We start from the raw sequence: 142,375 nt of genomic DNA, 5'->3' as shown, positions 1-142,375 counted from the left end.
CCTGGTTTAGTTGTTTCTCATGAAGCTGTGTCACATGGTGGGGTTCTGAGATGCAGAGCTAACCTGAGGCTGCCCAGGACCCCCTTTTCTATGAGGGCTCAAGAGGCTGCACCTCTACACTGCACCTTATGCACAGGGTTATTCCTATCTCTCTTCCAGAATAGCTCCAAGCCCATTCCCTTGGGTGCTGGATATGCCCAGAGAAATACAGTGACTATTCCCAATAGGATATCTACATCACACCTCAATACTTGTACCAAGTAACACACACGACTGCATGGATTCATACAAACTCATCTTGGCCACATAAGGTGCCGGAATCAGAGATCTATGATCCCTCTACACTCAGTTAACAGAGGTACTGAAGGTGCATTCTTGCAGCCTCGCAGTGAGCAGGGAATGATGAGGCATTGGTGCTGAAGAGGCTCAGTTAAATACTTGGAGTCAAACGGAGGTAAAGTTTCCACCTCTGAAAGATGCAGTAAAAAGGGAGGGAGGAAGGTAACTGTGTCACCTTGGATGAAAGGCTGTTTTCCTTGCATTGGGCAGGCTGTGTATGCGCAGTCATGCTAATGGCAACCAGGAATTTCACTGGAAATTAGGTGAGAAGCAATATAGGTAGTACAAATGGGCACATGACTGTATGAGAGGCCTCCTAGAGCCATAGCCAGGTGAAGGCATAGGAGAAGATCATATGCTAAGAAAAGATGTGGTCTGGGTTGTTCAGCTGGCATCATATGGGGCTGAAAAACATCATTTTGTTGCTGCTGTCTGCTGGTTTGACTGGTAGTAACTGAGTAATGGGGATGGAAAGACAGCCTGTGGGAGGACTCATGGGGATGGCCAGTTTGGGGCAGGGTAGAAAGACACAAAGCAGGTCTCAGTGAGGACGTGCGGGTAGGAAGCCTCCCATTGCTGCTTGTACTGGTGCTGCTGGGGCAGCTGGGAAGGGTAAGGTTCATTATCCAGGCACCACATCTCAGCCCACTTGTGAGGTTGATAAAGCACTGCCAGGGAGGCCAACAGGACCTCAACACATCTTTGTTTCTACTGCAAATACTGGCAGATCCATATCCTGCCTGTTTTGAATTGCATCCAAAATGTTTGCAAAACCCTTGCTAATAATGGTGTTAACTCAAAATAGCACACTTGATAATGGCCCGGATTGCAGGGAGACCACGTGTTTTGGTTATGGTTTTGGTCTGGTTTGTTCTACTCAAATTGGAAAGGATGCTGGTTTTAATAAGCTCTTGAGAACAAACTAGTGCTGTGTAAACAGAATGAAGCAGCCAATTGATGGGTTTGGAAGCGCTCTTCTGCTGCTCAGGGCTGTTATTGATGTTTTGCTTTCTTAAGTATTTCCTCTTTTTATTTGGGCTTCTCTCCTGGGGGTGTTGAATTCCACTGGCACTGACCGATTCCTGGCATCCAATGGTTCTAGACAGGGATCATCACTGCCTGGGCTTTGTAAAAGCTCAGGTTTTCTGGGTCTTTCCCTGGACCAGCCTTTAGAAATAATGTGGTCCATCTCCATTTGTTATATCCCTTTGTTTGAAACCCTGAACAATGTTCCCTGAGCCTCATTTCAGAGTAGTCATTTATTTGGGTGACTTGGGACAGCAGTGACATTCAGAATACATTCAGATGAAGCACCTTTCCTATCTGCCTTAGCATTTTACCTCTTGACCTCCTAAATCCAGACTGCAAGTCGTCAAGGTGAGGTGAAGCATTTCTGTATGATGTATTTACTCTTGTCATGGATTTCTGTGGGTGTATCTGAGGCAAGGCTTCCCTCTAGAACGCTCAGGAATGAGCACAACCCTATATAGCACTTCCATGCTACTTGTCCAGCCTCAAAGACTCAGGTTTCTTTGCAGCTTCAGGGAATGTTAGGATTGCAAAGAGCGATGGATTTAGTTCCTAGATTCTTGAGGTCCATTTGTGAACCAACCTATTTGCAAAGGCAAGCAGGCCGATGTGATGGACACCTTCAGACACTAAGTTCACTCCTAAACATAGGCAGGGTTCTCTTAGCTTATGGTTCCTTCTAATTCACACTCTTGTTATTCTTTAAAACTCAGCCTTCCTCGCAGCAAGGCAATTGGGTGTTAAAACTGATCTCGATCTGACATGACAAATAACAGCCCACTGGTGACCTGCAGCCCAGAGGGTAAGAAGAACCCAAGCCAAAAAGCCCCATGGTGCCATCAGTTCAGGAAGGTGGATTGCAGACCCCTGGCCAGGCACTGTGCTGGAAAGCACGGTGTGCCTTTACATACCACAAAGTGCAGGTTCTTCTGTGAATGGCCTTGGCAAGACACTGTCACAAGTCTCATGCACTGCAGAGTGTTCTCTCTTTGCATCCAACAAAAAGAAGAGGTGAAATTGCTGAAAGATGAAGCCTTTTGCTCTGTGACATGACAACATTGGTTTCCAGACATCTCTTGAGTTAGGAAATGAGTCAGAGGGCTATTACTTACCCATCTGCTTTGCAGTTTATGCTGTCTTCATCATTTTGGTTGTAGCTGGGAGTGTTACCTTCTTCAAAATAAAGGCCTGAAAGATGAGCAGCTAATTGCAGTCTTCATTCCTTTGAGTACAAAACAGCAGCACGTATAAGGCTGGCAGTTGTATTAATGCTTAGGATGGGGTACTTCCCTGCAGCGTTTAGAGGGATCCCAGAGTATTTAGCCTGTAAGGAGAGTCAGAATAGATGTAGTTAGTAACACAGGGATATCCAACTACAAAGCCACAGCCCAAGGCTTCCTAGTGCCCCTGTGCATGGATGGGCCCTGATCCCTGCCCGCTTTGGTGCTCACAGGGCTCAGAGCTGCTGCATGGAAGTGCTCCAAAACTGCAATCCCAACTCCCAAGAATAAGACAGCCCTGCTGTAAAGCATCATGGTTTGTTGCTTCCTAAACAGAAGTGAAAAACCCCAGTCCCGTAATTCCTCTTTTCGGGTGCTTTGCTGGTCTTTGGTTGCAACAAGCAGCCTCTTTTCACTTGCAGCCCAGTCCCACTCATGTGAAAATGGAGAGTTTTCATCTACAAAATCCTTTCTAAGCCTGAATACATATGCAGCAGCCATGGCTGTGGTATCTGAACACCCCAGCAAATCACTGCTGAGAGCTCCAACTGCTGGGGCTTGTTGTTGTTATACAAAGTGTGGTATATTTGGGGCTATCTGAACTTTGAAGTGACTTGCAACATTCCCTGACTTGCTTGTACCATCTTCCTTCCTTATGTAACAGCTGGGTAGCTTGGTGTCACTTGCTTTTGTTATCAAAGCAGCATGGTAGAGGTACAGGCTTTTCTACACAGATCTCACATTCACTCACAACTGCTAGTGCTGTAATTGTTCCTTTGGTAACAAGTGCTGTTAGTGCCTTGTTTGCTCTCTCTATCACTGTCCCATAACAGTACTAGATGTCACTTACCATTGGAGCACTGCCCATTCTAGGGGTGGGGGGTGTTCAGAAACCATTTGAGTGTCCCACTGCGTATGCCTGTACAATTATTCATACAACTTCTTTTGTTACAGCAGCAGCTAATGGTCCCAATGAAATTCAGGAGCAGCAGTTTGAATCCAGCATGCAAATCCATAAACACAGGTTGCCCCTTCCCTAGTTGACCATCTTACAGTGTAAATAAAGACAGGAAAAGCCACTGATGGGGGAAAGCTAAGCCATTTGTGTACTACTGCATTTCTAAACCTACTAGCATTTAGCATCCCTCACAGAACTGATGGCAGGATCAAGATGCTCCAAGAGTGTGAGTGCTGGTTCCAGACAGGCTGAGGAAAGGGGAGGGGAATAAATTCATCAGTTAACCAAAGAGTTTCTTTTGATTGCAAGCTGTACACAAACTGTAACCCAAGCATCACACCATCAGTAAGTCATAGCCATTTACCTACTTTATTACTTGAAGGATTGAGGTGCTTTTAATCTTTGTGATCTGGGTCAATGCAGGATTCAGGCTGAGTCAATACGGGGCTTCAGTTTCCTTCTCCTGCCACTGTGTGTTGTGCAGTCTGCCTGTTCTCACTCAAGTTAATATGAAGGAAGTCAGACTTTGCAGCGTGGCTTGGTTTGTCTTTACTGGTCACCCCAGTTAGGTTCTTCCCTTGGTTTGTCACTGGGTTGTTTAAAAGACTGACACAAAGCCATCAGGGATCAGACCCCCACCACACTCAGCACTGTGCAGCCCTTTACTTCCCTAGCTCCCAGAGGTAAAAGCCTGAGCATGCTTCAGGCACAGGCAAGTTTCTTGTTTGGGGCTGTGGATTAGTTCCCTCAGTGCTGTTTTACAGCAGCCTGGTACCTAACCCATCTGCAAGGAGGACATCGGTGAAGCGCAGGCAGATCCCCAATGCCCTTTTCAAGCTTCTTCTCTGGAATTCCAACTCATCCTGCTGCTGGCATAACCAGCAGGGATGTAAGCTTCAAGTTTACCAGTCCAAAACTGTTGCAGGACAACTCCCATGGCAATCAGTTAACATCAATACACAGTTCTTCCTATTCATCTGTAACAGAGCAGCCTGTGATACTAAACCACCTTCAAACTACTGGGGTGAGCTTCACTATGAAGACTTGTACTTGGAGTCTTTGCTTCAGATGGAAGATTCTCCCCCTTTTTGCCTCCAGCTTGTTATTGCCTCGGAGAAGGATGTGTTAATGTGTGTGCAGGGGCTGAGGGGATGCTGACTCCCTTCGGGAAGCATGGAGGAGTTATTCCGGTCAGGAGGAATTGCCTTGTTGCTGGTAGAGAAGCAGTAGGGAAGGTAGATGTACACACAGAGGTGCCTTAGCCAGTTTGGTGGGGTAGCTGTTAAGTTCTAATTAAAATATCCAATGAATCTAAATGGGCAATAGCCTCAGAGAGAACTTGTGTGGGGAAAAATAAGGTCTGTGCTTAGGGAAACCTCTTTGCAATGGAAAATAGGCTGGTGATGCAGTCTGATGGTAAGAAGAAAAATTATACCTCTCCCAAATTGTATTCATCCTCTGTCTTCCTATAGGAAAATCCAAGAATGAGCAGGTAACACTATTACCTGTCCTGCTGGAATAACTGGGCTCGTGTTGGCCTTCTGATGTAGCCGGTTTGGTAACCTATCTGATTGATAGGAAAGAAGAAATGATTATTGGAAGGAAAACTAGAATTTAGATGATCATTCATACCCATAGGTTTGGTCTGATAGTGTTGCAAGAGGACTGGAAAGCATCCAGCTTGGAATCAGGCCTGGGAAGAGGTTTGGAAGCTGTGGAAGCACACACAGAAGCAACAGCAGAGACGGCAAAGGGGGGTTGTGATGAAGAGATCCCCAAAGGAAATTCTGGAAGAAGTGATGGAGACATATGCAAGTTCAAGTAAAGGCGACTTTAGCTGGGACTTACACTGAGGTTTTGTTAACAAGAATATGACTTTTCTGTTGAGATAATATATATATATAGAGCCAGTATAAACTGCATACAGAGCTATGAAAATCAATGTACAGCAATGTACCCTGTTTTGCTGTAACTGAACTGAACTGTACCAGCAATATTGCTACTGTGCCAGAAAGGCATTGTGCTGCTCTGGGTTAGCACGACTGAAGTAGCAGAACCCATAAGCATAAGTGAATCCTTGTAGACTTTGGCATCTTGTTTGTGGTCAGGAGGAGCTGCTGGTCTCATTTGTGTTGCATTGCTTTCGGAAGCTGTTCTTCTGCTTTGGTTTCTGCAGGGAAACGTTTCCTTATTGCCATATAACCCCTGTCAGAGCACTGCGTGCACCCTTCATTTTGGAAAGGCTTCCCTTCTAACGTGCAGGGCTGCTGAGGCTTTGGAGAGAAATCCTGGATCACTCTTTTAATGAGGTGTGGAAAGCGAACTGTGGGAATAAGAGGACTTGGCTGGACTAAGTTCTCTTTATCCCCTGGGAGTTCTGAGTGTCAGAGGGATGCGGGCTTTCAAAGTTAAGAATATCCCAGAAACATGAAGTTCCTAAAGGAAATACTGATCATCATCACATGTATCCCAAGCCCTTGCAGCTCATGAGATTTCAAGCTTTTACACTGTACCCCTTTACTTCAAAGGAAGGCTGCCTGAAGGGAGGACTTAGATGAATCACAGTAAATCCCATCAACATTGTAAGGCAGTAAAAATATGCTCTAAAACAATTCATAACATTAATAACCTGTCTGAAATACTGTAACCTCAGCAAAATGAAGACTCTGACCTCCCTCATCCTCTGAGAAGGGCAGAAGAACCGTTCTAGATAACAGGGAAAATAATAGCAAAGGATCATCATGCCCCAGCCGTTGGGAAAGATAAGCTAGGTCCAGAAAGTATGAGAGGCATTTCTGCACACGTCAGTGCAGAGAGGGGATGCTTCTCTGAAGCACTTCTCTGTTTAGGAGTTATAGCAATAGTAATCAATGAGATATTGGCTAAGAAACTTGTGAAGGAATTAGATGGAGAGCAGCTGTCCTTGGGGGCTTGTATGTATATGTGCAAGAAAAAGAGAAGACAGTGAGACATGGCTTTTCACTGTGGTCCAAACAGTGCTAAAAGCAGTTGAACCCTCTCTTTACCTGAACTGAAAGGATCCTGCTTGTGTAATCAATACTGGGGTTCTGCCTGCGAGGTGTAGAGCAGCTTTGCTCTATACATGTGCCATACTGGGTGACCACAGACCCATTTCCATGTATGCTACAGCATTCCTTTGGGAGGAGAGGTTCTCAATAGGTCTGTTCATAAGGAGTGTGTGAGCATGCAAGCTTTGTTACCTGCCTCTGCCAGCTCACCAGGAAAGTATGCCATTCCTGCACTGACGGGTATGGAACCAGGGCTGTCGAATTATCATGTGCCTGCGCTGCCAGAAACACTGGCTCGCTCTGTCCTTGGGCTTCCCACTGATACGCACAAAGCAGGAGGCTCTTGCACCTCTGGTATTATTGCAAGGCACTGGAGAACGCAAAGGGCAAACCAGGACAGAGTTAGGTGCTCTGCTTGTGGAGAAAGCTGAGGAGCGCTGATTTTAGTGCAAATCTGTGACTTACAAAGCCTATGCCTGCAGTGTGCGTGACACTTGAGATAATTCTAAACAAAAACCAACATTTAAAGGCCTTCCTGTAAAGCCATGATTATAGTGTAAATGGTAGGGTTTAGATACAGAAGGTGCCTAAATCTCTGCCCCTTCCCATGCTTGTGGGCTAACGCTGTCAGACAGACCTGCAGAGTTGCCAGTGCTGTGCAGAAGCCTGATCACAGAAACGCTCTCACAAGCTTGAAGGGCAGAAAAATGCAGCAAAAGAAAGCTGAGGTATTAAAAAGAGAGAGCAAACTCCAGCCAAACCGAAGCCACAGGAAATGGGGTCTGAATGTAAGAGCAGGATCTACATATAAAGGGATTTGGCAAGAGAGAAATCACTGCAAGAGCTTCAAGAGGAAATATAAGGCCCAGTGCTATAAAAACGGTGCTTGTGATGAGTCTTTATTCCTGCAAATGAGCTCATTTGCATGGCACTGGGGTAGTTTGGAGGTCCAGGACCTTAGAAAAACACCGTAGAAAAAAGGGCAGCAACACCAGAAAGGGAACAAAAGGTAGGAGCAGGGAATGGAGGAGGGATTGCTGGCTCTGGTGCTCTCTTTGGCTGGGCAGCAAAGCCCATATCCAGAGTGACAGGTAGCGACTGTTCTTCTCCAAAAGGGCTGGGTGTTTGTTGGGAAAACAGTGCCTCTGGTTGTGACAAAAAGGGGTACGTTTCACATATGCTTACTTGCCAGTTCCTCTGTTTCCATCAGGATACTCCTTGCGATGCTGGATTCCTTCCCAGCCTCCTGTAGATCCTGGAAAGCCTCCCATTCAGCTGCCATGCAGAAGGCTTTGAACTTAAAATGGGAACAGTCAGAATGCACCCAGCGCTGGGGGGACCCTCACAACCCTCTCCCCATCTCTTTCCTCCCTCCCCATCAGGACCACCAGGGAGCTGGCAGATGCCGTCCTGGGACCAGCAGTGCTTGCAGCGAGGAGAAGTGGGGTTTGCAGCATGGGGTCTGAGGATGGAGGCTGAGATATTTAATTGGAAGCCAGTGCTTGATTAGTTTTTAGGACAGAACTAAATCTCCCTATGGAAAAGGAAGCACTTAAGCACAGGAAGGCTTCAGTTGTGCAGAGACTGGTGAAGAGATACTTGTCCCAGAGCCATAAAAGAAAGGCTGCAGCGACAGGCACTCCGTTGCTGCATGGAAACAGGTAACATTACAATTTCTTTGTATAACATCAACACACTGCTTTCCCTTCAAGGAACAGGCACACTGACCAAGGAAATGCCATCTGTGCATCAGCTCATCACTACAGATGTGCCTGAAGTCAGGAGGAACAGAACTGCAACCTATTCGGATGATAAGCACAAGCAGTTAATTTAGCTGTGGCATGCAGAAGGTAAATGTAATGCCAGGGAGAGCTGTGTGCAGCTACATGTGGCTCATAAAACAAACATGACTTTGGGTGGCTACTCGGCAAAGGCCTATCCTGCTTCATTCCATTTGGAGGCATAGTCATGGCACTATGTGTCATGTTGATATGTCTGATGTTTGCATATAGGGTCTGAACTAGAAAGGCGGACATACCCTGGGATATGGCTAACACTGCCCTCGATATCCTTGATACACCCACTGTGGTGTTCACCTATCATAGGACATTTAAAAACCCCTTCTCCCTGGCCCGAGGAGCTGTAGAAAGCTGTTGGTGTGAGGCAGCATGTAAACCAACTTTCTTCACTTCCTTCCTTATGCTCTTGCATAAAGCTGTGGTCACCAGCATAGAAGAGAATCAACACATCCCTGTTTTGCCCTTCTTTTTAAAAGCTTTATAAGGTTTCTTCCCTGACACAACAGAATAATCAGGCTTCGGTTTGACTGGAGAGACCCTCAAGGTTGCATGGATGCTGCAGAGCTCAGAAGCATGGGGGGGGGGGTACAACCAGCCCCATACAGGTTGCCTTGGGATGGAGGCTAGAACAGCAGATCCCAGCAGTGATGGAAAGAAGTATCCCATCAGCTTACAGTGATTTCTTGTAACTTCAGAAGTTGCTGCTCTGTAATAAGGGGTATCTCAGGAAGGAGGGGCTGGAGCCACACAGGAAATTCAGATGTCACAGGGCTGCGTACAGCAGTGCTGGTGGGTTTGTGGGATGTAAAATATACAAGATGAGAGCTTTGTCCCTCTGCAAAATACATGGGGGAGAGAGAAACATCTGCGTGAGCAATTGGGGCAATTTAAGAGCAGCTACATTGCCAGATTTCACACAAATATAGCTACCCACTTTATCCGTCTATCTACAGAATCATAGAATGGTTTAGGTTGGAAAGGACCTTAAAGCTCTTCCAGCTCCAACCCCTGCCACAGGCAGGGACACCTCACACTAGAGCAGCTTGCTCCAAGCCCCTGTGTCCAACCTGGCCTTGAGCACTGCCAGGGATGGGGCAGCCACAGCTTCTCTGGGCACCCTGTGCCAGCGCCTCAGCACCCTCACAGGGAAGAGCTTCTGCCTTAGATCTAACCTGAACTTGCCCTGTTTCAGTCTGAACCCATCACCCCTTGTCCTATGGCTGCAGTCCCTGATGCAGAGTCCCTCTCCAGCGTCCTTGTAGCCCCCTTCAGACACTGGAACCTGCTCTGAGGTCTCCACTCAGCTTCTCTTCTCCAGGCTGAACAGCCCCAATGTTCTCAGCCTGTCTCCATAGGGGAGGTGCTGCAGCCCCTGAGCATCCTCATGGCCTCCTCTGGACTTGCTCCAACAGCTCCATGTCCTTCTTATGCTGAGGACACCAGCACTGGACACAGCGCAGGGGGGTTGGAACTGGATGGTCTTAAGGTCCTTTCCCACACAAACCATTCTGTGATTCTATGATTCTACCTCACCCACCCAGGAGAAGCAGTTCTGGCGTGGTGCACAGATGCTAAAGCAGCCCTGGAAAGGAATATCAAATACAATAATCAAATTGAGCGGATTATCTGGGATTCCCCCCCTCCCCTTTGGTATTTCCTCTGTTGGTCACTTGTATTTGTGCAGGCACACCATATCCAGGAGGAGAAAAAAACCTCCACTGAAGAGGTTCCTGAAAGAGAACAGTAGAAAAGGTAATTCATTGACAGAAATTGCAATGCTAGAAAGCTTCCTGGTATTTAATTTCCCATAACTCGAATAAGCCAGGTCCTGATAGCTGTAAGGAATGGCCTTCTGCCATACCAAATTGGGAATTGGTTGTGTCAGCAGCATTGATTGTGCTTTCTATCAGCACAGTATATCACCCATTACATCATGAGGGAGAGGATGAGTGAGGTGAATGATGCAACAGGAATACTTTGGTGCCATCACCCTGAGAGGAGAGCCAAGCTGCTGCTGCCTCTGGACAGATGTGTCACAGGTTCCTTTCACTCTTCCAGCACATCTGCTCAGGAGGCAGCCATCAGCTAACCTCACCTTCTCTCAAGGCTTTGGCTTAAAATCAGGTATTAGTCAGGTGAGAGGTTTGAATACTTGCATTGGAAAAAGGGCATGATTAAGGACTTTCTAAAGCATGCAGTCGATCTGTTTCCAACTGTAAAGCATCATACCAGTGGTCAGGGATTTATGAAATCATTTATTGTGCTAGTGACCACTTAAATACTTCATATCAATGGGTTCTTTTCTCTGTCAGAGGAAGACCATTCATTTTTATCCAGGGCCAAAGCCTGAAGTCATTATTCATTTTATTACTTAGGTAAAATTCTCATTAAAGGCTGAAGCGTTTCTCTCAAGGCTCTTTCTCCTTTCAAAGGAGAGAGTATTTGGAATAGGAAACAGAAGGAGGATCTTTGTAAACACCCGAATGCCTCTCTTTAAACTCATCCTATAACACATCAAGTCCCTAGCCATGCAAACAGTGAAAGTTAACTCAGCCATAAATCCCACCTTTCTCCTGTGCCAAGACACGGATCTCTTTACTCCTCATGAAGACAACTTTGCTTATGCTCTCCCAAGGCAGCCTTAGCACCTCCCCTCCTACCACCTCCATCCGAGGTGAGCCCTGGAAGCCTGCTCTGCAAGCCTGCTGTGATGCTTATCGCCTTGGCACCCGAAATCATCTCCAATAGCCTGTAAATAAAACCAAGCAGAGCGATAGAGTCTTTCAAGTGCACTGCAGTGAACAAATGATGTGGTCGCTGAGGGAGCCTACAATGGAAATAAACAGCCTGGAGATTTCAGATTGGCCCCAGGGAAATACTGAAGGTACACAGTGCAAACCTATCAGCGAGCATCGCTGATGTTCCCTCCTAACTCAATTAGGGAAGTCCTGCCGGTATGGGTACCAGGTACCAGGTGATTCTGCAGGTGTATTTCCAAGTTAAATTGGGTACTTTTAAAATATGGAAGTGGCTTATCTGTAATATGTTACACTTTCAACAGTCTTCAACTGGATTTGACAATTCCTGAAGGCAGGAATTGCGTTTGGTTTGGATGACAGTTAAAAATTCAGTGATGGATGTGAGGAGGATTGGAAATGGCTTTGTTTTTCCTGAGGAGTCTCATAACTTGTTTCTGCACACTGAGACTGTGGCAGCTCTATGTTTGTGCAGGGGCAAAGCTATTGGATTTCAGAGGTCATTTTTCACTGTTAGAGTTTCCTCATGTAAATTATACCACTTTCCATCCTGGAAACATGTTTTTCCTCTTCATCCATATACCAAAGCAAAGAGAGACATTACCCCCTGAATTCTCAGAATTAAGGTAATGAATAGGAACAATTTAGGAAGGAGCGACCTGTGTTTCACTTAGTCCAGCTTCCTGATAGCAAAGACAGAGAACTTCTTTGAGTATCCAAACTAGCATGAGGATGAAGCAGCCTAATTCACCTTCATTGGTACAGCTTTAAGGTTTTGAATTCACATAATCCAATATGATCTAGTGCCCCTAGTCCTAACATCATTACCTGAAATGACCCTCCTGGCCTGTTCAACCAGAGATAAATGGGTATAAATACCAATTGAACTTCAGCTGCAGGGTGAATCTGAGCAGGTCTCAGACAGTGGTGCATAGATGTGAGGCAGATCCATCACTCAAATAAAACATGCATTTGTTAGCTAACCTCCAGCTCAGAGCTGTGTAAAGGCCATCAGCAATGGTCAGATGAGACTTTTTCCTCTCCCATGTTCACCAAACAGTTGTTATGCACATGGACAGGTGATTTGCCCATGATTTATTAACCTGGACAACACTTAGGTCTTTCAGGTATTCAAAAGTAAGTCTTTTCTATGTGATCTAGGAAAAATGGGTAGCAGAAAGAGATTAATGGCCTTCAGTATGCAGTTGCCATATTTAACATACCCCACACCTGGATTATTTCGTGCCCTTTTACTCTCCTTCTTAAGTCGCAAATGCAAGTGCTGAGGGCTGTTGAAACATCAGTTTAAAAACCCCCTATGCTTATAATGCATATTTCTGTCTCTCTCTGCATTCATTAGCACAGACTCCAGTCGCTACCTTTCGGCAAGCGATTTGACCTATCTGCAACGTCCAGATGCGTGGAAAGGTATTTTCCCACTGGAGCCAAGACAAGCCTTTTGGGAACAGAGCATGTGCTCCTGGGCTGCACAGCCACCACGTGATGGTGCCGGGCTCCCAGCTTGCCTTGGCCTGGGAGAGCAGGCAACACCTCTGGATGCAGAACAGGCAGATGAATCCAGCGCCGTGCCACCACAGATGGGCCCATTCCACCATCCTAAGTGTGCTGTGCCAGGCCGCCTGCTTTCTATCCTCATTGCTGCCCCAACCTGTGAGCAAACACAGCCAGCGTGCTGGGTCACTGGCTGTACCCAAGGTGCTTGTGTAAGCTTGCAGGGAAGATAGTGATTGCATTTGGTTTCCAGGGCAGCCTCTAGGTCACCCATAATAGGTCACCCTTAACGAACAGCGTTGACACAGAGCTGGAACAGCAGCGAGTGAATGAAACTTAGCTCTCTCCTATTTGAGCAATGGAATTTATCCCCAGCTCTGACCCTGTGCAAACTCTGTTGCCATATTTATCCCATGGAAAGAATGACTGCAGCCGCTGCCAGCAGCATGGGCAAGGAGGTGTCCTCAAGCAGGAGCAGCAACCAGCCTGGTCCAGACACCGAGGAGCCAAAACACATCTGGTGGTGCTGGGGAAGGAGGGATGTCCTCTGCTTTCCCACCTGGAAATGGGGATGTTACAGATCCAGATGGCACCCAGGACATGGATCTGTGCAGGACACTGGGATCTGCCGCTGCCCAGGGTTTCTCTTCCCCCTGGGATTGCTGCCCTGAAGCGCTGCTCTCTCCACTGGTGCCATCGCAGCTGAAGGTGGCAGGGCAAGGAGGCTGTCACCATCCTGTCCCCCTCGTGCTTGAAATCAACTGCTGCATCTCTGAAACGCGGGCTTGCAGCAGGAGATGCTGTAGCAGGCCAAAGAGAAGGGGGACTTCTGCATGAGAAACATCTTCCCTTCAAATACGTACCCCCTCTTGTGCTGGCAGGGGCTGCTTGTACAGAAACTGCCTGTCCTGTGCTTCCTTCTCTCCTGTGTGCTCCCCTCTGCTGGGAATGTGCTTGGCCAGAAACAGCAATGAACCTCCCTGAGCGTACAGGAAACACCACAGGAAGCTAAACTAAGAAAGCTGATCGTGTGAGCAGAGCCGAACTTCCCACAACGCGTGACTTTTCCACCTTTGTTGCTTTTAAATGCGAATACATCACGGCAAAGCAAACACAGAGGTGGTATAAGAGAGCAGGGGCAGGAGCCCGTGGGACACATCTGCTTTGCATCTGGATACCCTGAGCCTAGAGAGACATGCATGCCAAAGGTTATTGAAAAGCAGCTCAGAAGGGAGGCTCCTTCTTGCTTAAGGTTTTGTGTTAATCAACTGTGAGAAAGCTCAAATCAGTCAACTCTTTGGGCTTCACCTGAAGTAAGTCCATGCTTTTCAAAGCCCCCACGTTTCAAGAAGGAAGCCTCCTATTTTGGCCGAAGTGTAGGTGTAAAGGCCTTACTGTAGTGATGCTTCCCTGGGTTTCCCCTCCCTTCACCCACAGTGAGATGCCAGAAAGAAGGAGAGTTCACTGTGAAGCATCTTTTTGGCATTCCCAGCTCTGAGGCAGGAAGCTTGTGGTTACATTAACTCTTGGGATCTGCAGGACAATATAGTCTCTCCAGTTGCCCTGGAGCTGTAAAGGGCATCTCTGAAGCTGTCCCATCATGCAGTGATTTCAAAGCATTTGGCAAGTGGGAGGTGCCGCCAGCATTAGACAAAATAGAGAGGAATAACCTCATTACAAAGGAGAAGCAAGGGAAAACCACCATCAAAGAGAGAATTTGCTGCTGGCAGGAGCAGGGCTCAGCTCAAGCCTCTTGTCCTGTGGGCATCTGCAGGGATATGGGCACCCTTCTGCCTTGGTTTCTTGGGATGTGCCTCTATATGTGACAAAGGAATGTAAGAGGCTATCAAACAGATCGCACCCCTGGTAGAGGAACATTCTGTTGTCTGCTATGATGGTGTCCAAGCCACACAGAGAAAGCAGAGCTGCAGCAGGTAGAGCTAAGCAAGATGAAACTCCTCCTTTTGTCTGCACTGTTTATCTTTCCCCTCGCCATGGCACTTCCCCGCATCCCTCTGCTGCGCTTTAGAACAAGTGAGCCTTTGGAACCGCTTCTCCTAGCACACAAACACCACCTCGGGCGCTCATCAGAAAGCCAGGCTCAATTGAAGTGAGGCACAGTGGCAAGAGGGAACAGAGGTGAAGCTCTTTGCCTTGAACAAGCGTGAAGCTGACTGTCGCAGCCTGCCGCAGAGGGGGGTTTATTTGGAAGCACACACACAGATGCGGTCGTGTAAGATGCGTTCAGGCTCCACTGGCAGCACTTTCTTGCTAATGATGTGGTACAAACGGTTTGAGGCTTAAATCACACACGGATAACAGAGGAAAATATACCTACTGCTCTTCTACCTTTCTCATTGGCTTCACACAGCACCATCTTCATCACTCCTCTAGGCATCAGCTCCCCTCTCCCTAACATGGGCCTTCTACTTCCCTCATGCTCTGGCCCTTTGAAATGCTTTCATGAGAAGTGCTGTAGGGCTCTCATGTTTAAAGATCAATATTGACTGTGGAGGTATAAAAAATACATTCACACTTACATTTGAGCTGGAGAAACATGCTTCTAAGGTATCATCATTTTGCCATGGTAGGATGCTGCAGAGACTCAGATCTCAATGTTTGATTTGACACAGCATGAGATCAGTGGTAGCAAATGAGCAATGTGCAAGTGCATCAGCGCAGCACACTGAGAAAGTAGCGAATGTTTCCATGCATTGATCTGATGAACTGATATATTAAGAAGTTCTGCCTTTAAAATGATACAGGAGGGTTTCAGAGGCTTCCGTTTGGAGATGCTGCTCTGCTCTGAGCTGGGATTTTTGCTCTCTTTAGCTCAACCTTCATAGTTTCCTTTGGTGGGAAAAGTTTCCAGGTTGATGACGACAATGCTCAGACCGGATGCCTGGCCAGGAACGCAGGTGACAGCAGTGGAAACCCAGCTACAGTTACACCAGGAACTGCCACCAGTGGTACCTGCACTTACAGAGACCCTATGAGGAAACGATTGCTCCATACACTGAATAAGTGTATGGAAAATAAACAGCTTTGGTTGTGCCAGGGTTGGTTGGGAATGCTTCCCCTTCCGACAGCTATTCAAATGCCAATCTATTTTTAGCATTCCAAATACTCTTACAGCGCAGTTTTGGCATGCATTTTCATGCCATAATTTGGAAGGACTAAGTTATAAGGTCTTGCTTTTACTTTTTCAAATGAAACCAGAGGCATAACACCATGTTTTCTGCCAAGAGACTGCCAATGAGCATGATCTGCCTTGTAGAGGGATAGAAAGAGAGTATAAATCAGAATCTAACACCTGAAATACAATAGGCAACACCTCCCGTTGGTGTAAACAAGCAGAGCTGCAGTGTCTTGAAGCCTGGCTGATATATACCTGCAAGAGTCTGGCCCTTTGTCTGTGTAACTCCCATCAGCCATGGCTGGTCCTAAAGCAGCCTCATTTTCTCCTCTGGGATAGAGACATTCCCTTGGCTGCCCCAAGAGACTCAGTGGATGGGTCCTGCAGGCCCAGAGTTAACCCATCAGGGGAGAGCTTTCCCCTTCTGCCTGACCCCATTCCTACCAGTTCACCTTGGCATGAGATACTGCTTGTCCATGAAGGTCTTTGCAGGGCCAGATCCTGATTGTGGCTGCCTGCAATTACCCTATTTACTGAGTCAGGCCTTAATGCTGAAATGTTCACTGGTGCCAAAGGTCCTTGGAAGAGAAACTCCTCCTTGCAAACATCGCTGCAGCCTGCCTGGAAGCTCAGGGTATGAAGGGTCCTCAAGGATTCAGGCACGCCTGAAGATGAGTGGGAAGGTGAGAACTAAAAGCTCCCATCTCCAATCCCGTCACATCCTGCCCACGTTTCAGTGGCTGATGCTCCCCTACTTTGCTCAATGGTAACCCTATCATTTTGTTTTTGCTTTTCTTTTAGTTCACCAGCATACAACGTGAAAAAGAGGTGAATTGGGTTGCGAGCTGTCAGCGGGCTGCCCATCAGTCACGAAGGATGCAATGTGCTTTGGTCGATGTCAGTCGATGTAGCAGGAGAATTGGGATGGTGTTTTTGTGCTGTATCACAGCACCTCAGCCCAAAACGGGAGGCTCTGTCCCGGTGTTGACAAGCCACAGTGATACGATGGCAACTGTTGCTCCTGCTTAATGTGCGATTTAATTAGTCTTGCTATGGTAGTGGGGGAGCAGCACCCGTGAGTTGCTGAACAATGGGAAAACTGGCAGGTGTCAAGAGCAAAAAGGGACTTTTCTACAAAGGATAAATCATGAGCAGGGTTATGGCATATTTGGTAAACAGAATCATAGAACCACAGATTGGTTTGGGTTGGAAAAGACCTTAAAGCTCACCCAGTTCCAACCCCTGCCACAGATAGGGACCCCTTCCACTGGAGCAGCTTGCTCCAAGCCCCTGTGTCCAACCTGGCCTTGAACACTGCAGGGATGGGGCAGCCACAGCTTCTCTGGGCACCCTGTGCCAGCGCCTCAGCACCCTTACAGGGAAGAGCTTCTGCCTTAGATCTAACCTGAACTTGCCCTGTTTCAGTCTGAACCCATCACCCCTTGTCCTATGGCTACAGTCCTGAGAAGCTGACACAAAGCTACAATCCCACTGCACAACCGGAGGTGTTCAGGAAGCCACCGTGTGCTCTAGCTTCATATCATTAAGTAGCTGCCCTGTTTCAACCCAGAGGTGGTTAATCGTCAGCTTCAGATGAGCCACGTTGTTTGCAGCCTGCAAAGTGCTTTGGTTAGATGCAGAAATCATACTGTCAACAAGAATAACACCTGAGTACTAAGAGCTGGAGTCCCGGCCAGAAATAACACATCCTGAAGTTTACGCCCTTCTGATCAGAAGGATAATCTATTGATAATCCGTTTTTTGGGGGCAGAATAACTGGAAAAGCAGTCTGTGAGCAGCTGAGCCTCCATTCTGCGGGACACTGGTGCTGAAAGGATGTGTTATCACAGCCTTCAGCACTTAATCATTGAGTGGAATACACAGAAATAGCCAGGAAAGTTGTAGGCTGTGCTGAATGGGTTGAAAGGTTGTGGGAACATGTTCTGGCACACCCTCGTGCTGTGGTGAGACACATGAAGAGGGGCAAAGGGGAGGGACCATTTCAGTGGGCCCGAACAAAGAGGAATATATTCTTGTTTCCATATAAAACCTCTTCTCTCTTTCGCTCAGCATCATTTTGCTTCCTGCAGCAGAAATCGTTCCCATTAGTCATTTAGGGTAACACTTTTCTAACGCATATAATGTGGAAATGCCTCAGCTGCATCTCTGGTGCTGTTCAAACACTGAGGAAAAGCTGTTGTATATTACACAACAAACCATTCGTAAACACAGATGATTTGAGTTCCAGAGGAACTTTGGTCAGCTGAAAAATAAACCAATGCAGGATTACAACAAGACAACAAATCAGCCACATGGGGAACCTGCCTGTGGCTCTTAATAAACCACCACCACTGCAAGAAAAACCCCAAGCCCATCATAGAGCAGGTACCCCAAGGAAATCCGGATAAAAAGCCACTTGTTTGGCCACCTGTGATGTACATTAAGAAAAAAGCCCATAAACCACAGTTAATATCAAGTTAGCTGCCTTGCTGCCAGCCCAGCCAAGGCATGAATACTAATGCTGCCCTCAGCTGCCATAGACATTGCCTCTTTGCATAAGAGCGAAGAAGACCTTTTGTCCTTAACTCACTTGTGCTGGGACGAAGCAGGCAGCTGCAGCTGCCTCTGCAATCAACAAGCTCTGCTTAGCAGCATTGAACTCACAGCATCCCATTGAAAACTCACTCTTCTCCACCTCCCATCAAGAGGGAATGGAACAGGAGGCTGCACACATGCTCCTGGGCAGGGCCAGCCTCAAGGTGGTGTCCCCAAAGGGTGCATGGCAAGCAGAGGAAAGCACAGCCAGAACATGCTCGTTGGAGCTCTTTGGCTGTGCGAGCGCAGGGGGACACACAGGACCCCATCTGAGGGACAGGTGATGAGAGGCTGTGTGGGTGATGCAGGGCTAAGCTGAGCCTGACGGTGGTGTGGGGATGCAGGCACAGCCTGAGGGACGCAACAGGAAACACCCCCATTACCTGCGTCCGGTGGGAAAGTGGAGCAGAGCTTGCACAGATCCGGAAGCAGGAGGAAATCTTGCTTTCTCAACAGGAAGGAGAGGGCTCTGCAGCAGTTCCTTCAGCCTCGGACAGGCAGCAGCATGTCAAGAGCCAAAGCACAGGTTGTGTTACACACCACGGGAGCTGCTCTGAGTCACTCTACCTGACACAGAATCATAGAACAGTCCCTGATGAAGACTGGGGTACCAAGGCACCAACATTAAGAAGTTAATTTTCATGGAGAAAGGTTTTCCTGCTGCCTCCATGCTTGAGAGCACCCTTGGGTTTGTGCTGTATCACTCACCCAGCAGCAGTCTCACATCACTTTGTTGAAGGATCGCCTACATGGTTGCGTTACTGCAGAGCTGTTGTTTCAGAACAGCCATCTCTGAACAGCCCCGTGTGAAACCAGGCTTCCTCTGACATAGGGAAACATTATTCAGGTTGATCTTAATACTCTGTCATCTTTGCAAGAGTGGATTAGGTTAGATCAGACTAGGTGGAAGAAGAGGTCAGGAACAGCCTTCAGACTCACACCCTTTCTTAACCAGGGTGATCTGGCAAGCATGGACAACTGTCCCTTTAAATAGGAGTATGTAGATAGAAGTCCGATATGAAGGTGCAGCATGGACCTACCCTTTCTTCCAAGTATGTAACAATGGGGTGAAGATCAGTTTCTGCTGTTGGTTGCATCTTTGATGCGATGTACCTCGTTTAGTTTTATTCTTGCACAATATTTCCCCTCCTAATGTCTGCAAATACAGGCTTTCTCTTTATCACTCCAGTCCTGCTTCCTTAAACAAGCGCACGTGTCCAAACTGCTGATGCCTTATGACACAACACTTCCAGATTTCACATAACCTACCTGCAGCAAAGCAGCCTGCTCAAGCAAATCAGAGCTCATTGCATCTATGTCAGTACCATGTTGTTTTCGAGAATCCAGTGGCTCTCTTGATTTCACAGGATACACGCTCACTTCCTCCATCAGGAAATCCATGAAAATCAGCAGAGCAAAAATAAGGGTGACACTGAATAATTCAGTAATACACTGACAATATCTGCTAAACTCCTGTCAACACAGCCTACTTTGCTGTTGCTGCAGTGTACAGTGGAAATGGCTTTACAGTCCTACAGTCTATTATTAGGCTGGGTCTTGGATACTTAACACCTTTTGCAAGAACAGGAATAGCACACTAAACTGAGACTTTTATCAGAAGGATCTTCCAGCTAGAAGGATAAAGTCCCAACCACACAAGAGAATACTGACATTTTGTCACAGTTACAGGTAAGTCAGTGGAAGAACAACCACCTCTACAAGGTCAGCTTAGTCTTTGCTGCTTGGCTTTCTGTTCATCTCCTCTGCCATGCTCACAACAGTAGGAAGTGAGAGCTCACTATGAGGCAGATAGGCAGTCGTGGCACAGAAGTAGATGGCTGAAGGTACTTTACCTAATGATTCATTAAGCAAGAGGGGAGAAGTAAAGCATAAAGCGGAGTCCTTGAGCTGAAGGAAAGAAAGAGAGGCTTTGTGTTAATACAAGTGGAGCTACTACTGTGGCACCTTAATGTGAAAGAATGAAGCACTTCCTTAGCTGTTTTATTCAAGCTTGAGAAATATTTTGGGGTTTATATGTAGGATCTCTTTAGCTCATCAAAGAGAACAAGAGGTGGCTCAATCTCATGTCTAGGCTTCCTACATATTAGATCAGCTCTGTAGTAGTGGAAATAGCTTTAACCCAGACCAGAAGGTAGAGAATCTGAGCTAACATGTGAAAGGCAAAGCTAAACAAATTCAAACTGTCAGTCAGTCTTTCCATAGCATTTCAACTCTAGAATAATTTATGTCAACCCATAATTGCCCTGTTATCACTTGAAGCCTTCAAATCAAGGCTGAACAACTTCAACATAAATGCTGTAGCTTAAACAGATACCATGTATACGGGTATTTGGACTTCATTATACATGATGCTTTCTGATCTTTAAGTCTCTGCCTAGTTGCACTGGCCTGGAACAATGGGTCTTCCTGTTGTAATCTAGTTGTACTTTTAGTCCCTGTAATTTTCCTATAACGTGCAAATTAAGATGGAAAATTACTTAAAATTATTGACTTAAAAAATATATAGTTCAGATCCAGGCTTAAAAATGAAAGGTAATCCTTGATTATTACGATTTTACCTTTCCCCTTCTGAGTTCATGCAGTCCTCATTTCATTGTCTGTATTTCTATAAAACCATTGACTTGAAATGTTTCTTCTCAAGCTATTTATATTATATATATATATAGTTAGAGTTATCTAACAAGAAGTTACATGTGGGCTCCTTTGTATTTGCTTTCTCTTCACCCTTGCTTTCCATTGCATTTGGCATTTTGTGCAGCGCAGACGAAGAGCACTTAGTTATGGTCAAAGCTGTTCTATGAAGGATGACACATGGGCACTGCACAGCAGCAGAATGTATTATATTTATTGTAGACTAGGCCTTACACAGATCAGAGAGAGGAAGCAATGCACACTGCTGGGTTCTGGTCCTCCTTGTAGAGAAACAGAGGCTGGTGGTGCGGTATCTCTAGCTTTCTATTAAATGATTTTGGCAAATCCCTGGCTGGAAAGCATCTATTTCTGAACAAAACTTTTTAAGGAATTATATATATACACCATAGATAGATGGCACCTAAAATGCTTGCTGTGCCACAACAGTGTTTAACCTCAGTTAGTCAATTTAGGGTGGTGTGGACACAGGTTTAAACAAGGGAAGTTCAGATTAGAGCTAAGGCAGAAGCTCTTCCCTTTGAGGGTGCTGAGGCGCTGGCACAGGGTGCCCAGAGAAGCTGTGGCTGCCCCATCCCTGGCAGTGTTCAAGGCCAGGTTGAATAGAACCTTGGGTGACATGGTCTAGTGTGAGGTATCCCTGCCCATGGAAGAGGGGCTGGAACCAGATGATCTTAAGGTCCTTTCCAACCCAAATCATTCTACGATTCTATGATTTAAAAGGAGAAAAGTCTCACATCTCCACATAGTTATTATTCATCCACATGGTAACCCACTAGTGCAAATCAACTCTAGGTAGCCGTTTACAAGATATAGGAGATAATGGTTTGGTTGCAGAAAAATATTATGGAAGAAATAGGGGAATGTGAAATCCTGTTGCTGATGTTTCAGATGACTCTCATGTATTTCAGTAGGGTCCACTCTCCTTATTCTGCAGCCCATTATTTACAGACTGCATGTAAAACTGACTGTAGTCAAGCAGGTTGTAACCTACACAGCTGCTCTAATAATTAAAATTAAGACAGAATTCAATCCCAAGCCTACCTATTTTAGAATACATTTCTACTAGTTCCATCTACCTTAATGTCCAGCAGTAGGTTAAAACTAAAGAAACAGATCCTTTATATTCCTGTTTTCCCCCAGATACTAGACCTATTCAATCACCTTTAAAAACCCATCTTCCTTTAAAAAACAGAAACCACCTACAAAAGCCTGAAGCATTCATTACATTTCCCACTTCCCTAATGGGATCTCCTCAAAGCTCATGGGATCATGGCCTGTAACTCAGTAAATAGGAGAGAGTTGTTTGGCTCCTGTATGTATGTGAGTGCTCCTGGTAAAAGAAGCAATGTGCTGATAAAAAAGCATACTACACATTTATTTTTGCTTTGTGTACCTTTCACAAAAGCCACCTTCTCTCCAGCCATCCATTTCCTTGCAAAACAGATCTACAACATCACATAGAAGCCAGCAGGTTTTCCTCTGATCCTTTTCAGCTTCTGTTCTGTTTGATGCTACTATAAAGTAGGCATGGAAACCTCAGATGGAAAACATAAGTTAGCTGGAATGCATCCCTTTCAAATACCTCTGTTCTTTAGCAGCAGAAAAACTTAACAGGGATTCAGTGGTTTGATTTTGGGTTGATTTTATGTTCATAGGATCTATTATATCAGAAGACAATAAATGCTCCAACCTAAGATAAGGATCTTCTACTAGCTCCCCTGGCGAAAGCATGACTGAGGAGTTAGTATCATTGACCAGCAGGACAGTGAGCTCGTTTCAGTGACCTTCTTCTATCAGCCTCAGCAACAAATGACAGCAGCAAAGCACTTAATATCAACATGTAAACCCTGTCAAGTGCTTTCTAAAATGTCAAGTGCCCTTCCCCCCCGTCTACAAGCTGTTATTGTATAGATTCTGTACTAGAAAAGTGTTATGGAGTTATGTTATAATAACAGGCAGTTATTAATGGCTTTGCTACAGGTTGGATCTGTAAGAGATGACTGATCAATGGGCTGTTATGGGATAGAAAATACTGGCAATAAGTTTGATTGCTCAGAGAAATAAAAGGCCTCAACAGCTGTAGTGCTGATGGTTAAAAAGCTGGCTACATTGGTCAATACAGAAGCTTTCAAACTGGAAAGGGGATGGCAAGAGGAGTAGAGGCATTACCTGCTTCATCATACTTTGTCTCCACTTAGACTATAATCAGCATAGGACGGATACAGGGTTTTTAGAAGTCTTTTATACTTAACTTCACACATTCTTAAGCTCCTTGCTGGAAGTGGGTGGTCATTGCAGTACTAGGAGAGTAACTGCAGAAATGCCATTCAGACCTACCTCCACAAAGTTTCTCTACGCACAGTCCAACAAACACTTGCTTTCCAGGAGGGTGCAGTGATTGACACATTATTAAGTAGAGGAAGTTTCAACGGCAGCTTAGTAACCTAAACTGACAAGCTGTGTGTGCCTGTCAGCAACACACAGCAGAGCTGGTGCTGTCTTTGGACTCTTAACGGTTGCCATGTGAAAAACACTCAGGTTTTCTTTATTAAGACAATCCATCATCCGGAGTCAGCATGGACCACGGGTAAGTGTGGTGTGGACTGCCCACACTCAGCTGACTTCTACTGCTAACAGCTTTAAAAACAGAAGAACAAACCCCCAAGTTTGTGAATGTCTGACAACAAACTGTAATCCCGGTGCTTCGCTGTCGGTGATGCTAAATCTGGTCTTGATAGCACAGTGTTGACATCCATCAGGTCCATCATGCCGCATGCTGCTTCAGTCGTTCTGTGGCTTTCTGTGGAAGTATGTGCAGATTTTCCTCATGGAAACTGAAGCAGTTGCAGCCTAGCAAGAAGGAAAAACCAAACAAAACCGACAAGAAAAGTTTCTAGGTTAACAGTTCATATGCTGCAGGAGCCCTAAGTCTCCTCTCCATCACTGCTCCAGTTTGTTTAGCTTCTCAACTAAGATAGTAGAGGAAAGGTTCTTTGCTGTAATCTGTTTGTCTCACAGATAAGAGGCTTACTACCTACAGGAAACACTGGTTAAATCCTAGGGCTGTCTTCCCAGATGCAGCAGATCAATGAATGCTGCTGGTATTCCACGCACCTCCTAGGCTTTGGGTGGAACACAGGAGCATTCCAAAACCTGAACTAGAGCACACTGGGCAGGAAAGGTAATCATTCCATAGTAATCTCTCCTGGGGGCAAACCTTTCTGACTTGTGTTTAAACATGTATTGCATAAAGCACAAGAAGTTGCAGGTTTCCTGTAACCAAGATTTCTTGGTACAATCACTATATGAAGAGTTCAGCTTTCATGCATAAGGAGCTACTTCATATCTGATAGAAACGCTGCAAGAGGTGAAATCAGGTAAGAAATGAGATACCAAAATAAGCCTTGATGATAGCAACGACTTCTAGCATCAAATATCCAATTGAGAGTACAACTAAAATTTAATGATTGAAAGTTGTACCTAGCATCATCCTGAAATTAGAGTCAAAGAGACTGCAGGACTTGGAGTCCAGTTTCAGAGATGAGCCAAGTCTGGTTTGCTTTAATAAGGTAATTATCATTTCCCAGTTTGCATGTTAAACCCTCATACCCAACTATTTTAGCTGCTTTATACGCTTAACTTTCAGATCCTAGAGTGAGCTCTGTGCCAGGGTTCTTCTACATCAAAACCAGGATTACGTAGGTGGAATCCTGCCCTCTGACTCTTTTACAATTTGCTTACTTTCTGATAGTCTTCAAGTGAAGGAACCGAAGGCATTATTTAGCCCCATGGTTTTAACATGGGTAACAAATCCCTTTGCTACCTGGGCTAGAACAGAATTTAGCACTTTCTTCCATTAGCAAGTGGCTTTCCAGTAACATAAACAGGCAGATGTGGCAATGATACATATATGGTAGATCTGCCAGGAAAGGTGCTGCCATTGTTGTGCTTCTCAGAGTGGAGATGATGGCTACATCCTCTGAACATCCAGCCTTGGACTGCAAGGATATCCGAGCAAATCTGTGCCTTAAGTCCCTTTAAAATGAGGGAAGCCACTATCCTAAAAATGATGTTTGTGCACAGAGAGGATTAGTAGATGACAGCATTAACTTATCTACCTTGCTAGGCCAGAAATTATCCCTTTTGTCCGTAACCAAAGGGTACTGGAGAAGTCTTTGAATGCCTGAGCAGCAGAGAACAAACAAGGGGAAGAGTGGCAGCTATGGACAACTTCCATGACCATTGGTACTCATCGTCCTACTTACAGTTCTTGGGGGAGCAGCTGCTGCCTCTTGTCGCTTGGCACCAGGACTGCAAGATGCTGGGGGGCTGTTGGATGCGTTCTGACTGCCAGCTCTGCCAGTCCGTCGCTTCTCCCCTAGAGCAGACAACCAGTTTTTCCTTTCAGGTGAGCTATTCTCTTTATCCATCACTTCAGTGGCTTTCCCGCATGGAGGTCTGAAAGGATGTGGGGCAGTCTGGAGGCTCAATTCATTCATATGGCTTCCAGGAAAGGAAGGCTCTTTTGGGCTGTGGTCGTTATCCAAGCCAGCCAGGCTGAGGGAGCCTTCATCACAAGCTGTTTGGTCTGCACCCAAGTGCCATAGATTCAGCTTGGATTTCTTAACTGCATGGTCCAGTTCAGTCACACAGCTACAGGCCTGCAGACACTTCTGCCCTGCATCATCCTCCTCGCTGCAGTCCAGCCTTCTCTTGGCACGCTTTTCAAGCTGTGAGTGTGGGGCTTTAGGAGAGCAAGTGGCTTCCAGGACACCTTGGGTGACTTCTGCCAGGGCTTTTCTAGGAGAAGGAGCCTTTTTGCCCACTTCTGGAGAAGGGGATGGAGTCCTTGTAACCCAGTGTTTAATGGACATCTTGGAAGAAGAGAGCAGTCTGGGAGAAGCACATGGGCTGGTTCTGCTCTGCTTGCCTGGGGTGCAGGCTGCAGCAGACTGGGTTTTGAGAGGGCCTGTTGGAGTGTTTGTAGACAGGGGAAGGTCTCCAGAGTCAATGGGAGCACAGGCAGCTGGCTGTGGAGAGGACACGGACAGGCTGCCCGCTGTGAAGGCCTTGGCAGGAGTACTCTGTGGGCTGGCTGGCCGTCCTGGTAGGGGAGAAACAAGTAGTCTGAGGAACACAGCACAGCAGGTTAAAGACAGCCCTTATATAAACACCAGTTCCAACTAGGAGATGAATTCAGCACTGACCCTGCTTTTCAGGCATACCCTTTGCATTAAGAGATGCCATAAATCCCTCTAATTTTGGTTAAACTTCTGCAAGTCTTACGTAAAGCCCTCTGTCATACTGGCAAGTATAATACAGCACGTTTTGTAACGCCTGACATCTATCCCTCCTGTAACGAGCACTCTCACATAAGCTACAGCCAAGGGACTCGGCTGCGTGGAGACCTCAGAGCAGCTTCCAGTGTCTAAAGGGGGCTACAAGGATGCTGGAGAGGGACTCTTCATCAGGGACTGTAGTAATAGGCCAAGGGGTGATGGGTTCAGACTGAAACAGGGCAAGTTCAGGTTAGATCTAAGGCAGAAGCTCTTCCCTGTGAGGGTGCTGAGGCGCTGGCACAGGGTGCCCAGAGAAGCTGTGGCTGCCCCATCCCTGTCAGTGCTCAAGGCCAGGTTGGACAGGGGGATATGTGAGGTGTCTCTGCCCATGATAGGAGGTTGAAACTGGATGATCTTAAGGTCTTTTCCAACCCAAACCATTCTGTGATTCCATGACTGCCAGACAGACAAAATAGATCTTGAATCTCTCAATTCTATCTAGCTTTGCTGGAAGCCTTGCAACAGCTCAGTTCAGCCAGCTCTGTACTGAGATGCTGCCCGACAGAAAGGCTGGTCCCCAACTGCATCACCACCTTCAGTGGTTGCACAACTGAGCTGAGGGACAAAGGCACTGTGAGCAGGTCCCACAGCTAACTACGATACCGTGGAAGCCTTATGCTACCACATGAATAATGCTCCTAGGCAGGTGTTAATAGCTGCATATTTTAAAGATGGGAAAAGAAAGGAGTGAGAACAGGAAAGGACACACTTCCATTCTCTTGCCTTTTTGCTGGAGGATTCTTGCAATGCTATCTGAGGGTGGTAGTTATTTACCACACCCAGGGAGATGCGAGACATTCTTCACCCTCTGAACAAGAACTTAAATTCCAAAGAAAATCAAATCTGTCACTCTAGAAAGTTGTCATTTTAAAACAAATGACTCCCAAACAGATATTTCACAGTGGCTTTTTTGCTCACTAGCAAAGACTTGCTTTTAAAATGACCTTCTGAATACCCAGCTTCTTAGAACAGTAGTCGCAGGTAGGGGCAAAAGGACCTTACTAGCGACAGTGTGAATCATATATAGCAAAGATCTTGATCTGCAGCACTATTAGAGAGGTTTGGTTTTGCTTTATTTTGTTTCGTTTGTTGCTGTCACCCTCCAACAGAGAGCACATTGGTGGGTTTGTTAGATGCCTGCTTCCTCATTCATCTAGTGTGGCGTGATGCAACTGAACAGGGTAGCACCTTAGTTACTCTATGCGCTTCCACTGCTAAGCACAAGAGCTCGACAGGATTTCTGTATACCAGGGATTTAATCTCAGCATTAGCACTATAAAGCACTTGATTAGAACAATGAGAAGTCTAGTGTGAATAACCTGCCTTTTTCTTTAGGGTGCTGGGCTGTCTCACAAATAACATGCCAAGTGAGTGCCTATATGACTCTTCGATTATATACCATACTCAGCCTCTTTTACTAGCATTATCTAGTATCCAAAATACTAGATACTGGTGCATCAGAGCAAAATTAAATAGGATTCCATACTAACACATCCCACTACAAATCACTGTAACACAAAACAGTTAAAGCCCCCTTTCCCTATATAATCTGCTCCTTTGTAACAACGTGCTTCAATCTGGACTAATAGAAAGCAACTGCCAAAATTGCTTCTCATATTCTTTACTTTAATGAGCACTTACAAGACAATAATATCTCAGTTGGGGAATTAGTGGCACTTAAAAATCTGAGCTCCTAGAGGAAGAAGAGAAGCAGCAAGCTCAGCAACTCTTGGTCCCTTGATGATCATCTACAAATTCATACAGTGGAAACACTGCATGACTAGCTTGGTATAAGCACTCTTGATCCCCAAACAGCCTGAAAGTTATACTGTGGAGACACTGGAGAGGGGAAAACGAAGCTCTTCTGAAAGCTGGCTGGGTGTCATGGCAAGAAGCAAACCCAAACTTGAGAAACATCCCCAACCTTGAGATAAAGAATATGAAGATCAGGTTTCTTTTAAAGACTGCATGCATTATTCAGGCTTCTACTAGGCCGCTTCCAGGCTGTTGACTTTGATGCTACCATTGCATGTCACACAATACTGTAAATACCTGCAGCCAACCTGCATAACTCCAAAGGAGGTTGTTTCAGTTGTTTCCTACCTTCTCTGCTACAAATCTTCTAAAGTGGTAATATCGGTCTCCAGGTTGAAGTCACGAACAGCACATACACAGCCCTGCTCCAGGAATTTGATTACACAAAGGAAAGGGAGAAAGTGGGAAACCACAGAAACCATTTCTAAAGGGCAGGAAATTGTGCTTGCTACACTTGATGATGGAGGTCAGCAGCCGATACACAACCTCAATTTCACCATTTGTCCCACAGAAATGGGTGGGGAGCTACCTAGCTCTCATCCCAGCAGGCCTGAAATAGTACTTTGCTTGTTAGCTCTGAATCAGTCTCTGCAGATAACTCCTCCATGCTAACAGCACGTGCTCTGTGCTTGAGACCCAAGGTCAGCAGGAAGCCTGCTGTTGTGTTTGCAGTGTCTGTGTACTTCCTCTTTCCTCCTGTGTTACTTCAATGCAGCACGGGTGAGGAGAAATAAAGGCTTTTTCTGATACAATTGCCAAAGCTGACTTGTGAAGTTTTAATGTAAAAGCTACTTCAGGTGTCAGGCTTCTGGACTAGATTTGTGCCTACTTCTCTTTTGCTGCAACTAGTACATAAAGTGAATTTTGAGCCCTCTCTGAAGCAGAGTGTGCACAAAGCATTTACCAGCTACAGAGCAGACCTGGCGCTCGCCCTGCTATTGTCCTGCGAGCTTCCTGCAAGACTGCTACTCACTGGCAAAAGGTTAGAGGTAATGTTATTCTAGAGGTAATGTTATCCCATTAGGAGGATTTGGAGACCTTCAGCCTTTATTTGTGTTAGCCAAGGTGAAATTCATTTGGAAGGTGGCTAGAAAAGATAGGTGGAACACAGGAAGTCACACCAGCAGCTGCTGGGAAGCTATTGTATTCTTAGCTTCAGAGCTACTCCCCAGAGAAGCTCATCTTATTTCACTTTCTGGGGGTTTATTCACCTTTCACCTACTCTACTATAACAAATCATACATTTCAAACACATTAAAGTAGTGTTATGATCCAGGGCTTCTTTCTTCTGGCCTAGGGTACTGTCGAGTGAGTAGCAGTGGTGAGCTGTGAGAGCCTGCTGCACAGCTTGTCTGGTCACCTAGGCATTTGTTAACTAGCCTTAGCACGTGAATAGATTCATGCTACTGATTAATTCTGCAACATTACAATCACATCATGATTGTCTACACACATTTAGAAGTACTTTCACTATGTGGCGTTTGTCTGCATAGACAGTACCCCTGTATGAAGCTGGGGAAAGAGCAGTAATATTGATAGCAGCAGCAAAGAAATCTGTGTAGTGTTCAACTGTAAGCTTAAATTTTAAACTGACTGTGTGTGTGCTTTTACCATAGGACAAACTGTTCTAACCTACTAACACATAGAGAAAAAGGAATGTTCGGCTGATGAAGGAAGGGACATCATGGGTCTAATAACTAAGGAGACAGTAAATAAGACCAAGGATGCCAGCCTTTAAGATAGCAAGTGGTGCCCAGTGTGGAGCAAGACTGCAGCAGAACAGAAGCAAGGACATAGCAACTGCTCACTGGGCACGAGGACCTTGCGAGGGTGCGCAAGCACTGAGGTCATTCAGTAAACGCAGTGAGGAAGACTGTCCGTGCAAGAAAGTGCATGCGTCATTAGGATGCAAATATTATAATTAGTTCTGGAAATCTCATGAATATGTAAATAGTTTCATGGGAAAACTGTGAATATGCATGAGTATGCTTAATATAGAGCTGCTGCCGGCAAGTATCGGGTGTGCTCACCTCTGCAAAGCTACTCGCGTGTGCGCCCAGCGCTGCAATAAAGAATGCTGCCTTCTGAAGCTCCACATTGAGTCTTAGAAAGCCTCTCTGACCAACTTTTAACACAACTACAGGGCAGGAGGAAGTAGTTCAGAGTTCCAAGGCTTTGTATGAGCTGTCAGCCCTTTACCAGGTTAACTAGCAACCAAGGAAAAAGCATATGATCATACTGCTTTCAGTCATTACGCGATATAAAAAGGTGTGATTTGTTGCTACAGTGCACGCACACATTAAACAGCACACACGACATCTCCTTTGGTTATTCAGTTACCAAAACTTGCTTATTCCCACTAAAAATCTGGCTGCTCATCAAGCTGTACCAATGAATATTTGCTCTTCAGTTTGGTTGTACTTCAGCATACTTGTCAGCTATGTCAGCCTGCTTGTCTTGCTGGTGGGTAGATGTAAGTACAAATAGAAGCGTTTGCCTGGCTATAGGAAAAAATAGAGAATAATAAGACAAGCCAAAGGTTTCTGTTGGTACAGAGAACAGCCAAACTTCAGAAGCCAGGCTGCAGAGCTGCGTATCTCATCTTAAGGGCCTTACCTGCTCCATGCTGTTCTTGTGGCTTCTTCTGAGTGACCCAGCCCACCAAGCTGACTTTGCTGGATACTGACTTCTCCTCCTCAGGACGATGTTGCAAGCGCCAAATCCTCACACTGTTGTCATCAGAGCATGTGGCAATCTAAAGTAAAAAACATTTTGTTGGAGTAACCAAGGCACATCCTATGGATCACAAGCCAAGTGAACCAGAACAGCTACACCTGATACACCATACCAATACAAACGAGGGTGAAGCCTGGTTGACGGGGTACAAGATTTGCCCATAAACCAAACAAAACAACCCAAGTCTGTTTCACTGCTATAACAGACAGCAGTATTTGCTTTAAAGCAGGCAAAGGCTGCTGCCTTCATGTCTTTTCTACTAGAGAAATCTCAGCCACCAGGAACAGTTTGCCTCGTGTAATTCTGTGATAAGTGACAGTCTGCTCAGGAAGGACCAGCACACGTTCAGAGATCTTAATCACCCAGCAGACAAGAGCAGCCATGCTGCTCTTTGCACCTGCATTTAAGTCTATCTCTGTTACTCAGGGCCTTTTCTGCTTGGGGACAAACAGTTGCAACACACTGAGAAGGTCAGGTTGGACAGAGCCAGGGGTGCCATGGTCTAGTGTGAGGCATCCCTGCCCATTGTTTCATGGTAAAGACAGTATTCCACAACACAAACCTTAGTGAAGTCTGAAGGACACCAAGCAATGGAGGTAACTTCCTGAGAGTGACCAAGGAGTATCCATGGAGGAAGGCTGGGCTCAGAAACCTTAAATGTTCCATAGAAAAACAAGTATGACAGTCAGAAGCCCAGCAGTTTAATACATACCACTAAAAGACCCCTCAGCATATTAATACTTCCCATCTTTCCTGTACAAGATGGATAAATCAAATGCTCTCAGCCTCTCATCATGAGGCAACAACTGATGGAACCAGTTCACATTTCAAGAGGGGAAGCAGATGGCCAGCACTGAGATATACTGACTTGCCTGGGAACACTTGTTCAATTCCTGCTACACACTGGATTCCTGCCTCCAGAGCTGTCACCCCAGAACACAACACAAGCATTTTACTCCAAGTACCTCTACCTATTCTAGGTAAGATGCTGAAAAGCTTGGGAGGCTCATACTTTGAATGAAGATAGGCAAATACATTCTGCTGCTTTCTTACAAGAGCCCCAACAACAGGTCAATGGTTCATTAAAGGAATAAAACTACCACTAACAAAAATCCTATAGATGAACCTTCACTGCCTTCAGAACTGGCATTTGTGTGACTGCCAAGCACCTGTAGCTCCTCCAACCAGCCAGCTTGATCAGAGACACTCTTAAGAGTTCATAGAATACATAGTAATTACATGAATGAATTACATTGGTAATACATAGTAATACATGAATCCTTGATTACAGGTCATGCTAAGTGCTAGATATAGCTGAAGCCAGCATTAAGTGGCCCAAGGAAGAAAGCACACATCCATTCACACACACACAGATTATACCCAAGTTTTCATGCTTTCAGCAGGCAATCCTCTCTGGAGCCATGAGTCACTGTTATCAATGTGACATTCATAAGGGGGATTTATTAAGGGGATTTGCATAAATGACTAAGTGAATGAACAGATCCTTTACTGTGTGGGCAAAGGAGCAGACATTACGTATAGATTTCAAAGGAAGATGCAAGACTTCTGATTTACACTCAAGTTTTGCTCTGTGAATCACCTCCTACAACAGCCTGCAAACCCACAACTGAATATCCAGCTTCAGAGCTTAAAGCTGTTCTGCTACAAACAGGTTCATCCTAACAGGCAGCTTTTTCTTTTACTGGCATAGCAGAGGCAATCACTTGAACATTCCCTTCTCTGCCAAAACATGCAACACCATGGAAATTAAACCCCTATGATGGGAATAAACAACAGGAGATCTCGGTGCAGAGAACACCTTTGTTTATTTTTAATAGCAATCTTGCTCTACACGTATAACAGACACAATAGCATAGTGTCTAATCAGTAGTAAGTGACTGCTGAAAGGAAACCAGAGGAACAGAATTACTCTTGCTGAGACACACTGATTTTCCACTATACTGATGTGAATTAAATCAACTACACCAAACTGATATTACTGCAGACTAAAGGGACGTGCATAGCTATAGCTGTGTCCACTGTGTTTGGCAGAAGCCAGTAGGTCAGTCTGTGCATATTAAGCCAGGATTAGCCACAGCACATGCTGCTTTTTGCCTGATTTGACAGGATATTGGTGGGGAAGTGGGAGCTATTGTGGAACGGGTAGAAAGAAAAAACTAGGAAATGAGACTTTGTTACTCTATTCACTGAAACAGATGTTGTGTCCATCTTTAAGATGCAGCACAGAATGGTATATGCATAGCTTAATGTCCCACAAGATACAGAAGCACTTAGAATTCCGATGCTTGGAGAGACCTAGGGGTAACTTAATCCACCTCAGAGTGGTCCATACCAAAGAACTCAAAGGACAATGGAAGTGTATGTCTATATAGGATAATTTTATTACCAGAAGGTATCTCAGCTAGGTACCATGTTTGTGCAGAGAAACCTCTCTGCTTTCTGGCTTTTATAATCTTTGGGCTGTTCAAGAGTCAGTTCATTCATCAACGGGCTAGTAATTAAAAAAACCCTGGAGAACCAACACAACAAAGCAAGTGCTCAGTGCCTGGAAGTGATTTATATATGGAAAGAAGACTGAAACAGCATCCTTGTCAGCAAGAACTTGTAGCCACAGTGTTCTTGGGAACGCTGACCCAAACACAACTTGCACTGCTGCAAAAACCTCTCAAAGACATACTCTGAACAAGGTCCTGCTTTGTGTTTCATTCCTCAGCAAGGTCTTCCTCTGCCTTCTTCCTTTTCTATATATGAAAGCTAGGGCTCTTCATTAGATTCTTTCCAGTGTTAACCGTTAATTGCTCATGCAATATCTAACCCTGTTTTTTTCACAGCAAGTCAGGAAAAGACACATATGTTTCAGAGTCAGATCTGCCAACATTTAGAACAAATTAAGAAGCCTCTGGATATGGCACATCTCAAAAGAGATGGTTTTGCTCCAAGTCCCACTTTCTAACACGACTATGATTAAAAGTAATCATCTGATGATTTAATAAGTATGCAATATGATCTGTCATTCATATGTGATAGCAACAGGAGCCTTCTGTTCCAGAACACATTCTCAATATGCCTAATGCTTAAACTTTGAGGTGTAATGACATGTATGAATGCTCTCATCCCAGTCCCAGCCAGTGTTCCACGAAAGTATCAAAGGGGACAGATGCAGGACACACAACTCAAGTTTGCATGGGTATTTTTGCTGAACTCACACAGAGCATGAGGAAGGTTAAAATTACACCACATGGCATGGGAGTAGCCACGCTACAGCACTCCTGCTGCTACTGAGTAAGCAACCCAGCTGCTTACAAGAGTTCTCCAATCAAAGAGACTACGTGCTCAAAGCACAACCTCATCAGGCTGACCCTCTGCTCTGAAAGGTTTGTGTTGTCCTTTCAAACTCCTCCCAAAAAGGGAGGCATTCCCTAAAAATCCCCCCAAACCTGAAATAGGCAGTCGGTCACCTGTGGCTGCTGCCTATTGTGCTTCAGGAAGAAGTCTATCCTGCTCCCATATGGGGAACAGAGCTTGAAGCATGCCTTAGTCTGAGGTCCCTGCTATTAACTTGGTGACATTTGCATTTCCTACACGTCAGTGCCAGGTGCCAAATGACGAAGCCTCTTGGCTGTCAGATGGTGCTTTTCAGTTTTGATGAAGGCTATGGCTGAGTCCTTGCTGTACTGCAAACGCTTTAACCGCTGTACATTAAACATGAGGGAAAGCTATGTCTGAAACAAGAGCTTGAAAAAGGGGAAGTGGGGGCAGAGAGTGCCCTTTAAAACAATGAAATTGTTAGATTCCGGCTAATACTGCTAAATACAAACCAAGAGCTGTCTGTCTACTTGCCACAGCTGGCTGAATCAACAGGATTGAAAGAGGATTTTAATACCCATTAAAACCAGATTAAGATCAGCAACTTCCAGTAAGCAGCAGTGATGAGAGATGTATTGATGGCAGGAGGTTAGCTCTGTTCTACGTTAAACAGTTACATCCAGCCTCGATAGCAACGAACACACTCTGGACACAACATGCCAGGAGTTAAATCCATGCTGCTTTGAGGAGGAGTGGGAAGCAGGGAGTGTCCTACATGAACGTGAAAAGTAAGTGAAATGGAAGAGAGAAGCAGCTCTGGGTTGCAGACCTGGGTCTCTCCCAACCACCTCACCTTCCAGATGTATGCATTGCAGTCACTCGAGCCACTGATCAGGAACTGGTCATCTGGGCTGGTGCTGGATTTGATGTAAAAGGTTGAATTCTGGTGCCCGCTGAAAACTGCCACTGTGAAGAGAACAGGGAGAAACACAGTGAATAAAAGCCCTACTCAATGCACGGCCATGGAGTCGGTTGCTCAAGGAGGGCTGATCTTACAGGCTTTTCCTGCCTAGCCACGTATCCTCTGGAGAAAGTGGTTGCTCTGCTGCTCCCTTGCTCTGGCTTTTCATTATTCAGTGAAAGCCCTTCAGGCTTTCCAAATGAAGCAACAACTCTCTCCACATCATTAGGGAGCAGTGGCAGCTTCATCAAAGATTTAGCTTGACCCCTATGACAGGAAGGCTGAGACCTGGGTTGTCCCACTATTCCAGTTAAGGTTCCTTGTCTCAGTCACCATCACTCCCACTATATTAAGAGCAGTCACACAGAACACATAGCAAGGGCCTTCTTCCACTCAGGTGGCAACAAAAGCACTCGCTACTCTTTTGTCCTTTATTTCATCAGGACTTGCATCATGTCAGCCACGCTGCCTGTATTAAAGCCTCAGCAGTGTTTGCTAAAGCCTCGAAACCATCACCCTGAGTGCTTGCCATTCCTCTATTGCGAGGACCCAAGGAGCTGGCAGCTGGCACAAGAGCTGAGCGTGGAGCTACAGCACTTGGCTGCATCGTGTCCCATTCTCCCTGCAGGGCAGAATGAATGAATTTCCCCGACTTAGTACCCCCTAGCAGCCCTGTTTTAATAGTGATTTTGGTAGAGAAGGCAACCCGCAGACCAGAGGACATGCAGCTGCCTTTGGCACACATTGAAAAGTTGCAGCACCCCAAAACAACCCCCAGTTTTTACCCACAGCTCCCTCAGAGCAGTGGTTACCAAACAGCAGGTCCCTTAAAAGCCAGCCCAACCAGCAAGTCCTGTTACAGTGAGGATGAACTCACGTCCCCCTGCAAGCTAAAGCTGTCCCAGTACTCCACAGAAGCAGCCACAATCTGTATAGAAGGTGCTGAGTGAGGAGACAGGCAGCATCCCACAGGCAGGCGCTGCCCTCTGCGGGAACAGCAGCACATGTTTTATCCAGCTGGATGAATTGGGGCTGCTTGCTGGGCTTTATCAACTGCACACAGAAGGGAAGAGCTCCATGAGGAGTCTGAGGATGGGATGTGCTGTGCTGTGCTTTGGAGGGACAGGGCAGTGGGTGTATTTCCACACCTCAGCAGCAGCACTGGGGTTAACCTCAACATCTGAGCTAGTCATATTTACTACTTGCTGCACTTCTGGCCTCTGGAAGCGTTCCCACCCACCAGACCGCCTTCCTGAGGAGCAGACAGAAGGACTCATTGTCCACTCCACGTCAGTTAACTGAGAGGCTGAGAAAGAGCAATGGAAACAGAGTCATGTGTGCAGCTGGAATGCATCTAACTGGCCTTGCTGCCTTCTGAGGAGCAGCCACTGGCTTGTGACAGAGCCGCCCAGTGCACCAAGGGCTGTGGGATAACCTTGCCAATGGAAAGGTCGCAGATGCAGAACTGAAGTAACCTGAGGAGCTGAAGCATCTCCAAACGCCTTCTCCCAGGGACTGTGGTAGAAGCTACATTTAAAAGACACCTTAAAATACCTGAATACATCTCAGATGGTCACTCCACATGGATTCATACCCAAGAGTCTGAGACATCAGTGACTGCCAGTAAGTAGATTCAAACTTGCTTCAGATGGGTTGCAGCTGGACACTAGCCATTCCCTCACCAGCTAACAAGGATCAACATGCAAGTTACCACTAGCCTGGGTGAAGCAGCATCTGCACTTCTGTACATTTTTGTGCTATTCATTTTATATGGATAGCTCATCACAAAATATGAACAGCCCCTGTAACAGGGAACTTTTGACAGAGCATGGAATAGCTTTTCTAAGTGTTCAATCTGGTCTCTGCCTCTTTCTATCACAGGGAGAAGCTCACTTTTCTACACTCTATAACACATCTATTTTTCACAGATATCATGCTTACCTGGAGTGGTCCTCAAACTTGTCATATTGAACTTGTAGATACTGTCATCAGTGCAGTTAGCGAACAGATTAGCACCGGTGGAATCCAGAACCAGGCTGGAATATCCTATTGACAAAGAGAGAAATTCTTCATAGGAAATAACTCCACAAAAAACCACCCCAAAGAGTTTGGAAAACAGGCACTCTCAAAGAAATACCTAGAGAGGGAACTTGGGAAAGGATCTCTATCATGTATGAGATTGTCCCTGTACACTTTGTTTGACAGAGCATTTCCTGGAGAAGGGAAGTTTCTATGATAACACATATTTAGGAAGCAATCTCACCTTCAGAGCAGGCAAGTGATTTACTTGCTTGTTTCAAGTGGATAACAGGAACAACCAATTGTAGAAGCAGAGATCAGAAAGAAACAGAAACCCTCAGGCTTTGGTAGATCAAACCATCCTCTGATGCACCAGTGGTTCAGGCTCAAGTAAAATCTTTCCCCACAAGCAAATTACTTCACAACCAGCTCCATGAAGATTTCCCTCATGTTCTTGGGATTGCCACTCAACCATTACCATGTTTAGATAGGGGATTAGACACACCAGCAGGAATTGCTGTGTTGCACCACAGCATTGTAAGTTGTTAAGATACAGAGAAGCACAGAGCAACACGGACAAGAGCAGTACTGTATTTGATAACAAAGAGCTTTAAGTGATGCTCAACTCTGGAAGATTATAATGTAAAACCCCAGTCCAGTCTGTTGTTTTTGCAAGATAAAACGCAAAGGAAGAGTTCAATCTGATTTATGCATCAACACAACTAGCTAAATTCTACCTCAAGAGCTCTATTATTCCTTCATCTCCATTTCTAAAAGTACATGGATGAAACTTCTTCAAGTCTTTATCATTGTAGTGATGATACAGACATGGGGCACTTTCACTCTTCAACTTGGAAATTTGGTATTGGCCACCAAAATACCCTGCTGAGCTCATCAGTCTGATCAATAATTGCCTCAGTTATTAATGTATGGGTGCAAACTGAAACAGGGGAAGTTCAGGTTAAACACATGGCAGAAGTTCTTCCCTGTGAGGGTGCTGAGGCACTGGAATGGGTTGCTCAGAGAAGTTGTGAATGCTCCATCCCTAGCAGCGTTCAAGGCCAGGTTGGCCAGAGCTTTGGCTGACATGGTTTAGTGCGAGGTGTCCCTGCCCATGGCAGAGGGGTTGGAACTGGATGATGTTAAGGTCCTTTCCAACCCAAACCATTCTATGATTCTGAAGTGAGATGGCCCTAACAGCACTTCTTAAAGTCACTTTGCACTTTAACAACCACATCCTCCAGGAACTTACCAAGTTTGCGAGTACTGGTCCCAGGGTAGCAAAAGGCCTTGCAAGGCACCGGGTCCTGACGGTAAGCAGCGTAGTTCTTGCGCAAGTCCCATACTTTGATCACACTGAAATAGAAAAGCACAAGTGTCTTTAGCTTCAAAATTCCTTTTGCAGTGCTGACAGGACCTTCTAAGAGCATGGGAAGCCTGCTTGCTCATTCCTGAGGAGTGTCCAGTGCTTAGGAACACAATGGAACAGGAGTGGAGATGGGCTGAAAGCAAACAGCCAATCTGCTGGCTATGGATGAGGAAACAGCACTCTCTTCTGTAATTAACACAAGGTACAACAACTTTCTTCAACTAGTAAGAGGAAATACAGAGGTGCCTTTATACTCCTGCTATGGAGGCTTAAAAATGAAGGGCAGGAGAGCCAATCAGAAAGCCTCTGACCACATGGAGCCTAGAGTCCTGGGAGGGCAAACTCCATGCTAATCAATGAGACAGTCTGCTCGAGCTCAAAGCTGCTGCAACGGATCTGGCACCTAAAAGAATTCATCTTTTGTAACTCAAGGCAACATTTTCTCAAGCATGCCTACACATATCCAGGCACCAACCACCCACTTGCATCCCAAAAGAGCTGTCTAACAATAGTCTGTTTATGTGTGGTCCCATAGGTCCACGAGAATGGACAGAGATGGTAAGAACTGTTCTTGTTCTGTCCCATAGCCAAGACACTAAAAGGAGCGTTTACCACATAAGCACAGTTTGTCCCAGTGCTGCAATCTCCAGTAAGGAAGAAAAGTGGCATTCAACTTTGCCAGTGCAAGCTGGCAGAGTGGCTCTGCTTGATTCTACCTCATAGTGACTCTATAGCTCACTGAGTGACCTTAGGGAAAAGCCCTCCCAATCTTTTTGCGCCACCAAGAACAAACAGAACAGGCAGAACAGCAGGTATCCTCCCTCCTTACCCATCAACAGCTCCTGCAGAGATAAGAGTATGCTCATCCTGAAGCAGCACCACAGTTACACTCTGCTGGAAATCCTTCAAAAGAAAAGGGAAACAAAGAACTTTCAAGGTCTTGCTGCTTACTCCAAGGCCAAGTGAAAACTGAGCAAACCTCCTCCAGCCAGGTAGGAGAAGGTAGCAGTAGCAGATGCCATTTAAGACACAACAATCCTCCAAACACTCCCACCTGTGAAACTGCCACTGAGCAGTACGTGTTTGGGCAGCTGTTTGAGATGATAGCTTTCAGGTGAGAGGTAAGAGAGCTGCCTTCATCACCAGGTTTAATAGATTAAATAAGAGCAGGACATGGTGCCTGCACAAAGATGGATTTGATGGCCCGTGGGTTGTCAGGCAACTAAACAATGTCTAAAATTAGCCATAGCAAGTGACCATGACACAAAAAGCAGAGACAAATGGAAGCATTTAGGTATTTCTCACGAAGATTACTTAGGGACACTTCTGTGAGTACCACTGCCCCTAGAAAAGAGGCCTGTATTTTGTTTGTACCCCAGATACCTACCACCAAGGGAGCAAGTCCCCTTAGGTTCTGCCTCTTCTTCTTTGGTTTGGAAGGAGTCTGTTTGTCAACCACATTGTGTGCTCCACTGATCTGCTTCACCTGCCTGTAAAATCCATCTGAAAGAAACCCAAGCCATCTCCATTATAGCTTCTATGCAGTTTTGTTGTCACTTTAACAAACCAGCTTGGAATAAATCCTGAACAGTGGCTGGGACTAACCTTCAAAGCCATCTCTGTATTCTGACAACAACAACGGTCAGTTACACACAAAACAGATGAGAAGAACACAACAGAAAACAGGAGCATATGTTGCAAAAAACTACAGGTCAGCCTAGCATGGACGGTGAAACTAACGCTGCCTTTTGGAAACCATTACCCCTTGGGCTGGTATTCAGCATGCACCCTGGCCCGCAGCACTGGTTTCAGCCATCTCCTCCTGAGCAGACCTGCACTCACAGGAAGATTCCCAGTGCTTTTCCACTCTACTTTATAATCTTCTATTTAGCCTCTTGTCTGCTACTTCCCATCTTATGAAGCCTATTGCTTTACTTCTCTACTTTACTTTACTTTCTCTACTTTCTTTCCTATACTTTCCACTTCAGCGATGCAGAGCCCCTCTTCTTCCCCACTTGCCAGTTTGAAAAGCCAGGGAAGCTGGGACAGATGGGAGAATGAGACATTCCCTGGCAGCACAGGCCAGGAAATGGCTGGGACAGAGCAGGGAACTGGAAAAGGCACAAGGGCATGACCTGACCAGGGAGGGAACATCTCCAGGAAGCAGAAAGACAGGAGCAGAATGAGCTCACCCTGCATTTAGTAGGTGTTCTCACAATACATTCAGTTGCTCCCAGCAATCACAAGCTGCTTTGATCATGCATTTTCTGCCTGCTTTCCTGCTCTGGTAGGAGCCTTCCCAGCTTTTCTTGACTCATATGGATGGCTCTGACCTAAACACTCTCACCCAGACCATCCATCTCTGTGCTGTCGCCCACAGGGATGTATTCTGTATTCCCTTATCTCCTTACCAACACACAGGGTATCATCAGGCCAGCGTGCACATCATGCTGCAGATCTGAGACTGTTGAAAAAATGTGTTCTTTATAGAAGAAATACCTATTCCACCTTTTTACTGTACTGGAACAGTACACTCTTATCTGACAATCCTCCTTTCCTTAACTGAAGTGTTACCTATATTATGATCAAAAGCATTATTAGTCCAACAAGTACATCTGGGTACTATTTTTACGTGAGATACTGGGCTTTTTGGACACGCATCAGAAAGTCCAGTTACCTTTCTTGCTGCATCTGGTATCCCAAACCATGATGTTTCCATCTCTGCCTCCAGTACAGAAGACAGCTGAGAGAGAGAAAAAAGAGTGCTATTAGCTTGCAAAAGTGTTAGTGTAATTGACTAACCACAGTACATTGTGATCTATGTGCCTCTGGCCCTTCTGCCCCAACAGAAGATGCCAGTCCTAGGAACATGAAAATCATTGTTCTGCTGTACTTTTAAACTAATTTCCTTTATCTTAATATTCTTTTTTGCTACGACTCCAGAGAAACCTGCTTATGAAAGAAGTATTTGCACACTTCTGTATGGAAGTAGGTATCATATCTTAACCTTGCCCAAGATCAGAGAGGTGCACACGTTAGCACCAGGTCGCTGTGAAGTTCCAAGTTAGTTCCAATGCTTCCCTGGCTGGGCTGCTGCTCAGTTGGCCTGAGCTGTTTGTAACTGTCAGTTTCCAAAGCCCTTTTTTAGCCCTCGAAGTGCCAGGGGGAAAGGATGAAAACAGCAGACAACACAGGAGAGCAGCATTTACCTTTCTCAAACCTAGAAAAAGCAACTGACTTGAGGCTACACTGGTGACCTTTGCACGCGCCAAGAAGCTCGCCGGCTCGCACATCCCACACCTTGGCTGTCTGGTCTCCTGAAGCGGTGACCTTCAGAGGAAGATACAAGAAGCGTTTGTCATTCTCTGCACACAGCTGCCAAAGCCTTGAGCATAAAGTTAGGTGGCAAATGACTGCTTACAATCCTGTGCTCCCCTGGTACCCAGGCAAGGTCAAACACGGCATTGGAGTGAGCCTGCCATTCTAAGGAGGAAACAAAAGCCAGGATTAGTTCCGTGCATTGCAGAAGGCCAAGGAACATCAGGCACTGAAATCAGACAACTTGTCTGCAGCTTGCCTGAGGCATGAAAAACAACAAGAGGACAATTCACCTACCGCTGCTGTCGCTCCTTGTAAGGAAGACTCAGCAAAGTGTACGAAGGGATTTAAGTACTGCCCACATTTGTGTTTAAACGACTTGCAGAAAGCTTTCCTTGGTTGCAGTAAGCCAGGTGCCTCTCACACCAAACACAGATCACGTTCTGCACAACACTTACCTTTAAAGATGTGTTTGCTGGGAGTTTGAGCTTCAGCATCGTACAGTCTGACAAACCCTTCTTCATTCGCAACTGCCAGGACATGCTCCATATTCGGGGCTGAGAGGTAATGGAAATGTAGTTGTGCATTATGCAACTCATTCATAATCATGCCCCTGCTCTTTGTGAAGGGCCACACACACATTACATCCCGTTAAATAAGGTTCACAGCAAATAGATGGCTGTGAAATAAGCAGTGTTTACACAGCAATTTAAATGACAATGCAGAAATATTGGCAAGCATCTTTTCTAGCTGTTCCATGCAGGAGCTGCTATACTGCACACGGGCAACCCAATGGCTCCAGGAGCAGCTTTTGTGGCAATGCCCTCTGTCACCAGCTGTAAGAGGTCTCTAGTTACAGTTCTGTGTATCTATACTATTTATCATCTCCAACCTCCAGCACTTTCGATGGAGCTGAGCTGCAAAAGAAGGAACTGCCTTGGACTAAGCTCCCCCCAAACTTGGAGTACTACAAATGAGTTTTGCCCTCTATATACACCATTCATCATGCATTTAGTATGGGGAAATGCTGCATGTGGGTCTAGTGGCATCCATGCACCACTGGTTTCTATGCACTGTTCTCCAGCCTGTTTCCTCTTCTTCTGAACAAAGCCCAGCTTTTCCGCTCTGTAGCCTAGCGCTGTCACCAAGAGGATGCACCTCGAAACAAAGAGCCATTAAAAGGAATGCTTTACAGCTGCGTCTTTAAGGCAACACATTCCACCAGGATATCTAGGAGCACCAGGATCCAGTTTATATCACATCCGAGTGCAAGGATGCTATCCCCAGCCCACTATAAAACAAGAAACTCTGAAATCAACCAGTGAAATAGAAGGAAAACCACAAACCCCCGCACACAAAACAGCAGCAGACAGCGGTGCCCTGACCCTAGCCCCCAGGAAGTCCTTTCGGAGATGACTTCACCTGTCGAGAAGGCGCAGCCGAACGGAGGGACCGGCATTCCCGTTTCCCCGTAAGAGAGATGGTCATCTTCCCGCAGGCACTGGAGGCTGTCCAACAGGTGCTGCAGAGGAAGCGGCGGGCACCGACCTACAACGACACAACGAGACGAGACCGTAACCGCACCAGACGCCGCCCGGGGAGCCCCGGTCCCGCCGGCCGGTGCCGAGGTGGCAGCGGCGAGGTGCGGGGCTCAGCCGCGGTACTCACGGTGCGGCGTGGCCGAGGCGCGGCGGAGCAGAGCGCGGCACAGCATGGTCCGGCAGCGACCGAACCCGCGTCCTGGAGCCAACTCCCGCCAACCACCCGGCCCGCCAAAAGCGCCCTCGGCCCCTCATTGGACAGCAGGTGCCTTCAGCGCCGCGCCTTCTTCCTCCGATTGGCTGGCGGCAAGGGGCGGAGACTTCTGGCCACACTCATCCCTTCCCACCGTTGTTCGCTAGAGTGCAGATTCCGCGAGTGGCCGCGCGCGCGACTGCCCCAGAGCTACATCGCTACTACGCATGCGCTAAAAACCGTGGCGGGCTATATGACCTACTGCGCATGCGTGGCCACCGTGACCCACTGCGCATGCGCAGACAGCCTGTCCTACTGCTTATGCGCGGCAATCCTGAGCTACTGCATATCCGCTGTGTCGCCAGAGCTACTTCAGATGCTCCGGGACACCTGAGCTACTGCTCATCTGAGCTACTGCGAATGCCCTAAAGCACTTGAATTAGTGCGCATGTTTTTTTTCCCCTGGGTTTTGCTGTTGCGCATGCGGTTTGCTACCCTGAGGTACTGCGCCTGCTTTGGCGTCCTTGTTGTACTGCGCATGCGCTACCTGTCCTGTATTTACGCGCCTGAGGTAGTACGCGTGTGCTTACGCGTTGTGCCGATGGGTGTTTGCTAACGCGCCTTTTGCTGCGTCGGAAGTGGGGTGGTGACCGCCTCCGGTGAGTCGGTCGGTATGGCTGGCAGCGGCAAGTCGTTCCTGTCCGATGCGGGCTATGGTGAACAGGAGTTGGACGCTAACTCCGCCCTCATGGAGCTGGACAAAGGTGAGTCCGCGCGGGGTTGTGCTTTCCTGCCTTGTGAGGTTGCCGTGTGGGTCGTCGGCTTCCGCTCTCTGAGGGCGGTGTTGTCTCGGCCTGCGGTCCCCAGGTACCGGGAGCTGGGTTTCGTACCGTGAGCGGGAGGTGGAGAGCGGCTTGGCTGGGAAGGAGTGTCGGTATCTGCAGTGATTGTTGATGTGTCGCTTAGGTCTGAGGTCTGGGAAGCTCGGGGAGCAGTGCGAAGCCGTCGTTCGTTTTCCCAGGCTCTTCCAGAAATACCCTTTCCCCATTCTCATTAATTCAGCTTTCCTGAAGTTGGCTGATGTGTTCAGAGTCGGGTAAGTAGCATCAGGCAGTCTTTATCTATAGCAGTGTATTGGGTCTTGGAGCGCTGCTGCACGGGAGCTTGGGCAGTTGTGGGGGTTTTTCTGCGTGCATGCTAATCCTGGACCCTGAGGAAGAGTTGTGCTTGGTGGAAGCTTGCTTTCTCTATCCTTAGTGGGCCTAAGTGTCTCGGAGTTATCAGTGACCCAGTTCTTTTCCATCTGTCCTGACAGGAGGATTCACTTGCTGATTGGTGTTAATTCTACTCCAAAGACACCTTCCAATTTATAATTAATAAATAGAGGAATGATCTTATGTGCAGATTCCATCCCCAAGGAATGTTAATAACAAAGGCCAAAGTGTAGCTTTTCCAGGTGCCTGATGTGTACATAATGCATGTGGTGGAATTGGAGCTATTTTGTTATAGCTTTACAAGGTTATCTGTTGCTGTTAGCTCAAGGAAGGAGAAGAAATTCACTCACACCTGGCAATGGGAATTAGACTTTTCTGGACATGCTTTTCTAGCACATTTTTATCCCTAAGTGTGCACAAAACAGGTATCCAGTATCAGAAGGGGGCTACAGGGTTGCTGGAGAGGGGCTCCTCATCAGGGACTGCAGTGATAGGACAAGGGGTGAGGGGTTCAAACTGAAACTGGGGTCAGTGAGTTAATTTCCCTGAAACTGGGGCTGAATTTGACAGTACCTATACTAGAAGATAAAACAGTAGTGTGGCCATAGTCTCTTTTTTATTCTCAAATACAGTGTTTCTAAAGGATAGACCTTTCCTTGTTTTAATTTACTCTTGGAAGGTTGTTCTGGTTTTTATGATCCTTTCCGTATTTAGAGTGCTTGAATATTTCTTATGAAGCAGCCTGATAAAGAAATGTGTGTGTCTCCTAACAGAAACAACTTCCTGAGGCTCTGTGTGCTGAAAGTTACTCAGCAGAGTGAGAAGCACTTAGAGAAGATCCTAAATGTGGATGAGTTCGTCAAAAGAGTTTTCTCAGTAATTCACAGCAATGATCCAGTTGCTCGGGCCATTACACTTCGGTATGTAATGACATGAATGAACCTAATGTTCTTAGTGTGCTGGTCTGGAGGAGCAAACTACTGGCAATGAAATTTAGGAGGTGTTTTCTACGTTGCTCATAGAGTTAAAAGCTAAGACATTTGTCTTTAATGATGGTGAATGATAAAGATCTGAGATCAGGAGAAGAAGGTTATTAACCGCTGGCAATGGCGAGAGGTTTGTGGATGGCTTTGGGCAAACCAGGATTTGCAGCACTGAAATTTTGTGTCCTGAGAAGAAAAATTGATCTCTTTTATGCATAACCCAGAGAGTAGCTGGATGTAATATGTCCTATATTGCCTATGATATAGTTAGGCCAGGGCCAAAAGGAAAGTGCTTCCTTACATGTCAGTTGTTATGCTTCCACCTGTATTTCATTAATGGTTGCCCTAGAAGTTTACTGCTTGCTGGTCTCTGGTCAGTAACTTCGAAAGAAGTGACATTGTGTTGTTGATTGCTTTGGACTTCCTGCAATAATATGAAGAAACAAATAAAATGAAGCTGTCTTTTAATGTCACTGTCCTGCCGCCTTGGTGCCTGTGTCTAACAGTGTGCAACATTATTATCTTAACTGCCTCTTCCAGCTCCTGTGCAAGTGAATTCAAATGTGAAGATGGAACCTTTCTTTCTCCCTTTGTATTCTTTTCTTCGATCCATCTAGAACTGTTACTGATTTCACTGTTGAAAGATGGGAGACATTAACAGGGATTTGTTTGATGAGCTCCTGTGTCCATTTCTTTCTCCTTTCAGTATTTTGAGGTTATGCTTTCATGCTCTGGTGTTTCAGAAATCTGTAATTACAGCATATCTCCATGTTTTATTGTGGTTCCACTTCAGTATTCTCATGGAAGATTACAGTTGTTGACGAGTATAGAGGTCTGTCTTTACAGACTGTCAGAAGCCCCAGAAATCTGCCAAGTTTGAAGAAGACTAAAATTACAAACCAATTCATGGGATGCATCGAGTGAAAGGTTAAAATGGCAGTTGCAGCTGAAAATCCTTGTTGATTTGTTTTTGTCTTCCTTAAGTAGTGTCAGTAAGGAAGAATGTGCTGGAAGAGAGATCTTCTCAAACACAACTCTGTGCCTGTGGAATTGCAGTGCTAGATAACTGTGTGTAAATACTTGCTTAGAACTCTTGCAAAAAGTACCATCAGTGCAAATCCTGCATTTGTTCTAGAGGAATTGGATTCATTAATTGTGCTCAGCTTGTCTGAAAAGTGCCTTTGAGATATTTGTTAGCAAAGTATAGACTGATTCACTCCTTTTTTTAGCAGTTACACAAAAGGTAATGCACTATTCCCAGTAATAACTTTATCTCACGTCAGCAGAAGATCTTGGAAACAAATGATGTAAACCACATACTTGGTTGCTCACGGTAACGCTCTGGAAACTTTGCTTTCTTAGCATGTGGTAGAAACTGCTGAGTGTTCAGAGATTTGTCATTTACTTAGTTTTGTGGCCTGAATTGGGAAGAGAGTTAGAAATGGTGGAAACGCTTCTTTAAATATTGTGGGGGTTTTTATCCCCCTCTGCTGCCTCATTTCTGATTTTATATCCCATAATGTGTACTTCATGTGTGTCTGAAAAGAGCCATCGGTGCACTTCAGCATTAAATCTCTTGTGTTGATACCAGAGCTTGAATGTAAAAGCACCTTAAAGAAACTTGTTCTTAGTGCCATAGTGGGATGTTTCTCACTGTGCCCATTTCAAGGTGAAAGGTATCAAACTGTAATTCATGTTTTATTAAACCACTGCTATAACCCACATGACAAAACTTGTTACCTTTTAATTATATGCCTGCTTTTAGCATTATTGCTCTCTGCAAATGCCTGACAGGAGGATGGAGCTGCCCCAGGGCAGGTTTAGATGGAGCTGAGGAACAATTCCTGCCCCAGAGGGTGCTCAGGCATTGGAACAGGCTGCCCAGGGCAGGGCTGCAGTCACCGGCCCTGCAAGTGTTCACATGCCGTGGAGACGAGGCCTCAGTGCCATGGGTCAGTGGTGGCCTTGGCAGGGCTGGGGAACGGTTGGACTTGATGAGCTTAAAGGGCTTTTCCAACCTGGTTGATTCTGTGATTCTGTTTTTGCTCATCCATATCTATTACAGAAACAAACATATCTGTATCAAAAGTCTTTTAACCAGTCATTCTCCGTTTCTGTTTGGTTTCATCTTGCATTTCTCCACGATCAGTGTTCTTCCTGATTTTTCTGTGATCTCTCTGTAGGATGTTGGGCAGCATGGCATCTATCATTCCAGAAAGGAAGAATGCACATCACAGTATTCGTCAAAGTTTGGATTCCCATGATAATGTGGAAGTCGAAGCTGCAATATTTGCTGCTGCCAATTTTTCTGCACAGTCAAAGTAAGATGTGTTTTCTGTTTTCAGTTTTTCAAATCACAGAGAGTGGAAACTTCATTAGCATTGGCATTCACAAACCTTTGGTAGTGCCAACCATGTAATTTTTAGCAAAACATTTAATTGTGTGGAATAACAATACTGTAAAGAAATCTGAGCACAAGTTTAACAGATATTTCTTTTTTCTAAAACAGTAATGGAAAGCACATAACTATGGGAATGCAGAGTGGAATAGCAGCTTTAATCAATGATTGTTTTATGTAAATCATATTCTGGAACAAAACATAGTGCTGCTTGTCACTTCGACATGTTCTTGAAGCTTATTGATCATGCCCGTGTGCAGGGTTTCTAAAAGAACCTAGATCTTAGCAAGTGCTCTTTTGTGAAAGCTTTTATTGTTAAAGCACAGTGTTTGGTAGTTCAATTGAGTTTAATTTGTAATGATTTTCCTGTTGTATTTATCTCACCTGATACTTTGTCTTTTCTCTACAGGGATTTTGCTGCTGGCATATGTAATAAAATCAGTGAGATGATACAAGGTATATGTGATATTGAGTGACAAAAGGGAAAACCTAATTTCCCTGAGAATTCTTTATTATCCTTATGTAAATATTAGACGCTGTTGCCCTTATCCTCCAATGGTTCCTGGTTTTAATTAAATTAGCTAACCATTAATCTAATGCCTGGCTCTTACATCCTCTTAAAATCTAAGTTCTCAAAACACCTGTTTGTTAAAGAGTGAAAGCTCATCTATAGCATGATGAATAAACTTGCATAGCCTAGCACAGGTTGCTTCAGGTGAGTTAATCATTGGATGGTTTGAATTAGAAAGGACCTTAAGATTACCCAGTTCCAGCCCCCTGCTATGGGCAGGGACGCCTCACCCTAGAGCAGGATGCTCCAAGCCCCTGTGTCCAAGTGTGGAAGTGCTTGGTACTGCTGTCCTTAATGCCGGTAGATCAGTTATTTGGCAGTCAGCAGTGGTAGCAATGCAGACATAGTTGTGCCTCAGTAGTGCCAAAAGCCGGTACAAAGGACTAACACTGCCTGTGTTTCTCTTCCCTGTTGCAGGTTTGGCCACACCTGTGGACTTGAAATTGAAGTTGATCCCTATTCTACAGCACATGCATCACGATGCTAGCCTGGCCTCCAGCTCCCGGCAGCTGCTCCAGCAGCTGGTAACATCATATCCCTCTACCAAGATGGTCATTGTTACTCTGCACACCTTTACTCTGCTTGCTGCTTCTTCTTTGGTTGACATTCCTAAGCAGGTAATTCTTCTTAATTACGTCTTTCAACTTAAAGTACATTTAAAAGACCTCAGATTCTAGCTGATGCTGAAAATAAGTTGATGGATGTGCTGGGGTGGTTGCTCTTATGTGCTATAGAGAAAGAACACCCTGAAAACTGCTGCTGCTTTCGTTTTTTTTGCCCTCTCTGGTCCTATTTCCAGATAACCCCATCAAACACAGGAACCCTTCTTTACAGGTCATGACCTGTCTTTCTTTAAAACAATTGAGGTTGAAATCAGATAGGGCCTTGACATCAACGCTGACCTACTCTGAATGTCAACTTTACCTGTAGAACCCAGGCTTCCCTTCTCACTACTGTGCATTCTCTCAGGTCCTGGGTGTGTGTTTTGCCTTCCTTGCATGCAAGCAAAGGAATATTTCAGTAGCAAAGAGTGCATTTTAAAAATGTAGTTCTTGAAGAACTCTGAGGAGGTTGAATCTGTGCCTATAATTTAGGACTATAAACCAAGGTTGTGGGAAAACAGTGATAGAAATATACAATACTTCTATGTTCTGATAATGTGCTTTGTTGACATGATTTATGTAGCAGGTCTGAACACAGTGACATTTGAGACTAACTGTTCCTTGTAGTCATGAAAGTCATTGCTTTCTTTCCGTCCTGTACAGCTATGAAAGGCTGGTGTCTGTTACTGTTAAATCAGTCTGTCTGAAACTTCTTTTTTGATGTGGCTGATTTCTGTATTTCAGAGGATGTTTCAATAGTACCTAATCTAAGCCAACTGAAATAACATTAGAACACTTTATAGGCTTTTCTGGGTGTTTTTATTACTAAAAAAGTGGTGATTTATTACCTTTATGAGGTAAGAGTGGTGATTTAGGCTGTATTTCTGTAACAGAACAGCCAATGCTGCTTAAAAGTGATACAGCCAGGGTGGGGATGGAAAGCAAAACCATGGCCAGCACATTCATGCTTATTCATGTGCTGGCTATTCCATCTTTCCATCTCTGTGAAGTTCCAGGAAAAGCACACCACAAGGGGCATGCAGTTAAGTGTCATTTAATTTGAGGTCAAGGCTTCAAAGGGGGTGGGTAGGAGTTGGGTGTGTTTGGGTTTCAGGGGTTGTTTTTGACAACTACATAGAAGATGTCTGTGTTGCTGTCTGTTACCTGCAGCCACCCAAATTAGCTTCAAATCCCAGAGTAGTTACTAGGAGCATTATCACAACAGTATAAGGTTTTTTACTGAGCTTCTTGGAGATACTTTATGATAGTTCTGAGAGTGTCAAAACAGCTTTCAAGGCTTCTCAGGTATGCGGGGTGAGAGAAGATAGAGAAGGATGTTCGAACAAGCAGAGCAGCATGGGAAAATGTAATGCCGTGGCATTACAGCCTGAGCAGTGGCTTTTCCACGTGGTGAGCAGTCGGACAGATATGGCAAGTTAGTTTTAGCTGAGTATGCTCAAAACTGCTTCGCAAGTACCTTTAAAAAGACCTTCCTTCTAGTAGCATCTCTCTTAAACAGTGAATTTACTTTGTTGCAGATCCAGCTTTTGTTGCAGTACTTAAAGAGTGACCCCAGGAAGGCTGTGAAGAGGCTTGCAATCCAAGACTTAAAGTTGTTGGCCAACAAGACACCACATACGTGGAGCAGAGAAAATATTCAGGTTGATACATTCTTTTAAGCTATAGTTTGTTACGGAAATTTGCAATTAGTTGCAGGATTCTTTCCAGAAGAAGAATTTTGGAGGTAAACAAACTGTTACAAGGCAAAATACTGATGTATGTCTCTAAGACTGGAGAACTGTCTTAACATCTACACCGATATTTGATCAGTGAGAACTGATAACATTTTTGCAACTGATTTTTTAAGTAAGAAGTGACTTAGAATTGGTGTTTCCTAGCATATGAAACCCTGTGTCCTTTTTCTCTAAGCCATGTTCTAGGTCTACTACTAAAACAGATGCTTCAGGACATGACTTCTAATTTTGATTTCAGTATAGTCTGTTTTGACTCTCAAAACTTCACAGCCAAGTGCAACTAAACTTTAAATACAGGTAACTCATGGGACTTCCTTCCCTCTGGGTCTTTTCTCCTGCTACTCTTTAGGCACTCTGTGAATCTGCTCTTCACACTCCTTATGACAGCTTGAAGCTGGGCATGCTCTCTGTTCTTTCCGTGTTATCGGGGACCATTGCCATTAAACAGTACTTCAGCACTGCTCCAGGTAAGAAAACAAGATCATATGATTATCTTTGGCATTTTGGATGCTTTGACCTGTCTGTCTGCTGATAATCAGTCTCATCTAAGTATTTTGTAGTGTGTTCTTAAACTGGTTTTGAACTTCAGGATACTAGGTGAGAGTCTGAATGTGTTCATCACATGAAAACTTGAAATGGGATATTTGTATACCCATGCATAGTCATGGTCTAAGATTTTCTTCTCGATTTTGTGGTTAATGTGCTTTATGAAAGATTTTCTTACCTTTGGGTCTTATATGCTCTCAGGGATATGGTTTAGTGGTGGTCTTGGCTATCCTGGGGTAATGGTTGGACTTGGTTATCTTAAAGGTCTTTTCCAACCTGGTTGATTCTATGATCCTTCAACTTTTCTTCATCAAATGAAGAAATGTAATGCCTCCCAAGTGGCTGTCCTGCGTTCTGCTTTGAAACCATGGATTTGCATAGTTTTTGAGTAGCATGAAGACTTAATGGTGTTGAGTGTGGGCTGGCATATTATCCTGGCTCAGTGAAGCTTTGCCACATTTGTGGGAATGACCTGCTTCAGTACCAGGTGAACCTTTCTGCCTTGTGACTGTATTTTGAAGAAATAGAGCAGGTATTTAAAAGTGATTCAGGGTGTCTTGTTCTTAAAATGATGATCACATGGTTTTCTTTTTCTTCTCAAAAGCCAGACTGCCCTAATGAGTCATTACAAGCCCAACTACATGGGCTGCAGAAACAGAGAAAAATAGTACATCCTCTTCAGTCATTCTGGCGTGTCTTAATAATTAATATGTTCACCAGCTTTTTTAATGAGATATAATAATTCTTAAGGCAATACTTCTCCGAGTCCCTGAAACATCAGCCTTTAGACCCAAATGTTCTTTCTTATCTCTAACTTGTATAGTCTTCAGGAATGGAGGGAGAGCCTCTGTGCGTGCAGAAAGAGATGCTTTCATCCTGTCCTTTAAACATAAGAAAAGAAATAATCCTAAATCAATGTAGGCTTTCTGTAGAAATGTACTTGAAGAGATCTGTGGTGTAATTATGGACCTTGGTGATTTATGTCCTGTTTGCCTCGTCTTTGTTTAGGAGCAGCAGCTACAACTGCGAGGTCATTTGATTTAGTAAAACTGGCACAGGAGTGCTGTTACCATAATAACCGTGGCATTGCAGCTCATGGTGTGAGAATTCTGACTAATATATCAGCCTCTTGTCAAGAAAAAGGTAAATGAAAGCAAGGACAGTGAAATGTGTCTGTTTAGAGTCAGGCTTATGCATTTAACATGTGTTAACTGGTCGTGTCTTAGAACCTGTCTGTAGATCTGTCTGATCCTTCATGCTGGTTTGGGAGAACGGGGCCTATAATCTAGCAGAGAATACTCTGTATGATTTTATGAATGGTTAGAAAATTTCCATCTTTGATTTAGAATTGTTTGTCAGCCTTTGAAAACTCTTTGCACAAAGCCTGTTGCAAAAGAGTAACAGGGCATTTAGAAGCCTTGGTCCAGAGGCTTACACTCTACAAATGCCCCAGTTGGTGTGACTGCAGGATAAGTTACCTGAGATATGGAATAGCAGAATCGTTTCTAATCAAAATAAGGTGAGGCAGAGGTATTGGGAAGATACTGGTCATGAATGCAACACCAGTCCAAACGTTATAGCACCTGTGGTCAGAAAATGTGACTGAGAGCTAACTTACTCTGGCTTTCTTTTCTTAGATCTTCTGCCTTTGGAGCAAGATGCAGTTTTTGGCTTAGAAGCTCTTCTTGTTCTTTGTAGTCAAGATGACAGTCCAGGAGCTCAGGCAACCTTAAAGGTGATATTGCTATTGTCATCCCCTAATATTCCTCTCAGAGGACCAGCTGTAATAAAACATAAAGTTGAACATGGCATGGAGGTGTCTCTGGAGGACAAAGAATATCGGAGAGAGCTTGCTCTTTGGAGATGGGGATGCAATGTACATGATTATAACACTTCTCTAAACTGTTATTTTAATTTTCCCACTTCATAAGCTGCTCCTGGTCATTTTATCTGGTTATTTTCCTGTAAAGGCTGGTGGTGTGAGAAAGATCAGTATTTCTTGAATTTGTCTTCTCTATTTCTGCAACCATACTTGCAGATAAGTGTGTCTGGCTTTTTTAGTTTTAAGTAGACATTGTGCTTATTGTACCTGTTGGTCCTGTGAGTTGCAGATCACGTTAACTTGCATGGTGAAGCTGGTCAAGTGCCGTCCTCACCTGAGCCAGTCAGTAGTTGAATCCCTGCTGACCCAGCTGCACAGCGCCCAGGATGCTGCCAGGATTCTCATGTGCCATTGCTTAGCAGCTATTGCCATGCAGCTGCCTGTCCTAGCAGATGGGATGCTAGGAGACCTGATGGACCTCTATAAATTAATTGGACAATCTGCCACAGATAAAAAACAGGAACTCTTGGTAAGACTTCCTTCTGCTAAACAGGCCTTAGATTTATAGTCATAGAATCAACCAGGTTGGAAAAGCCCTTTAAGCTCACCAAGTCCAACTGTTCCCCAGCCCTGCCAAGGCCACCACTAACCCATGGCACTTGAGGCCTTGTCTCCACGGTGTGCGAACGCTTGCAGGGACGGTGACTGCAGCCCTGCCCTGGGCAACCTGTTCCAATGCCTGAGCACCCTCTGGGGCAGGAATTGTTCCTCAGCTCCATCTAAACCTGCCCTGGGGCAGCTTGAGGCCGGTTCCTCTAGTCCCAGCCCTTGTTCCTTGGGAGCAGAGCCCAGCCCCTCCTGGCTCCATCCTCCTGTCAGGCAGTTGTAAAGAGTGATAAGGTCCCCCCTCACCCTTCTCCTCCAGCCTGAACCCCCCAGGTCCCTCATCCCTTCCCCATCACACTTGGGCTCCAGGCCCTGCAACAACATCTGTGCAGATTACCGTGGATTGATTTTATTAGAAAGCCAGCTAAGTAATTTGTTATGTCTGAGTTGATGTGCCAGGCTATAGCCACTCTTTTCAGTTGTGCTTTAACTTCTGATGGCATACATTCAGTGTTGAAATACCTCATGGCTGGAGCTGAACTGTATTTGTAAGTGTATTCCATTAGGTTTTCCAGCAGGTGGCACTGCTTAGACAAATCCAGCTATTGAAATTAATGGGATATCTGTAAAATAATGGTTAGAGAAAAGCAAAATGGCAGTTAGCTCACTTCATGTCTGGTAACTCTCATGCACATGACTTAATACACTCTAAGAGATAAGAAAATGCTTTTATTGTGTCTGTTTGGAAATGAATTTGAATTTTAAGAAGGAAATTACAAGATTCTTGTTACTTCATTCATTGCATTTGAAACATCTCAGTTAAAAGCCACAGTAAAGATTCTTTAAATGAAAGTGACTTTCATCTCCAAGTACGAGGCTACTTAAATAACTACTTAAAAGATACATGACTGAGAAGTTCCTCAGTTAAAATGGTTATGTATCTTCTATGTAGTTTTGAGTCTAAAATCAAGCAGGTCATTTCTGGTAGCTTAGGAAACAGAACTGGCTTTTTCTTTCCTTTTTCATTTAGCTCCTGCTATATAACCTTCTTCCTCACCATTCTTTATTAGGTTTCTCTCGCCACAGTGATATTTGTTTCCAGCCAGAAAGCTTTATCTTCAGAAATCAAAACTGTTATCAAACAGGAGCTGGAGAATGCCTCCAATGGATGGACAGCCTACAGGATAGCTAGGCAGGCTTCCAGAATGGTAAGTGAAATACCTGGAGGAAAATGGTTTAGTGCAGTTGGAAGGGTGCTAGTGACTTCTTTGAACTGGAAAAAGAAAATAAGGAACATGGTAGGACTTGGGAGGAGGAAATGAATGGGGGATTTGGAAACTTCCATCTTAATTCCCTGAAATGCTGAGTAAAATATATGGCATTTAGGGTAGTCATCCCACTGGGATGGTTTTTCACTTGTTTTTTGAAGTATTTGGAAAGGAAGTAACGGTCCGATACTTTCTTGAGCACATGCCTAATCTGCATTGTCTAGCTGTTCTTCAGAAGGTGGTATAGGCCATCCTGATGTGTGCTTCTCTTTTCAATGTGATAAAAGGGAAGAAAAGATACTGTTTCCCTTTTCACAGGTGGGGTTAGAATGATGTAGAAACCCTAGTATGAGATGCTGTCATAAAAGTAAATTTTAGTATCTGTTTCTCATATTGTTGAATTACCTTGTGTAAGTAAGTACTACACTTATTGAGTATAAATATATATACATATAGATAAGTAGATACACAGGCTGCTATTTCCATAAAATAAGCATTTGTGCTCTTATTTATTGTTAGGACTGTCATGATCAAATGATTGAAAGAAATGTCACTGTTTCTAACATTAGAGTAGTTGTGGAGATGTTACTGTTCTCTTATGTATATTTGTGTCATAGAAATGCACAGCCTTCATGAATGTCCTCTCTTAAAAACATCCTTGTCGTTGCAGGGCAACCATGACATGGCCAGAGAACTGTATCAAAGCCTGCTCACTCAAGTGGCATCAGAACACTTCTACTTCTGGCTGAACAGCTTGAAGGAGTTCTCCCACGCAGAGCAGTGTCTGACAGGTCTGCAGGAGGACAACTACAGCTCGGCACTGTCTTGCATTGCTGAAGCTTTAAAATCCTATCACAAAGGAATAGCATCACTGACGGTTAGCACAGATATACTTTAGTGATGATTTTTCTGTATGCTGTAGCATAGAATCACAGGCTGGTTTGGGTTGGAAAGGAGGTTAAGATCTAGTTCCAACCCCTCTGCCATGAACAGGGACATCTTCCACTAAACCATGTTGCCCAAGGCACTGTCCAACCTGGCCTTGAATGCTGCCAGGGATGGGGCAGCCACAGCTTCTCTGGGCACGCTGTGCCAGCGCCTCAGCACCCTCACAGGGAAGAGCTTCTGCCTTAGATCTAACCTGAACTTGCCCTGTTTCAGTTTGAACCCATCACCCCTTGTCCTATCACTGCAGTCGCTGATCTGTTTGGTTTCTGTTCTTAAAATTCTGAAGTTTTTTGACATGTGCCAGACTCTGAGAGGACTGCAGGGAAGAGCCAGTTGTAACACACTGCACCTGCAGAGAGAAGATCCTGTAGCTCAGCCAAGTGTGATTAGCTAGACTTCATCACCACCACCCCTTCCTGCCTTGATCAAATCCTGTGATATGGTCGCACAGACACAAGACACGTCTGTTTTTAAAGTCACAGCACTTAAAACTTGCCACTCCTTGTTTTGTCTGAATAAACACTATTGTAGTAGTCAAGCCTGGGACTTTGTCTCCCTTGGCTGCTATCTTCTCAAGATACGGAGAAGGATTTAATTGTCTTCCTCCCTCCTGCTGAGTTCATGTTGCTTTCTATTGGACAATGTAATCCTGTGAAATCCTAACAAAAAGGCAGCACCAGTTTACTAGGAGGAGGGAGAACAGTCAGATCAGCAGAATTCAGATGGTACCTGCTTTTCTGCAGATACTTTCTGTTTTTCTGGAGTGGTGAAAATAGCAGGAGGCTTTGTGATGGCTGAGAATGTTAACAAAAAACCCCATTAATGAATATGGACCAGCTCTTACTGTGAAGTTGCTTCTTAATGAAAGACAATCCAGCTTCACACAATAATTTCATATTTTAGTTTCCATGAAGGAATCTTTACATGCAGTTCTTTGTCTTTTGAATTAGGCTGGGTTTTTTTTCAGTTACTGGAACTGTCAGGTGCTTTGACAATCCAGATATTATTGTTTAACAAGGTTCAGATACTACTGCTCATTAATAAATATTCCTCAAGAGGCAGGAAGGATGTGAATTTTACACCTTTGCCTTCTGAGAGGAAGCTCTACTATTCCTGAAGTATTTGTCTTTACCTTGTTGGCTGAGTGAACAAGGCTTGTAATTTACATTTCAAGGTTTCTTTAATGTCTAAAAGACACGGAAGGGGAGACCTCATCTAATTAGATGTTAATATTTAATAGAGGCAGGAAAATAACTGGCTTCAATAGGTCATTCTGTGAGTCAGTAATTTAATTTGAGCCTTTCCCTAGGGTTTGGGTTTTTTCTGTTGAAGGATTCCTGTCCTCATCAACCCTGCTGACTTCATTTCCTGGTTGCACGTAGTGCTTTGCTGCGTGCAGTACCTTCCTTGTGGGTTGTTGTGGTCCAGAGGAGTAAGTACAGGTTTTTGAAGGCTAGAGAAGAGGAAGTGGGGTTTATAGCTAGCTGTTGCATCACTCTGAACAGATTCCTAACCTTGTGTGTACCAGTTGTAAAAGGAGCCACTCACTGCTTGCATCTGCAGCACCCAGCATCTCAAAGGGAAGCGTAGTATAATGTGCATGATAGTCTTACTGCTGAAGACCTTTGCTGTCTCTTCCCTCTGAGTTTAGCTTTAGTGTTGCTACTGTTTCAGTGTAGGGCATGACTCAGCACTGCACTGTTGGTACTGTGGGCACTGTTAGTGCGTACGATGAGCCTTATGTAGCTGTCCACTTTGTAGCTGGAAGACACTGTCTGAGTAAATCTGTTGTAGATGTTCACTCAGCCCAGTTTAGCAATGACGAAACACTCGTCAAAAGATTTCTCATGCCTTGATAGACATGCAACTGTCTTGCGCTGCTCTGTGCAACACATTCTGTCACCTGAGTTAGTCCACTTGAGGAAGAAGTCCCATTACTTTATGGATGCTGGGGGTAGGGCAGTTGTGGAGCAGATTGAACACAGTCCCCATCTGTCTCTCTGTGTACTTGCTTGTATAGCTAGTGATTTTTGACTAGGATCTGCTCTTTCTTGCACAAAACATGCGTCTGATTTGGTAGCATTGTGCTTTTTTTCATTGCTGGCAGTCTAGTGAAGATACAGAACTTGAACAAAGCACAAAATAACCACTGATTAAGAAGTATTAACTCCACATACGTTGATAAGAAGTGGTGCTGTTGAAGAGCTTGGCTGAGCCAAAGAACTCTGCCATTTTCTAGAAGGAATTGTAACTCATTGATTGCCCATGGCTTATAGGGGCAGCAGATAAGGTAAATTGAGTATTAATGAGACAAGCTTGTCTTCCATTTGCAAGAGTCAAGTCCGATTTGTGTTACTAAAAATGTCTGGATTTTCTGCTCTAAGTGCTGGTACTTTACTGTCTATAAAAGCCTGTAGTCTCTGTGGAGCAATTGCAGTGCAGCGAGGTCTCCTAGAGAGGGTTTTCTGATACCACCCTTGCAAAATCAGCTGAACAATTTCCATTCAAAAGGCATCTCTTCTGGTTTTTTTAATGCCCTTGGAGAGGAGAAAGCAAAGGAGTAGGTAGGAAGGGCTGAAGTAGCCTTATTTGCTTGAAATCTAGCTCAGTAGTTTAAAGTGGTTGCAATTGGCTGGTGTTTCTTCTCTTTAGTCAGTAGTGAGCCAGTTCCTAGATGTTTTGTGAGTTTGATGCTTTCCTGTTGGCAAAGAAATGGATCTTCATAAGGTTTTTGGAATGGGGTATAACTTCCTGCTTTCAGCAGTAACCTTTTCTGTTGACGAATGAGAAGTACAGGAGATGATGTGCATGGGTTTAACATGCTGCCATTCTCTGAGTAAGAGATGGTCCTAGTGCTTTGTTTTACAGAAGGCTTTTCCCCCTCCTAAAGAAAAAAGTGTACTCGAAATCCAGCAGTGTAAGAAAAATCAGTGGATTTCTGGCCTAACTAGTATGAAATATTGGGTGCTGCAGTTTACCCCCGCCTTGGGTGTCCTGAGGTGTCACAGATGCTTCACGCATCAGATAAAGTCTTAGGGAAGAGTTTCACAGGACTGCATCTTCTAAACAACCACAGCATGTCTGCCCTCGTGGAGTTCTGTTATTTACTGTTCTTAGTGGTCACTGAACTCTCTCTCCTATCTGCATCAAACGCAAGGTTGAGCGCCTTTGTAATGTTCCATTTCACAAAATGCACAAGGTTATTGCCCCTTCCTCCTGCTGCAGGTAACTTCAGCCAGTTCCTTCTTCTCTGGCTGATGCAGGGAATCACTTTGTCAGTCCTTGTGTTTCCTTTATAGTTCAGTGTGCTCACTCTTACGGATAAGGACTGTCTGAACTAATGTCTTCTGATGAATGGCTTGACCTTGGTAAAAGAGGACATATGTGCCCCAATAGCATTGTAACAGCTTGAGTCACATTTGTTACAAGGGTGATACAGTTGAAATAGGGATTAATAATTGCTTCTGTGTTTTTATATTCAGTATGATTTTAAATTGAGCAAATCTCTTGAATGTGTTTAAAACCAGCAGCTTTTAGAATTGAATTCAGCTGTGGGATGAGACAGTTTGGTGCCATTGATTGCAACGTTCTTTTATCATGGTTGCTTTTGACCTAGATTGCCAACATTCCTATTGCTGTGTTTCAGGCTGCCAGTACACCACTTAATCCGCTGAGCTTTCAGTGTGGATTTGTGAAACTCAGGATTGACCTTCTGCAAGCTTTTTCTCAACTGATTTGTACCTGCAACAGCCTCAAAACAAGCCCACCACCAGCTATTGCCACGACCATTGCTATGACATCGGGAAATGACCTCCAGAGGTGTGGACGCATCTCTAACCAGGCATGTGTTCTTGTTCCACTCTTGTGTTTGCCATGAGTTTTGTTTCTCAGCGAACATAGCTGATGAAAGGAAGGAAAAGTGGTAGTGAATAGTTTTGCTAAATAGTGGACCTTGGTTTTCACCTAATAGTTATGCAAATGTCTCCCTGTAGCAGGCTGTATTATGAATTTATGCACATGTGTTTTCTCATACATTCATGCACTCAGCTTCCAGGATATGCATGTAGTAAGCCCCTTGGCAAGCTCAAACTTGCAGCAAGACCTTACACACCTTGTTTTGAAACACCTCAGATACTGTGATTACACTAAGGAAGAATATATAATTTAGGATCCTATTGCAGCCTCTTCAGGTGAGCGTTGGCAACAGACTTGCTACCGTACAGAACACCCAGGCAGTCTGCTTCTAAAATGCATGTAGTCCGCAAGAAGGCATCAGTGGGTAGTCTTTGAAGGAGCAGTTTGATTTACCTTAGGGGTGGTGGATGTTGTTGGTGGGGTTTAGAGGTTGTTTGGTTTGTTTTGCTTTATTTTTAGCCCAAGGAGGGTATCTTAGTGCTGTGCTAAAGGAATAAATACCGTTTTAATGCACAGATAACAGCCTGTCACTTTGGTGACTTTTATCTGTGAAGAAGCAAGAACTTGGTGTATCTTGCTAGAGTATGCTGGATGTGTAGGGGGGTGGTTTCTTTTGCTTTGACTTGGGTTTTTTTGACTACCAACATTGCCTCTGTAGATGAAGCACTCAATGGAGGAATTCCGGAACCTGGCTACCCGCTATGGAGAGCTGTATCAGGCTTCGTTTGATGCAGACTCAGCAACTCTAAGGAACGTAGAACTGTATCCTTTTAAAAACCTTAGGATTTCATAGGCTCAGCCAGGTTGGAAAAGCCCTTTAAGCTCATCCAGTCCAACCGTTCCCCAGCACTGCCAAGGCCACCACTGACCCATGGCACTGAGGGTCTCATATACACGGTTTGTGACCACTTGCAGGGACAGTGGCCCTGGGAAGCCTGTTCCAGTGCCTGAGCACCCTCTAATACGTTGACTTCCATTCCCATGTGGACAGAATGATGGTGAACAGTCCTCTTTTCTACAGAGACTAGCATAAAATCATTTTGAAACAATAACATAAAAATTAGGTACTTGGTGCTTAAAACCTATTTGGAAATAAACATTGCTGTACTATTGCTTGGGATTGCCTTACGAAAAAGTTAGGACACAAAAATTGCAACAGCATAAAATTGGGGATTTTCATGGTTCTTGGTCTGTTTACTAAAGGAGTAATGACCGTAGGATTACTTTGCAGAAGGTAGAGAAATAAGTCCAGTAACCATACTGCATTTCTTGGTTCAGGTACAATCTTTCTTTTACCTCCTTAATATTACTGTCAGACAACAGCAGAGCTGCCTGTTGATTTCACATGCGATAGAAGCTCTGATTTTGGATCCAGAATCTGCAAAGTAGGTCTGATACTTAACTCCTTTGCTGTTTATTTCTAAATCCCTGGGGGCTTTAAGCCTAGGAATTCAAAGAATGCTCAGAAGGTTTCTCAGTAGACCCTTCTAATTCCACTCTGGGCAGGCGTGAGGACCTGGTGCTGCTGTGCTGTACCTGGCAGGCTCTAGGGACTGTGTTTTGGGTTCCGCATTTGTTCTGATTTTCTGTGGGGAGTACTGTCCTGGGTGTGTTTTAAATATAGGCTTACATTAAAATAAACCCCAACTTTTAATCTCTCCTTTAGCTACCTATTTCAGCTTGTGTCACAGTGAAAAGTTTTGGGGTTTTTTTTTTAGTTTCCAGGAATACAGCTCGAATGGAACAGCACATGTTGAGAGTGAATATGAAAGAAGAATGATGTCTGTATTTAATCATGTACTGGAAGAAGTGGAATCCCTCAACAGGAAGTATGCTCCTGTGTCTTACTTGGCAAGTATTCTGTAGACAAACCTTCCAAAACCTCAGCAACCCCATGCATCTTTAGTGGTCAAGAAACTGAAGGACACGCTTAACACAAGCTTTTGCTGGCATAAACAGTCTCTAGTGTCCAGCACTAGCCTAGCTTCAGTCCCTGAGCTGCTGGCAGTTAATACAGTGTTTTGTGGGTGTAGCATTTCTCTTATCAATGCAGGTCATCAGAGAACACAAAGTAAAGTGCTCCGAGTGCAAACAGTGAGCTGATAACGTACTTCTTTACAGGGCTAGTGTGGTTTCATCTCTTAGTGAACATCATAAAGCTGTAGTGCACGTTGATGGGAACAAGGTAGTTCATTTGTCATGGCTGGCATCTGTTTGCCTAGTTTCTAAATTCAACAGTCCTTACCAATTCCAAACACAACGAGGAGCGAGTTGTGTGAACCACAGAAAAGGTAAACCCTGTAAACTCATTTGCCGCTACCTCCATGCAGCTTGGTGACTTCAGTAGTGCTGCCTTGGCTCATACGAGCCAGAAGGACAGTATAGTGTAGTGAGGAAAAAAAGAGTAGACAAGAGGCTTAAAACTTAATTGTTGCACCACATTAAGTTGTGATGCTTGGAGAGACTTGTTTGCTTAGAGGGGGGTTGTTTGAGGTGTTGGGTGTGAGTGCTTCAAGCGGATCCTACTCTGCTGACTTAACATTATGACTGAAATGATCTGAATTGTTCTTTCCTTGGCCTCCTTGTTCTTTCTAGAGCATAATACCTTCTTCATAAAGGGGCAGAACATAGAGAGGCTGAATGTAGTCATAAAATCATAGAATGGTTAGGGTTGGAAAGCACCTTAAGATCATCTAGTTCCAAAAAGGCTGTTATCCTATGACTGTATCAATATATTTCTGGACTTCCAGTGGAAATTATTGCAGTTTCAGTCCCTCAAGTGTATTTCTTTCCCCTATGCTATGAGTGATGTATTTTTCTCAATGGTTTGGCTCTGTTTCTTGCAGCATACAGCTTGTCTGTGCAATGCTGTTATTGCATTGTTGAAGGTGCCCCTTTCATTTCAAAGGTACTTTTTTCAGAAGCTGCAGTCCACAAGTATTAAGGTAAGTACTGCTCAAATGTGGCCTGAAATCTGTTTATAGAGTCTACCTCATGAGAAAAGCCTCCCTGAAGGCACCAAGCTTTGGCATTTTTAGTGAAGATACTTAACTGTGAATAGTGTCTGGGGTTATCTGTTAGGAATAACTTGAATCATATGTACATATGGGCATGAAGAACCACTAGACTGTGAGTTAGGCAGGTAGGGTTCATTTCTTTGACTGCAAAGCCTTAAAGAGAAAATCTAACTGGGACTGGTGTTGGTTTTGAGTCTGCAAAGCTAAATAATGGTCTAGTTCTGGGAAGGCAATTTTGATACATCTGTATTGTTTTTCCTTTTCCTTGGAAAAGCAACATTTACTATCTTTGAAGAAAATGGTAATGTTTCTCAGGTGGCTGAGTAAGAATGGCTGTATGTGACCTGCAGTGGTCATCATTTTCTTTACTCAAGTGCTCCTTTTGGCTGGGAAAAGGGAAAGCCTTAAGATTTTTACTATTAACTCTTATTGCATTTTACTTCTTTGTTCAGCTTAGTATATACTTCCCTGGGTTATTTTGTAGAAAACTTTATCCACTTCTCTTGAAGAAGTGCAATTAATGAAACTGACAGAAAGACCACATTTGGTACTGGTGTTGATGCTTGTTAGTTATGATAGTGATGATCCTCAGATAGAAGTTTTGTGTTTCTACTTGCTGGCTTCCCTCCCAAACCCCTCCTTGGAATTTTTGCTATAAGAAGGCATTCTCTTTCATCCTGGAATTGTATTTGCTTTCCTGGAGGTATAAAATCACATCTGTAGCCTGTTTTCTTGTGTTTTAGCTTGCTCTGTCCCCATCTCCGAGGAACCCAGCAGAACCTATTGCGGTACAGAACAATCAGCAGCTGGCTCTAAAGGTGGAAGGAGTGGTTCAGCATGGGTCTAAACCAGGCCTTTTCCGTAAAATCCAGTCCGTCTGCCTTAATGTCTCTTCAGTGCTGCAGAGCAAATCTGGACAAGACTATAAGGTATATAGACAGAATAGAATCAGGAGTCTTAAGCTTTCTTGCTGTTTTCTCCTTTTTCTTTTGTTTGCCTCTGGTTTAGCAGAATTTCAGGTTGAAATGAATGGGTTCTTCTGTGATCCTCTCACTCTGAGCAGTTGACATTGAAGCCCGTGCTAGACTCGGGGATAGTGTATGAGATTTCTACGTCTGCTGTATGCTGATGTGTGTTTAGTAACAGCTTTTCCAAACAAAAGTGCCTTTGTGATGTTCAGAACAAGTCAGGAACCTGCTTGAAATTGGGGGAAATTAAACCTAGGTATATACCATATTAAACCGCAATGGGGAAACGGCAGATTATTCTCTACCATGTAGACTCTAGAACTTCTTTATCCTCATTTTAAGGGTAGATTTTTCCATTTGTTTATGGAAACTGGGAGGACATGCTGTCCAGTTAAATAGCACCTGAGGAGATGCATATGAAATGCGAGTCAACAGTTCTGTCAAAGACTGCATGTTCAGAAGTCATGGTTTTGCTAATGTATGTCCTTTAATGGGAAGCCTGTTTTGGTGGGTTTGGGGTGGTTGTGTTTGTTTTGTTGTTTGGTTGGGTTTTCTTTTGGGGGGGGAAAGGAGAAAGTTGCTTCTAAAAGAAGAACAGGACTAGGAAGTGTGTAATGTTTATCTGGCTTGTTTAGTCTGTGGAAAACTAGAACCTCAGGGAGAAACAGACATGTTAGCTGCCTGGCTTTTGGGAATAGGTATCTAAAGAATGCCTTCGTCAATGATGAAACACATCAAGCTGATTCAAACATGCACATGCATTGCTTAGGGAAACTGAGGACAAAGATTTTTCTATGATCTCTCTCCCATTTCAAATGGAGAGGAGAAAACTTACTTGAATAGGTTCCTACAAAATGGGATTTTAACCTTCCATGTGTTCTCAGATTCCTATTGACAACATGACCAATGAAATGGAGCAGAGGGTGGAACCACACAACGACTACTTCAGCACTCAATTTCTGTTAAACTTTGTGATACTTGGCACCCACAACATCACAGTAGAGTCCTCTGTGATAGATTCAAATGGTATTGTCTGGAAAACTGGGCCTAAAACAACCATTTTTGTTAAGTCTCTTGAGGATCCATATTCCCAGCAGGTTCGTCTTCAGCAGCAACAAGGACAGCCGCCATCGCAGCAGCAACAGCAGAGAACAGCGTACTCACGGTTTTAACTCCCTGAAGGGACTCTATCCTGGTCAATGGCATTACAGCTTTTCTTGGACACTTCTTTTTGGTTTTTGACAGACCTACAATTTTAATCTTCTACAAAATCTCTGATGCCAGCTTGTCCTTTTTAAACGGTGTCGGATAAATTTGAACTTGATTCAGCAGAACCAACTCTATTCACATTTCCTTTTAATGTAAGAACTTCTGCCCCATCACTTCTGTTGACAAATGTGTGGCAGCAAGCTCCACAAACTCTGACAGCAGGGGACACTAAGAGCCCTTTGACTAGTGCTTTCTTTGAGGCACATAGGTTCTGATGTTAGGCTTATGGGATATCAGTGAACACTTTGGCTAGTTATATGGAACTGAGAGTAATACCAAGTCTGCATCTCTTGATGTGAAGGAATTAGCAGGAATATCCACAGGCTTGGAGGGGGGGGTTTTGTGTCATTTTAGTATCAGCTTCTTGTAGTATGTGTATTACTGCAGTTCAGGAGCAGTACTCAAGGCATACATCTGAAAGGAAAGAAGTTGTGGCTCACTTCTCATACGTAGTTGTAGAGAGAGTTGCTGTCTGGGGAGTCTTACAAGAGGCAGAGTTTTACAGGTGGGAACAATAATTGTTTCTCAGATGATACAGAAGAGATTACTGTGGTGGTTTTCAATCTTCCTGCATTTTGGAAGGCTTTGGTTTTGTTGGGTTTTTTGTTTGTTCTTTGAAGAGAAAATTGCAGTCATTTGTTGTAACTGCTTTGTTTTAAAAAAGGAATTGTATATACCAAAGCTTTGTCATCTTGTGTACTCTTTGACCAGCTCAGTCAGTCTTCACTGAAGGAGAATTTTGCCAGTACTAGAAATCGATTTGGGATAATCTTGGGAATATGTTGTTTCATACATAGTTCTCGTGCTTCTTTTGAGACGTAAAAGGCTGAACTCTGCCTCTGTCTAGACTCTCAGGCAATGGAACATATAACGTGTCCTTCACTTGGTCCCCATAAATAATCTCTGCTTACCACTTTGCAGGAAAGTAAGACCCACTTGAATGGGGAGGAGGAAGAGGCTCTTCCTGCAGTTTGTAAACAGCTTAGTACCTCTCATTGGAGCATAGTTTTCAGTTGCTTAGTTAAGTTCCTAAGATACTGTTACTACTTCAAGTTGATTGCACTGGAGAAGCTGACTAAAGCTTGCAGATTCAGTTTGCCTTACATGCAGAGAATAGGATAATGAATTGTTTGAAGCCTAGGTTTCTGTGGCATAGCTGGATGAAGAATTGGTTTTGCTCCATTTTCCCATAATAGTTGCTTAAGAAATCAACTTTCTTCCTCTTGGCTTGAGACTAACAAAGAATTGGAAGTGGTGACGGTAGGTTTTGTAATAGCTTGGTCATGCTGTAATACTGAGCAGGAAAGGTAATTGGGATGCAAAATGGAAAAGAAGACTCAAAATCAGTGGAAAATTCACCAGCATCCTTCTTAAATCTGATTTTTATTTTGTGCAGGAGATGGAGACTACCCCTGCCCTTCAGGCTGCCTGAGGGAAGTGGCAGTTGCTTTCCCCGCCTTTATGGTTACTTATTTTTGTGTGTGTAGAGAATATTTTTGTGTGTGTATGTAGAGAATCATAGAACAGTTTGGGATGGAAGGGACCTGCAAAGCTCATCCAGTCCAACCCCCTGCAATGAGCAGGGACATCTTCAACTCAGGTTACTCAGAAGCACATCCAGCCTGGCCTGCAATGTTTCCAGGGATGGGGCATCCAGCACCTCTCTGGGCAGCCTGTGCCAGTTTTTCACCATCCTTACTGTAAAGAACTTTTTCCTCACATCCAGCCTGAATCTTCCTCTTCTAATTTAAACCCATCACTCCTCATCCTGTCATAACAGGCCCTGCAAAAAGTCTCTCCCCATATTTCTTAGAAGCCCCTTTTAAGAACTGAAAGACCACAATAAGGTCTCCCCAGAGCCTTCTCTAGCTGAACAACCCTAACTCTCTCAGAGAGGTGCTCCATCCCTCTGGTCATTTTTGTGGCCCTCCTCTGGACGCTCTTCAGCAGGTCCGTACAGCTCTGTGTGCATACATGTACCCATAGCTACAAATAGTTTCATGGTCCAGAAAGAGATGATTCCCCTGGTGGTGTGCATGCTGTCTGTCACATTGAAGATCTGAACTGTTTGTGACAGATTGGGTTCTTTCATTAAAGTCATAGATCTGTGTCTTAACCACAAAACCCTCCTTATTGTAATAAGAAAAAGACTAAGAGGTCAAACACTTCTTTTTTTTTATCCTGCATAATGAATGTGTGTTTCTTGCTCTGTATTGACCAATATGTTGCTGGAAACCTGTGATGGCAGCATCCCAAAAGTACTCAGCCTTTCCTCCTAAGTCATAAGCTGTTTCGTAGTGAATAGCTAAACTTGGGAGAAGCCTAGTAGGAAAAAAACTTACCTAGGGAAGCCCCTGACCTCACCTGAGGCTTCATTGCCTGTGAATCAGTAAGACTAACCCTGCTGCAGAAGGAAAAATGGTTCCTTCTCCAAGCAGGTCTCTTCACAGGCCTCTAGAATTCCAGGAACTTGGATCAGTTTTGGAGCCAGGCAAACAATAACTGAAGTCTGCAAGCCTGGGTGCTAGGTATGGGGGTTGCAGGGTGAGGGTAGATGCCTTCTGGAAGAGGGTGAGTAGCATTTATTGGAGATGAGTTTGTACAGGAAAGTGGCTTGCACTTGAATTCCTAATGCGCTGAAGGGTTTCTCATGCTGGCTTATTTGTAGGTTCATACAGGTGGGTGCTGATCAAGCAAGACCCTGGACCTGTTACTCTATTGTCCTTCTATGTAAGCAGTGGTTTATATGAAGTTTGTAGTGAGGATGTCCCCTGGGTGTTTGTTTTCAAACATTGTGTATCTTCATTCCTAATACACTTTGAAATACACTCTGCAAACCAAGGTTTTCATATAAGTCAATGATTCAAAACACCAAAAGAGAAGTGAAGAAGGGTGTTACAGTTACAGCAATGCACAGAAAGCCATCAGCAGTGAATGTGTTCCTTGACCATTAATAGAAGCAGGGAGGTTGTCTTGCTTGAATCCTGCATTCTCTTTCTGGTGCCTGTGCTTAAAGATGTGCAACAAAGAATCTAGACAGTACTTCCTATGATATGGACCAAGTTAAATGTCACTAGGGTTTCCCAATAAACAAAGCAGTAACTTGATCACTCTGCATAGCTGCATACTGATAATGGAAGACAATTCAGCTCTTCTTCCTGTAGTGGCAGAAGAAGGAAAATATGCAGTGGCTAGACACAGGTTTGAAGTTGCTGCTGTGAATTCAAACAACAAACAGGCATATGCAGGCAGCTACCATCATCATCTGGGTTTCATCTAGCTCTGATAAATCACTGGGCTGGGGAAAGGTGGAGATGATCGAGTGAAGATGACAGGAGGTATTCATAACGTGCAGTTCTGCATTAAGCTAATAGGAATAGTTCCTAGGCTTGAGGATTTAAGCTGACTTCTCTGTGGGTGATGGAGCCAGATGGTCTCAGACGTACTCACTACGCCACTTCTTGTGACCCTGTGCTCCAACATACCAGAAAGTGTCATTTCTAGATTCCTGGCTGACCTCTTGCTCAAGGGAATGTGGAACTCAACAAGGGGTAGGGAAGGAATTTCCCCTGTCAGATTCTGCCTTCCTCTGGAATTTAGTGTGTAACCTCCTGCTAAGGTCATTTAAGTGTTTTTCACAAGTGATTCCCTAAGCGTCACTTACTGTGTGTATTCATGGCACATGAGACTTCCCTTTTCTTCCCAGTTTTGTTCCCTTGGTAATGCATTCATTTTAACCAAGGACTGAAATGCTTTGATTTAGCTAAGGCTTTTGGATCTGATGGTGGATAGACATTCACTTTAACCTGATTTTTCTGTACAGTTTCACAGGACTTAACAGGTCTGGAAGAAAGCTCAATGATCCTTTAAATATGTGCGTAAAGTTGTGACATCAGTAAAGAAAGTAATTTTACAACTTGAGTTTAAAAAACCCAACAAAACTTACTGAAGAATCAATAGGATTTGAATGAATGATATTCATTCCTAAAATCCCTTTTGAATGATGTTCACCATGTGTGTATGTATATAAAGGAAGAGGGATCTCGTACAGCATGAAGCATCTTGCCTTCAAAAGTAGCTGTGTTTCTTGCTGTCCTCTTTCTGCTGGCCTACAGTGCTTTGCTGTCTGCTGGCTCAGCACACTGACACGTGCCCTTTTAGCAGCATCTCAAAACAATCTGTTCCTTTTGTGGCAGTGCAGGTGTACTAAGGTATCTGCACTGTCCAAACCAAGTGTGTGTATGGGAAAATAAAGGGGAGATGGGTGTCTTGAGAGCCCTGCCAGCTCACAAGGCAGTTCTGAGTTGAGCAGGGCCCAAGAACTGGTAGTTCGCTCTGCCCAACTGCTGTAATGCAGCATCCAGCAGTACTGAAGCTGCTCTTGCTTCACCCACATAGATGCCTCCAAGGACACAGCCTTAGATGCTAAGCAAAAGGAGACTTGGCCTATATTAATCTTGAAAGCAGAGAGAGGGATAGAGACAGAAGTACTTCTTAAAAGCAAGTGAAAAACAAGTGTTAGGTTGCTTTTCTTACCAGATAGTACACAGTGTTGCAGTTACCTTCATCCCCATGTGAATTTTGAAGCCAGGTGCTGGCTTGTGTTACTGGAAATAAGCCTGTTTTGATGGTGACCCTAGATAGCTCCCGAGTTCTTTGTACTTCAAGGGATATCTCCCTGACAAACAGCAGCTGCTCAAACTCAGCATTGAAGTCACAGCTTACAGTGAGCACTCAAGCCAGGGGCTGTTCTGCATGCTTCAAAGTTGCTCTGCTCTGCTGACTGTCAACAGAGTGCTGAGAAATAGCAAGTGTCATCGTGATGTTCTCATTTGCTTTTAGGATAGTCGTTATCTACCCCTTGCTTACCCACCTCAAAGCAATGCTACTGAAATGAAGGACAGCTTGGCTGTATGTTAATGGAGTTTCCAGTTAGCCTCAGCCTCCTGATCCAAGGACCTTAGACAAGGTAGGAAGAGCTTTCAGTGAATATTGGGAGAAAAGTCTTTCCCAGGCTATCAAGAGAATGAGCAATGCCTTAAACTGTGTCTGCTGGGCACCTAAGTGTGGTAAAAAGCAGTTTCTGTGTTCTTTTTTGTCAGTGTTGAACCAGAGACCCAGTAGAGCAGTCAAGGCGATACCTCTTCTATTGTGTAGAAATAAAACTTAGGCCATAAGCACCTCATAGTCTTAAAACTAACCCTTTTCCTTTTTTCTTAAATGGATAGGGAGTCTTACATACACATTCCCTCAGATTTGAGTTTGTGGGTTTCAAGGAGTCTTTCAAAACTCTGATTAATAAAAGCAGTTATTTGGGGGTGTTTTTATGGGTATTAATGGTGAATACAAAGCTCCAAAGGAAAAGGTGGCTTGTGTGGGTTGTCTGATCTGAAATACTTTTGCTCAACAGTTTATGACTTGCTGGCAGCCCATCTTACACACTCCTTCCCTGCTTACTAGAAGTCCTAAGTTTAGGAATGCAGTTAATTTGAAATTAATAGCTGTCCATGCTTAAGAGCTTCTAACTAGAGAGCAAAACCACTGAGTAGCAGTTGAACTAGAAGAGATGGTGTGTCATAAACTGAATGGTATGTGGATGGATGGACTCTGCCACAGATGATGGGTGATTCAGGGGTGTGGTGCTGCTGATACGGCTCTTTCTCCAGCTTGCTCCTGCCTTTGTCTTTGCTCTTTGCATCAGATCACGAGTTTATCCAGGTAAAAGTTTCATTTTTAGGGTGTTGTTTCAGCTGAATCAGCAGGCTTGGCTTGGCTGACTGCAGCAACTTCACAGAGCCAGTACAAGGAAGGTGCTGGGGAAGATGTGTGGTGTATCCTGAAAGTAATAATCAACTGTTGGACTGACTGAGCAAATATCTGTGGTGTATCTCTGTATTTAACACAAATTTAGAGGGGATAATCTGTTCACACAGGTCTGACCTGTAGCATTTCTGCATGGCCAGTTTGAGAGGGCAGAGATCACTGCAGCAGTGACCAGCCTTCCCGTCTGCTGTGAGGCACCACCACCAGTGAGGCAGCGGAAGGGGAGGAATGCCCTTGTGGAGCAGGGGATGAGGCCAGGCCTGCAGTGAGTTGTCAGTCTTTGCTCTGGGGTGCATGAGGTGTACTTGAATGTGCACCGATTCGCCAGCAGTGCATCCAGGCAGCAGCTAAGAGCGGTGAGTGATGACAGCCATCTGACTTCCCCGCTTTTACTAAGTCCTAAAGCATGCAGATGTCAAGGTTCTGATTTGATGTTACTTTGTAGTTACACTGGTGTTATTCCTACATGAACACTTGGGAAGTCTGGCCAAAGCCAGGCTTCTATCACTGGCACTGTTTTTGTAGGTGTGTATTCGCAAAAACTGGTCTGTGCAAATGACAACGCTCAAACTAGGGGGTTGTGCACTGAGTGAAGCAACAACGTGGATGGGGACCTCTCGGAGGTAGTCACCCACTTCAGACAGATAGGAAATTCCAGGTGTTGTAATAATCCACAGGAAATGGTGTCTTACCTCTTCAGGCCTCTTTCCCTCATTTCATGAGGCAGGACCAAAAGCTATTGTAATAAATTATACTAATTACAGTTGGTAAAGCCATCATTCTGACACGTTTTTCCTCAAGCAGCATGAACTGATGCTGCCTGCAGCGTGTAAACTCTGACAGTTGATTTCCTTTGTGTCTTTGTCACTGAAAAAGAATGGATGTGCATTTTCATCCTTGCAGAGGAACATTTACCTGACAGTCTTCATGTCCTGTGGGAGAGATGCAGAACCTTGCCTTGTTTTTTGCCTGCTGCAAGCATTTGCATGTTCATGTGGACAAAGTCTTTGTGAGTTGGGTAGGCATTTCTAAGCATCCCACATGATAGGTCACCTGCAGAGATTCGTGTTTTGTTAGCATGGGTACACTAGATGAAGAACAAAAAGAGACTCTGATTTTTATTTCGGGGGGGGGGGAGTTTAGTTGTCTTCCTATTTTTGGCCTGACCTTCAGAAAAGCAGTTCTTCTGTGTTGTTTTTCCCATTGAAACAAAGAAAACTCCACAAAACAAACCCAGTTCCTCATAATTTGCTGTTTTAGTAATTCATTGGTCTTACGGATGTACCAAATACTGTTCTGATGATTTGCGGAGGGATATTTTCCTTTTTATATAGGAAAATGGAGCTCCCATGACTACTGAGAGTATTGCAATACCTACAGTAGTCCAACTTGGCAATATAACAAAACCAGTGCAGAACTTGCACAGCGGTAATGCTTTTGAGCAAAGCTATTTCAAGATGGCATGGTGATGAATCAATCTTTCCCCCAGCCCCCTTTTCTTTCTGAAAGAACCACCAAACCCTGTGTTGCAACCAGGGTACTCATGTACAGCTCTGTCGTTTAATGATATGAGTGTACTAAATGGCAGATGGGAACGTTGATGATTCACTGAATGTATTTATGTATAGGTGTAAACACTACCTCACCAGAAAAACAGCTTCCCAAGAGGGATACGGGAGCTTAACATTTGTTTTCAGTGAAGCCCATTCTGTAATACAAACATAGTGAGCTCCTGCTGTGACAAGACAGATGGGAAAGGCGATGCCTGCCTCATCACCTGAAATGTGCCTTTCTGCTTCTCTTGGGGTTTGTGCTGTCCAGGCACTGCCCTTTTCATTGTGGTTAATAACAGCAGTTCCATGCTAATAATCTATTACCAAATCAGCCACTCTTTACCTGTGGTACAACGTACTTCTGACTTGTGAGTTCTCACCTGCATGTGACCACGTGCCTTCTGCTGGCAGAGCTGGGAATGTTTGACATGGAAAGCTGCTGGGAGCTTGGCACCCTCTTCCTGTTTAAATCTTTGCTTCCAGCAGCTCCATCCAAGACAGCCCAGGGGTAAGTTGGCATTGGCCACTCTGCTGTGCAATCTGAATGCATCTTAAAAATGCAGTTTTAGATCTCTTCAGCTTTTACTTTGAGCTGCTTCTCCACAATCACGATAGCCCTAAGTTATGTTTTGGATAATCTTATTCCTTATTTTTAGTACTTGACTCTGGGAAGTGTGGCTTAAAAAAAGGATACATTAAAAGAAAAAAGCAAGAACCAAATGTTCAGTAAAATCTGTCCTCCTGACAATATTGTTAGGCAATTCAGTTAGCTTTGATTTGGCCTTCAGATGTCCACTCTTGCTGGGTTCTGCCTGATGTACTCGGCCATTGGAGTAAAGGAGCAGCAGAGTAGGACCTTCATGGAAGTTTTCCAAGGCAAGTGTCTTCCACTGAAACCTGTAGGAAAGGCAGCGTGGGCAGGAGGTGGGGAGCACTTGTGTGAGCCTTGCCAGTTGCCAAAAGTTGGCTGCAAGTTTGCTATTTCCAGATGTTATCTCTTTAATTATCACCCGGGTTATTTCCTCATCTCTCCCTTTTGGGAGAGAAGAAACTCAAACATCCTCTGTGCTCGCAGAAATGATTGCAACTAATGAAGTTGTATCTTCAGTAAGTGAGGGGTTTGGAATATTGAGATGAACTGGGAAGAAAAATGTGACTTGTTTTGTCTTTTACCTTCAAGGAAAGATTCTGAGGAGTTCCTAAGGAAGCTGGAGCCTGGGTTACACAGAGCACTTGGGCTCTTTGAGCAGTGATTCATCTGTACCTGTTCTTAGTACTAGTTGCAGTGTGGCAATGAAACACTGATGGCTGAAATGACAGCCCAGAGGTGGAAGTGGTCTTGTCTTACAAGAGAGGAGCAATCTATAGCTGTGATGGGGTTATTTGACGGTTCACAGGAATCACGTTTCTGAACAGAATGCAGACTGAAGTTTCCTTCAGTGTAGGATGAATGCTGTAGTAGGGGTGACCCGGGGCCCAGGATCTCTGCTATAGTTTTGCATTGGACCTCTCTTAAAAGGAGGTACATAATTCATGCTCAGCAGGAGCAGTCAAGCCCGTGACTCATTTGTGCCACTCTGAAATATTAAAACTGCCAGGCCACTTCAATTACAAACCTGGCAGGACATAACCTGATACAGTGAAATACCTACCCGTTACCCAGGCAACACAAAGAATACAGTCATTGCAAAGAATGCTCCTTGTGATTAATGATGACATTATTGACATTGTTTCTGGAATTCTTTCGACTCCCCAGGAGCAGGAAGAGCTACAGCTGAATGGGCATTCCACTTACTTGAGAAGTAGGAGAGTTTTCCATCTTCTCCTCAAAGATTTAAGTCTTTCTTTGTGCCTGTGTAAGCACCTGCAACTTTAAAGGGGGGTGGGAGATAAGAGAAACTGGACACATGTATGTTTCCGTAGTAGCAAAGATTAAAGGTGAATTCTAAAACAGAATCTGGGAAGGATCTTGAGGTACTTGAACTGGGGGGGAGATGCGAACAGTGCCTTTCATAAATGCACTAAAACAATGTACGTTGTGCTGCAACTTTACTGATTAACCACTAATCTCAAGGGTACTCAATCAAGTGTAATCTCACAGAATTGGTACTTCTGATTTGCTAAAACTCAGATCTTGTTCACAAGCATCCTTTTTAATCTAGCTGGTGGCAATGGCTAGAATTCACATGCTCCTGTGCTTGTATGTGACTTGGTTTGTTAATGGCCAATCCAGTAGCACTGTGCCCCAAATCAGCATGTTATGGGTTTGCATTTATGTAGCAGCTCTGTTGAAGTCTGTCTGCAGACCACGCATGTACTTAGGAGTGGACTTAGCCTGGAACTGAATACATGCAAATGGCTCTGTGTTAGCCTGGACTGAACAATCTGAGCATTCCAGCTTGTGATTCCCTGAAATGAAGTCACTGACTCGAACAGTTAGATTATACAGAAGTTCTTTGGTGTATGTATATTACCCGGGTTCACATGAATTTACCCAGTAATTCATACTGTTTATCTTGCATGACAAAAAGGTATCATTGAGCATACATTTGTGTACATAGTGATGACCTTTGTAGAAACCCTGCAGGGTTTTTATAACAGTTCCACTGAAATTCAGTGTGAGCCACATCAGCTGGTACAGGCTTGGTAGAATCCCAGCAATACAGCTCCCAAGATGAACAAGGGCACAGGGACATAGGAAGAGCTGGTGAATTAAATAGAAGCTCTGCTGAAAAGCAGTGGTAATATCTGAAAACACAGGTTTTTCAACTAAACCAGCAAATAAATATGTTTTTCTGTGACACTTGACTCTGTCCTATTGGAACAGAACATTAATCCATTGTATTCTGTAAGGATACTTAATTTGTCATCTGTTTGTAAAGCTCGTGACCAGAGCCAGTGTGAGGTTTGGGCAGTTGCAGGTTTCTGGCCTGCAGGATGGCAAGGCTGAAGGTGCAAGTTAATGTTTTCATGGTTTTGGTTTGATCATAAAGTCAAGTAGTGGTGTTTTCTAAGGTAAATACTGGTGAAGGATGACTGCTTCTGGGGGTGTTAGTGAAAGCAGGGATCTGCAAATCTTCCTGCAATGGTTTAGGCTTCTCTAGAGTGTATTTCTCAGTATATTTGATCAGTGTAAGCACTTGATTAACTTTTTTCCCTACAGTCTGTTGCCTTCATTCTTCCAGTTCACAAGTGGGTTTCTACTCAATTGTGTTTTCATCCAGCTGCTATCTTACATCTTTTGTCCATCTCCCCGAGACATAATCCAAAGCTTCATCCCGTGCAGCACTGCTTGCAGCCAGTCCCTCCAAATACACCTGTGATTCTTTTTGTCATTCCCTTAAGGTATCATTGTGCCACTTTGGAATTTGTCAGAGAGAAGGAAGAGTAGAGGGATCTGGGAAATAACGTGCATGTGTGTGGTGGGGTAACAGTAAGGATCACCCTTGCTGCTTTACAGTGAGCAGCAGCCTCTGCCTGAGGAGGCTGTGTTGGGGCTGTTTTCATTACATTCCATTAGGAGAATTTAATGGCCAGGAGCAAGTGTTAAGGTGTTTGGCACCATAATGAACAGCAGAGATCTAAGAGCGTTCCCTCACCTGGAATGTGAGCCTTTCTGCTACAGACGGCCACACGCATGATTTATGCTTGCTTGCAGTCCTAGATAATGCCTCCGCCATGTATGAGAGTGGAGCCCATGGAATGTTTTTGTGGCCTCATGCAATGACTGCCATGGTTTGGGGGTTCAGGCTGGTTGGCTGGGGTGTGGGTTGTTTGTTTTTACAGTGTACACCATCCTTAGGGGAGAGATGATCAATGGCTGAGGTATGTAACAACTCCTATAGCACCTCTGCTTGGAGACAGACGTTACCCATGTGTGTGGTAGGGAGTGGAATGTGCAATGTAATTTGCAAATGGCTGGCCTCCACCCCAGCTTGAGATAGCAGTAGCTGATGTGGAGCTAGCACATATCAAACTAGCCTCTGCTTCTACTCCTCCCTGCCTTCAGGAGAAGAAACAGTTTACAGTTGGGCACAGTAGAGCCTCCTGCAGACTCCCATATCCAAGCCACTGCCCTAGCTGGGATTGTTCTGTGCTAAACTGCCAGCTGGTAATCTCAGGCACCAAAATAGTCTGGAATTAAAGTACCTCCCACAGTTTCTCCTGTTTCTTCACCACTCAAGCTTGGGAATCCTTACTATAAGCTGTAATAAATCCAATACAGTTTGCTCTTCAACTGCTGGATGTTGTTTTGTGTTAATCTTTGGTAGCTTTGTTTTAGTAAGGGTCTAACTCCAGTCATCACTGAGTATTAACATTGGACAAGAGGACATGAAGCTGGTTTGAGGAAGCAAGAATCCTCTGGAATACATAAGTACAGAGAAAAGAACACTGAATGGTAGCTTAATGCCTCCACTGCTATATCTAGCTATTTCTCCAGCATATTACTGCTTTGATCCTTACTTACAGTTTGCCAATCAAGACACATTTTATGACGAGATAACATTTAACTTACTTTTTGCATATTGCTCTGACTGGAACTTCCTGCTGCTCTGTACATTATTTGCCTAAAAGGTTTGAATTGATATTTTCAGACATGCTGCCATTTAGAAATACTATTAGAAAGACATGCAGTTAAATTTTGACCCCAATTACATCAGTCCAAAGTTCTCACAGTGGGGTTTGATAAGCAGTTACGGTTCTGCCATACTGAATTTGCTGTGATGGATCATTTTACCACTCAGGATTAACACAAAGCACATCTTGTTTGAGAATCACTCAGAACCTCAGCACATAGAATCACAGAATAGTTAGGGTTGGAAAGGATCAGCCTGTTTCCTCTTCCTCCTCCCCCTTTCCCTGTCTGACAGCCTTGACAAGTACTAGTGGAATCAAGCAGAGAGACCTCAGTTATATCAGTAACCAGACGTCTTTTATCAATCTCACAACTTCATTTCAACCCTCAAAGATGGGGATGCATCCCCACCTGAACAACATGGTGAGTACCTGCAGCATACGTATCCTAGGGTGCTGTGTCCTACTTGAATACGCTGTCAGGTCGTGCTCTTCAGTCTCCTCTTGCTCTGGGCTCTTTTGGCCCCAGCTTCCATTTGAAGCCTGGGGGTTATAGAGTGCTAAGAGGTGAAATCTGGGACCCTGGTGAAACTGCATTTGAGGCACTAGGCATAAACCACTGGTAGGCTGGGTCAACCACAGCCTGGGCCAAGCGGGCCTGACACAAGGGTTTATGTGTGTCCAAAGGAGCTCAGTGCAACTGGGGCTACTGAGGGCACAGTATTCTTATCAGGGGACAAGGGATAATAGTTTAGTAGATGTTTGAAAGGGTTTTTTCTTTTCCCCTTGCATCACTTTTGTGTAATAAAGGGACCTTCTCTTGTGGTTTTATGTTCTTTAATATTTTTTTCCCCTAAAGACACACTAGGTTAATAAATCTAAGCAAAAGTAGCCTTAAAGTTACATCTTTATAATTTTGAAACCTTAGGTTTGTTTTCCTCTCCCTTTTTGTTATGAGACTTAGGCTGAGCAAATCAAGCTGTGTAATCCCTTGTGGTCTGGCTGGATTCATCCACACCATTAGGATTGCTTTTCTTAGCCACAGTTAACAATGGAGTAATGGCTTTCATAACATTTTATTAAGTTGAAATGCATCAATAGCACTAATGATAAACAATTGTGGTATTTTAGGAAGAACAATTTCCAGCACTCACTGCACTTGCCAAGCTGTGGAGCTTTTGGGCAGCACTTGACTCTGTGGCATGAAAACATGGAATATTTATCCTTTACAAACATGTTTGTGCTATGGCACAGACTTAAGGAAACTGGTCTTGGATGTCTCTGGTAAGCAGTATATAAAAGCATTACTTTGATCTCACTAGAGTAAGATTTCTCTTTGACTGATGATGACTGTTGGCTTAGTGCATATTGGGATGAAGTAGCCTAGCTTGGATTTGCTGTGGAGAGGACAAGAGGGGCCTTCCCACTGATGCCAGTCATATGACATGGCAGTTGTGCAGCCTCCTCCCTTTCTCTTCCTCTGATGCATGTTGGGACTGTCCCTGGCTTGGGAAGATAACCTTAGCTGGAGTTTCCCACTAAGATGTATCAGGGTTTTCTGGGATTCAACCTTCTCCTACATGTTTAACTCTGAAGGAGAAAACCAGGCTATCTTTTAATGCCTAAGTGATAATGTTATCTAACTCAGTGGTTACTGTTTAACCAGTGCCAGCTTTAACTGAACTTTTCCCAAGGAAATGATTAATTGCCATCAACCACAGACACTGATACTCAGCCGGGATACAGCAATATTGTGCTTGAGCCATGAAACAAGCTGGTAGTGAGACTGCAGAAGATGTGGGTGAACATGGCTTAAATGCAAATGATGGTGTGACTTCTCCTTTTGGATTTCCCAGAGTTTGTGCTATTTCTTCAGCTAGCTTTAGGTTGTGCAAAAACTGCATAGCCAGCCTGCAGCATGGACATATTTATCATTGCCTTCTTTTGGTAACCCAGTTAAAGAGAGTCTTGAGGAGGCTAAGAAGAGTTGCAAAGCTGTGTTTGGCATAAACCAAGGAGGTTGCATGCTGTGCTAAACTGGGGGAAGGAAGATGAAGCATTTTTTGGACAGACCCAAGTCCTGGTCAGACTTCAGTGAATATTGTATTTATTTTACAATACCTACTTCCTAGAAATGCCCAGTGGACCTTGGCTCAGACCTGATCGGTTTGTCCCCAGTTCTTCAGTCAACTCAACTGGGATGGATCTTTGTACTTTGCACAGTGCCCTCTGAAGTTGCTGGAATTCAGCACGTGGACAGACTCCCCCACAAAGGTGGTTTTTGTTGTTACATTGGACTCTTTACTTTCTTTTTCAGCTAGAAAAACTACCTCTTTTCTGAAACATCAGTGTTAATTTTAGCTTGTATTGATACAAAATCCAACAAGCATAAGAATGATCGAGTAGTCTGAATACCTCTTCAATTTTGTAACAAGCTATTCACTGTGAATTTGAGTGTGAGAAACATACTAGTAACAGGGATAAGTATTTATTTAGTTCTCTTCTATTTGCGGTTTGATCTACAAACACCAGCTGGACCTTGATAAGAGTTTACCAAAATCCAGGCCAGTCCCTCTGGTAACAGTTGACTTGAAATGCACTTGAGCAAGCTTGAAGAAGACAGGAGCTTCACAGCATGTGGTCTTTATGGTCAGGAGCGTGCAGTGTAGTGCTTAATTTGCCACTAGAGATGGAGAAGAATATTAGGGATTAATTCAGTGGAGTCAAGTCCTCAGTTTTACTACATTCCTTTTTTAAAATGGCTAATCACAAACCAGTGTGATAGTTGAAAGTGTTAGGAGTGCCATCTGCCTAAAGACAGATTGACTTAATCTTTGTGCTTGTATCATGCTTCCATATGCAAACTTTATGAGCTTACAAAAATCTTGCAAAGCACATGCTTGTATGTAATCAGTATATCATCACTCCCTAAAGTAATACGAATCTATAGGTATGATTGAAGTAAATCAATGTCACAGATAAAAGAACCAAGCTAACACAGAGGTTAAATGTTCAGTAAGTAGCTGGAGTGACTCTACAGCTTCTTTCTTTAAAACCAAACAAAACCCAGACATGGCCCAGACAAAGCAAAAGCAAACCTTCAGCTCGAACTTCCCTTGGTGCCAGGCGTGTCAGTGTGTGAAGAACACCCATGTAACTGAGATGAGAACCCAGCTTTGTTGTGCTCTACTTAAGCCTCCAATTGATTGACACGCACACAGTATAACCCATTACACTGCAGTAACAAATGAAAGCCTTCCTTGCTTGCTGACCATCTGGTTGCATTGTGGTGTTATCTGTTAATCCATCTTTAATAACTGGCCTCTGCTGAAGTCTTTAGTTTTAATGAGAAATTAAACACCTCAGAACACCTGAATTATTCAGCTCACAGTTACAGGCAGTGGTACTTGAAAATATGGTGTGGTCTGACATGGCATTGTAATACAGGAACAATGGGGGGGGGGGGTGTCCTGTTAGGAGATGTATATGTTAAGTTCCTGCAATGTTGAGGGTCAGATCAAAATGTGTATTTTGTTAAAATGAACAAAAAGTCACAAATCTGAGACTCAAGGCATTGTCCCTCTGTGATGAATACTAAGCTCTTGCTAATCTTACACCCTTATAAAAACTGTAGCCAGAAAAGGGAACTTTAGGGGAGCTTCTGCATCTTTAAGAAGACTGAAATGTATTTTGAGGGATTTTGCTGTTTAAAACCTAACTTTTGTTTTTGAGACCTAACCTCTCTTGTGTCTGAAGGCGATCCTGATTTGGACAACTGTGAAATAGCTTACAAGTCATCTTACTGGATCTGCATATGAGTTACAGGACATGGAGCTGCAACAAGAGGGCTTATATTTCCAGTATGCTAGACCAAAAGGAGCCAAAAAGATTATACAGATGATGTATACATTTTATGTGAAGCAGATTGAGATGGAAAATCCAAGAGTGGCGTTGTTGTGAAGGCTAACACACTCTGCCTAAGTGGAAAATGATGATATTTGCATGTAGCTGGTAGAGGAAAGGGAGAGGTGGTTACATCTGCCTCACCACCTGCTAGTTGTGACTAACTGGCAAATAGTTCAAATGTGATGTACTCTGCTTTTTCATTTTCCTTACAAATGGTAAGGTCATGAAGAAAGCTGAGTGTGCTGTTCTTATCTAGGTCCAAAATTCCTTGATCTGGTATTGCTCTGCTATAGGAAAATTACAGATACTGGTTATCACACTGCTTTTGTGCTACAAGGGAAATAAATGTGTCAAAAGTAGTTAAAAAAAGCCCCAACATTGACAAATCATAAATAAGAGAGTACTTACTTTCAGAGCATACTCTACTTGAAAAAGTTTACAAAGTATCACTTTATATGTGTCCCTACCCAGAAAATCTATTTCAACACTGCCTTGGCCTCAGGAAGCCACTGGAAAACACATGATAAATAAGAATTAGGTATCAAATGGGGTAAAAATGCATTGCTGTAGAGAGCACCCAACTATTTTTGGCTCAAAAATCATGTAGAATTTAGTGTTCACAAACTCTCAATTACATGTGTTAGTGGTGGCGCTGGCAGCGCTGGGGGAATGGCTGGACTTGATGATCTTGAAGGTGTTTTCTAAGCTGGTTGATTCTATGAGTCTACGTTTGCCGGTTAAATTGAGCAGCAGATAAGCTCAATGTGAGGTACAGAGCAGGAGAGTGCAGATTTCTCCCTGTTCAAAGATCCATTTTGCAGTAGAATTTACTTAGATGGAGTGACAGGGCCGTAGTTAGACGCAGCATTAGATGTGAGTGGTCCTCTCCCTTCTCCAGCATCACACTTAATAATGTGCACTTGAATGGACGTAGTGTAGCTGTGTCTTCCATGTCATCTGGCCTCCTTGGCTGTGGCTCGCCTTCCTTTGTTTTGTTGAAAGCTGGGAAATGTTCTTTGCCACCTCCTCCCAGGATAAAAAATGGCCCTAAAACAACTCAAGGCCTTAACCTTGCACCCTGCAGTCTTGTAAGAACTAACTATGTCTGCTATTTGATGTCAGCTCAAGCTGGTAGAGCAGGGGGAAGCATGCATTTATTTTTGGTCCCACTGATGACCCATTTCTCTGAGGCCTGTAATTTTTAATGTGAAAAAACTTAGGTTCTGATCCAAGAACTTATAATCTTAAGAGCACGAATGACAACTCTCTTATGCTAGAACTGTAGGAACTGGCAAGGCTGACTTGTCTGCAGCTGGCTGATCTTGGTGAAGGGATACTGTATGTGGCTCTGGAGAGGGGGGCAAGGGAAGGGAGCTGAGCTCTATGTCAGCACAGTTAAAGCCTTTTTTACATAAATACAGGAATGCAACAAGGACTGAAGCCAGTGGCACATTTTACTTCCATTTTCATGTTACCCTGAAGTGTCCTTAAAGGAACTAAGATGCAAACAAAAGCATCTTTGACCGGAAGGTCAAAGTGTCTGGTAACAGTTACTTCCCAGAGAAAAATCGGAAAATGGCCCAGGATTTGCATTCTGTGTGGGATATATAAATGTGAGTCTTCAAAAGGAACTCCTGTATTTGAGAGATCACTGAAAGTAAAGCTTTTAAGCAGTGTGGTCTGCTGTTGGATGAGTAAGAGAGGATGCAGGAACAGCTTGGCACTGAAGATTAAAGGACGTTAACAAGCATGTTTCTCGTGTTTCTCCAGAGGTACAGCTGGTAGTGATGGAGTGACTGATTTCATCCTTTATAGTGAAGAACTTACTTGGAGAATAGAGGGGATTTTGCCTCTCATATGGAGGACTGTTAGAGCATATTTGGAAGGATTAACTGTTGTTATGAAAATGAATGCAGTATTTAATGTTCTCAAGACAGCAGTGCAAAAATCCTCCACACCAGTGTATCTAACACTGTAAAGCAGCTCAGAACTGGAGGTTAAAAATAATTGGGTTTACAGGCCCACAACTTGCTCCCTTTTATTTTGGTAAATGCCCCATCCTTGGCAGTGTTCAAAGCCAGGCTGGACAAAGCCTTGGGCGCAATGGTCTAATGTGAAGTGTCCCTTTGCATGGCAGGGGGTTGGAACTGGATGATCTTAAGGTCCTTTCCAACCCTAACCATTCTGTGATTCTTTTCCCTTCTTTCTTTATTGCAGCCTGTAGAAAACACAGTTGTTAGGTTCTTCTTGGTGCTTCTTTAATCTGTTCTTTTTCCAAATCTAATGCTAACAATTCACTTGCAATGCTTTCCAGACTTATGGTCCCTTGAGTATATGCCGATTCATGTTACACACCTTCCAGCAGCCTGTGCTCTGCACATGCTCCCATCTTTGTAGTTCCTCATGGCAGTTTGTCTGCTTACATCTTTTCTTTCTGAGAGGTTGGGAACAGTAGTTGTTTTCTGCTCTATAGAATATCTGAGATTTCTCAGGCTATTTTCTTGTCTCTGTTTTCTGCATGACAAGCCTTTATGGTTTCTAAAAGTACTTTTGGTTTTGGTGTCATCAGCACATGATGTATCTTCCTAATCCTTTTTTTTTTCACTGACCATATGGCATCTGTGACTTCAGTTTGCTACAGGGAAGGCAAGCAGAGAGAACTGATTGAATCTGTCAGGACGAATGAGCAGCTTTTTACTTCCCAGTCTTTGCCCCAGACAGAGTTTCAAAAGCCTTCCAAAGCCTTGCTGTTTCTGAATTCCAGAAACAAAGCTCTCAGTTGGTTTGGTGTTTACAGCTTTGGACCTGGATTTCATTATGGTTATCCATGCCTCTGTGACTTGTGCACTACTTGAATGCCTGCAGTGCGTTCCTGCCTCGCAGCTATGCTCGCAGGCTGCTCTAATGCTGCGGCACAGTCAGAATGCAAATACCTGCCACTGGACTGGTACCGTATTGAGAATGCCAGGTGCTCATCCCGTCTTGAAGTGTGCCCAGTGACACAACCCAGGATCTTCTGAAGTCTCTCAAGGGGTTTACAACCAAAACCTGGCTAGAATCTTGCAGCTAGATCCAGGGATCACATCCAGCCTGTGTGAGTTAAGAATCTTCCAGACGGTGCAGCTCCCTTGCAGTAAACTCTGTGCTGTTTAGCGTGGCTTTTTTAAGTAACTGAATGTAACACGTGTGTTTGTTTATGACTGTGTTACATCCCCACCTCAGTAACAGCATGTTTTTCCTTCTTACAGACAGGAGTAACCTTATTTTCCTGTGGTTTTGGTTATAGGGTTTTTTTGGAGGTGAGTGGGAGAATTCCACTCCAGAATTTAATTCTCTGCTCCAGCAACCCTTGACTTCAGTCAGTCACCTGATATTACCAATGGTAGTATCTGTATCTGCCAGTTAATAAGCACATTAAAATGTATTTGTACAACGATCAGTAGTGACATCCCTGTTAGTATTTAGGTGGGGCTGAGAAGACATAGGTACAGGGGGATATTCCATCAAAAACCGTGTAAACTTAAAAGAAATGGTTAAAAAGGGCCACAAGTTGAGAGTTTATTAATCTTTTGCCTTTTTTGCATTTCTAATAGTAAAATGACAAACGGTATACAGAGAAAGCTTATAAAGTTCAGAGATTGGGAGGAATTGCTTCCAGAAACGAAACACTTTTTATTCTTAAAACCAAAACCCAGTTGTGAAACTTCTGAGCTTCAGCATTATTGACCAAATGAACTGAGTTTCTACTGCTTAGTTGCTTCCTTTTTTTTGTCTGCAGTAATGGCACATATACACGTGTGTGTTACTTTATACTAGAGAGGATCCCTCAGAGCCTCGGGCTGGATGACAGACAGCAGGCCTCTCAAGATCCATGAGGGGTATTTTGTTGTGCACTCTTCCACAACTTGGGTTGTCCGTGGAAAGGCCAGGAAATGAGGCATAGGGGTGGGTCTTTCCTAGGAGCTCATTCAGCAAACACTAAACCACAGCTTCCTAAGCTTTAAGGCAGCCACTGTGACAAAGAATGCTTTGTAGCGCCTGCTTCCCCATGTGCAGTCCCTTTCTGCAGTATAAATTGCCTAATTCATCAGTTGTCTGATGTAATTTCTGCTGTCCCGCTGTCCCTCAGTTTGATGCATCAGACTTGAGAACGTTACTCCAAATTGTACAGTGTATGAATATAATCAAGATACCAAATTCTATAAAAATTCATTATAATTCATGGTGTTCATCTTGAAATCATAAAAAAGGCCTTTTTTTTTTTTTCTGTTGGATTGTTAAATTGACAATGTACCTTCAGTTATGGCCTAAAAATTATCCTTTCTCTACCTGAGGATGCTGGAGCAAAGTTTTGCTGCATGTAAGTTCAAGGGTATGTCCAGAGTTGTTTGCTTAAGATAAAAGATACCCACCCGAGGCTTACTGAAGCTGGTAGCACTTCAGAACAACTCAAGCTGACTTCATAGTGATCAGAGTGCAACTGTCAAATTTAACCTAGTAATGAAAATAACATAGAAAACCACCCAGACTTGGAAACACTTAGGCAAGACGCATCCTTTCTGTGCAGAAGGTCAGCAGTTTTGTTTTGTTTTGCTCAAATAGAACATGAGGACATTATTTGGTTGTTTGCATCTTTTTAGAGTCTCAAATGAAATTTATCTGCAGTAACAACTTTGTTTGCTGCCTGGAATGGAGGTTTGGATTTAATTTAGTTGATGGTACAAGTCGTCTCTAAAGCCTCATTGTCTAGGAAACAGTGGGCTAGCTCTATGCATGGTGTTGTTTGTATGTGAAAGCGATATGGCTTTCAGGCTGAAGTATTGCCATTTGAAAACTATCTCCTTTTTCAGCACAAAGGACCTTCTGGCACGTCTCCTTCTTAAGGTGTGGGGGGTTTCACCTGCTTCTATTCCTTAGAATAGAAAACAAATAGAAAACAAACATTCCCAAAGAGAGCTAAAATCACTTGCCATTCTGCCCAACTGGTACTGGAATAGTTGAAGTAAGCTGAGGAAACTGGGTTGGGTTAGAGGGCTGAAGGAGCTCCAACAGTGCTCTTCCAAGGCCTGTACAGAGGTTATGGGGGTGACTTGTGTCAGGCAGGCACAATGGAAAGGCAACAGCATCACCACAAGGGGCGATTTACTTACACAGAACCCTGCTGGGGTTTGTGGGGTGCAGGTTGTTGGGAGGGGACTGTGAGTCTGACCCGTCGGCTGCTGCTGGGCCCGGGTTAACCATCGCTGGAAGCAGATGATGCTGTTTGTGGCTGCAGGGGAGGGAAGGAAGAAGCCTGTAAGTTGATCTATAAAAAGCACGTGGAAGGGACGCACACCCCCAGGGACAAAACGCGTTGTTGCTGTCTGGGCCAGAACGGGCTTTCTGGGGAACCCTGCGCCCAACTTTAACCAAGCAGCGGCCAAGGGGGATCAGAGCAGTAGGTTGCCAAGGCGAAGGCGGGGGAGAATGGGGCCGGGCCGCTTCTCGCTGTCGCCGCACCGGACGGCGGCAGCAGGGGCACCCCCTGCTTCTGCCCCTCCGCGGCGCGGAGCCGCCTCGGGAGACACGGCCAAGGGCGCGGGGCCCTCTCGGCGCTCCTGTGTCTGTGAGAGGGGCCGAGGGGCGGCGCTCGCTGCAGCGCCGGCCCCGCTCCTCGGCGGCGGGCGGGCGGTCACGGCGGACACGCAGCCGGCGGGGGCGGGGAGCGCGGCCCCAGCGGCCGGCATGGAGCGCCGGCGGCCCGCGGCGGGCACGGAGGCGGCGGCGCTGAGGTACGGACCCTGCGGGGGCCGGCCCCCGCTACCCCGGCAGGTGCAGGGTCCTTCCCTCCACCCCTGCCCTAGCGGGGCCGGCGCTTGGCGCGGTGCGGAGCAGGCAGGGAGGGGAAAGGGAAGGGGGCTCCAGGCCCAGCCAGCCCCGGCCGCCGGAGCGGGAGAACTGAGGTGAACCCGCGGTCTGCGCCTGCCCGCCCTGCCCGGCGCTCCCGCCTCCCCGCCCGCCGGCCCCCGCGCTCACGCCGCCCGCCCCCTTCTCTCTGTCTCTCCGCAGGGAGCCGCAGGGCGAGTAGCGCTGCGGGGGCCGAGCCACGCACCTCCGGGTCCGCCGCCTCCTCCAGGTCCATGAGCCGCCGCCGGCCGGGACTGCCGCCACCGCCGGGCCCAGCTCCCCAAGCCCCGCCGCCCTGCCGGAGGTGAGTTCCGCTGCCGGGCCCGCGCCCCTCAGCGCCGCCAGCGGGCCCCGGCTCCTGTCAGCCCCTCTGCGATGGGGGAAGAGGCCGCCGGCAGCTCCGTAACGCCCGCGACCTTTTCTGGGGGGGGAAGATGGAGGCCGGCGGGGACCGCGCGTGTCCTCCTGAGGCGAGCTGCGGCCGGGGTCCCCCGGAGCCCGCTGAGGGAAGGGGAGGGGACGCGGCCGCTGCTGCGGCGTGGGCGGGAGGGTCGAGCCGCTTCCTCCGTGCCCTCCTGCCGCGGGGGCAGCAGCCTCTCTGACCGGTGAGAGGCAGGTCCCGGGAGCGCGCTGGGGCCACCCGCGCCTCGCCTCGTCCCGTCCCGCTCGGACAGCGCTACCTGAGCTTCGTTCTCCCTTTCCCTGCAGGACGGTCCCGCGCCCTCCGCTGTGAAGAGAATGGCCGTGACTCTAGAGCAGGCCCAGCGGGTGGGCTGTGTCTGCCTGAAAGCACTCCTCAGGTTCGCTTTTATGGTCGCCAATAACCTGGTTGCTATTCCGTCCTACGTCTTGTATTTAATTATGCTGCAGCCTCTCCGAGTGTTGGATAGTCAAAGCTTCTGGTATATCGAAGGAGTATTATTTAAGTGGCTTTTAGCTATGGTGGCTTCCTGGGGCTGGTGGGCAGGATATACAGGTAAGAACGTCTTAATAATTTCAAACGTACAAATATAAAGGTGTAAATAAGTGCTAAAGCACGGATGTTGTCGTGTGGGGACGTGCAGGGGGTTGTCTAAATATAGTGGGTGTGTGGGATGTTTTTCTTCTAGGTTTTTTATATAGATGCATTGTATTTCTGGTTTGAGATGCGGAGGGTACTGAAAGTCTTCGTACAGGAATACTTCTAGTTTTAAAGTGTCTTAATTTTAGTGTTACATGAAAAGGTGCATCTCTTCAAAAGAGAGTTGACTTATGCTGTGCATGTAGGTGATAGAGCCAAACTTCTCTTTAAGTCTGTGCATCTCTTAATCGTCTCCACTTGAAACTATCAGGGCACAAGGCTAACAAGTTTCACATGAAGCTCGTGTCAGAAGGGTAGGTCTTCTATTCCTTGCACTGACTTTGCTGCTGCTTCTTCAGAATGGGGGGGAACAAGAGGGAACCTCTTTAATACAAATAGCGCTGTGCAATGTTTCTCGACTGTATGGCTCTTCGTTTGCTGTTAGAGCTAATTACAGAAGCTGTAGGGTTTTTCCCCTCTGCATGCTTGCTTGGCAGTTATTACTGAACTTACTTTGGCTTGTTAGTATTCATAGGCTCATCAAGGTGATGGACTGAACTGAAATACTAAGGAAGGCTCTAGTATTGCCCTCAGATGCACTGATTTTCATCCTGGCTACTGCACTTCGTGCAAGGAAACAGCCATCAATTCTTTGTATGTGCTTAAACCTTGGAAAGGGGTGGAGGTGAATCTGCTGAGTGCGAAGTATGAACAGCCCTCCTAAAATTCTTTCCCTCTCTTCTGCCCAGGCTGCATCCACAGGTCTTGCCATGTAAACAAGGAAAAAAAAGGAATGGCAGCACACAGCTCTGGAGTCTGATCAGACTCCTGATTAGTCAGAAAGTCAGTGTTGATGCACATGGAGCACTCTTTTTGTTAGGCTACAAGAGCTGAAGCCTCTGTGATAATGTGCCTTTTGGTACCCTGTCGTGTGCCTTTCCGAGATGCAGTGTTTCTGTGGATACTCTAGGTGAGCTTCCAGTTCTTAAGGAGATGATGGCAACAGCAGCAAGCTAGGTACTGGTCTCTGGGGTTAGAACTGTTGCGATGTTGCACTGCTTCAAAATTGCCTTGCTTGGTACAGCTCAAGCTTTCCCAGATAGTGCTGTTCTAAAAATCTTTTCCTATGTTTGTATTTGCTCATCAAAAGAAGTCCACATAGTATTTGCAGTGGCAGGGATACTTCGAAAAGTCTGCTTTATGCCTTAAAGCACAAAGGCCTTCCAGAAGGAAGGATTGACTTTCAAGGTATCCTGTGTATTACTAATTGGAAATGGGAAGGTTCATGGGCGTAATGGTGATGTTAAAGTCCTGCAGCATATGACCCTGGGGACTCACTGGGTGTATTGAACGTGGTAGTTAAAATTCAAGCCATTGTCCTGTGACGATATGGTTGTCAATCTTTGAAAGCAGTTTCCTTGGGATAGTTTTACTGCTGACTGCAGAACTGTGTGGTTTCTTTTGCCTATTGCTTGGAAAGTGGTCTTAGCATGATCTGCATACCTTCTAGAGTCTTCCTGAAGCATTTGTTGATTGGCGTTGCTGATGTATCTTGACAATTGGAAATCATTTGTTTTACAGTCTTGAAATGTCTTAGTATGTTTGTTTGAAGCATCATTTACAAACAGCTACCCAGAAGTGTTTGCTGGGATGGTGTATGGGTAAGGAGGCCCTTCTTTTTGCTTTTCCCTATAAAGCATGGCTTTTGTTTTGGGGAGGATTTTAAGCAAACACTTACATGAAGTCAGTTTAAATATATTCTATTTGATATGCAGATGTTAACATGTTTTATACTGAAAGCTACAAAGTAGAAAGAATAGCTTGGTTTCTTTTGTCCGTTCTTTCTTTACCCTCCTCAGTGCTCAGCACCATATGCAGAACAAGCCTGGAAAGCCTATCTGTACGACTTCAACATATGTAGACAGAGCAATATATGTGTTTGTTTCCAGACTGATAGATTTGTAAAGGACTGTCACTAGGTCCCCTCTCTATGGAGTATGTCATAACTAAATCAGAACTGACACACTGCTTCATTAGGAGCAGTTGGTATCTGAGACTTGCAGTCATACATCTCAGAGATGGCGCTCCAGAGTTATTCTGTGTTCAATTCCAGAAACAAAGTCAAAGATAGACTTCAGTATGTTCCATCTCTGCAAAAGGAAATACAAGATAGTAGGTATGTATGGGCTCATTGAGAAGGTTAAGACTTTGTCCTTTCTTTTAGTAGCAGAGCAGTTAGCGAGTTGGTTTTCCGCTTCAGTTTTATTCTGTGATTGAGAGGGTAACCAGTCAAATAAGTTTACTTGTCTTAACTAGAGGTAGTGTTCTGTTTCAGTTGTGTTGAAGGTGTATTGCAGGTTTTTAACTTCTCCTTTTCTGAGCTTGGGTCATCTGTTGGGTGAGAAGGTGACATAACCATTTGTAATTAGGGACTTAAACTCAGCCTGCAACATAGATTCAGGGCAGGCTTTTATTTTTCCCCTGTAACTTTGTGTGTAATGTGGAGGTGAGAACTCGACACCAAATGAAGGAAACTTGGTGAGTGATATGTTCTGGGCTTTGTGAAATGTTGGCAAATTTTGTGAATAAAGCTGGAAGAGATGAGGAAAACTCATGAATTAGGTCTACCCTTCTCTCCATCACCACATAAACCTGTATTTCCGTGCTAGGATCCTAGGGGCTTTGTTACAGAAATGACATTTTCTGTCTATATCAGCAGCTCTAATCTGTGCTGTTTGAATGAGGTGTTTCTGTTGCAGATGCACTTGGTGTTACGTAAAAAGAGTGTATAACTGAATAAGCAAAACAAAGGAGGGAATGGGAAGAGAAATTGCAAAGGTCGCTTTCCTTTCCCTGATATTTTTCTGCATAAAACACAAGTATGAGAGGGAACTGGGGTATAATTGGTTGCCTTTGATTTTTAAAGGGCAGCGTATGATCAGTATCTATGTTGTTCTCTTGAAGTCTGTAATGCTTATGAAAAGGAAAACTTGAGTGTCGTTTTGTGAAGCATGTTTAGATAGTCTAGCAATGATATTTTTACATGCTTTCAGAAAGGCCTTCTTCTAACTCTTCTAAGCCTTTTTCTTCTTTTAAAGCTTATTGTGTATTGCTGTCACTGGAGGAGCTGTTCAGCTAGGAACTCGAAATCTGCATAGCAGTGTGATTTGAAAGGCACCTTTAAATAACACTTCTGAATATTTTCCTGCATTTTTTGGAAGATGCATTCTAAAAAACCCAAACTTGAGAGTGCATGATCCTTTGTTGGCAAATACCTTCCCCCCCCAATGTTACAATTCGTCATTTAATGTACAAGTAAACCAGAAACCACAAAACAGTGCAGTAGCTGTAATGGGAGGAGATGGCGAATATCTGTTTATCCGTGGTAAATATCGGGTGACCTTCTGTTCACCTGCAAAGCTAGTTTTAAAGCAACAGTCTTCTAGATTAGAACATCTCCGGGCAAGTAAATTGCAGACTAAAGTTTAATATACCTGTATCTAATAAAATTGCTAAGAATAGGACTGCTAGAGAACAGATTGCTTTGTGTAAATACACTTAGACAAACTGTCTCAAAGTCTTTTCCTGCTAAGTGCAGAAGTTAACATTAGTGTGATAGTGTTGCAGTATTGCAACTAAAAGACTCTAGGACATCAGAGTAATTGGTTAGTAATGCAGTCCTGGTACTCATGGTGTTAATCTTGTGCTTCACCCTGCTCCACAGTGGTGTGTGCCCAGCCTGCACCTCTGGCTGGGGACAGGGAGGACCTGGCAAAGGGGGGAATGTCCTCTTGTCTGCATCAACCATCAGTGTTGTTCTGATGATCAGAGCACAGGAGGAGAGAAGTGTTCCATGTGGCCAACAGGGCCGTGTGTATCTTGGGAAGGGGCTTCCTTGAGAGTTGTGCTCAAGAGTATTTCATACCCTACCAGTGAAGAGGACGACTCAACAAAACCTTCTGTTTCAGCCTCTTGCCAACACACACAGTCTTGCAGTAAGGTTGGACAGGTTGGTGGGCTGTGGGCTGATGAAAGGAAGAGTAATAACTGTTACCACATGCAAAGCCTTAGTGCTGTGAGTATCCTTACTGGTATGTAGTGCCTAATAAACAGTGAGCAAATCCTATGGCTTTGCCTGCTACTGTTCTGTGCCAGCAGGGAAGGTGACATTTAAAGAGAGTCTGTAAGAATCATCAAGTTTTGTCAAGTGAGGGCAATTTCCCTTTCTTCCTTCTCTGTTATTTAGCCAAGTACACTAAAACTGATACTTGAATTTTTAGTTGTGTCCTCCCTATGCTCCCCTCCAGTGATTCAACATTATTGGCAGATCTGTACGGATGATTAAGTAGTGACCACTCTGTAACTTTTTCAGCAGTCATACTTCTTTTTTTCCACTCTAATTTAAAACCATCTTTGTTTCACTGCCTCAGACAGCCTTAACTCTTCCATTCTTCTAAGAGTGTGAATCATTTTGTCTTCCAGAACTGTGAGAGATACAGGTGGAGCTGCTAAGACAACACTTCCTCAGTGCAGACAGCGTGTGCTGACTGCACTGCTTCTCATGACAAGTCAGCCCCTCTCCTTGGGTAGGAAGCGCAGCAGAAGCTGGAGAAGCAGCAGATGAGATAAATTTGTTGTCCCAAATAAGGCAGGAGGTGTTGTTTCAGGAGGTCTCTCTATGTCTCTGACCCTGCCAGTGTTTTCTACCCTCCTCTCTTCCTACGGTGTGGTGTTTAACTGGCAATGTCTTGGTTTTGGGACTGGTCACTGTTCCGGGGACTGGACAGGAAGAGGGGAAACAATTTGTGGTTTTGAGGTCAGGCAGTATGTGAAATTGAGAAACAAAATTGTTAGTTTTGTGTTTTCTTTGAACAAGCAAAAATACCTGGTGGGACTCAATAGATTTGGATAGAATGTACCACACAGAACTTCTAGTTTATGCTATGGCTGTGTGTTGGGTTTCTAGGTAATCCCTGGCTTCAATGCAGTGCTCTCTGATGTGTATGATTTATGTGTAGTTTATGCAGAGCTCGAGCAAGGATCTTTGAATTTATTTTTTACTGTTTGTGAGGGGAAGTTTGTGTGCAATTTGTGAGCTGTCTTGATAAGAAAAGGTTGGAGTTGAATGAACTGGGGACATTGGAGCTGTTTTGACTGTGGCCTGAGAGCAAAGGCTCATTGTGCCTTTGCGTAAGAGGAGGTGAGGAGTACAGTGAACTTGCTGTCAACTTCTTTGTGTATGTCATGTCTGTTTGTAGGGAGGACTATACAGTGACCCTTGTCCTGTTTCTAATAATATGTAAAATCACACCAGGAAATTCCCATCTCTCCTTTTTGGAGCAGGAGTTACAGGCTTTACTATACTTCGTAGCTCATGGCAGTGTCAGCGACATGTCAAAAGCAGTAAAGCTTATCTTCCATCTTCTGTTGTTTCATTTAGCTCATCTTTTGGAATGATCATTTATAGTTATTGAAATGTTCTCTGAATTTTAGTTTTAGGAAGCTGCTGCCTCCTGACACTAAACTTTGAGTAGAAGCACACACTGTTGGGTTTCTTGTTTGTTGCTATTTAGGTCCCTTAATTTTCACCTCCTGTGGATAATACAGAACCTACTGCAGGCATGCCAAATGTGTTACATCTGCCTGAGGATAGAAAAGATGAAATTAATGAGGAAAACCTATACAGAAAGGTGTAATATTTACTTTTAAGTCCAGGAATAGCTGTGGGATGTGCTAAGAACCAAAGGAACACAAAGTTTAGGGAATTCTGGGTTCTATTCCTGCTTCTGGCTGAGTTTGCTATTTTTAGGATGTGTTTGCATCCCTCCTGATTCTTCTGGGTTTTGCTTTTAGTGTATCTACTCACACTATTCATCTTTCAGGTTGAGTGCCTGAAAGGATATGACTAAGAATACCTGAGAGATGTGTCTCCATTCCTTTTCTTGGTCTTTTTCTTGATGGTAGGCTTTTAGGAGCCAGATGAAATAATTACAGGAAAGCTTTTGTCTGGCTCTGATTTGAAGAAGCAGAATCTTAAGGAGTTAAATTCTTTGTCCACCAATTCTTTGCTGAGTGTATGAAGGAGGAGTTTTTTTCCACTTCCACAGTGTGATTGTGTCTGTATTGGAACACGTTGGAGATGATGCCTTTATGGCAGATGTGCAATTTTTCATTCTCATTTAATGTAAATATTCTAAAGCATAGAAATGTTATAGGTTTTCCAGAGAACTGGAGGGAAAAAAAAATTGATATTTTGATGTGGATAAACCCTATTTCTGTGTCATTTTGTTCTGGGAAATGAATTCTTCAGAATGAAACTCAAACAGATGAATATATCACTTTTCCTTTCTCTGTCGGGTGTGTTTGAGGGACAGAGAAGTCTTGCCAAAGGTTACTTTGGCAAGGGTTTAAGCCTCTGAAAACAGGATCTTGAAAATGGAGGAGTTGTGCAACCTTAATTAGACAGGGTAGTTAGTAAATCCTGTATGGAATATCAGCTTAGTGGTGTAACTTTCCAGTGTGAACTGAGCCAAAATACAGCTCCAAGATATGTAATCTGCTTGCGTTTATGATAGTGGAATATAAACTGATGCTTCAGATGACATGTCAAATGTGTGATTGTGTAGGCATGTAATTGCACTGCTGTTGCAGTCAGTGCAGTGGAGATAATAGTCCAGCCATTTGTATATGCACTTACTGGAATAAATAAGGATAATACGTTTGCATTCCTAAAAATGTTCCATGACACCAGCGAGCAGTTCTGCTTATGAGGCTGCTGGGTTTTTGTGCATGTTTTGATGGGTTTTGCTGTTTTCTTTGCCCAAAGGCATTTCAAGCAGGGAGTGCCACTGCAGAAAGCCAGTCCCAGGCTTTCAGGCTCATTCTGTCACTACTGGATCAGTTTTATTGGCCAAATATTTTAATGATTATGCGGTGATGTGGGTCATGTCCCTGATCCACACTAAAACTGCCTGCTCTTTTTTGCTGGAGACACAAAACACAGTCCCTAACCCAGTTCATTTTGTGGGTGTGGTGGAAGAAAAAGGTGGGTCAGATAACAAGGGGAAAGAGGAAGGAACTGCATCTTTTGGTGACAGTACCAGCTTTAGTATGTTTGAACTACTGCGTATGACCCCAATTTAAGAGAGCAGTCCAATGCAGTATATGGCTTTAGTATGTGAATAAAGTGTCACTGAAGTAGATTTCTTTGCCTTTTCTTTCTCTTTTGTTGGCTGGTTAGTGTCCTTTAGACTGCAAAAGTGTCTTCTGCAAAGTTCCTTTAGAGAAGAAAACTAAGTGTAGGGTGAGAACAAAGGATTATCATGAACTGAAAACTCGTTGGTAAAGGAATAAAAAGGGCAGTGTTCATTTGGATGAAAGCTTAGCAGTGGGGTTCCTCTGAAGTTTTCTATGTGTGCTGTTTGAGTTAATCAGCTACACAGACAGTTGTAAAGAACTTCCAAAGTACTTAAGCTGTATGAATAGCCAACAAAATGCAGAAGTTGTTCAGTGTTGAACAGTCCAGAGCAATCAACGTTTAAGTAAAGTAGCAGTTTAGGAAAGAGATTAGTCTCGTGGTGGAGAGCTATGGGGAAGTTTTGGCTCAGTGCACAACTGTACCTTCTGTTATTAATATATGTAATGAACAGGGTAGAGACTAATACTAAAAATATCAGTGGTTCAACTTCACACTTTGCTGGTTGTGCCTCAGTTGTTTTAAAGCTAATGAAGAATTTAAGAGGGTCAACAGCTTCACTAGTGCAAGCTGAAGTAAAATCAGAACAGCTTCATTCACAGCTGAACTTGAATCAGAACTGAATCGGACAGCTTGGAGATTCTCTTTCCTAAGCCAGCTGGAGGAGAGATGCAGTCTCACTGCTACTCTGTAAAGAAGGGCACTTTTAGTGTTACTGCAAGGTAGAAAATGAAAGTCGTTAAGATTTAATAAGACAACAGTGCCTGGGGTTTGTTTTGGTTTGTTCTTTTAAGTGCTTTCATTATGTCTTTTCACAAATATTTACTTTACAGGATAGTGCCAGTGGTGTTACTTCTTTTGACATAACTGGAAAGCTTGTTTTTTGAATGTTACAGTTCTAAAAAGTATGGAATTGTCCCTGTTTAAAGCCTCTAATAGTTTAAACTAGTTTAGATACCTTAGGTCTGTAATTGAAGTAAAAGGGGAGAAGAAGGATTAATAGCTTTATTAGAGCTTCTCACTTACGTAGAACTATAAATAGAAATGGTGTTCTAAGAGCAAAGGCAGCACTGCTGGGGTTCTGGAAAGTTGAATCCTTAGGACGATGGCAGGAGTGCCTGTGGATGTGGGGGTTTTTTGGTGGCAGAAAGGAGGAATTTATCTGAGGTTTTTCAATTTAATTTATTTTCAAGCAAAGGTACAAGCATGTGCACTTTTCTGTAACTGTAGTGTCTGAGTTTGCTTGTCAGAAATTGGAGGGGGAAATTAATATTAAGTGGTTTTGGTTAATTTAGGTGTCAGTTACGTTCCAATGTGGTGTTAAGGGTGGGCCACTGAACACCATTTTAATGTAATTTGGTGACTTGGGTATTATCGATGTAGGTAAATGTGGCAGTGTTAGAAGCATACTTTCCTGTTGGGATGAAGCTACTTGCTTAACAGCTCTTCTTTCTGTCGCACCTCCCACACTTCTGGTTTGCTTCATGGCAGATCTGCATGTGACTGACCAGATTTCAGGCATAGAATCACAGAATGGTTTGGGTTGGAAAGGACCTTAAGATCATCTAGTTCCAGCCCGCTGCCACAGGCAGGGACACCTCACCCTAGACCATGTCAAGGCTCTGTCCAACATGGCCTTGGACACTGCCAGGGATGGGGCAGCTGGACAAGTTTTTGGGAAACTGGGCTTTACTTGTGCTGCTTTTGGAGCAACCTGTTAATCTGACAGTGGCAGAGTGTGTGTGACGCTGCATCCTTTCCTTTAGGTGATGTTTGATCCACCTTGCTTATCATACCCTTTTAGATCCAAAAGGCATATGCAGGTACCTGTTTAGTCTTAATATTAGGAAAAAGGATAAGGTAGTAAAAGAATTTAAAGTATGGTGGGCTTAAGACTTTCTACTCTGTATATAAAAACCCAGGACAGTCAGTTTTGAGTCTGACTGAGGGACACGCAGAAACATGTATTGATGTGTATTTGAGCATATCTGGGAAGACCTTGGAGAGAGCAACAGTGTGGGTGGTAGAAGGGTTCTGTACCACTGTGTAGCACGCGTGAAAAAGTGGCCTCTTGAGTTTTGTACCTGAACCTGTTCTATATTGATATGCATAAATATATACAGATGGCTTGGTAAAACTCCAGCTCTGGTAACTGTCTGTTGTGTTTCCAAATGTATTCTTCTTTCATACCCATTTTTATTTTTTGTGCTTGTCTCTGGCATAAAACTCAGATGTTGTTCCTCCTAGAAACAGCTTTGCTTGGAAATTAATGTAACCATAGCCTGTGTGTTACTAATACAACACGAAGGACCTATGAAGTTCAGTTTACATTGCAAAAAGCTTTTGGATGCAGGTGTGATGAATATAAATGTCTGTTAAACCTCTTGCACATAGGGAATTGCATACAAACAAAAAAGAAAGAATCTGTTTTATTTTGAAACACTTGTATTTGTATCATCAAACCTAACACTACTACGTAAACCTAATAACGTAGGCAGGGAATGTGGCAACAGCAATGCCTTTACCCGGGTAATCCTGTTGTCTTAGATGTTTTGAAGATCATTTGATGCCTACCTTGGGCTTACGGAGGTCAACAAGATTTGTAGAGGCTGGAGAAGCACTTTATCCCTCACTGGTTTCAGAGGGAGAAGAAGATGCTGAACTGTTCTTCCCTCCTGTTTACTGCTCACATTGTAGATGTTTTAACAGCCCACTAAACTTTAAAAGCTCAGATGCAGAGCTGAGTTCACATAACCACACATGGCATTACCGTGTGTCACTGTAGGGAGGTTAAGGGTTGTTCTGGTGGTTGCTGTGGTGAGGGAAGAACCATAGCAGATGGTCTGCTCCTTTCTTTAGGTGTTTTGCTCCTTTCTCTTCCAGTCCTGTTACCTTTTCCTCATACCTGGCAAAACCAATGTGGTAAATCTGGGGGTCTGATCACTCATGGGGTTGTTTTGAGACAGGGTATAGAAGGTTTATTTGGGTAGGTAGAGTTCAGTGCTGGGAAGTGTACTGACCAAAGCTTTTGCTCTGTGGGAGTGCCAGACTTCTGTAGCCTGAATAAACTTATTTATGCCTAGCTTTCTTTCTGTTTGAAGAGAGTAATTTGTCAGACACTTGGCAAGTGCTTCATGAGGAAGCCAAGGCACTTGTAGCCACAGATCATGACAAGTTGCATGAAAAGGGCTTACAGTCCCTATTGTTACCTGCAGACTTGAGAGTATTCACATTAATCATTTAATTGTAAAGTGAAATGTTGAGATTCATAACATCTTCTTGCATTTGTGGCTGTATTTGAAATGGAGAAGTCCATTTCCACAGTCTGTTTCGCAGCTCTGTTGTTGAACCCTTTTACAGATGCTCTCCAGAGAAACTGCTCTGAAGTGAAGCGCTGTGTTTAATTGATGTACTCTGAAGTCTGTTCTTTTTAGTTCCCCCAGCATTTTTCTGCTGTCATTTTCACCATTTCTTTCTAATGTATATAAAAGGTTTTTGAGCTGAGATTTGGATTTTAAATACATCTTATTTTAATTTGAGGAAGGAGGAGAGAAAGAGGAAGAGAAGCCTCAATTACTGTCATTGCAGCAGCATATTTCAGAACTGGGTCCCGGATGTTTCACTGGATATTAGGCTGTGTGCAGAGGGTGAAGGGTAGGCATTGGAGCCAGCCATTCAGAACGTTGCAATAAATTGGTTTGCCTCAGTATGCCTTTATGACAGTAAAAAGTCCTACTGGAACTCCCAGTAAGACAGTCAGCCACAAATCCAAGGTATTTTGATGCAGTTGTCAGCAGGTATAAGAGGATTACTTGTTTTGTAATAGTAACAGATGCCAGAGAGCTAAACTTCTTGAAATTAGGAACAGTGAACTTCTTGCTGCTGCTTCGGTGTGTAGCAAAAGGAATAATCTAAAGAGAGAGGCTGTTTTTTTCCCTGCTAATTACTTCATTTGTGATGGCCTGAGTACCATGAAAGGTGTTGCTTCTGATCTGATGATGATTTATGCTTCCTGGCAAGCTGAAACATGGCCACATGCTTAATTCTTAAGTCTCTGAACTGGTGCAGGATAACCTGGGGTAAATTTAAGTATGGTAAGATGCTCTGTCAGCTTGAATCGTTTGCTGTGTCATACTGGTGAAAGTACTAGCTTAAGTTCCCAGCTAGAATTACTGTCATGCACTTTCCAGCATGCTTTTTAAGCTTACTGTGGCCTAGTGTTCTAATAATGGGACTTGCATAAACAGGAACATAAAACTGAATGTGGGAATTTGCTGTTTCCAAGGGGAAATATTTTTCACGTTATTAACTTCTTTGTTGTAAAGGCTGTTTGTAGCATGGGTGAAAAGTTTAACAGAGTCCTTGAAACCTGATGGTGCAAACATTTAAGGCTTCTTTTGAAAGATTTCTTCTGCTTCCTTGCATCTGTATCCAGTTATTTTTTTGATTGTTTCATTATGAAGTTTTCCATTATATATTGCAACTTGAAAATGTCCAGTGACTTGGTTCTGGTTCATGCCATATGGCAACATTAACCCACTGGAACTGCAGGATGGTGCTGAGGTGTAGAGGAGAGAAAAATGTTGTAGCTGTGCTTGAGGGTATTGATTTTTAGATTATACTGCTTCTGCAATCTCAAAATACTCTGCTTGAATATGTATTTCTGTTCTTACCATCATTCAGGCACTCAGTAGCTCTGCTTTATCTGCTACTGCTATTTTAATATATAAATATTAATGTATATATAAATATTTGTAATAAATATAGCAGATAAATACTGCTATATTTATTCATTTGCTATGTTATCAGATGACCTGAAAGAGGTTTAAATGGTCAATGTCCTTCAAGTGGAAACAAACTTCTCAGTTCTGAGGTCACTGCAGGGAGATGACAAATACACAGAATGGCCTTTTGCCTTTCCCATGTAGGCCATTTAGCAGAGATAATCCAAAAGTAAAGGGTTTTCCAAATGTATCTGGCACTGCTTTTCTGTAGTGATTCTTTGTACTGTATCATGAACTGTGTTGAGTAATGTCAGTTGTGAAAAGAGAGAGCATCAACAGCATTTTGCAGTAACTTGGGCAAGACTTGGGATTGACCTAGCAAGAGCTGGGATACAGCAGTGGTCTTACCACAGCTATAATCTTGATTTCCAGTAATAGTACTGTTGATTTTCTTGACTCAAACCTTCAGCCAGTGATTAAAGCAATGCAGTTTGCTTTCCTTTAGGAGGAAAAAATGATGAAGGTGGTTTTGAATCAGAATGACTTATTTAAAGTCTATATGGAAAATCATGTATTTCTGAGCCCAGCTGGATTTGGACACCTGGAAAACAGTTTCCTTGCCCAGCAGGGTAATTGTTACCTACAACATCTCTGAAAAGCATAGTCTTAGTTCTTACCTATAGTCACTTTGGCAGCTTTTCTGTACCCTTTGGGCTATAACCCTTCCTGTGACCTTGTCCTGGTGGTACAGTTCTAGACCTAAGGCATTGAATGCTTGCAGGTTGATCAAGCCTCTTCACTGTGCTATTTAATTAGACTTGGTATGTAGGGAGAGATGAATGCAAACTCTCTCTTGGAGTTTTAGGCAAGTTCCACATCTTATTTAAAGAGAAAGTAATTGTTTGCTCACTTCCAGTCCTGTTACGGTTTTCTGGTTCCCAGATTTGTTAGACTTCAAGGCACTTGAGAGAATTTCATGGGTACCAGAAAACCCTTGATGAGTTACCTCTCTAGCTGTGATGTGGTACAGTCTTCATGATAGGATCTTTAATGTCTCTTCCAACCCAAATCATTCTATGATTCTATTCTAGTGGAAGGTATCTCTGCCTGTGGCAGGGGTCTGGAACCTCATGTCTTCTCATTGCTAGCTAGCCTCCCCAGTCCCTTATGCACTAGGTAATAGCTAAATTCTGTTGAGTTCTTCTGTCCCCAGAAAGACTTGATGTTTCATGGCCTTGGGATATTTGATGTAAGATTGCTGAATGTCCTGATACTTCTGCAGCTGTGTTTTTGGGAAGAACATCTGAAAAGCTTGTAGATGCTCTGGTTTCTTTTAAGTAAGAAGCAATGTACAAATCTTCAAAGGAGAGGAAATGGCCATGTCTTCCTGGGTAGGTTCATTGCTATATGCCACTTGCTCTGTAATACCATACTTTCAACTGGCTTGACTTGGAAATCTGGATTAAGTAGGAGCAGGGTCTTCCATATGTCTGGAACTGTGGCTTTCCACTTACGGTTTTGTTAGTTGAGAGTAAACCAGCAAGTTTTGCAGAACTTTGTTGTAAGAGACCTTGCTCCCTGTTAAATAACAGTGGCAAATCTTGAGCAGTCTCTACCAGGAGTTCATTTTGGGCAGTTCTACAGTTATCACAGGCTACCTCAGCTTTCTGTAACAAGTACCTTCAAATCATACGTGTCACTGTCAGAAGCGCTAAGGGCTCAAATCTGTCCACTTTGAAAGCAACAAATGTAGTGTAGGCTACATCCATCTATTTATGGTAATAGGTGATTGTTATCTGTATTTCTTTCCAGCCATCAGACCCTGCACATGTTTCTTTATGAAACAGAATTACAGGTTTTCCCCAATTTTTGTCATTTGAAGGCACGTTTCTGCCTTGATGGTGCATTTTATCTCAGTGGAGTCTTTGTCCAGTTTCCCCAGTATTCATATTATTCTGGACTACACAGTGCAGACGCTACTTCTGTCATATAAAGAAGAAAGCTTGGTTCCTGATAGAAAGTCCTGTGGTACTGCAGTGTGCTGCTCCTCACAAGCAACCAGCACTGGGATGGAACTCGGAATGCTGTGGTCCTGGGCAGTGGCTTCTGGTTTATTAGCTTGTTGTAGCCAGCTTGCACAAGGCTGACTATTTTGCATCAAGATCAAGTTAAGAGCAGGTTTCAACCATTCCCCCTGCTTTGAAAGAGAGAGTTCTTTCCCTGGAGGAGGCAGGACTGCTGTTTCACAAGTAATTTGCTTTGCACAGACCATTACCCTAATGGGATTTTTCACACAGTTGGTTTGGATTTACTGTTCTTTGGTGTTGATCACACAATGTAAAAAGTATCCCTTTACTCAGGGCTGCGCTCCTGGGTGTATTATCTGGGCATTGCCTCCCCTGGAACCCCACTGAGAAGATCTGTTTTTGCCTTTTATCTGTTTCCTTTTTTAAGGCTGTATGATATGATAGCTTTGGAGTCACTGTAAAAGTGAATGACTCTTCAGCATCACAGGGAATTTCACATCTGGAAGGACAAGCAACAGGATCAAATGAATAACGCATACCATTGCCAGTGACTCAAAAGGAAACTGTAGTAATGATATTGTAGGATTTCAGTACTGCCCCTGAGTAGATTGTGCTGCATAGTCAGTTGGCTGTGCAAAGACAGCTCAGGTTATTGTTACCATGCAGTACTTGGACTGTGATAAAGGATGTGCTTTCAGAGTGCTCTCTGAGGGAGAAAATACTTGCTTTAATTTGCTTTCCCCAACCAAATCCAAAGCCTGCTAAAAGTCAAACAGCTGCCACACTGACCCTGCCAAAATAGTGGTACTGTGCTGTCTGTGGCCTGTGGCTACAGAACTTTTGTAACAAGGGTTATTTCTCTTTTGTACTTAAGCTTACAGGGAAAAGAAGGGGGGGGGTTGCATGTTTTTAACCTGTTCTGACATTCTTTAAAAGACCAAAACTCTTAAGCTTGCTGTGCTCTAAAGACCACAACATGCCCAACAAGTTTGTTTTTAAAAGAAATCCATAGCAGTTTCATAGGTAATTTAGGTGACTTATGCTGGCTATGGTTTGCGTGTTGGGACAACCAGTCTTGCCCAGCAGGTCTTCCAGTGTGGCAGACCTCATTTCCATAATGATCCTTTCTGATCCAACTGTTGTTTGCTACCACATCATCCCAGCTTCATCTGATAGCTGTGGTTGGGCTGACTTCTATCACATGGTGTGGCACTGGCTCTTTTCTGCTTCTAGCATTAGAATACCTTGACCAAAACTGGAAAAACAAGAAATATCTTGAAGAAAGATAATAGGGGAAATAATTGAGGCCTTCTCACTTTACATGTTGGGTTTGTTTGGTTTTCTTTGTTTGTTTACTTATTACTAGTCTAAGGTTGAAGTTTAATTAAGTGTCAACAGCTCTATCTGGGCATTAAGTAGTAATTTCAATGTTTTGGGTATTTGCGTAACTGAAAGTAGCTCAATTTCAATGTGGTTGCTTGTATGCTTCATGCTTGACATTCAACAAAACAGTCTCAATGAAGTCATTTGCCATCATGCTGTGTAATGTAGCGAAGGATACAGGTATAAATGAAGATGTCAGGACTTCATAGCAGTGATCACAATGGCTAATTCTGGCTAAAATTTATCTTTGCTTCAAGTTTGTGGTGGTGTTTACTGGTCCCACTTTCCTGCCTGAATCTGATGACCCCAGGTGAATCATTCTGCTGCTGTAATATAAAAGTTTGAACTAGCCCTGAAATTTATGCCTATGCTGCAGTTCTGTAGCAGCAAGACAGAACCTTTCCCGTTTGTATTTGCAGTGTGTGCTTTATGCCTGTAAAGGCTGCACCTTTTCATGCTGCAGGAGGAAAATGTAGGTTTTGTTGTAGCTGGTGGTATCCACTAAGAAAGAATTCTGTTAAGACCCTCTTTTTCCTCCTAGTGTCAGGCTGTGGATCACAGGGTTGTTTAGTTTGGAAGGGACCACAGGATCAGGTAGTTGAACACCATGCAGGGTCAATCAGAGCAGGTTGCCCAGGTCCATGTCCAGTCAGGTTTTGAATAGCTCCAAGGATGGACACTTCACAGCTTCACTGTGTGTGCCAGTGTCCAACTACTCTTAAAGGATTTGTTCTCCTTGTGTTGAAGTGGAATGTCCTATATTTCAGTTTGTGCCTGTTGCCTCTCAGCCTGTCACTGGATACTGCAGGAGTCTGGGTAAATCTAATCCTCTCCCTGCACCCCTGTTGGGTACTTCAGGGGGGTAAACCTTACCCACGTGTAAGTCTTCACTTCTCCAGGCTGAACAGTCCCAGCTCCCTCAGCCTCTTCTTGTACAAAAGGTGCTTCAGTCCCTTAATCATCTTAGTGGCCCTTTGTTGGACTCCCTCCAGTAAGTCTGCATCTTGCATTGTACTGGGGAGCGCAGGACTGGACCCAGTGCTCCCCAGCGCTGAGCAAGCTTATCAGCTACTGCTCCCGGTTCTTCATTGTCTGCAAGCTTGCTGCCAACTTAGAGGGGGCGCTCCATAGTTCAGGCTGCTAATGAGGATGTTGAACACTACTGGTGCCAGTATGGAGCCTGGGGTACAACCCTAGTGATTGGGCTTTGTGCTCTGGAGATGATCATTTTCTCTCTTGCAGCTTTCCGTCCTCAATCTCAAGTCCCTGGGTTGCCATACTGAATTTCAGATGAGCTTACCCCCACCCCTTTTTTGTGTGCTCTAAATAAATCTTCCTCTTTCCTCCTGTTTTACTTCTCATTATTTTCATATCTATAGAAGGAAAGCCTGCCTCAGGCTTTGTCTGACTTGAATCCTGGAAGAAACAAGTTCTCCAGCTCATGCAGCACATAGGAATCTTTGTAACGATACTTGTAGTTTTTAAAGGGAAAATAAAACCAAAAATGCCATGGCAGTCAGGGATTGATGTGTCAGATCCTGCTTGTCAGCTTTGTTCCTGTATGGTTGGTTGCAGAGCAGTAGTGATGGGGCAGATGAGTATGAGTACAGCACTGTTGTAACCTGCCGGGTTCAAGTTATTAAAATACAGAGCCACAGCCAGCTGTTCTTTGCTTGAAAGGGCGATAAGGGTAGCAACAGCAAGCTCTGTATTTGTGGCATGTTTTAGTTACCCAGCTGCACTGGTATAGTTTTCATCATAGAAAAGAAACACTTTCTTCTCCTCACTGCTCTTTCACAAAGAGGAACATGCTTGAATTGTTGTAATGGGGGTGGATTCTGAAACTCCCCTGATTTCAAAGTCACTTTTCCCTTTAACTCTAGAAAAGCCAGCCTGTTTTTCATAAAGCAGTCTTACAGATACAGTTTTCTTTGATCTTGGGATGTATTTGGGATTGTACCAGCACTTAAAATACTGTAGTTTCAATGTATGACTGAGATTGTATGATTGAGGAGGACTTTTAAGACTGTGATATCAACTTAAGCAAATTTGATGTTGGGCTACCTTCTTAAGAGTAACCATCAGTGTTATGGGTGAACAAATTGAAGTGTTCTGTGGATTTATTGTATAAAGTCATATGCTTGAGTGGTGAGAATCCTTTCCCACTTGTAAAAGTTATCACTAGATAAAAGGACTGAAATATAGGACCCACATCCCTGTCTGATAAAAAGGGTCTATTTGGGCAAGTGCTGGATGTCTTTGTGTTGCGGAATTGACTGTGGTGTTTCCATCGCTGTCTCTGAGCAGGGTTGAATGGCAGAAAGGTAAAAAAGACCCTTGTATGTCTTCATTCTTCTTAACATTTTCAAGCCCATACTGTCCATGTAGGGAGCAGTAAACACCAGTGGAACATTCTGTGGGACTCTCTGGCCCCGTGATGCCAAAGGAGGGTTCTCACCACTTAAAATTGCATGTTTGTAACAAATCTTGTCTTTGCTGTGTGTAATAGTTTAGCTGAGTTCCTTCTATTCAGACCCTCTGTCTCTTCTATGCTTGTTTTATGGAAGTCTGTTTCTTTGCTTCTGTCACTTAGGGTGTTACAGCTTTTTGGTCATCCGCAGACTGTTCAGAAGGTTTTAATCAGCAAATGGCCCAAGTTCCGCTTCAGTTTCTATTTTGGTCACCTTGAGGGCAGTCCTGTAAACTTTGTCTTTACTTGGTGTTGAAAGTGAACATTTTTGAACGTAGGTTAACAGTGTTTCTTTCCACAATATAACTAGGAATGACCAAAGTAATGCTTTAAGCATGAACTGAAGTGACAGCAGTTAACCTGAAGTCTGTTTACCACTGGTTCAGAGTCTCTGTCTTTTTAGGACCTTGCCAACAATGTGCATCCTTTGAACCCCTTAGGATTGTTTTTAACTTTCAAGCCTTACCCGAGTGATTGGCAGTATCCCTTAGTAACCTTTACTTGTTTCATTTCTTAAGTGAGCTAAATACACAAAACGTATTCTTTTGTGGTGAGAAAGATTGTGAGACTGCCCCATTGCTTTGCTTCTCTTTCTTCTAGGCTTCAAAAAAACTGATTCTTCCTGGCCACTCTAACATCTGCAGCATGTAAGGCATTAGAGCATTAGGGTATTATTTCATGAATGCATTGATGTTCCTCTGGGTAGTTAATGTATTTTATCTGTCAGCAGGGAGGAATGTGCTGTACAGCTTGCTCCTTCTGCGAGTGGTCTGACTCATGAGCTCGAGGTACTTCAAAAGGATTTCAGCACTCCATCCCATTCTTCAGTCTTGCATTTGCTTTTCTAATAATAGAAGCAGCAGTACAGACAGTGGAGTGGCTTCTTGGCTGCTACAGTTTATGACCAGTATAGCAATGAAAGCTGATATCAATCACAGTCTTCACGTTTCACAGTTCACATTTGCTTATGTGGCTACAAACACTGTCTCTCTCATACTGCTCCTTGGAAGCAGTAACCACTGTATACATCTGAGGTTCCAGTCTGGATGATCAGAACTAGGAGCTGTGTGACTTTGGTGTCTTTACGTTCAAGCACTGTTGCGGGAGCAGCATAAATAGCTGTTGGGAGACCTCCAGGGTATGTCCAGTTGGAGATGTGTTCTTGTAAGGCTTAGGACATATTGGAACTATTTCTTCAATATCTATAGTGAGCATAACTTCTGTACCCTGACAGAATTTGTTGACTTGAAAAGTTTTTTTATCGTATAAACTGCTTGCCTAGCATAATTGTGAGGAGGTGAAGCTCTTGTGATGGTGTTGCCTGTACTGAAGTCAGTGGAAGAAGTTTGCTTCACTGAAGATGAGCTAAGGTTTCACTTTTATTGATTCTCACTCACAGATGGGTAAAAGGAGGCCTCTCTTCAGCCACAAGCATCATCTCTCGTGCCAGTGAATTATAGAACTCAAGCAAACTGTACCCATGAGGTCTTGAACGTGCACTCCAGGAAAATAAAGTCAGTCTTCAAAAGCAGTCATCACTAGGGCCCGTTTCCAAAAGGAACTGCTGTGCTTTAGGAAAAATGTGGTTCTTGAGCTGGCTGGAAAGAGGAAAGAGCCAGGGCATCTCTATTGTAATTGTCTCCTGTTTTTAACACCTCTTCCTGTCAGTGAATTGAAGTAAGAGTGTGGGCTGATTAACAGCATAAATATTGTGACTGCTGAAGTCCTCTTCTCCACAAAACAGTTCTGCCTGTCAGCTGCAGATAGAGGGAAAGGAAGCAAAAAAGAATGGAACTGAAGGCCAAAGGAAATGTGCATTGTTTCCTGCAGTGAAGCGTAGAGGTGTGCAAGATGGTTTGTCACAGAAACACACAGATGGTGACTGGGCCATGTTAAACCTAATCTTGGTTTATTTAACATGGAGTCTAAGAACTCCCTGTATCTGCAGGCTTCTCTTCCCCAGCTGCTGCTTGTTTGACTTCTCGATGATGAACACTTTTCTTGATGGAAATAAAAGGGACAGTTTGGCAGCACAGGTCAGTTTATCATCATTATGAAAGTCTGAGCCAAGTTAGCTGTAGAAGAGGCTTCTTTTGGTATCAAAATCTTGTTTGAAACAGATTTTCTCAACCTTAAGGTTTGTATATTGTAAGAGCATTGAAATTGCCAATACTTTCATAGCGAGGGTACATTCTTTAATAGGAAATGAAAGATAATATATTAAGCAAAGCTGTGTTTAAGGAGATGTTATGTTGTGTGCATATTCTTCCCCTCCTTTTCCAGACCACTTTTACTGGTCACTTTTATGTCTTGTGTGTACATAGACACAGTATGTGAAGGTTTCCTTGGCAGTATGAATTTTGTCAGGAAGGGGTGGGATAGGAAGAGCTCTTTTTCTCTTTTCAATAATATGTGTCTGATTTAACATAGGTGGTTTAAAATACTTTCTAACCCCAAAATACATACTTAATAAGTGTAAAAACCTAACTGTGTGCTGGTTTACTTAGTCTGCTCTTTGGTTTCCCTTTTTGCATGGAGGCAACCAATTCAGAGAGACAAATGCCTCTAACCTTTTTGTTAAGGGGAAAACCCCACACCTTTAGTATACTCATATTTATTTTTTTTTAATGCTGTCTAGGCATGCTAAGTAATATTCAACCTCTCACGTCACTTCTGGGATTTCTTAATGCCAGCTATCAAAGAATCTCATCTACAGAGGCGAGACAAATGAGTTTAACAACTCTACATAGCTACTCTAGCTGAAACATGCTCTGAGCCCTTTGTGAATAACAGTAAAGCAGGGTACAACTTGCCAGACAAAACTGCTTAAGTATGAGGAGTGTTTAAAACATAGAAACCTGATTGAGTTACAGTCACTATTGAATACCTAATAATGATGTTCCCTCTTTGAGGAAGCAAAGGAGACTGTCCGTTAATAGTGCCATTTGCTGCTGAAGGTTTCCAAAAGATTGTACTCTTCAGTTCTGTGTGTTGCCAACCTTCAGCTTCTTGGAACAGGTTTTGCCTCATGGATGCAAGTGATTCTGAGTGATGAGAAGGAAACTGAACTAAGGAGTGGGAAGTTCTGGGGTAAAAGTTCTCCAATTTCCAGAGAAAGTTATGTGTCTTGTGTGTAGACTCAAATCTAAACAGCAAATGGATTTCCAAATCAATGTATTTACATATATAACAATTTTCAGGGGATTTATCTAGGCCGATTTATGGGTTTGGGGGGTTTAATAATTGTGATTAGAACACTTAAGAGTTTCCCTGACCTTGCTATAAAGCATGGGTCTTTCATCTTTTTTTATATATGGAATTAACATGGTAGCTTGTAGGATTGGGTGCTAGTAGGAAAATTGCCTTTGGTTCCTTCGCTGCCCATTTCCAAATGCCTGGAGGCTTTTTCTTTTTTCCTTGCTCTACAATTCAGTAGGGAAATAAGAAGTTAAGACCCAGTGCCTCTTGAAATAATAGCCCTAGGTATTCATTGGAACTTAAATTGCCAATAAAACTTATGCTGATTTTTACACACTAGTAAAACTATTTAATGAAGAAGAGACGGTTGAAAATCTCAGAAGGTATCTGAAGTTTTAAAATGCAGTATGCAAAATGAAGTTATTTCAAATTCATTGCTAGGCAGTTGTGCAGATACTGCCATTCTTTCTGGGTATGTTCATAAGTATAAAATTAATCTTTGGAATTGTTAGTTAGCTGAGTAGTCATTTGCCCAGTGTAATGACATTTAATTAAAGTGCTCGAATATTTATTCATGGCGTTGCTTTCATGCACACAGTTATGTTAAGGACAAAGCAGCCAATCATATAGTCACAGAATGGTTTGGGTTGGAAAGGATCTTAAGGTCATCCAGTTCCAACCCCCTGCCATGGAAAGGGACACTTTACATTAGGCCATGTCGCCCAAGGCTCTGTCCAACCTGGCCTTGAACACTGCCAGGGATGGGGCAGCCACAGCTTCTCCGGGCACCCTGTGCCAGCGCCTCAGCACCCTCACAGGGAAGAGCTTCTGCCTTAGATCTGACCTGAACTTGCCCTGCTTCAGTCTGAACCCATCACCCCTTGTCCTATGGCTGCAGTCCCTGATGAAGAGTCCCTCTCCAGCATCCTTGTAGCCCCCTTCAGACACTGGAAGCTGCTCTGAGGTCTTCACGCAGCTTCTCTTCTCCAGGCTGAACAGCCCCAGTGTTCTCAGCCTGTCTCCATAGGGGAGCTGCTGCAGCCCCTGAGCATCCTCGTGGCCTCCTCTGGACTTGCTCCAACAGCTCCGTGTCCTTCTCATGCTGAGGACACCAGCACTGCACACAGTGCTGCAAGTGGGGTCTCACGAGGGCAGAGCAGAGGGGCAGTATTAGACATATTCTGGTCTTCAATTTACAACAGGCTTACAACCTGGTTTTCCATCCTGTGTTCTTCTTTGAGAGGCAGTCGTCTCTCTTTTTCTGTTTAGTTACTTGGTGATGATGGAAGCAGCAATTTGAGCTCCTTTTCCTTACCTCAGGAATTCTTGGTAGTCAGGGTAAATATTGGCTGATCAGCAGCTGTAGCTTCCTCCTGACATCATTCTTACCACTGGAGTATCTGCTCTACAGAAGAGTGACTAATAGTTTCTGTCATTTGAGCAGCATTCTCTGAAGCCACTTTCTTGCCTAGAGCTAGCTTGTTTAGATGTGAATTACTGAGTTTGTTTAATGTAGCATTTTAAACCCAATGGGCCAACTGCAGACTTCTTGGTTTGCTTTTACCAGGGTAGTTTATTAATAGTAAGTGTAGAAATGAAACAAACTTGCTAACTTAAAAACAAATGACCAAAAACCATCTCTGCCAACGTGATTTGTTTTTTAATCTAATGAGGTGAGACAGTTGAATTTGAAAGCTGGGTCAAAAGCTTATGTAATTTTGAGACCCTAAATATAGAATGGTGTAATGACACAAAAAGATCAATCTCTGTGCATATGTTCTGGTAGAGAACTTTTGTTTTGTTCTTATTCTGTGCATGCAATTTAAAACTAAGCTGGATACCCTCTGCTTAGAAAAATGGTCTTGCTGATATTCCTATCTTTATGCTATGTGCCAATTTAAATGGACATGTAGCATGTAGCTTCCTTTGTTACAATTATCTGGGTCTTCGGGGTTTTTTGTTGTTTATAGTCATTGTAAAATTGACCTTTTAATGTTATTTTTTTTCACTAGTAGTGGAATGGGGTGATGATGTTAATGCAGTATCAGAAGATGAAGCCATGGTGCTGGTGAACCATCAAGCAACGGGTGACGTCTGCACTCTGATGATGTGCCTTCAGGATAAAGGCACGGTAGGCTACAACTGGGGAGTGGGATAGCTTCTGTGTGTGTGATCTGTCACCTTGGGTGTGGGGTGCTCACATCTGTGTGGGGTATTGATGACTGACTTGGGTGTTAATAATCTCAACGCCCTGAGCAGATTTGGTTTAACATGACAGCCAGTAGCTTGGAGCAGGTTTTAGACCATAAAGGTTGCCTTTAAAGAAGGATAAATACGAGCTGAGTCAGTGTGCATCCTGTCTAGGTTAACACAGGGAAGCAGATCTCCTGGCAGGTAATCATGTACTTGACTTCTCACCTCATGCTCTTGTGCAGCTTCTGCTAACTTTGCTCAAACCAGCACAAGTCTGGCTTCTTGGTTATGACTTTATTCCAGCATGGGATTTTTCTCAAAATCAGAAGCAAGTTGTGCATTGGAATTTTCATATATAGGAGTTCAGAAACTGAAGGTGACTTCCCTGTGACAACATGTCCACACTAAGCCAGCTAGCTAAGGTCAAAATTGCTTGAGCTCTTATTTTGCAAGCCCTTAAGCATTTTTTCATGAGAATTGCAACTAATGTCAATTGTTTCATGCACTGCTGTTCAGAAGTGTTCACAGTGCTGCAAGTGGGGTCTCACGACAGCAGAGCAGAGGGGCAGGATCACTTCCCTTGACCTGCTGGTCTCACTGCTCGTGATGCAGCCCAGCACACGGGTGGTTTCTGGGCTCAAGCACACCCTGAAGCCAGCTCATGTTCAGTTTCTCATTAACACCCCTAAATATTGCTTGACTAATACATGTTACCATAAGACAAGCCACACAGCAAGGTTTCAGGTGAATCAAAAGTGACCTAATTATACTTTTTATATAGTTCAAGAAATTACCCCAGTTTGTGAGAGGAAGTGTTAAAACACTCCGTTAGTTGAGGTCTCATGAACATTAAAGGTAATGTATTTAACAAAGAGAAGTAGGTTAAAATGCTGCTATTGCTGCTTTCCGACTGGATTAGGCCTGATAAATGGGGCTGTTTTTTCTGATTCACAGCAGAAAGCAGTGCCAGGAAGGGTGCAGTGAAGAGGAAGAAAGTAGAGCTTGCAGCTGGTTTGAATGCAGGTTTCTTTGTTAAGGTAGAGGTGCTTGAAAGATGAAAGTCAGTCTATTCAGGTTGCTTTGTTCTGGAACCTGTGCAATGAAAGTGGGTCTGTGAATAGGAGGCACCTAGATTTTGTAATAAAATTGGTAAAAGCTTTTTCTACATTCTGAACTTACCTAAGCAGGAAGGATGAAGCAAAAAGGACCCGAAACAGGATCCAAACCTTCTTTCAGTCCATAAACAACTACAGATCTGTGCTCAACACACTTCTGAATGTCTTTGCTTAAACCCCCTTGAAATGCAAGTGATAAAGACTCATCTCATGAGTATTGTTTCATTCCTGAGGATACTAAACAGAAGAGCCACCAGCAGTATCTTGCAGTGTGATCTGTCCTGCCGTTGGTAGCGGAACAGGATGAATATCCATTAGTCTAGTTTGCCTTTTGGTTGCAGATAATACGTGTGTCCTATTCTTTAAGTCTTCCTTTTCAGCTTTATGTGTTTGAGTGTGTGTATATGTTCATTAATTCATCCATTAAAAATATTTCCTCTTTGTACTTCTAACCACTGCTCAGGCTTATAGGCAGGCTTGTAGTCACTAAGATCTAGAGTTTGCCTCTTTGTAGCCCGCTTGCAGCAAACTGCCTGTATGTTTTGTCTTAGTTATAACTTGTATGTCTCACTCATCTTTGACAAAGTTACATCATTGCCTCTCAAAAAGCCTGAGGAAGCCTATGGATGGCACAGCCTTTAGATGACCTGTGTCATCTAAACCATGGTGAGATGGACTTCAGACTCAGAAGAGCAATGATCAACTTTCAGGATACACCTACTGGCATCTAAATAAAAAGACAGTAAAAGCTGGTATGGGAGGAAAGAAGCATTAACGCTGCTGGGAAAGAGTTCCTCCTCCAGGACTGCCCTAAAACATCCTGGAGAAGAATGGCGACTTCTCAAAAGACACAGATCTTTTCGGGGAAGCACATTATTATGCCTGCTGACCTCCTCCAGTAAAGTAGATTATGTTGGTTTAACTTCTGCTTGCTATAATAGAACAGTAACTGTCAAAATGCCAACATATGAGGTGAACACTGACAGTCATATGGGTGCTGCTGCAGGCTGAGTCCTTGTCAGTGGAGTTTTGGTGATGTTTTTATCTAAGGATATGGTTCCTTACACCCCCTCTCATCTATGGGCTGGTGCACAGGCATGAACTCAGATACTGTAGTGCCTTGAGGAGTGATAATATCTCAGTGCTTTTTTTAACTCCTGTCCCTTGGGCTCACCTCTTCTTTTTTTGTCTCCTCCCTAAGGCTTTCTAATTTACTGAAATGGGAAGAATATAAATCCCTGCAAGAGGAATTTTTGCTTTAAGATCCTCTCTTTTATTGAACCCAGGCCTGGGGATAGCTCTATGGGAAACCAATTCACCAGTATTACAGTCTCAAGTGGGGACTTCTATCTAGGAACAGGTTTTTCTTCTCTCACTCACAAATACCTAGTGTGTTTTTGTTCCCTTGGATGCGTAGCATCTAGTAGGAAGTGCCACTGGCAGGCAGGAGAGCATACTAGCATGTCACAGGGAAGAACTGGATGCTTGTTTCTAAAGCAGAACTTTTCTATCTTTGAAAACTGTTCTGTTCTGAGACATGCTTTCCTTTTCCACTTCCAGCAATGCTGAAGGGTCCAAAAATGGGTGCTCTTGCATTATCCAAGATCTTCAAGTAGAAAGGTTCCTAGTATTTAAAACCACAGAAGTTGAGGTGTTCTTAATGTGCTCTTAGGCAAGGATGTGAATTCAGAATTACTGGGAAATCAGCTAAATGTCTAAGGCAGTCGAGTATCTCAGTGTTCTTTGGCAGCTGTGTTCTTGCAGGTGTGTAAAAACTTCACTTTGAGCATCCAGCTGCAGTTGTTTAAGGTTAAGTGAAAGAAACAGGGTATGTGACAGTTATCTTGCTCCAACTATATATAACACAGGATTCATTTATAGCTTCTGTGGTCAAAAGGGAGCATAGGTAATCAGAGGACTCCAAAAGATAATTAGATTTCTTTGGACGAAAGACTTACTGATGCATGCAGTTCTCAACCCAACTTGCAAATTTTGGAGCTGCTTTTACAAATCAGAATTCCTGCATTAAATAGGATCTGCTTCCTTCTCCATATTCCACATGAAGATGTGAAAACAGGGAAAAGCCACCCTCTTTCACTGTATCAGAATGTTTTGTTAGAAGTATTGTTAATGTGGTGGATGTGGTTTATAAGTATTTCAGTTATTGTGCAAGCTTTTGGTGTTTGTAGGTGTAATCAACTAATACATTATATTTTCCAGAGGAAATCTTTACTTCCTAGACTGCTTTCTTTCTGCCTTGGCATCTTTCAGTTCTGTAGGATACATCATTGGAGGCAAAGCAGAAGGTGCCTGTTTAAAATTAATTCTCTTCTGACTACTGGAGAAATGTCATGGTTCTCCATATGCTGTTTTGATAGTGGTAAATGGAAGAGTACTACGTTACACGACTTTAAGTTTCACTGAACTTGAATCAGTTTTAGTGTGGCCTTATATCATAAGGAAAAGTAAAGGCAGCGAGCCTAGTGTACAACAGTATGTAGGGACATATGTGGGTTTTTCAGTTCTGTAGAGCAAATCTGTACCCCTCTCAACATCTACATGTAGGAGCTATAAAGGGCAAAGACTTTGTTAGAGAAGAAGGCTTTTCCCTCTGTTATTTACCTCTTTTGGAGTAATTATTCTATTTTAAATCTCAAAGGACTGATCAGGTATATGCCTTTGCTCTCCTGTAAGAAATGATGGTCAAAGTGAATCTGATGGCACAACCTCTATTTTTGCCTTCTCGTTATGCTTCTTGGCCAGGACAAGGAGCACGACTTCACGGAGTTCTCAGGAATGCATGTGGTGCTCTGCCATGAGAGAAATGAATAACGGCATGTGGGCTCTCCAGAGGTCTCTCTAAATGCTGCTGAGCATGTATGGAGCATATGCACATCAGAAGCATGAGAACAACATGATCTCATTCCCCAAGTAGAAGTAACTATAAGGAAATATGGTTTTGTGGTATACATAAACCAGTTGGAGGTTTCAAATACAGATCTGTATCATTTGTGTGTACTTTAATGATCACTGAAGATGGGTTTAGTTTGCAGCTGCCTTAAAATTGTGGTATGTCAGTAGAAGCATTACAGCACCTGTGTGAAAAGGCAGAGTAGAAGTCACTTCAGCATATGGCTAATAGTGCAGAACTGTATAGTATATTACCAAAAGGCATCTATTCAATCCTGCTCTTTGGGGAGAAGTGTAGCACCTCTGTTGCTTTAGACTTAAGGGCATAAAGGACTTTAAATGTATTTGCTGGTTTTGTTGCTGCTGCGAGGGTGGTAAGAATGTGACCAGAATATACATAACTCTCTGCACTTGGTATTTACTAATCTTCTTTTGATAACTTTTCAGGTTGTCCGTCAGATGATGTGGCTGATGGATCATATTTTTAAGTACACGAACTTTGGCATCGTGTCTCTAATCCATGGAGACTTCTTTATAAGACAGGTAAGTGAAAACACATAGTAGTGCTTTGAATTTATCCTTATATTTGGAACATTGTGCTCTTATGGAACTTACTCATTACCTCCTGGATGGTTTGCAGGAGGAAATAACTATGCTGTAATGTGTATATTTGGGTAGAGCTTTGTTCTGCTTTTGTTTCCCAAGTTTATTTTATTATATTCCTAGACACAAACTTTTATGGAATCCAGCTGTGATGGGAGGCTTTTATGGGAGGAGTGCAAGCACAGTACATGGGTAGGCCTTTTAGTCTCTCTGCTTCTTATTGCCATTGTTGGCACCTTTCTTCTTTCCTTAGTGACCTTAAAGCTGTGGAGTGCTTCAAGTCTGGCTAGGTCACTGTTCTGACTGTCAGTGTCAAATAAAGAAAGGCAGGACCATTCCTTTCGATGCTGACATGATAGCAGACCAGTTTAAGGCAGTGAAGGACCTGCGTAAATAGTAATTGGTTCTTGAAGGTTAATTCTTCTTTGAGCATCAGGAAAGAGTGTGCCTTGAGCTCAGCATTTCAAATGTTAAGGAGTGAAAACCTCAGATCATTTCTTACAATTTGGAGGTTTTTCTTATTTGGTAGCTGTTGATCCAGCTGCACTCTAAAACCAGAAACTTGGAAGTGTGGAATGCTAAGTGTGAACCCACAGCCAGTTTGTGAACTGCAACATCCAGCATAGTCCTTTCTTTCCTCTGCTTATTTTTATTTGTCTGGACTTCAAATGCATGGGCAGCCAGAGAGAATTAATGAAATTTCACTTTACAGCGAAAAAGCAGCTAAATGACTCAGAATGGAATGATGGAATACTTTATCACAGCTATACATAGCTGAAATTCTATTTCTCACTAAGACTAGAGGCATGGTTAGAAAACCTCAGGCAAATAATTAGATAAGATTAAGGTCTGTAGAGATACACAACTGTGTACTGTGAGAGGATGGAAAGGAACAGGGTTTGACACTGTAAACTGTCTATTTCAGTAGTTAAAATACATCAGATACACTTCTTTGAGGTACGTGTGGCTGTCACGTTAATTAACTGTAATTTCTGAAGGTGGTGTTGCAATTCCAGTTCCAAATCCAAACCATTTCTGAGCTACAAAACCTAAGGCTTTTCCTCATTTTTGTCAAGTGGCTGAGATATGCAACAACATCACAAGTAAAGTGAGATCAGCATGAGTCTAAATATAAACCAAGCGAAATAAATTGTTTCCTGGCTGTTAGTTAGCCTTTGGGTGTAGCAAAACCACTGACTATAGAAAGGCCCTAGTAATGTTTGGATGCGCAGATATTTTTTCTCCTGTAAAATAATCTAATTTGATTATGGTGCAGTGCATCTGATTTGTTTGAAATGCACATCAGCTTCATTTTCATGAGCAGCCCCAGTGGCAGTTTTAGGGATGCTTCCGAGGCCTACCAGGAGTTGACCAGTTTATTCCTCTTCTCCCATTAAAGAGTTTACTGGAAGCAGAGACTGTCAGTACCTTGCCATATCCATGATGCAAAGTGCACCCTAAAGAATTTGTCAGCAGTCTCTTGCTGCCTCTTTTCTTTCCTCTAAAGGAAAGAAGGCTGAGCCCTGTGATGGAGATCAACTAGCCATGGTCTTCAAGAGTTGGGTGTACAAGGAGCTGCCTCTGTATGACTGACTTTCTTTTTGGATAGTATGTTAACTGTGTTTTATCTTCCATGGTTTTATCTAGCCATGGGTGCTTTTAAACACTCCTTTTTCCCATTTAGTCCATTGGGCTTTTTTTGTATTGCAGAATCATCTGAAACCTCACAGGATTTGCTAAACTGCAGTTTATTCACCAGTCATATTTGTTAGGTTTGTTTAGGTTTGGGAGAGTTCTAATGCCTAGCATGTGAAAAGATTACTGTTTGCTGTTTCCTTAACTCCTGTGCTACCCTGAAGTCCTGTGGTCTAGTTAGAAAGCACTGGTTTACCTGAGGGATTTTTATATTGCTCTTTAATGTAAGCAGGTAGAACCTTTTCCTTCCCTTCCATCCTTGGCAGTGTTCAAGACCAAGTTGGATGGAGCCTTGTGCAACGTGGTCTAGGGTGAGACATTCCTGCCTTCATTAGAAGGGCACATCTCACTGTCTTAACTGAAGAAGCTCTGCTAACGCATAGGAGAGGAGAAATGAACGAGTCACTTGAGCACCACAGATTTGGGTGAAAGCTGTGGTTCTGCTGTGGTAACCTCACTCAGGCCTGGTCTCGAGGTCTGTGGTGCCTCTGCAATCCTAATAGAGGCTAGGGGTGAGGGGAAAGGTACATAGAGGATAGTGGAAGCAAAGATCCTGTTTGGCTTGCAGAAATGCCTGATGATAGATAGACCACAGAACCATAGCTTGACCTCTAGGCTGTGTTTGCAGAATTCAGTTTAGCAAATTCAACTTGAGGCACAGTAACAGTTAGGAAATCCTGCAAACACGTCATCCTCTTACATGGAGTTCCCAGTTACGGTCTGGATGTCACTTCTGCAGAGACTTCATCAAATCAGGAGCTTCATCCCCAGTTTCAGGAAGGTTTTTTCAGCCTCTCTGCATAGTGGCATTAATTCAGCCACCAGTGGGTACGCTGAGGAGAACGTTGGTTTGTGTTGTCTGGGGGGCTTTTTTGTACCTCTGATAAGAGAGGACTCTTAGGAATGGAATAATTATCTGGCTAATATTATCTCTCTTAGGCATTCATTTCATTTAGGTGATGTTTTATCCTTACAGGGAAGAGCACACCGTGACCAGCAGCTTGTGTTACTCAAGGAGCATCTAGAAAAGTATTACAGGAGCCGCAATCGGAAATGGATTGTTTTATTTCCAGAGGGTGGCTTTCTTAGGAAAAGGAGAGAAACGAGCCAGGCATTTGCCAAGAAAAACAATTTGCCATTTCTTAAACATGTTACCCTGCCAAGGCTTGGGGCAACGCAAGTAATCCTGGAAACACTTGTAGCGCCGCAAGAAAACGGGACTCCTGCAGGTGGAGGTGCTGTGATAAGAGGTAAAGACCACTTCACTCTTGTGGGGGAAAAGCAAATTGAATGGCCGTGATTGGAGTTACTGTGTTGAACTGGCCTCTTCTAATGTCAGAGTGCATCCATAATGTACCATTGTATTTATATATGTGTTTGCATATTTATTTTTCGCTCCACCAGCTTTATTTTTTGATGTTTAGACAAAAAAGAAACCCATAGTTTTAGTTTGATAGAGTCTACTGTGTGGCTGTGTGAATGCTTGCCTTGGGGCACATGGTGGGTAAAGCAGACACTGGAATGAGCTCTCAGAGTGAACAAGAAGGTGGGCTGCTCCTTGGAGCAAGCTTGATGGTATGCACTGGTTTATGGTAGTATGGAACTGTAGTTAACAGTGTTTCTGGAATATGGAAACTATGTCCAGATTCTTATTCCTGGCTTCAGAAGTTTATTTGAATCCAGTACTCTCGATTTTATTCCTCCTCTTGAACTATATTCTGTTGAATTCAAGTTCTTCTGTTCTATACACATTTTGATGGGAACTGTCTGCTTTGTTGCTGATTAGTTGATTGTTGCTGATGACTCGATTTGAAGGATGGTTTTGGCTGTCCTGTGTTAAAAGAGTTATGAGAGAATAAGAATATTCCTGCAGCGTTATTATTGTGGGACACCTGGGCTGAAGGGGAGGGTATAGCTGGGTTATAAATGATGTCTGTAGTTACAGGACTTGGTGCTTTTAGTCTGTCCATTTTTATAATGAACTTCTTAGCATGTTCAAGTGCAGGGTTAGATCTTGCTTAACCTAATTGTGGATTGTTACTTCTTATAGAAACAAGTGGCTGGGGGGTTGAGGTGGTTTCTTGTTGATGGGTGGTGCTGGGATTTCCAGAGCCAAATGATGACAATCATTTGGCAGTTTGAATCAAAGTTTCATACTAACGAAGCCACAGATGTTAAAGGCTTTGGTTTTTTTCTGTTCAAGTTTCAGGATTAGTAGGAACCCTCAGACAGAAATTGCTTCCAGATAATCTTGTCAACATAGGAAATGGATGGAGATGATGCACTTGCAGAAATGGAGGGAATCTTTTATATCAGCTGAAAATGAAGCTGTGGAATGCATCAGAGTATTTCCTTTCAGGCTACATTCAGAAAAGCAAGGCTGAAGGAAGCCCTTGTTGTCTTAGAAGGTTTTAGGTTTAAAAGAGAGAAAAAGAGTAGGCCTTGTTAAGAGTTAACTTTTTTAAGGAGAAAAGTTTGACCTGTTCCATTTCTTCCTGTTTCAAAGGCAAAAAGGTAGGAAAAGTAAGAAGTTCCTCAGTTAGTGACAGGCTGGAAGGGGACCAAAAGCACTCATCAAATACCAACTTAATGTTTTCATACTCTCTGCCATCAACTTAGCAGAACATCAGACCTGGTGCTTTTTGAGTGACGTGAGTCAGGCTCCAGAGAAGTGAGTATTTGAAGGTGATTGGCCTAACTGGGTGCTAGCTGAAAGAGTTGTTTCAGAAATGCATGGAATCCTCTCCATCCTATCAAGAAGACAGCAGGAAAGATGAGTGGGCAAAAATAGGAAAGAAATGTGTGTTTAGCTGTCATTCTTTCAGAGTGGCATGTGTGAAAACAAACAGGATGAGAAAGAAGTGAAAGTGAAGTTTATATGGTAGGGAAGAGTAATACATTATTTCATACGTAATGAGCTGAGGTATTTTAAGTCCTCCCAAACAGTTGGCACTTAAGGAGTTTGGAGCAATTGTTCACTGAATAGAGACATTCCAGAGCTTATTTTTGATCAGCATTGCTCCAGTATGTTTTTTTAAGTCTGCTTTATTTTACTGTGCAGCAACTTCTTGCCTGATAAGAGACTGCCATGAGCTTGGTTAGAGGCATATTGAAACCTTATCTTGCTGTTTTCAACTGCAGCACAGTACATCCAGTTCTGATGCTTATTCTAAGAGAAATTCAGTTTTCCCTTCTGCAGAGCTGGAGACTGGACATCATAATTGGTTGGTTTTATTTAAATCAGACTTTTTGACTCACTGTGATGAGGAATGTGGGAAGGCTTGCTTTTTTTGTTATCCGGGAATAAGGGCTTCTTGTTTTGTTCCAGGTGATTTGTTACGGAGAGATCTTGGGATGATGAGTAAGATGTTCAGTCTGAGAGCTGATCTTTGGGGCAAAACATGAATTTTAAGGTCAGTGGTCCAGTTGAACACACAAGGACAAGTAGAGAACAAAGGATGAGTTACAAGAATACATTGCTATGCAGGGGAAGGCAACAGTGTCTTTTGGCTGCTATTAGAGTGATGTAAGTGTTCAGGAAACCACACCTGAATACTAGTGAATGCTAGTGAATGCTAGTGAATGTTTTCTTTTCAAAGTGGAAAATGTGGTCCTTAGGTCCGTGCCTGGCTGGTGCGTTCTTTACCACTCCAGATGCAATCTGGCAGCATTGCAGAATCGTGGACTCGACCAGGTTGGAAGAGACCTTTAAGATCATCCAGTCCAACCGTTCCCCAGCCTTGCCAAGGCCACCCCTAACCCGTGGTACTGAGGCCTCGTCTCCACGCTGTGTGAACACCTGCAGGGACGGTGCCTGCAGCCCTGCCCTGTGCAGCCTGTTCCAATGCCTGAGCACCCTCTGGGGCAGGAATTGTTCCTCAGCTCCATCTAAACCTGCCCTGGGGCAGCTTGAGGCCGGTTCCTCTTGTCCCATCCCTTGTTCCTTGGGAGCAGAGCCCAGCCCCTCCTGGCTCCATCCTCCTGTCAGGCAGTTGTAGGGAGCCATCAGGTCCCCCCTGAGCCTTCTCCACACTGAACCCCCCAGGTCCCTCAGCCATTCCCCATCACACTTGTGCTCCAGGCCCTGAACCAGCTCTGCTGCCCTTCTCTGGCTGTGCTCCACAGCTCGGTTGGATGCGAGGCTTCCTGCTGAAGCCTCTCTTCATAACTTGCTCTCTTTCTCAGTGGTAAACACTGATGATCTGGTGGGTTTGAAGAGTCCTATGCGTAGTCAAATGAGAGTAACCCCAGGGAGGACATAGAGGGGACAAAGAGAAGGTCTGAACCACAGTAAATTTGTGACTGTAGACAGTCAAGTGTCTGCTGTGAAAGGACCATAGAGGGTGACAGAGCACTGGATGTCTTGATAATGCTGACAGTGAGTTTCTTCATAACTAAATAGGAAGCAACTTAGTAACACTGAATATACAGCTAGAGCAAAAATAAGAAAGGAGATAGCTGTGCAGATTTGCCTCTGCTAGTGAGCTTAAGGAAAAATAACATCACAAGTTAGGAAACTGTATAAACTTTCTTTTGAGTTTTGCTTTTTTTTGTCTAACCGTGAAAGTTACTGTTGTGATTGTTCAGTCTCGTCTTAGCACTTACAAAGCAAGTATGTACCATTCACACTAAGATACGTTATTACTGTGTGGTTTGGATGCAGCTGTGTAGGACAGATGCCTACAGGCCTTTTCTGAACGTTTATGTTCTATTGAAAAGCAAACAGACTGTAGCATTTGGAGGCAATCTGAGACAGCAGAATCCGCCACTTCTGCTAGAAGGAGATTCACAGTGTGTAAGAAGGACACGGAGCTGTTGGAGCAAGGCCAGAGGAGGCCACGAGGATGCCCAGGGGCTGCAGCACCTCCCCTATGGAGACAGGCTGAGAACATTGGGGCTGTTCAGCCCGGAGAACAGAAGCTGCGTGGAGACCTCAGAGCAGCTTCCAGTGTCTGAAGGGGGCTACAAGGATGCTGGAGAGGGACTCTTCATCAGGGACTGCAGCCACAGGACAAGGGGTGATGGGTTCAGACTGAAACAGGGCAAGTTCAGGTTAGATCTAAGGCAGAAGCTCTTCCCTGTGAGGGTGCTGAGGCGCTGGCACAGGGTGCCCAGAGAAGCTGTGGCTGCCCCATCCCTGGCAGTGTTCAAGGCCAGGTTGGACACAGGGACTTGGAGGATTGTGCTCTAGTGGAAGGTGCCCCTGCCCGTGGCAGGAGGTTGCAATTGGATGAGCTGTAAGGCCCCTTCCAACCCAAACCGTTGTGGGATTCTGTATTGTAACCAGTGCAGCATTTTTTCTGTTCTGAGTTCCTGTTAGCGTGCTCCATTTAAAAATAATAGAGTTTATTCTTGTTCAGAGGTCTACTTAGGCCTGAAAGCAACATCCTCAGAGGTACTCAGGTCCTACCCCTTGTGTTGTATGCGGTTGGCTGTTTGTTTTTCATTCTCAGGTTCTGTTAGAGCTTCAAGGCAGGGCACAACTAAGTATAACCCCCCCAAAAAAAGACAGCAAGATTTGCTTTACAGTTAACTTTCTGAAATCCTTGGTGACTTGGGGCTGGTTTTTGGCAGTGTGGGATCTCGTATGGTTAGGTAAGGCTTATGTTAAACCAGAGCGTGCCAAAATGTGCCTGTGGCTGTTATTTGGAAGCATGTTTTTGTAATTGCACGTGGACGTAGCTGCACTAAGACTTGCTCACTCTACAGGAGTCTGTAGAGGCTGATCTTACCTTCAGAAACTTACAGTTTTTCCTCCTAACCTGGATTTCTGGTAGGCTGTCAGAGGTCGGTTTACCTCCCCATCCTACTCTGGAAGGGGCTGGAGCTGAGTTTGGAGCTGGTCTGAGGAATGCATGCAGCAGCTCTGCTCCACAAAAGCAGAAGGTAGGAAATGGGCACAGAAGAGGACTGTGGGAGCCTTCCCGTAATGAAGTTTGAACCATTATCCACTGAACAAACAGTTTGAAATGCTAGCTAAATATTTAATAAATGATTTTAAAATATTTTACTGTAAATAGGATAATGTGCCCATATTCATCTGGCACTTCTTAATTGCAGTTAATGATCTTCGTTGCATACTCCCTTAGACAATTTATCTTTAGCCATTCTTCCTTTACATCTGGGAAAATAATAAATTGAATGGCTTTGTTCCGAAATCCATTTCTAAATGAATACTTCTCTGGATTTACTATTAATTTCATATTGGCTTGTCTCTAGTACATTGCTGCTTTTAAGATGAAGGACTGTAGTTAGTGCTCTTCTTAAGAGAGACTTGACAAGCACTCTGTCATCATGCTGGCAAGCCTGGAGCCTCTGATGGGACCTCGTGTTCTCATTTCATGTGTCTGTCAGGGTTTTACAATGCTCTGTTTCCAGAAGGTGACACTGGATGTTCCAGCTTGACCCGTGTAGCTTGCCCTGCATCGAAGTTTGGAATAGCTGTAATAACTCATCACTAGGAAATACTGTCTTGCTTATCCAGGTGGCATATGTGTGTTTGTAGCAAAGCAGGACAACTCCATTGTTGAGTAGACACCCCGAAAACACTATCTGCTTGTTAAAATAACTGATAGGTGAATGTGATAGTGTTGCTGTAACTGTCTTCTCACACTCAATGGAATTAAATGCAAGGTAAGTTAACTGAAATGCAAGTAGAAACTTACAAGTCAGCCCTTGCACGTCTGTTCTAGTTGGTGTAAATAACTATGGGGTTAGAGTGCACCTCAGACTGGGTGTTGCAGGTGTCTTCAGGTATGTGGTAGCTCTTCTGCCAAACTCGGGTGGTGATGCTGGGCAAGACCAAACATCCGTCTAGACCAGTGTCTTGTCCAGGGCTGCTAGTGGGTGTCAGGATTCCTAAGTGGGAACGCAGCAGACATGCATCATACATAGAATCATGGAATAGTTAGGGTTGGAAAGGACCCTATGATCATCTAGTTCCAGTCCCCATGCCATGGGCAGGGACACATCACACTAAACCACGTGTGGTCTGTCCAACCTGGTCTTGAACACCGCCAGGGATGGAGCATTCACAACTGGCCTGAGCAACCCATTCCAGTGCCTCACCACCCTTACAGTAAAGAACTTCTTCCTTCTATCCAGTCTAAGCTGTCCTGGTTTCTGACTGTTTCCAGTGTGGTAGGTTTCCCAAGCCATGTGGGGGTTTCTGCCTGTTTAGTTAACCCTCCTTCCATGTACATCTCCAATTTCCTCTTGAACTCTCAGCATCCTTGACATCCTTTTGCAAGTTTTGACACAGTTTCCTTCCCCTCTGCACAAAGAATCACTTCTCTGTTTGCTCTGAAAACTCTTCCTCTTGGCTTCATGTTGAATGTGTCTGTTCACTGAGAACAGCGATGAGCAGTCTTTCCCTGTGCATGTTCTTCATGCCGATGGTGCTTTTGTCAACCTGTCGTATTTCTTTCATAGCTGTCTCAGGTGCAGGCTTGCAGGATCGTGTGTACTTGGTGCTAAAACCTTACACCTCTCCCATGCTTCTGCCAACAGGTGGCTGTTTTCAACGGTCAGCTTTTTAAACGCTTTAAGATGTTGCTGGGTATGATGTAAGCATATTCCTATACTAGTGCATTAAGCATGAAGCAAGCATGTTACTGTACTAAACTGAACACAACACAACCTCAGATACAAGAGAGCTCCAGTTCCCACAGAACAGATATAAAGCTGATTCCAAGTGCCACCTTGGCCATGTGCCCTCCTTCCTGGTTTGCTTTCCAGATCTCTGCTCTCCCTCTTTGCAATCCTATGAATTAAAGACATGCCAGAGAGAGGTCGTGGCTAGGTTGATGTCTGACCTTGACTCTTGCTGGGAGTGACCTATGTTTGGATTTAAAGTAATCCTGAATAATCTTCATAGCTATTTGCTATGAAGCATAATCTTTGCTATTTCACCTCCTTTGATCCTATTTTTAGTGTGGAACTGTGCTGAGCAGCATGTGAACATGTACTGGTGGATCAGTCCTTGTGGGACCTTGGGGATGCAGTCTCTTCTCCATTGCAAAAACTGACCATCTTTAGTTGTTTTCTTGTCTGTAATACACAGCGTGGCGTATTTGCTCTATCTCGTAACTCAGATTTTTAAGACCCTTTAGGGATCTGCGTGGCTGTTGCTTCATCAGGGAGCTGTAGCTGCAAGCTCTTACAAAGGCCCAGTTGTAAATGTGCTCAAAGTGCAGACCAAGGAAGTTAATTTCTAGTTTTGAAGTTTTCCTTTTGGTGAACAGGAGGAAGCACCTGACTTTTGGACCAACATGTTACGTGACTGTGCTCATAGCCAGGGGGTGAACTTGGTCCATTCTGAGTACTACTATTTGTGAGAACAACAACAGTAATGATGAAAGGAAAATCTTGGTCTAGCTGAAGTTTTTAAGAGTGTTTCTGTGCTCTGTGATGAAATCTGGATTTGGCTTTTTGCCTCTCGTTTTTTGTGTCTCACCCCTCATGAAGTACTATAAAAACGGAGTAGCTGTCAAATAAGTGCCATGCAGTGATTGCTTTAATACCATGCTTCTTTTTGTTCTTAGAGAGCAAATCAAAAGGCCTCCAGTGGGTGATAGATGCAACCATTGCGTATCCCAAAGGTGAACCTCTAGACATCCAAACCTGGATTCTTGGCTACCGACAGCCAACGGTGACACATGTACATTACAGGTAGGACAGAAACCTTCTGCTTTTACATTGAACTAAAATACTGAGAAACATGTTTCCACAAATGAGTTAACAGCATGTTTCAGGGTATGGGAAATCAGTAGCAATGGCTTTTGTGTGTGTGTCTCACACAGGTGGGCAATTTGTGCTATCTAAACTCAGCACAGTTTTCATTTGAAAGTTCAGTGACCATTTCATATCTCAGCACAGTTCTTGACTAATGTCCTGTCTGTGGCTGGATATAGTTATGGGAATATGTCTGATGGTGGAGTCATCCTTTTCCACTGTTATGTTAAGGTGCTGGTAAACCCAGCTTGATTCTTTTTTTATTTATTTACTTAATAATAATAACAAGCTAAAAATCACTGTGTTATTTAATATCAGGCTTCCTGAGAGATTATTATGTATTGGTATTGTATTTGTCTTTCTGACAAAGGAATAACAGCTTTTCCAAAGCATACCCTTAATAGTTGAGCAGAGCAGCACTTGGGAATTAGTAATAAATCTCAGTGGCACCTAGGATGGGATATTAAAACTTCCCTCCTCAGCAGCTTTTTGTCTCAAGACCTGAACTAATGGAGGGACAAGTTGCACTTTGCTTTTGGTTTGCAGTTAACTGCAAGTCTGAAATCTCCAGAAGTTTTTTAACTCCCTTCCTATACCAAATAAGTTGATCATGTTTTTATCCCAGAATTGCGTTATTTTGTCTGAATTCCCTTTTGCTGGTTTAGGGAGCTTTTAGGCTTTTCCAGTGAGCTTTCAGGGTGGCAGTGTAACTGAGAATGACCTTCTGCAGCATCACTGCTGTGTCACTGTTGCGTGCTGCAAAGTCCAGGGTGCTCAGTGGAGCTCCTTTCCACAGCCATGCTCAAATCTGTGCCTGTGCCTGCTTTTTATAGAACTCTACCTTCAAGTTTTCCTGAAGGTGAACATACTTACACTTATGTAAGACCATAATATTTATTGTGCTTTATCCAGGTCACCTTAGTGCTCTTCCAGATCTCTGGGGTAATTGCAAGTTGAATGTATTTAGAATTTCACTGAAGGGTACTGCCAAAAATACTTCCTTTAACAAAGTTATCTGAAGTTGAATTAACTTCCTGCTTCTAAATGTGTATATTTGAAACCTATTTTTGAGCACAAGCATAAACATGATGTAACCTTCCTTGCACTGAACTTGAGTGCTCCTGTTCTTACAGTACTAAAATCCTAAGAGAAAAACATTAGAAATGGTTAGAAATTGGTTCTTTCTTTACCATAGGCTCTAAATCCCTTCTTTAGCCAGGGCCAAGACTCTCTATTGGATATTTTTGTTTTGCTTTCCTTAAAAAATGACCTCTAGTTGCTGCAGCTGACCCTGTAAAACCATTTGAAGTATGCCTCAAATGGAAGCTAAAGCAGCAGCCTGTCTCTGAAGGCTGACCTCTGTATGTCATACCTCTGAAACAAGAACTGTCTTGGGTTTAACTGGAGCTTTGGCTAACTTTTCAGTCCTGGTAATACTCTAAAAATTGGCACATCAAGTTTCAGCATGTTTCCTCTGGACTGGAACAGCTGTCGTTGGATGCAGGACATCAGTTCCTAAAGATACATTTAACAAAGTACCCTGGCCTGGAGCAGGTCCCTCAGTGCATCAGCACAGGGTGGCTGTACTGTGTTCAGAGCTGGCGTCGCATCTGGACCACTCACTGGTGGACCTGGCTTTCAGCACCTCGTCCCATACAGTTTTTAAAGTGCTTAGGCTTTCTTTCCCATGGCTGTTGTGGAGGGTGGCAGCCAGGACCACTTCCTTTTTGCTTGTATCGGGTTCTCCACGTGTTGCCTTCAGTGGGTGCACCCTGTGTTCCCACATGCTGCCATCACTGGATGAATCACTCTTCAGTGGTGCGCTCTGTGGCCTGTGATTTTGCACAGCTTTCTCATATCCTGCCTTAGCTGCCCCTGTCCCCCTCCCAGCCTCTCAAGTCTTCATCTGCTTGCTGTATCCTTACACAAAAGCCTTTCCCTGATTATCTTGTTACTTTTGTCTGTGCCTTTTCTGGTATTGGTATAACTAGTTCTGAGACTGACATCCTGAATTTCCCCACAGTGATTTCAGAGTAATAATAGCTGATCTTAGAGGCTGTGGCAGTGTATGTGTAGCTGCTGGTGCTTTTTCCTTCCTCAGTATTCATTGCCTTGCATTTACTGGTATTTAATTTCACCTGCAGCTATGGTCGGGTCCTTCTGCAGCCCTTCTCCTTGATAATTCTATACCCAAAAAGTCATATCACTTATGTATCCTTTTATCCATAGTTAGCATATTATCTAGCTATCATATGCTAAGACCTTTTAATGTACCTGGAATTAAAGCTGTAGCTTGGAATGAATGTGGTGAATTTTCACCTTCAGTGCTTTTGACAATAACATTTATTTTTAGATGCTTTGTGTGGCTTTACGAATATTTTCCTGTTTTATGTAAAGGATGTATTTATCCATAGCAGGATTAGAGGAGAGGGACTGAACAGTGTGTGTGCATGAATTTACTCACGTTGCATCATCCTTTTCTATTGCAAACACAGAAATTTTCCTGCTGGATTCCCCTCAGGGCTTTACAGCAACTGATGTTTCATATGTATGTGGTTCTCCCCAGATGACCTGACTTTCCTCAGAAGGGGCTATCTTTCTAGCAGAATGCTGTAATGTGATGGGCACCTTCAGGGTTTTGACAGTTTTAGATCATGTATTGATGATTTGATGAAATGAGTTCATCATGTATTGATGAACAGAGTTGCTGGTACCACTGAGATCCTGCGAGATGTGCCTGGGAAACTGGGGATGCTGAACAGGGAAGAGTTAGGGAACAATTGCTCCCTCAGGGAGGGTTTCTGGTATGTTAAAGAAAACCTTGCAGCTCTGCTATCACTTTATTGGACCTTCTCCAGGATTGAAGCCCAGTGAGTTGACATCAGTGTCTTAGAGCTTATATTTGAAACTATAGGTAAGATGGGTGGAAAACTGTCTCTCGGGAGCTTTGCCTGTGTGCTTCCTAGGTCCAAAAATACAGTGATGTCTCAAGCCTGTTTCCATGTCAGAGCAGTTCTGGGAGGTTTCTGTATGGTGCTGCTCCCTGAAAGCCCGTCAAGCCACAGGGTGGAGGCTGATGCACCAGAGCTGTGTAGTTGTATGACCTGACCAGGGAATCTGAACTACTTCTTAAAGTTCATATTCTATGTGGAGATCAAAACGTTGCTGTAAGAGCGATGAGGCTGTCAGCTGGGAACACCAGCACTTACTGTGCAGGTCATGCATTCGAGGTGGCTCCTCAGCAGTTCCTAACATTGGTGACAACTCCATATTAACTATTCTTTGTCCTTACCAGTGTAGGCAAGGACTGAATCAGTGACTGAGGTATGAAAAGGCCTGTGCCATGCTGAGCCCTGAGATGTCCCTTGGAAAGCTGGTGCATTTATTTAACCCTTTGAAACAAACTTAGTTAGTAAAGGAAAGCCAAGGTAAAGTGGGCTTCATCTTTAAAAAGATGGATATGTCAGAAACATCTTCCAAAGACAAAAATGTCAGAGGTGTTTCTGTTCTTCTGAGTTTGACACAAATGTCCTCTAAAATGTTCATGAAATATGTATCAGATGTGTCTGAATTGTTGGTTTTCACCTATTTTCCTTCATTTAGTGCCATAAAAATTTGCACCTTGTAATTTGGAGAATAGTTTGACCAGATGCCATCTCTACTGTATGAAAGGAGAATCGGGATTTAAACATGCTTTTCACTTTTTAGGGTAGTCCAGAGTGAGGAATTGATGTATGACAACAAAATGCCCTTGTATGACCATATCCCACTTTTTCCTTCTGTGATAGTGATTGAGGCCTGAAGGCAGAGCCAGCTGCAGGATAGCTGCACTTCATAGAATCTGAGACTGGTTTGGGTTGGAAAGGACCTTAAAGCTCATCCAGTTCCAACCCCTGGCATGGGCAGGGACACCTCACAGTAGAAAATTCATGCTGCATGAAAGTACCATGCTATTTCCAGTTCACTCAGCTGTCTTTGTGCCATAATGCGATGAGTACGATGTCACCTTCCTTCCTTGTACCACTTTTTGTACCGTGCTGCTGTTGAAACAAGCTTTCAACTACTGAGGAACTTCCTTTCTGTGTCCACATTGATACAGGTTTATTGAAGTTGAGGAGGCTCCTGGCTATAAATAAGATGGAATACATTGTGGTTGCTGAATGAGCCTCACAGAAGTGTCCATGAAGGGCATCCAGTTGGCAATATGTTTTACGATGCTTTATTTATGCAAGTGACTTATTTTTGGTCATGCCTGAAATGTACCAGCAGCTTTCATCATGCTGAGGTTATTTAGAGAGTCATTGAAATAGCAGGTAGTATTATGGTTTAGAATTATGATTATTAGTAGGTAATAAAGAACTTGTATTCAGGGTAGGACAGGTAATGAAAGGCAGCTACTACTTGAAGGTGGTATCTAGGAGCTTTAGAATTTTAATGCACAATCAGAGGCTGTTTCTCCATTAAGGACCATTTAAAAGAGATTAAATGTTTCTGAAAATGCCATTTGGCATCTTTTGAGAAATGGCCTGTGAGTAGCAAAGTCTCCATTATCCCTTCTGTGTGCCACCAGTTGCATCATTTAAAATCCTTTCTTCTTTCCAGGATTGTCATTTATGTAAGTATGTTCTGGTTTTGGACATAGCTACACATCTGTGTAGTGGTTTAAGAAGGTTGATGTCCCTCAATCACCTACGTGGGGTGTCCCACAGCCATTGTCACCTCGCAGTTGTAGGCAGGTAACCTCCAGCTAGCAGGTGATGCTTCATGACTGAGACAGCTTTGCAGACTCCCATCAGAGTACGTCCTTACTTCCACCACCACTTCTCAGGCTGCAGGCTGTGGTGGCATTGCTTTTACTGATGCTCAGCAAAGCAGCTGGCCCCTTGAGGAGAAATCAGAGGAAGTGTTGCCATTCTGCTTGAATTTCCTGGTCAGGTCAGCTTATCCAGTGCTATCAAACGCTTTGTTTGCCACACTGTTAACAAAGATGCTCTTACTTTCATGCAGTGTGAGGTTAGATTCTAGAGCCTTCAGATACTACCTGTTGACTGTGTTCCTTGTCAAGACAGTGCTATGTGGTGATAACCTTTTTGCCTGAGAAGATCAGCAAACTGCTTGCTTTTAGTGGTGGTCCTGATGCTGAATACCCAAAGGTGGGGTAGAGCCGTTATGGTGCTCATGCACTGAGCACGCTGACACCTGCTTACATGTCTCATTGAAAAGAAGGAACTCTTTCCTGCACTTTTGAACACAAGACCTGCCAGATCTCACAGCTGATGGTTGGGGATGACCCTGATCCAGTCAGAGCAATGGCTTTCTACTGTTACTGTGGGTCATCTGCATAGTTTTGTATCAGAAAGACTTCCTCAGTTACCTTCCCTGAAGCCAGTCTCTTTAAGAGAGCATTCTTACAAAATACAGATGCCAGCTGAGCCATCTGATGGGCAGAGAATTATGATATTGGCAGCATGTTTAATATAAATACAGTGGGGAGGATTAGCTTCACCTTATCTAGTGCAGGACGGGCTTGTTTCCAGAGCTGAAGGATTTTGTAATAAACATTTCATCTCTGATTTAGCTCACTCATTAGTAAGAATGTTCTGCGTCTAAAAATAACTGGATAGTCTAAAAATACATTTGAAAATGCTTCTAAATACACTTGTACTTACCACTGCTAAATTGTGACAGCGTTGCTGGAAAACCACTTGTTTTCCACTCTGTATTAATATCCATTCCAACTGGGTGATTGCTTCTTCAACTTTTAAGAAGCAGAGTTGATATCCAGAGATTCAAGTCTTTTGGTACTGTATTGATTCATAGAAGAGCCTCCATAGATTCAAGCAGGAAAGTGGTGTGCTGCGTTCCATTAACCTCTGGCAGTATTGGTATCACACTGCTTTGCTGCTCCATTAAAGTGCCAGCTCATCAGTTGCCTCTAATGAGTATCTTGTAAGATCTTGTGATGTTTTCGGACTAGAAGGTACATTCCTGGGTAAATACCAGGCTTACTTGGTTATTGAGCTATAGAGTTGTTACCCATTAAGTAACTGAACAGTGGACATGAAGCATATCTGCAGCTTACACACAGCAAAGCCAGGTAACCCTAGACTTCTGTCCTGAGCCCACACAGGCATCCTGTTAGTTCTGAGCCATCTTCAAACTTGCGTAAGCAAGCATCTGGCCTTCAAAAATACACTGTGAAACACAATATTCAGTTGCTGAGTCTCTTTATCTCTTCACAGCAGATAGGCAGAAGAGAGTAAAAATAGTGCTTGGCAGCTTGGTTATGTCTGGGGACAGAGAATAAGTCTGGCTTAGTTTCGTGTTAAAGCTCCAACAGAAACGGTCCTTTCTCAGAGGGTGTGGTTTTTACTTGCCTTTCCATGGTTTAATTAGCTGTACAACATCTGGGCTTCAAGATAAAATAGCTCTTTATTACCTGTCTTTGTCATAGTTGTTAATATGCACGCTGAGGACTTGAGCTGTTTACTGCACCACCAGCTACTTCATCATATTTGTCTTTGACAAAGACTTTTCTTCAAGCTGTATGTTACTAACAGTTGCAAATTTCTAGCTACTGAACCTGGCTTTACTGAGCGCAGAGAACTCCACAGTGTAGAATTGCTGCAGAGGTTGCAGAAACACCTGAGTTCATGTCAGTGCCATAGTTCATAAGTGTAACTGTTCATCTCCTTATATTCAAGTTCTCTCTGTATACTGAAACAGGTTCATTAGAGCAATGCTTTGCTCCTTTTCTCCTCCACTTACACCTTATTTTTCTGTGCATCAAACTGAAAGGAGTAGGGACATGATATGGCAACAAAGCACGCAAAGATGTTGAAAACGGCAACAAAAGCATTCTTCAAGAGTGTCTTGTTTCTGTGCCTGATATTCCTGTTTCTGTATCTGATACTCCCTTATCTGTTCAGATACTGCCCAGATGATCGTGACATTACTTAGGATTCTTTCCAATCAATCAAGACTGTGTTGAAATTAAAACCCCACTAATGAAAGTAGAAACACAGTGTAGATGACAGGGAGCTCACCTCAAAAGGAAACCCGCAGTCAAGGTCTTACATTTCAGAGTATGAATTTTTCAGGGTAGCCTGATACACAAATCTCTGCTGCATTGGCCTCCCAGTGAAACACAGCAGGTATACAAGTTCTTCTCTGTAAGGGGCCCTTAGGCACTTGGGGTCTGCTGAGGAGACTGCACCATTGCTGTAAGACTTGAAATTCTGTTTTGGGTAAACTAAAATGCAGTCAGGTAGGGTGGGTTATTTGGGGGTTCTGTATGTGAATTCTGCCCTGGATAGCTGATTTTCTAAGTAGACCCTTACTATTCAACACAGAAGTACCAAAACACTGGTGATTCTTCCACTAGGGTTTTTAAATTAGAGTAGCAATAGTTGAGTACACTTAACGTGGGCAGTTTTCATTGTAGAGCCTGCCTTAGACATTTCAGACAAGATGCTGCCTCCTTTGGAAAGCACAGAGGTCAGACACGTTGGTCCTTAGTGATGCTGTTACATGGCTTCTGCCTGTTCAGAAGTGTTTCTTCAGAGCTGCAGACAGACCTTCTCAGTCTCTCTGAAGCAGGAGCTTCATTGCTTGGTTTGTATTATTTTAAGGATAGCAGTAGTGTGGTGGGTTTGTATTTGAAAAAGCCCCAGCAACTTTTCAGCTTCAATCAAATGATGAAGCATGACATTTAAGAGATGCTGATAGTGCCTGTGTGTATTTGGCTGGTAACCTGAAATATTCCACTTGGGTATCTGTAGTACCTCTGTGACCTGTGGGTTTGAGAGAGAATGAACCATGCAGTTAGATTTATACCCAACCCTTGTTCTCTGTGTTTTGGGGTGGGCTGGGCAGAAGGGAAGAGCTTTGCTCATCACACATTGCCTAGGTTTAATTTATGCTTGTTTCTTTGGTAGGGTTTACCCAGTTAAAGATGTACCTGCAGAGCCTGAAGCTCTTACACACTGGCTTTATCAACGATTCATTGAAAAGGAGGATCTCTTGACACATTTCTATGAAACAGGTAGGATGATACCTAGCAAAGAGAATCGTGCTGTGTAATGGTTTTTCTTACACAGATCTCAAAACACTTTAAGGGTACTTATGCATTTTTCAGGTGAATATAGTAGATGTAAGTATTACTACTTTTTATGTGGCAGAAAAGTATGACAAAAATGATCTAGGAAAGGTAAATTACCCGGGTAACATTGGATAGTTTAAAATTCCAGGGTAGTGGCTGACAGATGGCACATTCAAAATGGATCTGAGGAAATCCTCTTTTTTCCTGCAATAACACATAGTTCAGCTGTGAAACTTGCTGCTGTGGCATTTCATGGAGTGGAATAACTTTGCAGGGTGCAAAGAGGTAGCGAACATCTACATCTGTAGTAGAAGTATTTAGAGCTTAAGTTAGGAGGGGATCTAAAACCTTCAGGGTTTAAAATGAGCAAGTTCTTGAGTTAAAAGGATTAAATAAGACTCTTAAATGAGGCAGGTTATTTTATCTGCTTAGTGTGGCTGTTTAGCATGGGCCTCTGGCACTTTTACTGTTGGAGAAAACTGATTTAAGTCCTCTGAAGGTCTAATTGAAAACTATGGTCCTCTTTGGTTTCCTTCTAATCCTAAACAGAAGGATGTTAGGATTGGAAGGATCCATAAGAGCTAAATAGCAGAAAGTCTTTGGAGTCTTGATCAGCAGCCCTGTGCTGTCAGTACTGGTCTTGTTGCTGTGAGGTACTGAGGATCACTTCTGTCATCATATACAATATATATACATATATATTCTGTCATAACTTCCAATGTTAATGGACCAGAGGGATCTGAATAAACTCAGGGCATTAGTAACTTTACTGCAGAGATACTGGGAAACATGGGATTTAAAATACCAGGTAAATACTCTGGAGCTCAAGCTGGAGAAGTGCTTCCTTAGGGCTGTCTTTTTTCATGCAGTTGATACTGAAGTATGCCATTTGCCCTCTGGCAGGTGTGTGTGCAGAACACAGGACAGAGGAATTCGTCATAATACAAAAGAAAAGGAAAATCCAGAGAGGAAAAAATAGAGTTTTATTTCAAGGAAAGGGAGTTTATCCAGCAGAGACTGAGTAGACTCCAGATGAAATAAAGCAGCTTGTTTCTGAAGACAAATGATCTCTTTATTAGCAGGTATCAGAGTCTCTCACATCAGCTGAGTTTTATATTCCAGAGTGACTATGTTAACAATGTTACTTGTTCTAGATGATTTATTGCAAAGACTTCTTTAATTTTATTTGGAGGGCTTAATTTATCAATTGGAGTGCTTCAGAAGATTCATAGAATTCTTTAGCAATCCAGAGCTGTATTTCATTTTATGAAATAACTCCTGTCACTCAGCCATCACCGATGGCAAAAGTCAGACCCTGCTCTATAAATCACATCCAAATGTGTGTATTAGACTTCATTAGACAAATAACTTAGTGAATCTGTTTAAAACTACAAGTGTAGCCAGGAGGAGGTCAAGAATCCTTGTTATTGAGATGTTATTTCACAAGTACCATTAAAGTAAGTCATAACCCCAAAATCAGTTTGAGTTTAGTGGATATAATCAGATTTATTCATAGAAATGTGCTTTCAAAATAGGATAATTGGTTATAATTTGCCAATGTAATCAGTATAAATTAATAAGATGTTTCAAATGTAAATGTGATGACATAGGACCTTAGTGGGCATAAATTAGCATCATGTAAAGTTACTACCGTTTGTGCCAGTTGAGCACTTGCTCACACTGCTTGTGTTGGCTTGTTGCAAAAGGGCTGGTACGGGTTGTGGAAACCCCCTGGAAAAGTCTTGGGGCCTAATGTGAGAGGGATCCCTGAAGCTGCCCAAGAGCTGGCTTTGTGTCGGTGGGTGCGTTGTCTCAAGTCGTAGAATCTCAGAATGGCTTGAGTTGGAAAGGACCTTAAGATCATCCAGTTCCAACCCCCTCTCTTTACAATTAATATCTCTAGGTATGAGCTGCACAAAGACTCCTGTTTTAGCAGCTAGTGGAAAGCTCAGTGAGTTCATGATTTCTCTGAAGTCTTCAGCAGGGATAACCTTGAACACTGCAGTAACCCCAATGAGATTACATTTGGCAGGACAAAAGCACTTGGAGACTAATTAAAAACCCCAAACTATAAACCAGGAGCTTATCAGTTGGAAATGAGTAATTGTATACTGAAGTCATCATGTTCCTCATTCACTCTGATCATAAGCCAGCTGGTGTGTTGTAACTCAGAAAGTCAGCAGTGTCATCCTACAGGGCAACGGGAGAGGGTTTTCACCAGTGCTACAGAAACGCTCTTCATCATAGGAGATCTGAAACGTCATCTGGAAATGGAACAAGTAATAGGTGCTGGGATGAGGAAGGAGAAGGAGGAGTCATGTTTGTGAAGGACAACTCAAAGTGTTTGGCTTCTCTTAGCCAGGAAAGTGAAGGATTGTTTTCTCTGTAGGATTTGGGTGATGGGAAGAGACAGTGGCTGTCTGTACAAAGGAAAAAGGGAAGTTCTCTAAACCAAAGGTCAGCCTTGGTGCAGGAAAACTAGTGGGCCATGCAAGAACGAATGTATTGTGAGCAAATAGAAGCTTAGCAGTGAGGATTGCTGAGGAATAAATGGTGTGGCAAATCTGCCCATGTGTGAAAATACATATTGGTGAGAGGAGGATGGGGCTCATCAAGGGTTACCTTAGGGGTTTTTAATTATTCTGATTTTATGTTTTAATTTAAGAGCATTCATACAGGAAGAAAAGCTTTGTCTTAAATGCTTGATTGCAGTTCCTGCAGTGATTGCAGACGTGAAGCGCAGAGCTAAGTTGCTGATGGTATCTAATAGCCCAAATTGTGTGGTTTCTGAGATGAAGAATTGACACTGCTGTGTCTTTACTCTGAATCATTCATCTCTTGTTCTTCTGGGAGTGGTTGTGACTCCATAATGCTGCAGCAAGCACATCATCTTCTCTGGTACATTTAGAGGTTTTATATCTGCTGTTTAGGAATAACCACGACAAAGGTGGTTCCTCTCATGTAGGATTTGTGCAACACAGAAAATGAATGCAGATTTAATATGCCAATGTAAATATATGCAATTTGCTGATGATCATAAAGCTCTGATGTATTCAGACACGTTTAATTTAGTGTTGGAACTCAGAAAAAGGCAAAATAGGGAAAAATGATGGTTTTTTAGCTGTGTCCTGCCAGTCGTTGTCATCTAAACCGGCATTTCAGTAAAGTCTTCCTAGCAACCTGTGTGGCGATTGACAATGTTTCATAGGTGTATGTGAATGAGCAGTGAATGTTCAAACCACAGGTGAAAACTTGCTTAAAAACCAAGAGTGTGTGTGTATACTGATATATTCCTAGAGGAACCTTGAGACTGTATCTGTGTTGCTTCTTCACACTATACAACATCATTACAAGCAGCTGTAAAGGTTCCTATGGAACCCACTCAATGTGATCATCCGGGTGTTAATAAAACTTCACGGGTAACACAGAAAACTCAGTTGACTTTCAGACCTCCCTGCGAAGGCTGAATATAAGGATTGTCACTTTGAAGTTCATGCTTTATATGCAGGTGAAAATGAAATTGTTCCTAGTAATTAAGATAAGGGGGGTTAATCTTATTTTCTTGAAGATAACTGATGATGCTGGAGAGTCATTTGAAAGCTTAACAGCGTAATAATACAGAAGTAACCAAACAATTGCTTGTGACACAAGCGATAGTGGTAAAGAATCCTGCGTTAAGGCTCTTGTTCCTGCTGCAGAAGCATTAAACATGTTTTCTTTTCTCTTTCAGGAGCTTTTCCTCCACCGCAGGGTCAAACAAAAGCTATTTCTCGGGAGATGACCCTCAGTAACCTGTGGCTAGTGGGCATACAGTCCTTCGCGTTCCTCTCGGGTGGTATGTGGTACTGCATCTTTCAGTATTTTTATCATTGCCTCTTTTAAAAGTGGAATGGGACCTGAGGACACAATGGGAAGCCAGGCTCTCGCAAATGAGTATCATGTTGTATGTGCAAATGTGAATATCCAAGAGTAAAGGAAAATACTGGACAGACTCTTACCTCTCCCCAGGGAAATGTTGAACTCTGCTGAAAGTGAAGATCAGTACCATAGTGACCTGATGATGTATGATTTTAAGAGTTGTCTGTATTTTTAAAGATGTATATTCTCACCCACACTTAAGCAAACTCCGCATTTGGACAAAAGGTGCAATCATACAACCACCGTAGAAGAATGTCTGTGACAAGAAGGCTCTGTCACCACAAGTACTTCTTGGCATTGTAGTTAGAGCTCAGAAAACTCAGCAACTTGTCTCTTCAGTAGCCTGTACAGCGTTGGTGTGGTAGAGATTCCTCATTTGCACAACTTGTACTTTATTGCAGCTCATTGTGCTGGAGTCAAAGATACTCGACAGAGCTGGTGGCGGTATCTTTGCAGCTATGCAGTTGTTGTATGAGACACATTGATCTAAACCCAAGTCCCAGATGAGATCCAGCATCAGTTGTGTTTTGTGAGGGATCAGTCCTCAACAAAAGCATTGCAGCATCGTAGTGTGATTCAGAGCTCTCCACGTTTGATGGATCAGCCCATCCTTGCTGTGGGTGTGCCATTGGCTTCCCGAATTCCGTGTGTTGCCAGTATCTTGTGTTCTGAGGAAACTTGGAAAATGAAAGTTCACTTGGTTAATTTTCCCCTTTTGCTCAGAATGCACCTCAGCCGTCAGTATCAGCTTTGCAAATGCACTTTTAAAGGTGAAAAGACAGTGAAGGAAAGACATAAAGCTTAGGGAATAGAGGGAAGCTTTATTGGTCTCACATCAGAAGCTGTTTCTGAAGGTCTGCTGCTGATTTTGAGCCACCTTTGTGTTTTGTATAGTGCAGTCCAACCAAGGTGACCTTTGGGTGCTTCATTGAGGCCTTTCTCTCCCCGCTGGTTGCAACACCACTAATTGTACTTGTGGGAGAGTTGAAATAATTCAATGCCAACCATCTTAATGTTTTGCTAAGGAGTCATAGAAGAAAAAATAGGTTCTTAAAGAGAAAAAAATAGGTGTAATTTCTGTCATAAATCTATAGGATGGTAACTACTCTGAATAACCGCATGGAGGGCAGTATTCGTTAGCTCACCGTTGTGCTAAAACCATACCGGAAGAAGGATGAGTTGACTTGAAGGGCAGACTGGAACAGGAGATGCTTTCAGTTACGTAGGATGTCTGTGACGTACGGTCTCACTCCTGGCAGGTCTAGTTGGCATTGTGTTTGTGTGATTATACACAGATTTGAGAGAGCTGTTCCCAAAATAAAACTAATCTCTAAATACAAGCAGGCTACCCAGCACTTCGGATGTTGGCATACTGCCTTTTGCAGAGTAATTTCACTGAGAACAAAGTAAGCCCTCAATAGTTTTGGCTCCGAGTTAGCAGTATTGATCCCCTTCCTCCTTCCCTCTCCTGCTGCATGAATCACAGTGGGTGGTGTGCAGAATACAAAGCCTGGTCAGTGTTCCCTTTGGCGGGGAGCTAAGAGCATCCCAAAATGCCAGGCAATGCCCATTTCCCTGACTTACTGGAAAACGACCAGACAACTCTGTCACCCCTGTGCCCCTTGAGGTGGCTCAGTGGGGATGGTGGCAAAATTATACCCATGAACTGTGTGTGTCCCTTCATTGACTTAACCCCTGCAGCTGGGAGGTAAAGAACAGTGGTCACCTCCAGTTTCATGTTTTGGTGGGGTCCTCTTTCTCTATCCCACCTCTTTACACCCACTCACACACCTGCATTCTGGTGTAATGGGAGATCCATTTTAAAAGAGGCATGCCCCAAAAGGAAGTGGGAGTGTGGTGGGCTTTTTCCCTCTCGCTCTTGCTAAAGTACAGCTGATGGATTGAATATATTTAATGCGCCCTTTTGCAGAAGGGTGCTGTTGAAGCGGTTACATCTGCTGTGCCCAGTGCAGATGGCAAGCTCTTTACTCCTGCCCTTCACCAGCTGGTTTGGTCACAACCGTGGAGATGCCCACAGTACAGCTGGGTTTATTTTGAGCTAGGACAGGCTGGAGTGATACATAAAAAGGGAAGTTGGTCTAAGCAGATTGCACAGCAGTAGCTCACATCAGGAGATTGTTCTTTATAGACGCTGTGACCTCCATGTAAGAGCATACTGTTTTCTCAGATGCAGTGTTTCTCTTGTTCCAGTGGATTGCAGTCAGTAGTGAGTGTTCACATGCTGCCTAAAGAAATGAGTACTGCGCAATAATGATAATCATTTGATTTATCTGGTCCTGTTCATTTTCAGTTTGTTCCTCTGTAGTGCTTACTCTTGCGAGACGTTTGTTTTCAAGCACTGATTGTTGTTCCAGTAGGGTGAGTAGATAGGATTAGGTTTTAGGTTTCTTTCCTGCCTGCACTGGCAAATGTGAAGAGTCTGACATCGTGTCTCCTTACGGCTGAGTTGCTGTGGATGACAGTGGAATGAAACCATTGCTAAGAAACTCCAAAGTACCCTCCCAGCATGAACTTGGATGCTGCTCCATCAAAGAGAATAAATTGGATATAAGAAGTTTTTCTCTTCAGGGGCAAAGTGGATCCAGTGCATAGGAAATTCCATGCTAAAAATACAGTTTGTGGAGCTCAGCAGCCTGGCTTGAGGAACGTGAGTTCCTATCGGTTGCAGTTCGGTTCTTCCTTCTGGTGTTACAGGTGGGGGGATTGCCATGCCATCCATAGAAAATGATGTTAATGAACCATACAGCTGATCACAAAATGGGTAATTAATATATCTTTGGATTTATATTGGGGGAAATGAAATGGAAGAATGTATGAAATGCTAAAGAATGAAGAACTCCCAGACGAAACGCTGTTGCGCACACAAGCACGAGCGTAACGTTTAAGGGTGTTGTGAATAAAGATGGTTCTCTGCCAGGGTTGCACACGAAATATCTCTATGTTTTATGTTGAATTGTTTGTAAACAAGTTGTTACCATTGAAATGATACAAATCCTCATGCTTTCGTGTTGCTGCTCCTCACGTCCCATTACAGGAAGAGGATCTGCCCCTTTGCAAGGAGCAGTGTTTTCTTCGGCACTCATTGGCAAGTGTGTGTCTTTTCTAGCTGCTCTTGTGTGCCCTGGACGGTTCTGTTGAGCCCTGCAGCAGTGATGTCTCTTGCAGGAGGGATTTGTTTCCTAAGTTGCTCTCACCAGATTGTGAAAAGCAAGATTTCAGTGTGAGTTGCTTACTGGGAAATTAAAAGCTTCCTTCCTTCCCCACCTCCAGCATCACAGCTCAGATGCATCTTACAGCAGTAAAACTCCAGCGATCACTGTGGTACTGTCCATTAGTCACTTGGTTTGCAAACAATGCCACTTCCTTTTGTCTGACACTGCCATGAAGTGCTGTTCACGTGTTCCACCTCTTTGTACAAGTTAACGTGGATACCGATCACTGTGTGCGACAGGATTCAGCTGCTCCCCTTTGCCTTGACATAACATTTTGGGACCAAAGGTACTTCAAACTGGCATTTCCAAAGCATGAGTCCACGGTCGGGTGCATTCTCTTGCAAGTCAGCTGGGGGTTTTGTGGTGATCTGGTACAATCACTCAAAATAATTCTACACCGGGGGTACTGTATTGTTTGGAAATAATGGAGCCATAAGAAATAAAGGGTTATTTTGCAAAGTTGCATATTTGATAGTTTTTACACTGTTTTTTAAGCAAAGCAACCATTGGGAGAGTAGAATTGAAGCCA

At 43.7% G+C, this 142,375-nt stretch overlaps 3 protein-coding genes and 1 long non-coding RNA gene across 5 annotated transcripts; 2 read left to right on the top strand and 2 right to left on the bottom strand.

Annotated features, from left to right (window-relative positions):
- Positions 1–23,567: 23,567 nt before the first annotated feature.
- On the bottom strand, positions 23,568–43,668 carry DTL (denticleless E3 ubiquitin protein ligase homolog). The gene is made up of 15 exons (XM_061348378.1): positions 43,599–43,668; positions 43,353–43,478; positions 42,389–42,487; positions 42,034–42,095; positions 41,822–41,942; positions 41,290–41,355; positions 40,000–40,115; positions 39,442–39,515; positions 38,496–38,599; positions 37,166–37,270; positions 35,117–35,229; positions 31,499–31,588; positions 30,817–30,955; positions 25,312–26,150; positions 23,568–23,896 (listed from the first exon to the last, which is right to left on the bottom strand). Exons 1-15 carry the CDS (start codon positions 43,642–43,644, stop codon positions 23,828–23,830), a joined length of 2,169 nt encoding a protein of 722 aa, XP_061204362.1. The 5' UTR covers positions 43,645–43,668; the 3' UTR covers positions 23,568–23,827.
- Positions 43,669–44,331: 663 nt separating this feature from the next.
- INTS7 (integrator complex subunit 7) lies at positions 44,332–66,254 on the top strand. Of its 2 annotated transcripts, XM_061348377.1 has the most exons (20): positions 44,332–44,428; positions 44,631–44,760; positions 45,652–45,798; positions 48,045–48,182; positions 48,669–48,715; positions 49,248–49,447; positions 50,971–51,093; positions 51,536–51,653; positions 52,741–52,875; positions 53,370–53,467; positions 53,844–54,083; positions 55,231–55,368; positions 56,099–56,305; positions 60,023–60,217; positions 60,950–61,053; positions 61,608–61,676; positions 62,010–62,142; positions 63,138–63,236; positions 64,052–64,237; positions 65,161–66,254. In XM_061348377.1, exons 1-20 carry the CDS (start codon positions 44,338–44,340, stop codon positions 65,446–65,448), a joined length of 2,886 nt encoding a protein of 961 aa, XP_061204361.1. In that variant the 5' UTR covers positions 44,332–44,337; the 3' UTR covers positions 65,449–66,254. The 2 variants fall into 2 exon arrangements, 1 of the variants encoding a protein (XP_061204361.1); XR_009724712.1 differs by lacking the exon at positions 65,161–66,254 and having other exon boundaries at positions 62,010–62,120; positions 64,052–64,178.
- A 13,870-nt stretch (positions 66,255–80,124) lies between these two features.
- On the bottom strand, positions 80,125–86,859 carry LOC133209654 (uncharacterized). Its single transcript, XR_009724717.1, has 4 exons — positions 86,553–86,859; positions 85,815–85,896; positions 83,826–84,797; positions 80,125–80,179 (listed from the first exon to the last, which is right to left on the bottom strand). It is a non-coding gene; the product is annotated as an uncharacterized LOC133209654 (long non-coding RNA).
- Positions 86,860–88,026: 1,167 nt separating this feature from the next.
- On the top strand, positions 88,027–139,709 carry LPGAT1 (lysophosphatidylglycerol acyltransferase 1). The gene is made up of 7 exons (XM_061348385.1): positions 88,027–88,264; positions 111,358–111,476; positions 116,011–116,106; positions 118,838–119,111; positions 126,405–126,531; positions 134,532–134,638; positions 138,426–139,709. The coding sequence occupies exons 1-7, from the start codon at positions 88,027–88,029 to the stop codon at positions 138,575–138,577; spliced, it is 1,113 nt and encodes a 370-aa protein (XP_061204369.1). The 3' UTR covers positions 138,578–139,709.
- Positions 139,710–142,375: the final 2,666 nt, after the last annotated feature.

This window comes from Neopsephotus bourkii, unplaced genomic scaffold, assembly GCF_033783945.1.
Source record: "Neopsephotus bourkii isolate Nb327-2 ecotype Australia unplaced genomic scaffold, CSIRO-AGI_Nbou_v1 NB_354, whole genome shotgun sequence".
Taxonomy (NCBI): domain Eukaryota; kingdom Metazoa; phylum Chordata; class Aves; order Psittaciformes; family Psittacidae; genus Neopsephotus; species Neopsephotus bourkii.
This window is presented reverse-complemented; position numbering and strand designations above follow the sequence as displayed.

Excerpts from the sequence above, each read along its gene's own strand:
- INTS7 (XM_061348377.1), top strand. The coding sequence starts at position 44,338 with ATGGCTGGCAGCGGCAAGTCGTTCCTGTCCGATGCGGGCTATGGTGAA. Across the intron at positions 44,429-44,630 it reads CCTCATGGAGCTGGACAAAG|GTCTGAGGTCTGGGAAGCTC; the intron begins GTGAGTCCGCGC and ends TGTGTCGCTTAG. Across the intron at positions 53,468-53,843 it reads GAGCTCAGGCAACCTTAAAG|ATCACGTTAACTTGCATGGT; the intron begins GTGATATTGCTA and ends TGTGAGTTGCAG.
- LPGAT1 (XM_061348385.1), top strand. The coding sequence starts at position 88,027 with ATGGCCGTGACTCTAGAGCAGGCCCAGCGGGTGGGCTGTGTCTGCCTG. Across the intron at positions 116,107-118,837 it reads GAGACTTCTTTATAAGACAG|GGAAGAGCACACCGTGACCA; the intron begins GTAAGTGAAAAC and ends TTATCCTTACAG. Across the intron at positions 119,112-126,404 it reads TGGAGGTGCTGTGATAAGAG|AGAGCAAATCAAAAGGCCTC; the intron begins GTAAAGACCACT and ends TTTTGTTCTTAG.
- DTL (XM_061348378.1), bottom strand. The coding sequence starts at position 43,644 with ATGCTGTGCCGCGCTCTGCTCCGCCGCGCCTCGGCCACGCCGCACC. Across the intron at positions 43,479-43,598 it reads CGCCTCGGCCACGCCGCACC|GTCGGTGCCCGCCGCTTCCT; the intron begins GTGAGTACCGCG and ends GTGTCGTTGTAG. Across the intron at positions 41,943-42,033 it reads TACCAGGGGAGCACAGGATT|GTCACCGCTTCAGGAGACCA; the intron begins GTAAGCAGTCAT and ends CTTCCTCTGAAG.